This window comes from Microtus oregoni, unplaced genomic scaffold, assembly GCF_018167655.1.
Source record: "Microtus oregoni isolate MIOR12 unplaced genomic scaffold, Mior012 000058F_ref0000040, whole genome shotgun sequence".
Taxonomy (NCBI): domain Eukaryota; kingdom Metazoa; phylum Chordata; class Mammalia; order Rodentia; family Cricetidae; genus Microtus; species Microtus oregoni.
Window position 1 is genome coordinate 2,073,402 of NW_024543834.1, and position 143,165 is coordinate 2,216,566.

General features: G+C 47.7%; 1 protein-coding gene across 6 annotated transcripts; it reads left to right on the forward strand.

The window, feature by feature from the left end:
• Positions 1-18,469: 18,469 nt before the first annotated feature.
• On the forward strand, positions 18,470-83,350 carry LOC121438874 (phosphatidate phosphatase LPIN1-like). 6 transcript variants are annotated; one of them, XM_041639359.1, is made up of 22 exons: positions 18,470-18,494; positions 28,566-28,766; positions 29,502-29,597; positions 33,181-33,488; positions 36,372-36,497; positions 39,351-39,458; positions 41,913-42,042; positions 43,377-43,683; positions 44,369-44,462; positions 45,262-45,452; positions 47,573-47,666; positions 48,876-48,945; positions 52,220-52,297; positions 52,468-52,560; positions 55,968-56,047; positions 68,078-68,204; positions 69,473-69,621; positions 70,222-70,308; positions 72,013-72,165; positions 75,865-75,979; positions 77,342-77,445; positions 80,746-83,350. In XM_041639359.1, exons 2-22 carry the CDS (start codon positions 28,575-28,577, stop codon positions 80,903-80,905), a joined length of 2,862 nt encoding a protein of 953 aa, XP_041495293.1. In that variant the 5' UTR covers positions 18,470-18,494; positions 28,566-28,574; the 3' UTR covers positions 80,906-83,350. The 6 variants fall into 6 exon arrangements, with proteins under 6 accessions (XP_041495293.1, XP_041495294.1, XP_041495295.1 ...); XM_041639360.1 differs by having other exon boundaries at positions 39,354-39,458; XM_041639361.1 differs by lacking the exon at positions 52,220-52,297.
• Positions 83,351-143,165: the final 59,815 nt, after the last annotated feature.

Genomic DNA, 143,165 nt, shown 5'->3' on the forward strand with positions numbered 1-143,165 from the left:
TCCCCAAGATACTTTGGTCTCTGTGTTCCATCGCAGCAAATGCCACCCTGGGATGCTCCTTTTGAAGGGAAGGGAACACAACACACGTTGGCTGTCCTGCTACTTCCTGCTCTGTGGCTTTCTTTCTCCTTGCCCGGCATTGTGAGTGGAGTCCTCTCAAGTATCTGGTGGATAGCCACGCGCTCTTATCTAGACACACACACTGTGTGGCTCTCGTATCCAGTTGCTGTTCTTCCTTAATACCGGTTTGTGGGGGTGTTGATTAGTGACGGGCACCAGCACAGTCAGTTACAACAATAACCTATTTAATTACAGCCTCACACGGCACAGAACTTTCAACTGAGTGACAACTCAGGATGCTGTCTGTTTCTGGTTATAGCTCTTCACCCCACTCATCTCTTCTCCCACCCCAGGGAGCACCTTGCTCTGGACTCTAACCACTTGCTGTCTCTTGCCAGAGGCCTGGGGCTCTCTTTGGTCTTTACTTCTTGAGGGCGGAACCATGTCCTATGTGCTCCCTGGCCACTGGGCCTGGCATGCTGCAACCACCAGGATGACCTTTCACAAGGGTGGTGACACCTTCCATACCAGGGCAGGACTCATTCGTTAATTTTTAGTGTGGCAACCATATTTTTAAACTAGCTTTGTTGGTAATTATGACGGGCCTATTTGTAACCAGGCATGACACTCTATGATGTAATAACTAGGCATTCGTTTAGAAGGAATTTGTTGAGCCCCGAGTGCAGGCACGCTGTTAGATATGTAAAAATCAGCCATCTGTATCCTCTTGCTGTAGCTGCCCACTGGTTCACAGGGGCAAGCGTGCAAACGGAACAGCGCATGTGGAGTTCAGATGCGCAACCCAGTGCCGGTCTCTAACCGTCCCGACAGAGTTGTCTGGGGATGCGGGTAGTGATGCTTAAGGTTGAAGAAGGCTAAAGAGGGAGTCGACTCGGTCCAGGTGCACCGTATGCATATCGTGCCCATGGAGGGCCAGAAGAGGCATCTGGTCCTCTGGAAATAGAGTCAGACAATTGTGAGCCACCATGTGGGTGCTCAGAACTGAACCCAAGTCCTTTGCAAGAACAGCCAGGGCTCTTAATCACTGATCCATCTCTTTAGCCCCCAAAGGACTGTATTAATAATTTTTCCAAGTTATTAGAAGAAATTGTGTAAGCTGTATACCTGTTTTATATACCTATGCACTCAGGGTCCCAACAATCTTTCTTGATTGAAAAGCTGTCATGGGTGGAAGATTAAGAAGCCGTGATTGAGATGATAGGCCAGAGGAAGAAGGTGTTAGACAATTCTGTTTATTGTTGTTCTCTAGTAGGGAACCTCAGGTTATATGCAGGGTCATCTGGCAATGCCAGAGAACAAACTGGAACCCAGTTCTCTGGTTCTGCTGACTCTGTCTCATCAGGACACTCTGCACTCTAGCAAGTTCTGAGATCTTTTGTTTGTTTTCTTTTTCCCTGCATCTGACTTGCAGGGGTGGGAGTTGGAAGTACAAAATAAAACAAAGCAGATTTGACTAGGTCCCAGGACAGACTCAGTGTGGTGATCCTGCCATTTCTGTCCCTCTCGGGACTTGGGAAGCCCGCAGGTGGGGTGTGTGGTCTAGCTCAAGGGCAAGCGTGGAACTCTGAGCTTCCAGAGTGAGTTTTCTTGCCCCCTCCTGACTCATGGGTGAAGCCTTGGTCCCCTCTTCATGAACACCCAGCTTCCTCACGTTCAGATCATCCTTAATGGGGGACCGGAGGAGAGGAAAAGCCACTAAAGCCCACTGAGGCCCAGCAAGGTGGAAATCATAGGCTCCAGAAGCGGACTCTACTCTGTCTGCCTCCTCCAGCTCCCCCTGTAATCTTCTCAGATGAGGAGAAAGACAGCTCCCCCACGAACTTCTCAGACTTCTTTGGCAAAGGACACAGCAGCTCACTTTGGAAGGCAGAAGGGGGGGGGGGATGGAAGGGAGGAAGAGAGGGAGGGAGATGGAGGGAGAGGGAGAAAGAGAGACATCTCTGAGTTCAGTCCTGACTCCTTTGTTTAAGTGACCACAAATCCACACTTCCAGGTCTTTTGGATTTTTTTTTTTTAACGAACACCACCTGTCTCTTGTACGCCAGCCTAGGCATTAGTTGTCCGTTTCTCCATTTCCTGCCTCCACACTGGGCTCTCTTCTGTAGGCTAAATGACATTGACCACTGTGCTCAGAGATGACTTCTGGTCCCTTTTGCCACTGGGCTACACTCTTCCAAACAAGGGAGCCAGCCTCCTCGGGGCTGCAGTGTAACCGCCACAGTGAGTGTGCTCTGCCTTTGGGTGGGCGAGGACCAGCAAAGAACACTTTCTTTGTGTCACATGACCACTCTTGTCGTCCCTCCCGTCACTCAGCAGGAGAATCGGGAGGATTTCAAGGCTAATTGGTGCAGGGGCATCTGAAGCACAACTTCTCATTGGTCTTAATCATAAAAACTCAGAGTCAGCTATTAGTGGGTGAAAGCTGAGAGATCAGAGAAGCAGAGCAGCTGGTCACTAGAGAGTTCTTATCTTACCTCTGCCAGTGCCCAGACCAAAGGGGCGATCCTGTCCTCAGACTGCCTCCTCAGACTGAGTTTTAAGACTGACTGCCTAGACTGCACTGCTCCTCAGACTTCCCTGGGCTCCTATCTTCTTCTGCCTTATATTCCTCTCTCCACCCAGCCATATCACTCCTGTCTCCACCTCCCTAGTGCTGGGATTAAAGGTGTGGGATCCCAAGTGCTGGGGTCGCCCTTGTGTGAGCTCTGTTTCTTCTTTAGACAGATTCAGTCTGGTGTAGCCCAGGGTGGCCTTGAACTAACAGAGGTCCCTCTGCCTCTGTAATCCTGAGTCCTGGGATTAAGGGTGTGTGCCATCACTCCCTGGCCTCTAGTGGTTTAGCCCTGTACTCTGATCTTTGGGCAAATTTTATTTTTTAAAACACAAAATGTTGGACTCTAGAGTCCAAACACCGAGGAGGAGTCACCCCCAGAGACCACCTCACACACCACAGCCAATGCAAAAGCATGAGGATTTTATTAATTCTGTCATGACAGGGTCCCTCAGCATTCAGGAAGCCAAGAGACCTCAAATAGCTGGCACAGGCTACTTTTAAAGGAGAAGGCCACAGAAACAAGGTTTTTTTTTTTTGTTGTTGTTGTTGTTTTGGGTTTGTTTTTTTTTTTTTTTTTTGGTTTTTCGAGACAGGGTTTCTCTGTGGCTTTGGAGCCTGTCCTGGAACTAGCTCTGTAGACCAGGCTGGTCTCGAACTCACAGAGATTCGCCTGCCTCTGCCTCCCGAGTGTTGGGATTAAAGGCGTGTGCCACCACCACCCGGCTTGGGGGGGGGTTGTTTTTTGACCATTATGATTGGCTTATTTAAAAGGGCTATTACCAACAATTGGCTGGAGAGCTGTTGCCAGATCAGATGAGGTAAGAGGTCATTTTGACCCCGTTTCCCAGGGGACTGAATCAAAACATACGTATATGGGTAATTGTTCAGGAACTGAGTACGTGCATGTGTAGCTGTTAGGTCCTTGGTTCCCAGGGGAGGAGGGGAAGCACTATGGCACGGAGGCTGGGAGGATTCAGAATTGTCAGAAATGGCTTCAGGATTGTCTTAAAGTCTTACAAAACAAAGTATTACTAGAACCGCCAACCAAAAACCAGGTGGGCCAGGTCAGACAGGTTCTGCGCACAGTCAGTCTCTGTGCGTAGTCAGGTTGTGTCCATCGTTTCCAGATTACCTTCTGTTGTGGAACATTCGACACTAGGCAGCTAATCATGAGCTGACATCTCCACATAGCGGTGGCAAAAAAAGGAGCCAATGTGTGTCTTAACTTTGAGTGAAAAGCCTGGGAACCTAGAGTGACACCCTGGCTGACTTCTGACATTTGTGAGGTAGCACTGCCACCATCTAAGGGTCTCCATTCTGTTTAATAGTTCTCCACCTTTACAGCCATTTAAAACCTTTGCTTTGTAGTGAACTGGACAGTGACACAGTGCTTGTATTCTGTTGTTCTTCATAGCTCTCTGGGTTTAGGCATTTCTCTTCTTAAATGTGTATGCGCGTGTGTGTGTGTCCATGCACACATGTGGGTAGTCTGTGTGTGTCATACTCTTGTGTATGGAGGTTAAATGACAACCTCCGATACCGTATTCAGGAAAGCTGTCTACCCTCCTTTGGGACAGTCTCTCAGTGACTTGGAACTTACCAATTAGGCTAGATTTGTTTGGCCAGTGAGCCCTGGGTTCCTCCTGTCCTCACCATTCTGAGATTACAAATTCATGATATCATACCCTGCGTTTTTTTTTTCCTTCTTTTTTTCAAAGGTGAATGCAAGGCAAGCTAGTCACTGACCGAGTTATCTCCCCAGCCCCTGCTTTTGGCATTTCTGAGAGCTGACGTTCCTGGAGCTAATGCCTTTTTAAAAAATTATTCAACATCCATTATAAGAATCTCAATATGACATGTGCTAAAAACCAACTGCTCATGTGCTGTAAAGAAAAGTGGGAGGGAGCCCTTCCCTCCTTGATATTTTCCACTTGTTGGATGCCACTTTCTGGATTCTGGGTTCTATGATTCCAAAAGCTGCTGAGAATTCCAATTCCATAGAAGGACTGGGACCCAACCCTCTGCCTCTTGCGTTGCCCAGGTGAATCCTCTGAAGCATTTCCTTTAGACCCTTATTTACCGCTTTCTTCCAAGCTCCATCAGATACTGATGTCACAACCCCAGTGATGACATCATAATCCCGACATTCAGCAATGAACCTGGAGCCCTGGCGGAGAGTGGTCATGAAAGGAAGCTGGAGAGGGGGAGGCGATAAGTGGGGGGGAGTGGGGGAGGGAGGATGGGGAGGAAAGAACATGAACAGGGAGGCTTGTGGAGCCAGACATGCCCACCCTAACCACAACCTCAGAGGGTCGCGGTAGCAGACTGATAGCTACAAGGCAGAGAGAAAGAAAGAAAAAAAAAAAAGACCAATCTGCCACCGGGCTACCGAAGAACTCACCAGCAAGGAGCTTTGAGTGCAGTTAATGGAAGACAAATGGGGTCATCACAGCCTATTCTCCAGGAGTGGGAGGACAAACTTTCTTCAGGCAACTAAGGTACAGGGCACCAGGGAGGGTGGGGGTAATGAGGCTTCAGTGGCTTTTTTTTTATTTTATTTGTGTGTGGTGATAATGTGTATGTGGTGTGTGTGTGGTGGTATATATATGCACTTGTGTGCTGAGGTGTAGGTGCCTCTGGGCTGGAACAGAGCTGAATGGGGCTACTGGGTGTCTTACTCTAGAACTCCTACCTCATTCTTTCGCGAAAGGGTCTCCCTGAATCTGGAGCTAGGTCGGCAGTTGGAAAACCCCAGAGAGCCCCCTGCTCCACCCCGGATCTCCTCCACTAGAGTTAGGGATATAGATGTCAGTGCAGATACGCTTGACTTTTTACATGGGTGCTGGGGATTTGAACTCAGGTCCTCTTGCTTGCACATCAAGCACTTTGATGTACAGAGCCATCTCCCTAGGCGTCAGTAGCTCTTTGGATGTCATCGTCATCTCTCCCACTGGCTTCTTAAGCGTGGACTCAAGAGGACAACAGGTAAGATAATTTGAGGAAACTAAGCACTCTGCATGGAGACTTTTGGAGCCCCTCATTTCATACTAGTTCATTGGTTTCCTCTGGACTTTTAATATGGGTCTCTCCACCTTTTCCTTCTCTTTCTTCTCTACCCTTGCATAGTTCATATCCCAAAGGCATGCCTGCAGCGCATAGTTGGAGCTCCTTAGGTCACTGGAGGCACCCTGGGAAGATGTTGATGCTGACTGATTTGGGAGAGTTAGTTCTTCTGGGACTCGGTTGTTGTAAAGCAAGGACAGCCCATGTCTGTGTGCCAGTATTTCTTTCTGACCCTTTGCCATGTTGTGACCCAGCCAAGGAGGCCGTTGATGGATGCTGAATCGAAGGGGCCATCTTTTCTTGCTTCCAGTCTCCAAAACTGACACCCGTTTGAATTCCTTGAATTTATCAAGCACCAGCCTCTGGTATTCTGCTTAAACAACAGAAAACAGGATCAGTGTCTTGTGGCAAAATGTACTCTGGTGAAATATAACTTTTGAGGACTATATACCTTATATATTCTGTTAAAATATAGTCAAAGAAATACAAAAGACAAGTTATTGTTCTGCTTATGCAGAACTTGAATTTCAAAGCGAACTGTTTCAAAGAATGAGGGGTGTGTGTGTGTGTGTGTTGCATACAGGAGTCAACCCCAATCTTGTAGGCCTCTCTGATCAATATTTCAGTATGTACTGGGAAGGAAAACAGACATTACACACTATGGTTGTTTGAATGAGAAAAGCCCCCCATAGTCTTCTATATCTGATTGTCTGGTTCCCATTGGTGGACTGTCTGGAAAGGATTAGGAGGTGTGGTCTTGTTGGAGGAGGTGGGCCACTTAGGGTGGGCTTTGAGGTTTCAGAAGCCCATGGCAGGTCCAGTCTCGCTCTTTCTGCCTCCAAGCGGTAGATCAGATGTGAGCTCTCAGTTCCTGCTCCAGCACCCGCCTGCCCGCCTATCTGCTGCTTTGCTCCCCACCATGATGCTCACAGACTCGCCCTCTAAAACCGTAAGCAAGACCCCCACTAAATGCTTCCATTCTAAGCTGCCTCGGTCTTGTGTCTCGTACAGCAGCAGAACACTGAGTAAGACAGGCTTGTGAGCGAGAGCCGAGAGTGCCTGTGACCTCCCACCCCTCCACTTTATCCTCAAGGACATCACACCATTGCCTCGAACTCTCCATCAAAATTCTGACCCACCTTCTTTCAGATCCGCAGTCACTGAGAGTCCTCTAGGCAGGGTCCCTGTGGGAGGTCCTCTCTGTTTCCGGGAGTCTGACAGAGCTGTCTTTTAAGCTCTGTAGAAAACTGTTTCCAAGCGAAATTGCAGTCAATTGGTTTTCCTCTGTGTTGCTGGATTTCCAGGGAACTTTGAACACCTCACATAGACCAGAGCCTCACAGCTGCTCAGACGACTCTGGCTTTCATGCGGCCATACATATGTGTGTAGATTCAATCGCACATGCACACACGTGCACACATGCACATTCGCATATGGGATTGGCCTACAGAATCACCAATCAGGACTCTCCCTCCCCCACTGTAACTGAACTTTGTGTCGCTCTCTGGCTGCGATTTCTTTCCAAGGGCACAGCCTGTGTGACGCTCCTTAGAATGCAAGAGGACACGGGTGACCTCTGTAAGGTATGATTAAACCGGAGTTCAGGTGTCTCTAGGCTGAAGTCTCACATCTGATAAGAGGCAGGGCAGGGATGTAAGTCCGGCTTCTCTGATTTTTAAATCGTTTGTCCTTTCCTATACAGCGTTCATCAATTGTACAAAGGCAAAAGACCTTGTGTGTGTGTGTGTGTCCATGAATTAAAGGAGAGTAGCTGAAGTACTGAGCTCCAGCTCCCCCCACTCCAATGTGGAAGACAAGGATAGTCCTAATGTTGACCTCTGGCCTCTGTACTCATGTTCCTGCATATACACACGTGCACGCATATGCGCACACACACGCACACACACTCTCTCTCACACACACACAGACACACACCCACCAGCCTCTCAAAGGAATATGGAAAGAATTTTTGAACAGTAGCCTTAAACACCTCAAGGAAATCAGGAAAAGCAGTCTCTTTCACTTCTTGCACCCGGATAAGCGGAGGTCGGAATGCTGAGCTACCACCTCAAAGCGCCATTCACAAAACAGAAGGGTGGAAGGGTGGAGACGGCAGCTAGAAGGCCGAGAAAGCGTTCCCAGGCTGCGATGTGGGGGATAATGTTTCTCTAGCGCTTTTGACTCTTCTTTCATATCTATGGTACGTTGTTTGTATAGGACGTTAATACTGTGCTTTACGTTAAATTTCACGTTGCCTTTCTATGCTCAAAGGAATATGTTTAAGTCCGCAAAGCCGCCTTAAGTCTCCTACGCCACCAGCCTCTTGTTTCTACCAACCAACCTTACACAACTCGGGGGTCGTCATTAAGTCTGCTGAGCTTTACTCATGGGCCCAGCACACAGCCGACCCTGTGGGGAAACAGCAAGAAGTAAATCTCTCTCCCCACCAACCCCAGGTTCGAGGTCAACCGTGGCAGGTGCCTGGGCAGCAAGCTGGCAGCCGCCATCCCTTTACAGTTTCCTTGTTGCTTCTCTAGATATACGTCACGATTCTGTGTCTGGACTTTGTGAGCCACCATGTGGTTGCTGGGAATTGAACTCAGGACCTTTGGAAGAGCAGGCACTGCTCTTAACCTCTGAGCCATTTCTCCAGCCCCCTATGTCAGGACTTTGTAGATTTTATCTTAAGCAGTGCAAAGGTTGATCCCCTGAACCACCTCCCAGCAGCTGAACAATTATTCGGGGGTTGGCTCGAGTGTCTTATGGCAGCAGATGGGCTGCACAGTAACCTGGTGTTCCCTGGAAGGCAGCTTCCCTCAATGAGGCCAGCGGCTCACTAGCTGACACCCAGGCTGTGGCTCAGGTGGCCCGGCTTGCTGGCCAGCTCTGAGGAAGGACCGAGTGACAGACCCCAGCAATGCCTTCTGGACAGGTTGGCTTTATTTACTAAAATCAGCTTCTTTTCCGGCCCATTTAATGACTGTTAAGTCGTTGTTCCAGATTTTAAGGAAGAAAACCATAAACTAGTTGGTTTAACAACAGAAATTCATTTCTCACCATTCCAGAGGCTGGGAGTCCAAGATGAAGGAGCCAGCATGGTGTAGTTCTGGTGAGGGCTGGCTTCCTCTGGACTCAGAAGAGCTCTAGGCTAACCCACCCTTGACTTTAGCTAGCCCTAAACATCTCCTGAGCCCTGCCTCCTGGTACCGTCATATCATGGGGGAGCATGTCAATGCGTTAATTTGGAGGAAGTATAAAAATCCAGGTAACAGCAGATACTTCTTTCCATTGCAGCTAAAAAATTATTCCATTTTTTTCTTCTATGCCCACAGAGGTCAGCCAAGGGTCTCAGATCCATGAGGTGCTAGGAAGGGCAGCTCTTAACCGCTGAGCCATCTCTTCAGGCCCTGCTCTAGAGTGAGTTCATCTAGGCCTAGGGACATAGCTGAAATGGTAGAACACTTGCCTAGCATGCACAAAGCCACAGGTTTGCTCTTTCAAATTATTTATTGGATAAAACTGGGTGTCGTGGTCCATGTCTTGACTACATGTCTTAGCAAGCTGGAGGCTAGTCTAGGCTCTATGAGTCCCTGTCTTAACCAAACAGAAAAATGAATGGGTTGGCCTGGTATATATTTGATAGGGCTTTGGCAACCATTACATTTTAGAAATACCAGTTGTAGGCATTGCCTCAAGTCCACAAGAGAAGGAACAAGGGCTAGAATGAGGCCTCTTTCCACTTGCTCTGCAACCTTGCAGACCTGTGTCTGCCTTGGCTAACACCTGCTGTGACTGGCTGGTACACTTGCCATTCAAGGTCGTCTGAAAGGAGGGGGAAGCAGGGAAGGCAGGAGCCTGCAGAGCTAGAAGCCCACGTTCTGCTCTAAAGTGTATCCCAAAGGACCAAGTATAGGGCAGCAATGCAGATGCCTTACTGTGTCCAGAAGGCCTAGAAGTGACCCAGGGAGGGAACGCGGAACGCGGCAACATCTGACTGGAGGCAAGAACGCGAGATTCCTCCGTCGCTTCAACTTGGGGCTCACTGCCACTACCAGGAACGGCCACTTAGGGCACTGGGAACAAACTTACCCCACTGCCTTGAACAGCCAGAGAAAGGGACAGATGTTGGAAACAGCAGTTTTTGGAGACCAGAGCATGGGAAAAGGGAGGTAAATAGGAGATTTTAGCAGATGGCTAGCTTGGGAGGGAGGGATTGGGGCTTGATTCCCAGCACCCACGTTGGGTGGCTCAGAACTCCAGCTCCAATGCATCTAGTGACTTCTTCTGGCCTCCTTGGGAACTTGTATACATATACCATACCGAGCACGTGCGAGCGCGCATGCACACAGGCACACACAGACACACAGACACACACACACACACACACACACACACACACACACACACACACCTTTAAACAGATGCGCACAAGCTCAGAGGGGAAGCGGTGCCCTAAATAGTTCCCAAAGGCTCCCCAGGAAAGGAGAGTTTGGAGTTGATGGAGCTAGAATTTGCAGGGCAGAGTGCAAAGAGGAAGGAACCCCGAGAGGTCAACAGAGGAACTCCCTTATGTTTTGTCTGAGCCTCAGTTGGTACATGACTGTTAAAGCTTCTTCTGGTTGGAACAGTCTTCAGAGATGACTCAGGCCTGTGATAATCTGGGCTGGTGGCAACTTCATAACAGCATGCAGATTCTTTGGAAATCTTTTCTTTCAACACGAGAAGTCTGGTCATCCCTCCCTCCCAAGTGTGGCTGGATTTACTCACTCATGTAGTTCCCGGGAACAGACTGTGGAGGCAGGGAGGGTGGTGGTATGGATGACTTTAGCAACGAGGTCGTAAAAGGTATTCTGGCTTCCACCTTGCCTTCTCTTAGACCCACCACTCCAGGGGAAGCCACAGCTACGCCACCCAAGTCACCCTATGGGGAAGGTCCCTGGGGAAGAGATCTGAACTCTTTACCAGCAGACAGGAAGCAAGCAAGCTCTTTTGGAAGCAGGTCCTAGCCTCAGTCACCATGACCTTTCCAGAGGTTTGATTTCCCAAGATTGCCCTGTGGCTGCTCCTTAGATCTTGGTGATGTCCATTGGCCAACACTGCTAGCTTTGAGGCAGCATCAGAGCTGGAGGATTCCCGACAAAGTGGATCATTGAGCAGGGGATCAGGAAGGAAGTTCCATGGCATTAGTGACAGATGGGTCCTAGCATGAGGAGCCAGACTTGAAATCATGCCTTAGAAGGATTCAACTCATCTCAAGTGTCTTACCAGCATCTCAGAGTAAAGCCCAAGAAACCTTAAAGGAATGTAACAGAACCTGGCTACCAACAAGGCAAAATGTCCCCGCAAAAACAAACAAACAAACAAACAAATAAAAAACCATGGGATGTTTGAAGAAGCAGGAGCAGCGTTATTGCTGTCTGGAGAGAAATCACTCAGGAATTGTGTTTGCTGTGACCAAACAGCCAGCAGAAGCCGCTGAAAGGAGGGGAGAAGTGTTCTTTGGCTTGGAGCTCGAAAAGGTCTCGCCCACTATGGTGGCAAAGGCATCCTTGGGGAGTCTGTGGCCATGGGAGCATGTGGGGGCAACTTATCATAGCTCCGCAGCTTCGGGAAAGAGTTTGTGGAACAGGAAATGGATAGAATTACAACCCTCAAGTTAGTGCCCCCACTGTTCTATGTCCACCTGGTTAGGTTCTGTGTCCTAGAGGTCCCTCTTGTTGCCACCAGCTGGGAAGCTAGTTTTCAGACACACAAATCCGTGGAGGCTCTTTCATACTCAAACCACACGAGCAGACACAGAATCATCAGAGATGGCAGAATAGTAGACAAGTATGCAAAGATCAATTTATTTACTGTTTGTTTGCTTGTCAGGGTTTTTCTGTGTATACATGGCTGCCCAGGAACTCACTCTGTAGACCAGGCTGGCCTTGAACTCAGGGACGCGACTGCCTCTGCCTCCCAAATGCTGGGATTGAAGGCCTGTGCTACCATGCCTACCATGCTTGGCTAAAATAATTATTCTTTAAAAAAATATGTATGAATGTTTTCCTGCACGGATGTACATATGCCATGTGCATGCCTGGTGCCCATAGAGGCCAGCCAGAAGAGGGTGTCAGATCCCCCAGAACTGGACTTATGGTTGAGCCATCACGCTGGGAACCGAACCTGGATCCTCTGCCAGAGCAGCCAGTGCTCTCAACTCCCGAGCATCTCTCCAGCCCCTAAAATAACTCCTCTCAGACAGCAACTGTGCCACTGGTGACACAAAATGTGAACGTGTGGCATCAGTGAGTGTCCTTCAGGGAAACAAGAGTCCATGGGACGCAGGCGGTTTGGGGTAGATGAGAGAGGTATGTGGGAGCTGGTTCACGGGGTGCTAGATGCTGAGAATCTCCAGTCTGAAAACAGAGGACTAGGGCGGTCTGTGGGATCGTTCAGTTTTTGGGTAAGGGTAGGGAAACTTGGAGTTCAGATGTTCAAAGGCAGCGGGCTGACAGAAGGAGATGGAAGAGGAAGAGAGAATGGATTCTACTTCGCTTTGTCTTTGTGTGTGTGCTGACTGGAACTGTCAACTTGACCCAAGCTAGAGTCATTGGAGAGGAGGGAGCCTCACCTGAGAAAGTGACTCCATAAGGTTGGGCTGTACGTAGGCTTGTAAGGCATTTACTTAGCAATTGATGGGGGAGGGCCCAGCCCACTGTGGGTGGTGCCATCCCTGGGCTGGTGGTCCTGGGTTCTATAAGAAAGCAGGCTGAGCAAGCCAGTAAGCAGTACCCCTCCATGGCCTCTGCATCAGCTCCTGACTCCAGGTTCCTGCCCTGTTTGAGTTCCTGTCCTGACTTCCTTCAGTGATGGACTTTGATGTGAAAGACTATGCCAAAGAAACGCCCCCTTCAGGTTGTTTTGGTCATGGTGTTTCGTGACAGCAATAGTGACAGACCTTCAGCTGAGGGATGCTGACTGCCCACATTGATGGAAAATCGTATTTAGCCCTTTGATTCAGATACCATTCTTTCTCAGAAACACTAACCATGCACCCAGAAAGTAAAAGGAAAAAAGCCAAAGAAAGTGGGGCTTTACCAGCTATCTAGGTGGTTCTGAACTCAGGTAAGCTGGTTTTTAGAAATAATTAGTGCAAACTCAGCAAGACCCAGGGTTGTTTCTCCTACGAGGGGAGATGATCTTCACTCTACCTTGGCCGTGAGCTCAATGCATGGTATGGCACAGGGCAGAGGCCATCGAAGACATCAGTACTGGGCCTGGCAGGCCCAGAGGCGTGACTGAGCTGGCCCCAGAGTTCTGCCTCAATTATGACACCAACTTGCTTGGTGACTGTCTTGACCATTAGAGTGGGTCTGGCCATGAGCCTGTGGGTATCATGGAGAGAAGATCATTTGCTTAGTAGATGCCTACCTGGTTGGCACCATGTCACCGTGTCAAGAGTGTTGTTATCTGCTGAGGTGTCCCGACCTGCTGTGAGCTACAGCTTAGGAAAATGAACAGCAGACCTGGTTTCTTAAATACTTGTCATCCATTCGTCAGCAATATGTTTTTGACCACTGAGTGAGAGCTAAGGCTGGTCCAGCGGCAAGACTTTTACTTGACATCCATGACCAAACACAGTAACTCACGTGACTGCTCCAACATGCTGAGTTGCGGCTGGTCATTCATGATGAATATCCGAGGAAATTGAGGTTAAGTCACACCTGCCTCATAGCTGGGCTGGACTTGGAACTCAGGCCCACAAGATTTTAGCTCCTAGACATCACATATGCACCCAGGTTGCTTATTGCTTCTTAGAGCTGAAGGCAAACTATCATGTCCTCAAGGGAGACAACAGCATGCTTGCGAGCTTCAGATGAAAAATCAATGACTTCCGTAGGCTGGCTGGGGTCGGTGTGCCAGGGTGTGGGAGGACCACAAATACAGCATGCCACTGAGTTGGCCTCTTTTCATCCTGGGTCAAAGCAAGGGCAAGAGACTCATGCCAGCAGGCCTAGCGTGAAAAAGGAGTCACGAAACTCCATTGACCTGGACACACTCAGGCCGAAGAAACTGGCGGGAAAGATCTAGGGTCAGTGTACTGGACAAGTGCGTGCCGTGTGGTCTAATGTCTGTTAACTGCCATATGACTGCTCACCGGCCATGTGACTTCAGCCATGTCTTGGTGCCTTACTTTCCTCATGAAGGGTCTGGGTCAACCAGTGTTGTCTACCCCATAGGCCTTGTTGAAGAAGAAACATAACATACAATCTAGAAATGGTTCTGGTTTGCAAATGTCTCTAAATGCTAGCCACCGCTGTCTGTACTCTATCACTATTGGTCACCTCTCTGCCTCTCTCTACAAGAGGAACCCCTTTTGCTTTTAACCTTTACTTTTTGAAGGATTGGCCTGTATCTGTTGTACTCAGTGATAGATTTCACGGAGCTATTTTCTTTAAGCATGTCGAATACTCTGACCACAGTCGCGCTTAACTTTAAACTCTTTAAAGTTTCTCTGAATCTCTGCCCTTGCTGATCTCCTTTCTGGGAAGCTAGCTGGTGTCTTAGCTGGGAAATGTGAGACACATCGCTCGCAGGACTGCTGCCCCTCGCGTGTCTGCCTGACAAGGTCACAGGTGACTCAGGAACCGACTGGGGGACTGTTTGGTTTGTTCCTAGGAGTAGTGAGTAGCTTCCCAAGCAGATGCTGACTCCCGTCAGTCTTCCTCAGTTCCTTGGTACCTCTGTGCCTGTGCTGTCTTGTACCTTCTGCTCTAGCCTGGCTCATTGTGATTCTTTCAGGTGACCACAGTGGAAAGGTATGATGGCCCCTCTCTTGCTTTCTTTCAGGGAGAGAGGTATCTTACCTAGTAGCTATGACTGTCCCTGTCCAGCTGAGGCCAGCCACAGCCTCTGTCAGCCCTGGTGCACCTCAGCGTCTCTGCAAAGGCTGTTGGCTATCCCCTGTTCTTAGCCCCTCCATCTGGCCTGGATTTGCCTAGATGACTGCCCACACAGGATTCCAAACTGGGTAGAGTCCTCTTGCTTGGAGACAAGGCTTCTAAAACACTTCATCAGCGGACAACCCTTGGGTCCATTACGCCATTGAACACGTGATCACTACTTGAGACTGTGTGCCCCCTGAGGACAGGTACCCCCTTGTAACCTGGGCACAGGCCACTGTGCTGATTGGGGTGGGGGGAGTGAGGGAACGAGAGGCTGTGGGTCGTGGTTGCTCCTCCCAGAGATGGAACTAGGGAGCCTGGCTACAGTGTGGGTGTGTCCTACAGGTGCTGGCCCTGAGACTCTGTGTGTTGGCTGCAACGTTGTGTGCCTGGGTCCCTGGGGAGCCTGAGTGTTGCTTACTTCCTGGCATGTTGGGGAACGGATTGGAGTAGCAGGGCTCCAAGTTGCCCATTGGCTGCCAAGGAGCAGTTTCTCCTGTATATCTCTGGCCATTTCTTTGTCCTCCAGGAGCACTGCCCTAATTAAGATGGCCCCGTGACCTTCTAAAGTCTTTCTGCCCTTGATGCTTTTGTTCCTGCCCTTTGCCATTCCCGGACTACCTTCCTCCTCCTCTGGCTTTGGAACCAGGGCCTTTTATAACCACTGCCTCCCCTGAAATTCTCCCAGGCAAGCCATAGTGCCATGGGCTGCATCCTGCCTCTGCTGGCCTTTCCCACCGCTCTGTTCTCTGTCCTCCCATCCCCTGGTGAGGTGGTACCAGGTGGCGGGGTGGTGGTGGTGGTAGTGGTGGTGGTGGTGGTGGTGGTGGTGTCCCACCTTACTTCAGAGGCCCTCAGTAAGGAAATCTCTGCGATGAAACCGCCTCATTGTGTTGCTGGATTTGTTGGGGTTCTAGCACCCCGACAAGCTAACCTCTGCGGCCTGTCTTCAACAGGCCAATTAGACAGGTAATAGAAGAGAGAAAGGAAATGTATTCAGCCTGGCTCCATTGAGAAGAGGAGGAGGGAGAGGAAGGAAGCCTCTTCCTGGGAGACTTGAGTCCTCTCTGCTGGACACCAGGGTCAGCTCTTGTCTTTTCCCACTGTGGGAGTTCTAGGGGAATCCTAGTTTCTTGAGATCCATTGTCTCAAAGAGGGCCAGCAGGGTCTCCTTTGGGTACTTTATGGCTGGGGGTCCTCTATTAAGGGCTAGCTTCAGACTCGGAGGAGCCTCCCATTCCCAGAAGCCCTAGACATCGGTACTCTTTTCTTCTGGGACAACACCCGGTGCCGGTTGGAATTCTGGGATTTTGCAGAGCTGACCTCTGGAAGGAGAGGCCAGTCATCTGTCTGCCTATGGTGGTGTGGCTGTGGGGGTCTCATGTAGAGGACACAGAGGGGGATGCTCCCCCCTCTGCCCACACCTGCCCGGGGATCCTGGGCCAGAGCTGTTAGCAGTGGAGTAGTCTGTCAGGAAAGCAGAGCCCAAAGACTTAAACAGTTATCATCACTGCTGGAAAGGGAGGAGGTGAGGAGGTGGGTTTCCAGTAAGAAAGGGCCTTTCATATTCTCATCGGCAGGGCAGGGACCAGTTCATGATGCCTATCTTCTCTGAGGGACCAGGGAGCCGCAGCTATGGGATGGAACAACCGCCAGGTCCTTATGAAAGTCCCTCTCCTCAGAGTACTGGGTTTTAGAATTGGAAGTCTTGTCAATAACATTGCCCTAAATATAACAGGTCCCCTTTCCAGCCTCCAAATGAACCCGTTTCACCAATACCCCCACCCACTTCCTGGATTGTGAAACTGAGTCTGGAATCTAGGATGCTGTGTGGCTCTGTCTGGGTTTGACTATTTCCTCCTCTAGGCAGAGTCATTAGGTTATTTCCCCTCTTCCGACTTGGGCTGAACACAGCAGGTGCAGGGATTGGCTCAGGGGGTCACCTCAGCTCTGGGCTGAGTCACCACAGAGCCTCCAGCTAGGTTGCTGACAACACAGCCTGGGGCCCCACCAAGGGGGCTCCAGAAATTGCCAGGGCTAGAGCACCTGGGCTTCCGAAGTTTTCTGACTTAGTGAATGTTTCTGAAAAAAGTGACGTGTGTGTGTGTGTGTGTGTGTGTGTGTGTGTGTGTGTGTGTCTGTCTGTCTGTGTGTGTGTACACGAACCAATCCTTAGGTTCATTTGTGGGGGTGGGGTAAGGGCGCTTTGGGCTGAATTTTATATCTTCAGAATCTTCCCTTTAGATCTGAATAATTTAGAAAAAATATTTTTTAAGTGTCCCATAAAGGGCAGAATGTAGGGCTTACTTTCTGGAAAGCCTGGAGGGCGGGGGAGGGGTCAGGATGCCTTCATTTTGGGGCCCAGAGCCCCAGGAATTCATGGGCAGTGGTGACTGTTCTTGTGGCTGGTTAAGAATTGCCCCAAGTGCTGGTGCCCTTCCAGACACCTGGCTTGACAGCGCAGCCATTTTACCGTGCTGATCTCCACTATGTCCTCACCCTGTCCTTGCCAATCTCCCAGTCCCCCCTCCTCTGCATCCAGAGCTCCTGGGTGGAGCCAGCTCAGCCTGGCTCAGTTCCCCTGTAGGTCTGACTGGACCTCACAAGTGAGCTATTGGACTGGGGCCACAGCTTGGTTGGTAGTGCATAATCCTTGATTTTGATCTCCAACACTCGACAAACCCAGTGTAGGGGTGTGCATCTGTGATCTCGGCAGTCTGGAGGCTGAAGGATTAGAAGTTCAAGGTCATCCTTAGATGCGTGGACTTTGAGACCAATCTAGGATACACAAGACCCCCCCCCCATTTAAGCTAATCCCCCCCCTCCCCAAGGTGGAGCAAAGCGCTGTCTCTCTGATCCCCACCTCCTTCCCGGTCTCCTGGAGTGCTGTGAGCAGATGCCCACTCCTGTCTACAGCCCCATTAGACAGCATTACACAGCTCCCTTCTCGGGATAACATCTAAATGATACTCCGACTCTCTCTGTGGCCTACAAGACCTCAGATATGTGTTCTTCAACAGGCTTCTTTCCCTGTCTCTGCAGTCATTCCCTAGAAAGCACCACCTCTCTGGAGGTCTTTATATAAATACATACATACATACAGATATGTATATAATTATATATGTGCACACACATGTAACTGTATCTATATATATCTTGATGTTTATTAGCTGGGAATGTGGCTCAGTTAGTAGAGCACTTGCCTTGCACACAGAAGCCCTGGGCTCCCTCCACTGCACGCATAAACTAATCTCAGTGTCTGGGAGATGACAGGCAGTTCAGAAGTTCAGGGTCCTCCTGGGCTACATAGGAAGCTTGGGGCCAGCCTGGGACATAGGAGTCCCTGTCTCCAAAGCAAGACTTTAATTTATTGTCCTTTGGGGTCTCAGCAACACTCGAGAGTGACTTGATCTGACTTAGCTCATTCCACCACCGGGCTGGGTGTCATTTGCTCTTTATTTACATTTGCAAATGTAAGCCAGGAGGGAGGTAGGGTGTAGGGGCCCGCTGAGAGTGTAGGTTGTTGGCTGGCTCAGGGCACAGCAAGGGGAGGATGAAGTGTAAACAGCAATAAGGTCAAGAAGCAGTCAGGCTGTTGGAGTAGAAGACTTCGGCTCTAGGGAGGAGACTCAGTCCCTATGCTCCACAAACCTAAGGCAGACAGTCCAGTCTAAGGAAGGCTGGGGTGGGATGGGGAGGTAGTGGGCCCTGGAAGCACCCCAGCTACACCGCTCCTCTGAAGTCCCCCTGGTGCCGCCCTACAAGTGCCTCCCCCGTTCAGGCCCCGCCCCTCATCGTGCTCTAAACTGACAGCCGCTTCAGGCCTGGTGTTTGCACACAAAGGCGGCCCACGCTCGCAGTTCCTCTGGGTGAGTAGCAGCGGGGACGTGGGTCCCAGATGATACCCTGAGGCCCATTCTTGGGTTGTGGGGACCCGCTAGGAGGCTTTGAGGTCCGCCTCGCATCCCGGGCCTTATCATGGAGCGCACGAGTTTGCAGGGACCCCACGGGGCGGGGGAGCTGGGACCCGGATGAGACCCGTCCCGAGGGGCTTACTTAGGATTCAGGCTTTGCCGCCCTGGATGCTGAGGTCAGACTGGGAGGTTGACCTCCGTGCCCAAGGGCACACCTCCGCAGGGTGGCGGGGAGCTGGGAACCCTGATTCTCAGGTTACCGGGCAGGCCTCCGCGCTGCTGTGCAGTGTGGTGGTCGCTGGGCCTGCCTCTCCCCCAGCCTGGGCGACAGACCGTTTTGCATGGGGAAGGCCAGGGGAATGTAGAGTGACAAGCGACGTTTTGGAAGTCATCTTAAGTAATGGGGCGGGGTGGTTAGAGTCGGGGTGGCTGCCTGCTAATTTGTGTTCCAGTAGTTGCTGCAGACACCCACCCTCCTATGGAAAGGAAACGAAAGCCCTGGGCAGGGCTGGTCTGGGGAGTGGGGGACGCAGTGGCTTCCCACAGGTCTGTGAAGTTGTGGGGAGGGTGAGCCTGTAATGGTCAGGTCCTTAGAGGTGTGGATAGCGACCCAGGAGGGTTCAGACATGAACGGCCCACCCCTTGTTTCCATACTGTGTGTTTTATGAATGAAAGCAGTTTAGGGGTGCATAATAATTAAGGCCTGATTAGCATCCTGGCAAGGGAACTTTGCAGTGTCCCCAGAAGGGCTGAAGGATCCCAGTGGGTCTGGTTCCCCTTGTTGACAGAGCTTCCTGTTTGCTGACACGGCTTCTGCTGTCACGGGTTTTGTGTGTGGGTTCTTTTGGCCCTTATCGCTGCTTGTGTAGAGGCTGATGGTTGAGTTGGGAAGCCTGGCTCCTGTGCTTGGTACTGTCTTGGTGGCTGTGCCACTCCATGTGACTTCTTCCCTCTGGAGGTGGCAGTTGCCAGCATTCTTACCATGCTTGTCACTTTGGAACAGGAGTGCTCATGAAAGGGACAACATGCCTGGTCTTGTTGCCTGGGTGATAACTTGGGGGTCAGATGAGGGAGATGGGATCCTCTGCTGCTGTCTGGAACGGGGAAGTATCTGCTGGAGGGGCTGGGTGAGGCCTTTTGCTTATCTATAGTGCTCAGAGCTTTGGGCTGGAGAGAGGGAAAGGGTCAGGAGATGGCAGGACAGCTGACCACTGATAGCTGAAAACCAGTGGGCCAGAGAGGCAGGCCTGGAGCCTGATTATCAGTTTCCCTATTTAGAGTGAGTGAAAAAAAAAAACCCATAAAACCACGGCTTCATTTACCCGATTATTGCCCAAATGACATGCTTCGGAACAACTTCAGACTGTTTCTGCAAGGGGGAGCTCAGGGGTCCACTGAGGACCCTTTGTAGAGCTGGGCTAGTCCTGGCTAGCTGTCGCTAGCTCCTGAGCTGCCTTGGCTCCCTCCTCCCCCAGCTTAGATTGTGAATCCATTCTTCTGGGGTCTTCTCCCTCTTCAGGTTCAGGGTCTGAAAGGGACCAGTAATATTATGAATTGATTTTAGCCAGTATTTAGGTGGAGATGTTTATGGGCATGGGTACTTTGCTCTAGGACGGCTGGGCAGGGGTTTGCTGTCCTGTGCCCTAACAGCCCTGGTTTTTGGATCCTTTTGCAAAACAACCAGGAGTGAGTGGTGCAGGCTGGTCCGTGAACCGACTGCACTTGAACATCCTCACGTGAATTTGGAGCTGTTGTAGCTTGGACTGGCCTGGAACTTGTTATGTATGTAGCCCAGGCTGGTCTTGACCTGTGTTGCCCGGCCTAGCCTGGAACTCAGGCTCATCCTGCCTCAGCCTCCTTCATGGATGCTGGAATCGCAGGCATGTGCTGCCACACCCTGCCTGACACCATGTTTATTATGGAACACGAGTATACCTTTCCAGTACCCCTGTATTCATCTGAATCAGTACTGTTCCCTGCTCTGCCTTTTTTTGTGTGTAGGTACAATCTGAATTCTTTAAATACATGCAAAGTACTCTGCCGTAAGAGACTTAGTACTGTGGCAAGGACCCTTTATGGGCTACTTGCTAGTGCCTCCGGGTGGCGGGTCCTGTTTAAGTCACCCGTCTTCCAGGCCCATAATGGAGCTGCAGTTCTCTTGGACAGGCAGGGGATATGTGACCATTACAGATGGGCTGGGGCAGGATTGTAGGGGGAGGTGCAAGGATATACAGAGGTCCTGGGAGCAGAGCATTCTTGACCAAGATGTGCAGCTGGCTTGGGGGCCCTCGCAAGTGTGTGAAAAGACAGTGGCACTTCCAAGGAGGGCAAAGGTCCTGCGCCCTGCAAGGGAGCTAACAGTTAAGGGCTGAGGTTTCGAGTCTCAACTCAGCGCAGGGTCACAGAGCACAGGGGTCACGTTGTGTTTGTGTGTCTCTTTCCTGTTGGCCAGATCCCGGGTGCTTCTTGGCAGGGACGTGACGACACTTATTACCTGGGATTATAATAATTCCTTCTTGTTGCCAGAGCTCAGCTCTGAGAAGTCCGAGTGTCACTTAGCTGACCTTCCAGCCAGGTCAGGGACCGTGTTCTAGTTGTCCCTGCCACTCGGACAACTTTATCAGAAACAGTATTCAAAATTAGTGTTTGTGTGTGTATGTATGTGTCTGTGTGTCTGTCTGTCTGCATGCGGTAGCGTGACCGTGGAGATCAGAGGACAGAGAATCAGAGATCAGAGAATCTCTTCTCTGCCCCTACCCGGTGGGTTCCAGGGCTTGAACTGAGGGCCTTAGGCTCGTCGGTCAACACCTGTCCTAGTGAGCTCAAGCCCCTTCACGTTCCTTTTGTGCGGAGTAGCTTTTATTGACACAGAGACCCTGATACCAAATGTACAGCAGTTTTCAGACCTCCCATTAAAAACTGACGTGAAAGAAATGCTTTTGTGGATGGAAAAGCCGAGGTCAGCCATATACCCACTATGAGTATGGGTATTTAGAGCGCCTGCAACTCCCTTCCACTTTTAATAGGCTCACACTATTCCATATTTAATGTGGATGGTCCGTAATTTGTCCGTCCAGGGTCTCGTTGGTCTTGGAGTGATTTCTGCTTTTCTTCCATCACAGCCAAGTCTACGGCGACTGCCCCCACAAATGCTATTGTCTCTGGGGGCTAGTGAGCTGGCTCAGCAGGTGGAGGTGCCTGCTGCCAACCAGAATGGCTGGAGTTTGATTCCTGGAACAAAAGAACAAACTCACTAGTTCTGTGGGAGCAAAGAAGGGCTCCCACTAGTTGCTTCTTTCTGAGGTCACATATATTCTGTGACATGAGCATGCACGTGCCTGTGCGAACACACATGCTAAAAACACAGTCTTCTTTCATCTGTAGAATCAGTTTTTGCTGTGGAATTGCTAGAGTTTGCTGACCTGTGTGAACGATTAGAGCTGAGTGTATGGTCTGTGATTCTGCTCTCTCTATTGGAGGATTTATGGAATACTTTGATTGGGGACCTTCTGAAAGGCCTTAAAAATTAATCATTTTGTGCATGTGTGTTCAAGGGTGTGTACGTGCAAGTGGGAGTGTCTGTGTAGGTATGTATGTGTGCAGGTGGGTATGTCTGTGTGCAAGTATGTGTTTGCAGATGTGTATGTGTGCAGGTGTATGTGTGTAGGTGTGTGCGTGCAGGTGTGTATGTTTTTGTGCAAGTGTGTGTGTATTTGCTGATGTGTGTGCAGGTGTGTGCGCAGGTGGGAGTGTCAGCGTAGGTATGTGTGTACAAGTGAGTATGTCTCTGTGTGTGTAAGTGTGTTTATGTGTGTATGTGTGCAGGGTACATGTGCACATGTCGGGGCCAGAGGTGGACCTTCCTTAGGTCCACGTTACCTTTTGAACTAGACTCTCTAACTGAATTTGTTGCTACTAGTTGAGTTGGATTGGCTGTCCTGGTGAGTCCCAGGGATTTCACAATCTTTCCCAGTCCTTTCCAGTCCCCCCCAGTGGCTCACGCCTGGCTTCTAATGTGGGTGCTGGGATTAAATTCAGGTCCCAGGCTTTGGAGTCTCTTCCTTTACGGACTGAACCATCCATCTATTGATTTGTATATCTGTGAGAGTCTGGGATGATGAGCTCCTCGGACAGAACCATCCAGGTTCCTCTGTTGTCTTGTGAGCCTCTTATGTTACTGTGACAAGTTTTCAATGGTGCTGATCTGAGGCCACCCTCAAATGATACTAATATTCCAGGTGGTGGAATTGCACTAATAAAGTTGTGGCATTAGGAGAGCTATTGCAGGACTTTGGAATTTTGGCAGATTAAACAAAATGGGCAGGGGAACAGCATTTCTTGGCATGGTTCATGAAGCCTGTTGATGGATTCTAACAAGTTTGAACGAAATGTAGACTTTCCTAGTGTCATAATTAGATGAGACTCGTGGCACTGATTGATGATGTATGTCTCTAGGCCATGTCTGGGACAGTCTGAGGCTGGGGTGGTGGCTTTGCCAAGCACCTGCGGAATGCCAGGGTTAATGTGGGGGAGGGTGGTGGCCTCCAGTTTCAGGTTGGGGCCTTGAAGTGGTGTTCCCTTCCCCACACGAGCTCCACGTCCATCTAGTAAGTTCTTACCCTGAGATGGCGTTTCAGAGACCTTAGTGATGGTTCAGAATGCCAACCCAGAAGCGGCCACATCTAAGAAGGAAAAGAGTCCGTTGTTTTGTGACTCCAGAGTCCCACTAAGTCCTGGTTTGCATTAGCTGTGGTTCTCAGCCTGTGAGCCGCAACCCCTTTGGGTGGTCCAATGGCCCTTTCAGAGAGTCGCGTATCAGATCCCTTGCATATCAGATTTACGTTATGACTCATTACCAAGGGCAAACTTATGATGAAGCAGCGAAAATAATTTTATGGTTGGGGATCACCACAACAAGAGGAACTGTGTTAAAGGGTTGCAGTGTTAGGAAGGTTGAGAACCACTGCTCTAGAATCCCAGGGTAGTCAGAGGATCTTCTAAGACCTGGTCAAGTTCTTCAAAATATGTTTGAGCCAGAAACACTGCAGCCCCGAGGAGGCTGGCTCACTTGTTTGGAAGAGTGTCGCCCAGTGGCAAAAGGGACCAGAAGTCATCTCTAAGCACAGTGGTCAAAGTCATTTAGCCTACAGAAGAGAACCCAGTGTGGAGGCAGGAAATGGAGAAACGGACAACTAATGCCTAGGCTGGCGTACAAGAGACAGGTGGTGTTCTTTAAAAAAAAAAAAAATCCTGTCCTCAGCTTGTTCAGTCCTGCCAGGTGCAGTATCTTGCCACATTTCAAGATAAAAGCCAGTAGCCTGGAAAGACTTCGGTGGCCAGCGTCTTCCAGCTGGTCCACCTGAGATGTGAGTGTCTGCTTTGTTCTCTCTGGTTGGTTTGATCTTTCTCACCCAGGAGTTTTCCAGAGGCTTTCTTCAGACCAAACCTCTCCCTTTCTGCCTCCTTTCAAGGAAGCTATGGCACCATGGCGGTAATGAGATTACGGCCCTGGGAGGCACCTCTGCCCTGGCAGGGTTGCTCTGGCTGCTTATCTTCAGGCTAATCGAATTAGCCTCTTCCTTGAGTTTTTCAATGCCAGGGCAGCTGAAGGAAGTGAAACCTGGGACTTTGCGTCTCATGTTTTGAGCTGTAGAACTTTTAAAGAAAAATTGCGCAGTGTTTATTGAGAAGAGACCCTGGTATGGGGGCAGAGAAACAGCCATTTCTACCACCTTACCTGATTTCAGCCCAGTGGGTGCCTGAGAGGACCTGCCTTAGATTGCCTTATTAAAGGCCACTGTTGGTCACATGCCACCTGAGGTGGAACTATGCCTTGCACCGCAGGTCTTTTACTTACGTTTTTGAGGCAGAGATCTCAGGTAGTCCAGGCTGGCCTTGAACTTGGATTGTAGCAGAGGATGACCCTAAACTTCTGATTTTCCTGCCTTTACCTCCCCAGTACTGGGATTGCAGACTGCACCATTGTACCTGGCTTTATGCAGTGCTGGGGCAGTGTGGTGATTGCTGTACTGGGTGGCACACTTTAAATGACTTAAGGGTTGGAGATGCAGTGTTTGTCTGGAAAGCACAAAGTCCTGGGTTCGAGCCAGCTTGCCTTGGGGACCCCTTTCCCTGCCTCCTAAGCTCTGGTTACAGGTGTACCACCCTGTCTAACTGACTTCATGTGGGCATTGTGGATCTGAATTCTACCCCTCACTCCTGCATAGCAAGTGCTTTATCCTTCACACCACCTCCTCAGCCTCCATCATTTTCCCATCATTCCACATGCTGTCGCTCTGCCGATGGATGTCGGGGTCGATTCTTCCTTTTGGATGTGGTGAACATGAATGTACACATACCTTCTCAAGACCCTGATTCCAGTTCTTTAGATAATACACCTTGACATTGAATTGCTGGGTTGTAGGGTTTTTCATTTTCAGGGAATTGCCGCCCTGGTTTTCAGGTAGCTGCACCATTTTCCCCTTCCCCCCAACAGCACACAAGGCCCCCAGTTCCCCCACCTACCTGACAATATTGCCTGTATTCTGGTTAATGGCAGTCAACTTCATGAGGTTGTGGAGGCAGTGATGATGATGATGATTATTAGCTTAGTATGGGGTTGTCTAGGCAGCCCCTGGGTCTAGATATTATGGATAATTAATTCCAAGAAGACTGTTGTCCAGTGGGGCTTAGGAACAGTGTCCTGGTGCCCACACAGAGAACCTTTTAACATCTGCAGAGGCTTCCAACAGACAGCTGCTTCTGGCTATTTGCAGTAAGAAAATTCACTAGCCTTGCTCTTTGCTCAGACAGTGCATGGTTACCCAGGGGGTGAGTTCTCGGGGTTGTTCACAGGGGAACTCTGCCTATTCTAGGTTTTTCCCATTAGAAAGAACCTGTTGGAGCACTGAAGTGATCAGGCTCCTTCCAGCTTGGACTCTTCTGCTCTACATTCCTGTGCCTGGGAGGGTTGCTTTCTTGAGGTCACAGGGCAGAGCAGCCGTGAGCATTGGTGATGAGGGGTGCCTCTTGGGGTGCTAAACGGAGAGGGAGAGTGTCCCTTATTTCTGGCCTGTTAGAATTGGAATTGGGCCTCCAGGCATTTGGGACTCCGAGCACACTCATTTGAACCTGGGAAGCTGGGAAGCTGGGATGCTGAGATCTGCTAACTGCCCCCAACTCTCAAACCTTTTTCTTTCCTGTGCAATGTAAACTGAAGCCCCCACCCCAAACAGTATTAAAGATTCTAGAAGGCCAAACTGTTAACCAATTGTGGAGAGTTAGAATCTTGCAGATCCAGAGCTGAATTAGCTTGAGCTGCTTTTATACTTTGTTTTCTAAATAGCCATTCACTGTCCACACCTTTGTCTGACTGTGTTCCTCACCTTACCGCTGCTGTGATAAAACACCATGACCAAGATGATTATAGAAGGAAGGCTTTACTTTGGTCTATGGATCCAGGGGGAACAGAGTCCTCACTGTATGGAGTATGGCAGCAAACAGGGGCAGGAAGCTGAGGGTTCACACTGTCAAATGCAAGCGGGAAGCAGAGTGAACTGGAAGTGACAGAGGCTTTTAAGCCCACCCCAGCAACATACTTCTGGCATGGCTCCATCACTTATGGCTCTCCAAAACAGGGCCACCAACTGGGGACCAAGTGTCCAGATGCTCAGACCGTGGGGGAGATTTCTCATGCAATATGCCACACTGATCTAACTTCCTTTGGACTATCAGTATCTTGCAAAGGTCTTCTGCTGGCTTCCACCAGTTCAGAAGTTAAGGATGTCATTAGAATATACTGGAAACCTGTAGCAGAGTTTTCTCTATTGTATACCCTGCTTATGTGGTCCCTGCCAATTATTAGGTAAATAGCTTGATGTATGATTTTCTTTGTCCTGTGACTGATACAATCCCATGCAACTAATGGTGGCATGTTCTAATGGTGGCACCCATGATTTAGGGCATTTGGAATCTGTGTTTTTGGGCAGTGCTCACCTGTATTTGCTTTAGAATAAACCACTTCTTACTCCATTTGAAGTGAGAGCTGTGTTTGCTTCATAGCAAGGAAAGACTCAAAGTGGGTCTCAGCTGGCATGGGCTGGGACTTCCCAGCCAGAGAGCTTGCTTGGTCTGTTGCTCAGCCATAAGTTCAGACCCTGTAGGAGCAGGGAGGAATTAGGAGAGGCCACCATGAACATCACAGGGGCTTTCACTGAACCAGAATAGAGTTGATTCAGCATCCAGTGAACCTGCTTCTGGCCTTGATGCCAAGCTTGTGGCCATGGCCATTGGCTTTGTGACACTGGGACCTATTTCTTGGTCCCCCTGTGAAAGGCTTCCTACTCACAGGGTTCTTGTGAGGTGCTGGGATAGGAGACATAATAGAAATTGTGCAAAAACACCCTTAAAATGCTTCCTTTTTTGCTAGGTACAACAAAAGTTAAAATTTCAAGTTTAATGTGAGGGTGACAGGCAAGGGGAAGAATGAGAGTTACACCATCATGGTTTTAAAATGGCAGGTCTTTTTGGGACCTCTACCTCTCTGTTTTTTGTTTGAATTTGTTTTCTGAGGCAGGATCACATGTAGCACAGGCTGGCTACATGAAAACCTGATGCTCCTCCTGGAACCCCCGTGTGTTGAGATTACAGGATTGTGCTATCACTGGTTTATATTTTGGTTACAGCTGTATTCATCCTTTCCTACAAGCCTGCACCAGGGACGGTGTCTTTTATACGTGTTATAGTGTCAGGCCCGTAGGGTAGAAGCCCCAGATGTTTGCTGAGGATGGCAAGTGGGCTACTGGTTGGGCAAATGCTTAACATACCTGTCCCCTGGGGTTGTCACCGTTTGGGCAGGCAGGGACTAGATGGAAGCTGATGAGAGCCATTGCCTCCCTGTCGCCTAGCAGGCTTAGTGTCAGAATGTGAGGCAGGGTGACTGGTGGAGGAGAAAAGTGGACATCTGTCACACTGGACCACAGACCCTGTGGGCTGCAATGCCGACCCGCCTCGTCAGAGATGCCCGTGGTGCAGCAGTGGGCATGTTTGAGAGGAAACCAGCTGCATCCTGATTGAATCTGAAGTCTGCTTCATGGCAGGGGATGCATGCCTCCCCTGTAGACTAACACTGTAGAACTAACTGGTCAAGAGCTTATAGCCAGGGCTGTCACAGGCCCAATGGGGGAATCTACGACTGATGTTTTGCCAAATGGAAGCATAATTAATCTGCCTTCTAAATAGTCATGTTTATGACATTACTTTGTGTGTGTGGGCGTGGGTGTCACTGCGAATGTAGAGTGATTGGTTCCCATTCCTCCGTGTTAGGCTTAACCAGCGGAGCCATCTTGCCAGCGCCTGAACAGTTCATGTTTACCCATAGGGGCAAGCGCAGCTCTCAGACTTGGTCAGGGACACCTTTCAGCTGTGAGCACTGGTCGAGATGGGGGGGCGGGGTTCATAACTTGTCAAAGTGTTGAGAATAAGTGTGTGCCAAGTGCTTGGCACTAATTGGGGCATAGATGTCACCCTGTCTGAGGCCCAGGGAGCATCAGGGCATGGAAGGCCTGGGAATGGAAAAACGAGGAGGGCTTATGGAACAGTGATCTGCGTGGTCACGTCTCCTGGATCCCTAGGAGGCACTGTCTCCCGTTAGTCACACAGATGAAGCACTCTCTTCACTCCAGGGTCCCAACGAGACAACATTGCCAAACAAATGTGTGAGGTCACATTCATAGTCGTCCTGGGATGTATGAACTAAGCCCAGTGGTACCCCCATTAGGACTTTTGGGCCTTGCTGTGCTGGACCCTGTGGTGGGAAGAATGCCAAGCTTCTTGATGGAGTGGGAGAAAGGGGCCAATGCAGGGGTGTTGTGGAGAACATTCCAGAGACAAAGTGATGTGGGCAAACGTTAAAGTATGTGTACACTACTACATCCCTGATGTGGAGAAGCGCTGAGTTGGAGCCTTTGGGCAGCTGCCCTGTGTTAGGTGCCTTTGTGAACTTGTGTGCTGTGTCTTGTCCCTCAGGTTCAGACAATGAATTACGTGGGGCAGCTGGCTGGCCAGGTGTTTGTGACCGTAAAGGAGCTCTACAAGGGACTGAACCCTGCCACGCTGTCAGGATGCATCGACATCATCGTCGTCCGCCAGCCCAATGGCAGTCTGCAGTGCTCTCCTTTCCACGTCCGCTTCGGGAAGATGGGTGTTCTGCGTTCCCGGGAGAAAGTGGTGAGGCCTGGACACCCTCTCCACAGAGAACAGCAGCGTGAGGGTGCTCCCTCCCTTGGCCTGAGCTCTCACACTCAACATAATTTAATGCTCCCCAACGATCCCCTTGTTCCAGTTACTAGCATGGTGTCAGTTACTCCAAGATGACAGGCACACCCCTGCTTATCAAAGTCAGAGGCTCAAGGCAGAACAGGCCAGGGCAGAGGGGCATAATGCTGCAAAGCAGGGGAGCGCCCACTCCCTCCTGTGCCTGGGGGCTGGTTCTGTGTTCTCAGCTAAGGCTGCCAGGCAGAGTCCTTCCACGTGATCTGGCTCTCTTACTGCATGGCGGCTGCTCACGGGAGACTAGGTGGGCATGGTGTTTTTATGAGCTGGTTTCCCGAAAGTCCAATGGGGTGACTTGTATTGCATTCTGCTGGTGGACATCAGTCATAAGCCTGGGGTACATGATGTTTTTATGACATTGTTTTGAAGTCCTGTGGTTGGGTGTCAGTCACAAGCCTCTCTCATCCTCCAGGAGAGGGGATGGCTGCACATTGGTGGGGAATGGAAGGTTCTAAAACAACAATGGCAGCATTAAAAAGGACCAGTATACACATTTAGAAACCCAAGTTCCCTCCCTCCTCCCTTCCCAGTGCTCAGGGCAGGTGTATTTGGATGAGGGACACCTACTGAGACTTGAGGTGTCAGCTTTCAGGTTCGTTCACTGTGTCCTTCTCTGTGTCCTCCCTTCAGGTGGACATAGAGATCAACGGGGAGTCTGTGGATTTGCACATGAAGCTGGGAGACAATGGAGAAGCCTTTTTCGTTCAGGAGACTGACAGTGACCAGGTGAGAGGTCATTTTAATTTAGTACGTGACCAAAATACTTTTTTCTGTTATTATTGTTACTGTGTGTATATGGTGTGTCTTAGTTAGGGTTTCTATTGCTGTGAAGAGACTCCATGACCACAGCAACTCTTCTAAGGAAAACATTTAATTGGGGTGGCTGGCTTACAGTTTCAGAGGGTCAGTTCATTTTCATCATGGCGGGGAGCATGGTGGCATGCAGGTAGGTATGGTGCTGGCTACATCTTGATCAGAAGGCAACAGAGACACTGGGTGGTGTCCTGAGGATAGGAAACCCACAAGCCCGCCCCCACAGTGACACACCTCCTTCAACAAGGCCATACCTACTCCAACATAGCCACACCTAATAGTGTGGCTCCTAACGGTGCTACTCCCTATGAGATTATGGGGCCCATTGACATTCAAACTACCACATGGGGTATGTGTCCGTGTATGGTGTATACGCGTGCGTGTGTACTGGTGATTGTGCCAATACACACACACGTGGAGGCCAGAGGAGGATGTCGGTGTCTTTCTCTTCACTTTCACCCTAGTTTTAAGACAGGCTCTCTCCCGGAACTCGAAGCTTGTTGTCTGGTGAATCTGGCTGGGCACTGATCTCTGGTGACCCTCCTGTCGTGGTCCTCCAGTGCTTGGCGTACAGGCACTGTGTGCTCATGCCCAGCTGGTCTATGGATGCTGAGGATCTGAACTCAAGTTCTCTTGCTTTTACAGCAAGCAGTCTTAGCTATCACAAGTGTGCTTCATTGGGATTTTTAGTCGGTACACAGATAAACGCAGCCATCATTCTGTTCAGTTTCAGAATGCTGTAATCACCTGAAAAAAAAAAATCCATGTTGAATGTACCACCTCTTTATATTCAATCTTTCAGCACCCAAGCCCAGAGCAGTTGCCATGTCCCTATGTCTTAGGGTTTCCATTGCTGTGATGAAACACCACGACCAAAGAGCAAGTTGGGGAGGAAAGGGTTTACTTGGCTCACACTTCAGCCTTGCTGTCCGTCACTGAAGGAAGTCAGGACAGGAACTCAAGCAGGGTGGGATCCCGGAGGCAGGAGCTGACGCAGAAGCAATGGAGGGGTGCTGCTTACTGCCTTGCTCCACACGGCTTGTCAGCCTGCTTTCTTACAGCACCACCATCCCAGGGGTGGCACCCCCTCCATGGTCTGGGCTCTCCCCCATTGATTGCTAAATGGAAAATGCCTTACAGCTGGATCTCATCAAGGCTTTTCCTTGACTGAGGGTCCTTCCTCTCTGATGACTTTAGCTTGTGTCAAGTTGACATGCAAAACCAGCCAGTCCTCCCTATTTTGAGTTTTCTTCTGATCGAAACCATGCAGGGATACTGCGTTTGTGCCTGATGTCTTTCACCTTGTGCAGTGCGTGGAACCGCACATGTCTGAATTTCAGTTTTGTTATTAGTTTATTTGTGTGTGTGTGTGTGTGTGTGTGCCAGAGCATGTGTGGACATCAGAGGACACCTTTCGGGAGCGGGTTCTCTTCTTCCTCTGCGTGGATCCCAGAGACGGTACTCAAATTGTGAGGCTTCGCAAGAGATGCCTTACCAAGCGAGTCCTGTTTTGGGCCCAAACTGTTGAGTGATTTCAGTGGCTCAGAAGTTTGTTAGACCACATTTCGTTTACCTAGTCGTCTCCTGGGTTGTCGCCACCTTGTGGTGAGCGTGAGTAATGATGTTGTGTGCATTTGTATTCAAGTTTCTGTGAGAACATAAGCTCTGGTCTCACCCCCACCCCTCCCCAGTGTATACCTAGGAGTGAAATTACTGGATTGTGTGGTGGCTTAATGTTTAACACTTTGAGGGGCTGGACCCGAGGAGATGACTCTGTGGTGTAAGAGTGCTCGCGTTGCAAGTTCGAGGACCTGAGTTTGGATCTCTAGCACCCGAGTTTAAAAAAAGCTCAGTATGTGGCTGTGATCCTAGCCTTGGGGGGCAGAGACAGGCAGATCCAGAGACCGTGCTGGCTGGCCAGCCAGTCTAGCTGAAACAGCCAGCTTCAGGGTCAGTGAGAGACTGTGTCTCAATGCTGTAGGGTGGAGTGTGACGGAGAAAGACACCCAACAGCCTGTTGGGGGCCCTGTGAAGCAGTCTTGGGCAGGGTTCCAGACTTCAGCTGGTCTCTTACTGGGAAGGAAGCTCCAGCATCCGAGGTTTAGACTTCCCGTCATCTGCTGCCTGAGGGAACTGCTTCTGGGCTGGAAGCCAAGGGCTGCTCTGCCCCACTGTCTGCTGCGGCCCCTCAGCCTCCAGGCAACTCCTGTCTAAATGGGAAGGCCTGAATTTCCTAGCTGAGATTTTTGTAACCTCCTATTGCTCCTGGCTGAGGCTCATTTTAGGCTCTGGGAGTCAGGAGTCTCTTGGGGCCTGGATGCTACAGAGGCTGTGTAGTGGCCGGCTCAGCATTTGTGGCGGCTGGGAGCCTGCTGAGAGCTGGGACCTGCATACTCTGTCACCGACTGTCCCCTTCTGCTTGTGGCAGGTCTTACTCTTCTCCAGCTCTCTCTGAGGGGTCCCTGTCTCCTAGCATACTGGCTACACAGCTGGATGTGCTCTGGAGTGGCAGGCCTGTAGGTGAACTGTCACCTGGATTTTTTTTTTTTTAATTAGACTGGGCCTCGTGCTGGAATGTGAAAACACACACTTACACACACATACCCACTCATCCATTGAAACCCACTCCTACTTACTCTGACACTCAAAGTAACGTAAAACTGTGCCTGGGTCCCAGCAACAGTGTCACGACTTTGCCCTCATTTTTCTCTGACGTCACTGGCAATGGCCTGCTGGTTATGATTATAGGGATGCTGTGCTGATATAAAACAGTATCTGAGGACTTCATGGCTCTGATCCTCGTAACCATGAGATGTTGTGTTGTCCTGCTGTGTCTCTCTCCCTTCGTCATGGCCCTCCTTCACCTGTGTTAACGGGACTCTTGAACACCTGCCTGTAGCACGAGACTCTTAACCTCAGGGTCTTGAATTCTTCCCCATGTTGGGCACCAAATATAGCACGATTAATAAAAACTCAGAGACAGACACTGGGGTTCAACCTGAAGGTCAGAAAAGCAAAACAGCAGCCAGTCACTGGCTCTTACCTCTACCTCAGTCTGAAGTGGCGATCCTGCCTCCAGGAATCTCAGAATGAGACTGTGTCTGAGAGCTGTTTCCTCCCATTTTATTTTTTTTTATTTTTTATTTTTTTTTTGGTTTTTCGAGACAGGGTTTCTCTGTGGCTTTGGAGCCTGTCCTGGAACTAGCTCTTGTAGACCAGGCTGGTCTCGAACTCACAGAGATCCGCCTGCCTCTGCCTCCCGAATGCTGGGATTAAAGGCGTGCGCCACCACCGCCCGGCTCCTCCCATTTTATATTCCTCTCTAGGGCTGGGATTAAAGCCGTGCATCACTACTACCTGGTTTCTATGACAAACTAGCATGGCTACTGGGATTAAAGGTGTGTGTTACCACTGCCTGGTCTGTGGGTCTCTGATCTTCAAGTGAGCTTTATTTATTAAACTACAAATAAAATATCACTACACGTGCCCTGTTTAGGAAGTCATCCCCATGTATCTGGCCACATCTCCCATCCTGTCGGAAGGAGCTTCTCGAATGGAAAGCCAGCTGAAAAGGAACTCCGTGGATAGAATCAGGTGCTTGGATCCCACCACAGCTGCCCAGGGCCTGCCTCCCAGTGACACCCCATCCACTGGTTCCCTGGGGAAGAAGAGGAGGAAAAGGAGGAGGAAGTCTCAGTTGGACAATCTCAAAAGAGATGAGAACGTCAACACGTCTGAGGATGAAGACATGTTTCCCATAGAGATGAGCTCTGATGAGGACACAGCACCGATGGACGGAAGCAGGTAAACGGCGTGAAGACGCGCTCTGTGCTGGAGGAGGGTGAGCTGAGGAAGACGGGCTGTGTGCTGGAGGAGGGTGAGCTGAGCTGAGGAAGATGGTCTGTGTGCTGGAGGAGGGTGAGCTGAGGAAGACGGGCTCTGGGCTGGAGGAGGGTGAGCTGAGCTGAGGAAGACGGTCTGTGTGCTGGAGGAGGGTGAGCTGAGCTGAGGAAGACGGGCTCTGGGCTGGAGGAGGGTGAGCTGAGCTGAGGAAGACGGTCTGTGTGCTGGAGGAGGGTGAGCTGAGGAAGACGCGCTCTGGGCTGGAGGAGGGTGAGCTGAGGAAGACGCGCTCTGGGCTGGAGGAGGGTGAGCTGAGCTGAGGAAGATGGGCTCTGGGCTGGAGGAGGGTGAGCTGAGCTGAGGAAGACGCGCTCTGGGCTGGAGGAGGGTGAGCTGAGCTGAGGAAGACGGGCTCTGGGCTGGAGGAGGGTGAGCTAGTTTCTTTTTTCAACAAATTGAGCTGAGTCTGTAGCTGAGGATCACCTTGGGCTTCTGACCAGCTTGCCCCTGCTCTCAGATGCTGGGATTATAGGCATACACTATCATGCTCTGTCAGATGGGGCTGGATTTGAATCTGAGAGTTAGGCGTGCGAGGCAAGTACCAACTGGACTATATCTCTAGTCCCAAATGAGTTACATTTAAAGATGATTTCCCTCAATTTATTTATTTATTTATTTTTTCTGAGTTAGGGTTTCTCTGTATAACAGCCCTGGTTTTCCTGGAGCTCCCTGTGTAGACCAGCGTGGCCTCGACCTTACAAAGATCTGTCTGCCTCTGCTTCCCAGAGTAATGGGATTAAAGGCGTGCGCCACCATTGCCCAGCCATAGTTTTTTTTTTTTTTTAACTTTTCGTTTTTCTGTTAGGCATCTTAGACTGAATTTTTGCAGGCAGGCAGTGGACCCCGCATGGAGGGGATGAAGCCTTGTTTTAGTTTTTTAATCTAAGACACAGTCAGTCACACCATTCCTCCGTGGCTGATGACCTCAGCTATCTGAAATAGAATCGAGACACAAGAATCAGCAGATGAGTATTTCATGAACACAACTGTTTTCTCAGCATTGTGATTTATTTATTGGTGCTGGGGATCAAGCCTGTGGCACCAAGCATCTCTGTGGCACCCTTTGCCCTCTCATTGGCTGTCCAGAACCTGGCTATTGTTCCCTGAGCCCCAACTCTGCATGTGGCCTTGAGGGAGATCTGTAGGCCCAGAGGGTATTCAGTCAACTCAGAGCCAAAGGTGGCTGGAGCCCAAACTCACTTTATGTTAAGCAAACCTTTCCGTTATAATTTGAATTATTCCTAAATTTAATGAGCCTGTCTCCTTTTAGTTTGCTTTGCTTCTAAGACTGCCACAAAGCTCTGTTTGTAAGTATGTATTTTGGTGCAAAAAGCCAATTTTGAAAACTAAATTTTAAATATTATTTGCTGTCTCAGATTTTTATATAATTCCATGTGGCTTTTGATAATTTTTATGTCTCGCTAACATAAAGAAAAGATAGAGAACACCAGGGATGGAATGTTCCTCCACTTCCTTGTTGCTGTATTTTATATTTTGAGCTGGGATCTTATGTGGCTGAAGATGACCTTGAACTTCTGGTCCTCCTGCCTCTACCTTCCAAATGCTGGGATCATAGGTGTAGGCGACTCTCAATTTCTGTTGTACTGGGATTGAACTTGATAGGCAAGCAGCCAATGGAGCCACACCCTCCAGTCCTCAGATGTCCTTTTTTTCTGGCTTATACTGGAACTTGGCTGTCATCATCGCCTTTACGAACTGTAGCATTTAACCTACTGTGGGTACTGGGACTATTTGGCTTGGGCTGGTTATAATGGCCTTTTCTTTGTGGCTTCCGTTTCAGAGCCTGGCCACAGGTAGTTCCAGCAGCACCAGAGGTGTAGGCAGATGGCTTCTGTGGGAGTGGGGTCTGTGCTCCTGTCTGAGGCCAGGGAGTTTTACAGTCGTGTTCAGGTCAAAGATGCACATTATTAATGCCGTTGATTTACCCGAATAGACATAAAGCATGTTCTGTGTGGATTTGTTTATTTAAATGGCATTCCCCCTGTATATGGGAATGCTCTGGAACATCAGGATCCAGTTCTGTGTGATTTGTTTATTTAAATGGCATTCCCCCTGTATAAGGGAATGCTCTGGAACATCAGGATCCAGTTCTGTGTGATTTGTTTATTTAAATGGCATTCCCCCTGTATATGGGAATGTTCTGGAACATCTGCATCCAGTTCTGGCTGACCTGCCACTTAGGCTCTGGTGAGGGGTAGTGTGAAAGGTGACAGCAAGAGGCTGTAGGTGTGGTAGCCAGGTGTGGTAGCACACACCAGGAGGTCCAGAACCAGGGAAACTGAGGCAGGAGGATCACGAGCCAGAGTGACTTAGTGAGACCCTATTTCTAAATATGCAAAGTAGGCAGTAACTCAGTTAGTTTACTGGTAGAGTGCCTGCCTACCATGTGTGAGCGCGCGCGCGCGCGCGCGCGCACACACACACACACACACACACACACACACTTTGAGGGTGCTGCAGAAGTACACACACACTTTGAGGGTGCTCCAGGATACACACACGTGCTTGAGGATCAGTGGTACTTCACTAGCATGCTCACCATGTTCATGCGCTGGTGAAATCACTGAGTTTACAATCCACCCATGCACAAACACATTTATATATGCCGACATTTCACCTTTTCCCTTTCCATCTCACTTTCTAGAATGTGTCTGAGTGTGACAGAGATCCTGCTGACTGATGAAGCCCTTAGATGTACTCAAGAAGAAACTTGGCTTTATTGTGAATCTGCCCTTGGTAACTTTTGGCTTTTTTAACCCCCAGAACTCTCCCTAATGATGTGCCACCATTCCAAGACGATATTCCTAAGGAAAATCTCCCCTCAATTTCATCATATCCCCAGTCAGCATCGTACCCCAATTCAGATCGAGAGTGGTCCCCCAGTCCCAGGTAAGTTGCTTCTCTGTGTCAGAGGTTGCCTTTTCTGATCTAGAGGGTCTAGAAGTCAGCGTTAGGAAGCATGTCTCAGAAAACCCAGAAATAAAAATTAAAACTGAAAATCGTTAGGATCAGAAAATATGCCTTGCATCGAATCTAGACTCAATCTGCAGACATGTTGCAAGGTTCTGTGGGGGAAGGCATACAGGAAGAAAGAAAAACCTGCTAAGTTACCCAATCCCCATTGGCAGCAGGAGAGGTCAGCACGGCCAACCTGGCCTTGGTCCTTAGCCCTGAAGTGGAGTTCAAATGTAGGAACTTTGCTGCTGGGGCTCTCTGACGTCACTCAGGACTGTTGTGGGGATACTGCCTACAGCTAATCCACACTGCTGGGTTCAGGACCACATGTTTCCCTGAAATGCCCTCCCATTTGTCCTGGAGTGCCCATATGAACCCGAGAGCCCAGCTGCAGCCGCACAGAGTACACCTGACCTTCCCAAAGACTCTAGAGGCTCTCAGAGCCATGCCACCTATGAGGTCAGGAGGGCCTTCAGAGTGCTTCTTCCCAGAGCCTAGGAAGGACATAGATCGAAATCCCATGCTCTCCATGGGACAGGCTTACCCCTGCTAGGGTGAAAACTGCTTGGTTCTTGAGTGGCAGACAAATCCTGGGCATAATGGTCTGTGGCCCCTAAGGGACCACAGCTTTAACTGTCGTGGTGGGTAGAGGACAGATTGTTAACTTGCTCAGGATGCTTGGGGCTGTGGAGGTAGTGGAGAAGATGCTGAGAAGCACATGGCTGTGCCATCCATGGGCTGTCCCACCTGGTACTGTGGTGTACTTGTAGTTTAGAATGGCAGCGGCTGCACCCTGGGTCTGTAGTGTGGGCTGCCAGCCTTGCCAAAGCACCCCTTTTGGTTCCAGTTTGCTCAGCGACATCTTGAGAATGAGGCAGCAACGGCCAGCAGTGTGGGCTGTAGTGTAGTGTGTCCCATGTCTGATTCCAGCTTGGACTGGCAGGAAATGTGGTCTGCCAAGGGACGGGGGGCTGCCTGTGTAGATGTCAGCCCTGCCATTAGGAACCTATTGCTTAGCTACATGTATGTAGCTTAAACGTTTTCTGGTTTAACTTCTTTTCCTATTGTCGTCATAAAATACCCCGAGAGAAAAAACCTTAAGGGGAAAACAGTTTCCTTTGGTTCACAGTTCAAGGGTCTGGTCTTTCCTGCAGCAAAGTCAAGGCAGAGCTTGAGGCCACTGGTCACAGGGCATCCACCGTCAGGAAGCAGAGAGATAAACGTGTGCCAGTCCTTCGTCCCCTTTCTCCTTTCATGGAGTCCAGGATCCCGCAGGGAATAATGCCACCCACAGTGGGGTGGATCTGCCGATCCCAGTTAACCAAATCAAAGTAATCCTCCACAGTCCTGTCCAGGAGCCCATCTCCCGGGTCACTGTAGATTCTGTCCTGCTGACAGTTAAGACTCAGCCACTATATGTGCTCAGACGTGAAGAGCACCGCCTGCTTTCTAGAGGACCCGAGTTTGATTCCCAAAACACACTTTGGGTGTCTCACAACTGCCTGTAGCTCCTGTTTCAGGGATCCTGTGCCTCCTTCTCCTCTCTGTGGATACCTATACATACATCACACACACACACACACACACACACCTCTATAAAAACATGAAAGTAATTTCAAAGGTAGATTTTATTTGACCTATATTTTGTAGAAGTTTATTTAAAAACATTAGCAGGGTATTTTGAGCTGGGTGATGGTGGCACACAAATTCCAGCACTCAGGAGGCAGAGGCAAACAGATCTCTGTGAGTCTGAGGCCAGCCTGGTCTACAGAGCAAGTTCCAGACAGCCAGGGCTCCACAGTGAGACCCTGCCTTGAAAAACAAACAAAGCAAAACACAAAATTCATTAGCGAGATATTTTTAAGTCTTTAAGGTCGGTGACTCAGCGTAGGTCATTTTCAGCTGGCCGCATGTGAGCAGTGCTCACTGTGTAGGACAGGATTTCTAAGATGCCTCATGTGTTCTTGTCTTGGCTCAGGGGAGATGACCCCTACAAAGAGAAAACCTAGGGTTTAGGAAGAAAACAATGCAGGATCTTAGGAAACTGCTAGCCAACTGAAAAATCAATTCATTAACCTGACGAACGCAAACAGAATGTTTCAAACCAGCCCAGAGAATGTTTGTCTTTCTTTGCTTCATGAGTCCAGGATACTGGTAGCATAAGATTGTGACTGTTGTTAAATGGATTATACATTAGGTTAAGTAGATACTCATGTCCACACTCAGAATGATGTGTTTTTGTTAAGGAGACCATAGACAGGACCCATGTTCAAGTCTTTGGATCATGTAGTTTGATTCAGTGCCCAGCTTCAACCAGACATAGCTGATCTTGTCTTTTCTCAGGACACAGGATAAAATGGGAAGCCAATGGGTCTTTTGGCAGCTTCCTGTCTTTGCAACCCAGAAAGTTAATGCTCACGTCCGGGGGAGTAGCTCAAGTTAGGGGCGTGCTTGCCTAGCATATGTGAAGTCCTGGCTTCACTCCCCACCACAGGGTAAAACAAGGCATAGTGGTACATGCCTATAACCCCGTCAAGTGGGAAGTGGAGAAAGAGGAACAGTTTGAGGTCAACCTTGGTAATAGGAGACTCTACCTCATAGAAGGTTCATGTTTATTTCCCACTGATCTCAACATAGACTCGCCTTTGCTGTTGAACAGCCAAATGCTTCCCCTTCTTAGAATTGTTATTGCTGAGAGCTGCTGAAGCAGCCATAGGAGATTGCATTGAACTGACCTGTTATTATTTTTTTTCTTTCTTTTTGTTGTGCATCTTTCGGTGCCTCCAGCAGCCTGGTAGATTGCCAGAGGACTCCCCCTCACCTTGCAGTAGTGGCCGAGGGAGTTCTCTCTAGCTCTTGCCCTCCACAGTCTTCCCACTTCCGTGCTTCGGAAAGGTAGACCAGTTCTTACATAAGCCGTGATCTAACCTCTCTGTCTTACTTTCCCTTAACCCCGTGACTTGTGAAGAACTTACTGACAGCTGCTATGAAATAGAAAGTTTGATCTAATACATAAAATCAATTTTGCTCACTAACCAACTTACTTATGAAAAATACATACCTCCTTTCACTGTGAGCCATAAGTGATTAGTCTTGTCTATTTATTTGAAATTATTTACTTTCCATGGGTATGAATGTTTGCCTGTATGTATGTTCGTGTATCACATGAATGCAGTGCCCTAGGGAGCCACAAGAGGGCGATGGACCCCTGGAACTAGCGTTGGGAAGGAAAATTTAAGCTGGGTCCTCTAGAAGAGCAGCATGTGCTCTGCACTGCTGAGATCTGATTGAACTTGTTCAAAATCCTTCTAGTGATCTACATACCTCTCTGGGTGGCCTTGAAAGCCAGGACAGGGAACTTGAGACTGTTTGATCTTTCCTGTGGTGGGTCATTTGGCAGACAAGTCTGTAGGCTATTTTTAGAATGTCACTTTAGTAAATAAGTCGAGCCACTTACTATAAATATTTAAACAGCCTATCAGCTGTCTGCAGAATGGAGTCAGACACTCTTCCCAGCGTTTCTAGAATGGAGTTTAGAAGAATGGCATAGGATGGGTCTTAGGGTATAGGTTTTTTTCCTTTTTATTAGGATCAGGTGTCTGAGATTTTTCCTCTTATTCCCCAGTATTTGCTAACTTTGTGGACATTCCTCCTCCACTTTTATTATCAAAGTAAGCATTGATTAATTCCTATCTGGGAAACATAACTTTTACAGTTTCATTTGACTTAAAACTTAAATTTAATTTCACATTTAAGTATTTACTGACTCCAGCCCCCCAAAGAGAAAAAACGCCCTGTGGATTTTGTTTGTTTTGAAGCAGGATCTCACTAGTGTAGCCCTGGCTGGCCTAGAATTTGTTGTGTAGACAAGGCTGGCTTGGAATTCAACGCAATCTGCCTGCCTCTGCCCCTTAATTGCTGGGGTTAAAGATGTGCACTGCCAGGCCCACCTCCCTTTCTCCACTGTGCCTTAAACTATTTTTAAATGTGTGTGTGTGTGTGTGTGTGTGTGCATGCGTGTGTGTGCGCATGTGTGTGTGTGTGTGCATGCGTGTGTGTGCGTGTGTGTGTGCATGCGTGTGTGTGTGCATGCATGTGTGTGTGTGCATGCGTGTGTGTGTGTGCACATGTGTGCGTGTGTAGTATGTGTTGTATGGGTCCATTGTAGAATTTCTCATGCTATGATGTACCAGGAGCCTCCTCCCTCACAGACAGGGCTGGAACGTGAGGGTCACCCCATGGCAGGGTGCTTTCATTGGAACAATCAGTGGTCAGCGGGCCAAGGGAAGGGGTCCTATACATCAGTGTGAAATGAGGGCCACACAGCCTGTAGTCTGGCTTCGGGGAAGTGTCAGGGCCAGGCTAGCTATGTAGAAAATCTCTCAGATAGATACAGGCTACATGTGGCCGTGGTATTGTGCGTACTGCCAAGGGACCTCTGCTTGTGGTGGCAGGAAACGCCATCTTGAGTTGGAGATGGAACTTGACTTAGATAAGTGAGACTCAGTGTGGTGGGAGTAAGGGTGGGGACACAGATGGGCCAGTGGAGAAGCTGCCTCCTGCTTTGTGTAAAAGGCGGCCGTGTTCTCCTTGAGAAAGTGCTGGAGAGAATACAGAGAGAGGAAACCTGGGCGCCAGCCACTTCTTCCTGCCTCTCAGCTTGGTGTCTGAGGAGAGAATGTGGCCCTAAGTTGATTCTCGTAGCCCATTAATCTGGCTGGATAGACACAGGGCTTGGTTCAATGTTAGACGTGAAACCGAGCTGTGTGGAAGTGAGGTGCATCGCCGTCCCTGCTGGCCTGAGACCGAGCAGCGTGCTGGGTCCACAGAGCCTTTTGATGTGTTCCTGGAGACAGCTGCCTCGTGATCCAGTGTAATGAAGTTCTCAAAGCCAGTGTTTAACCTGGGATGCAGCATCAACTGGCTGGGACCCTTTTGGCCTGGCTGAAAGCTGAGCTGTTTGATAGGAAGATGGGAGCCTGAGGGAGCCAGGTGTGGCATAGGACAGTGTTTTGTGCCCAAGAGCCTCTCTCCTGCTTTTCCGCTCCCTTTTCCTCTCTGATTCTTCCTCCTCCTCCTCTTCTCCTCCTCTTATTCTGAGAGTTTCAAGTTCTGATTCTATTCACCTATTCTCCCCAAAATATAGCTCCTCATTTTTTTCTTAATTTGGCTCCAAGGCTGGTCACCTTGTTGGACATGGTGCACACTGACCTCTGGTGGTCAAAGGAGGGATTGTCAGATGGGAATAGCGGCAGAGATCTATTTTCTGGGTTGCTGGAACACTGGGATAAAAATTGGGACAAAGATTTTTCTTTTCTCACTCGAATGATGGGTTTGTGTTTTCTTAAGTCCTTCAGGCTCCCGTCCCTCAACACCAAAGAGCGATTCCGAATTGGTTAGTAGGTCTGCAGACAGGTCCACACCAAAGAGTAACCTGGAAATGCTCTGGCTTTGGGGTGAATTGCCGCAGGCTGCCAAGGTAAGCTTTTAATCTCCATTCCGCGGCACACTGAGGATTTCTGAGTTAGCTTTTACTGCATGGAGTTAGTATCCCAGCCTTGCAAAGGGATGTGGAGCTGGGCTTCTGACTCGGTGAATATGTTTATTTTGAGCATATGCACTTCCAGTATGTGTCACAACTGACAGTGAAGGGGCAGGGCAGCCCCTTCTGGCAAGGTGGTTCTAACTGCAAACCTGTGACATTTATTTTTCTTTGCGAGGGATCCAGGGATAGCAGATAGGGAGAGGCCTGCTGGTGAGCATCAGTTTCTGTTTTTCTACATTTTTCTGTCACTGTGGATCCCTGCACTGTGGAGTGTACTGTGGATCCTGTGCACTCCCCTCTCATGTAAGCCCATCACCACCAGGTCCTTGTCAGTCACTGGGGGAGAAGCTTTATTGAAATGGGATACATGTGTCTGGAGAGCTGCAGGTTTGACGTATGCAGTTTTGTACTTTGACAGTGTGTGTGTGTGTGTGTGTGTGTGTGTGTGTGTGTGTGTGTGTGCAGCCTGATCCTGGTCCCAGAGAGGCTGTGGGCGGCCAGCAGCATGGAGAGCCTTACCCTTCTGAGCGCCCTCTTGCCCTGCAGGCACGGGGGCTGCTTTTGCAGGGCTTCCCCCTCCTCACCGCCCCCGTTGTCCTGCATCTGTTCTCATTGCTGTAGAGTATCTCACCCGGCCCATCGGCCCATCATTTACCTCCCTGCCCTCTCACTCCTATTTGTCAGCTGATGTTTTCTTTCTTTCTTGTGCTTTCTTACTTTTTACTCTTAGCCATAAACGTAACTGAGTTCTGCCTAGACTCAGGAGAACAAGGGAAATAAGGAAACCAAAGAGCTGCAGGGAGTGCACAGGGCTCGTGGGAGCTGGCAAGCGTGGGGTGGGCGTGGGGTGCTCCTCAGTACAGCACGCACGCCCTGGTGGAGATGCCGTGCGGCAGAGTGTCTTCTCACTTATCTTTGGTGTTGGACGCCAAGTGTCCACAGCCCTGCCATCCCCACAAAGACCATGTGTGCTGTCCAGCCCTCGGTCTTGGCAACGGAGGTGAAAGCCTGGGAGCCAGGTGTGTTTGGTATGGCTTTTGTGATGGGAGAGATAGGACACCAGGACTGTGCCATCTGCGCTGGAAGCATGTTTGCTGTGGAAATTGTGACCCTAGGTTCTCTAGGCAGGCATGGGACCCACCAGGCTGTTCTGGCGTTGAAGAGTCCATCACGAATCCTTGACTCTGACCTCTCGCCGTTTGGTGCCTCAGCTTGGCTCTTTGCGGGGGGCTTTCAACTCTCCTCTTTTTTTCTCTCCTTTTGTCTAGTCATCTTCTCCACACAAGATGAAAGACTCCAGTCCCTTAGGGAGCCGGAAGATTCCTGATAAAATTCGCTTTCAGGCCATTCATAGTGAGTCTTCAGACACCTTTAGTGACCAGTCGCCAACACTGGCCCCAGGCCCGCTGCTTCACCAGAGCAAGGCGCAGACGGAAATGCAGTTTGTGAACGAGGAGGATCTTGAGGCGTTAGGAGCTGCGGCCCCACCGTTCCCCGTGGCTGAAGAGCTCAAGCCCCTAGCTGCCAGCACAACACAGACAATGAACAAAACAGACTCCCCTTCCAGAAAGAAAGGTAGAGCCGGCCTGGGTCTCCCAGCTTCCCCCCAAGCTCGCTGCCCACACCAGAGGCAGTGCAGTCAGAGAAGACCCACATCTGTGCCGTCTCATGTTGATTCTTTAATCTGTGCTCTCCTGCCAAGTGAGGAGATAGAGCCCCTTGTCTGGTGTGGGTCAGACTCATTTAGCACTGGTAGAGATCTTTCTGTTTCCCCGGCCTTGTCAGCTCACCGTCCGTGCTGGCTAGTGATGCCGAGCCCCACCCTGGCTAGCCAGGTCGTGTTGTGCAACACCCTGGGTTTGCATGAACCAGCTACACAGTTCTCAGTAGGGAGAAGAGAGGAAGTCGGTAGACATGGTGCACAGGGACCCACAGCTGTAGGGATGCTGTGCCTCAGAGCATCCTGAGGGAAGTATTCAGGAGAGGACTTGTCATCCCCAACTAATAATCACGGTGATCATGGCCCTCTGTGCATGAGGGAGGCCTGAGGCTGAGTGCTTGTTCTCTCTGGACCAGGCGGAAGGGAGTGCTGGACCCTGCCGGTTCTGCAGTGATGTGCTTGCCGGCTTCTCACTGTGTGGCTCTTGGGCTGGGGGCGGCGATGCCACCAGGGAGCAGATCTGCACTGTGGGCTCAGGTGCTCTTCCTGGGGATGGAAACTTGTGAGTTGATTTCTGACCTGCTCCTTGCACTCTTTCAGATAAGCGGAGTCGACACCTGGGAGCTGACGGCGTGTATCTGGATGACCTCACAGACATGGACCCTGAAGTGGCAGCCCTGTATTTCCCCAAGAAGTAAAAGTTGTTCTCATTGCTCAGCTACTTTATTCTTTGTTTTCGATAGAATCTCACCATGTAGTCTTGGGTGTCCTTGCACATGTGGTGGTCCTCCTGCCTCAGCTTCTTGCAGGGTTAAGTCGTCACGTCTGTCCCTGATAACCATTTTCTGTAGTTCGAGAAGAGCTCAGTTTCTCTTGGCTGATAGTGAAGCAGGGGCACTAGAGGCTCGTAGTTAACCTGGGCACAGCCTCAGCTCCGTGTGCTGTGTCAGACTCGGGGTGTGTGTCTGTATGTGTATCTCTGTGGGGGGGGGGAGAGGTTAGGGTGTTGAGGGGGTAGGGGGAATGGACACGTGACTGTCCTCTACCCTTTTTTTCAGGAATGTGAGCTCAATGCTATCTCATGAAGGAGTCAGAGGCTGGGTTGCTGTGACCAGTGCACAATCCAAGTGAGAGAGGCCTCCGTATGGTCCTCCTTGGAGAGATTCACTCCGTGCTTGGAGCACCCAGCCTTAGCTCCCTTGGGATACGGTACACAGGGCAGGGGCTGCCAGTGGATAACAGTGACGTCCCAGGCACAGGCTTTCTCAAGGTTCATATGGGTCTGGAGAGTCACAGGAGACTGTGGCAGGCCCTCCTGAGGTGGCTCATTTGACTTTGCTGTCTTTACTGATGTTTTGATGGCAAAGCTGCCCCGAGGTGCTAGTAATTGCTTCTCTGAGGTGTTGTGGCCTTCTGGAGGGTCGTTTGATGTAACAGTCAGAGTGAGGATGGATGGTGGTGCTCAGAACAGCTTTTCTTTCCCCTCCTTTCAGTGGTGATCCTGCTGGGCTCCCCAAACAAGCCTGTGACAATGGAGCCAGGTCAGCCAACCAGTCCCCACAGTCTGTGGCCAGTTCGGGCATCGACAGTGGTGTGGAGAGCACCTCAGATGGCCTGAGGGACCTGCCGTCCATAGCCATCTCCCTCTGTGGTGGCCTCAGTGACCACAGAGACATCACCAAAGGTACTAGACTCTATGGGACAGCACCCTCTAGTGGTCGTTGGGCAGAAGGTTTTGGTTGATGAGCGCACAGAAGATTCGTGTTCTCTTGCCCCACACGTGTCCAGCTGCAGTTAGCTGTCCTTAGAATGCAAGGACGGGGTGCAAGAGCCATCAGGAAGCAAGAACGCTGCTGGGGCATTTATCCTCGGAGGTGATCATTGAGCACAATCGGGTGCCGCCTGTGGAAGTGACAGCTCAGAAGGAAAGGGATCCTGGCAGTCGGGAGCCAAGTGTTCCAGCTTGGGTGGATGAGGGCTCTGGCGGTCAGGAGCCAGGGAATAGCACAGGCCACAGTAAGCTTAGCAGCCTACAGCTCTGCTCTAGGGAAGGCTTCCCCAATGTGACAGCTCTGCTCCCGCAGGAGAGGGCTCTGCAGTGAAGTTGTTACAACCGGGGAGCATAGCAACTCTGCTGTGCTATGGGAAGGTTTTTCCCGCTCAGCTCAGCTCTGACTTCCCCTGCAAAGCTGTAACAAGCTGCTATGGGAAGGTTTCCCCAACCAAAGTGTTACAGTCCTGCTCTGCTCTTCTCTGCTCTGCCCTTCATCCAAACCTCATTCAAGAGATTTATTGTGAGGGAAGAGTCCAGGAGAGTGGTTGCCTCTACCAGGATGGAAGAAGAGCAGCCGCAAACTGAACAGGCCCAGGGAGGCGAGGGAGTGGTTAGTTTTTCCCTGCTCAGGGATTGGTCAGTTTAGTTGGTTAGGGGCAGAGATGGCTGATCTCAAAGCCAACTGTGTTTCTTTCACTGGCCTTTTAAAGCTTTTTGGCTCTAGTTTTGAAGCCAGGTCGTATTTCTTCCACTGACTCTGATTCTAGCGACAAAACATGTTTCTTTGGCATGGGTTTCAGAGTCAGGACAAGTTTCTTTGGTTTTGGGTTCAGGGCTAAAGTATGTTTTTCACTGGCTCTGGTTTCAGAGCCAGGGTGGATTTCTTTGAAAGCTCTTTTACCCTATACCCTGTGCCCAGGCCAGGGCTGAAGAATGTTCATGGTGAGCCTGCAGGTGTGGGGAGGAGGGGGGGGTGAGTTAGGCATATCAGTCTTCCTGTAACAGAACGGTGGGTGTGTGTGTCAAATCTGTGGGGTTGTAGAGGAGGGAAGGGAGGTTGAGTCAGTATGGGGAACTCTGCAAACATTTCCCCTCTGGGTGTTGGAGGCTGCCATGCCGGTAGGCCTTGATGACTTGTGCATTCCACCTGCCGTACTGGAATGTGAGAGCTGACCATCTTGTGATAGGTCCATGGTGAGTGGTGCCTGAGACCCCCCTGCTGGTGTAACAGCAGCTGTGGGCTGTTGAATTCCAGAACTAGACCTAATTTCCCTCTACCCCCTTTTCCCTCCACCACTGCTTCCTCTGTTTTTTAGCAGGGATTGACCATGCTCTTAGCGACTGCACTACTTTCTCTCCCTGCTCCAGTGACCACTGTGAAGTCCCCTGAGGCTTTGCAGACTTCTTATGCGCATACTGGGTCCTCTTATTCCAGCCTGGGTGCCACCAGCCCTTCCTCGCACCTTGTTCCTTTTCTCCTTCGCACTAAGACCACAGCTCTGACCACTGGGTCTGCTATACTCCTGAGCATGGGCAGCATCAGGCCTTACACGGCTCTGGCTCCCACCTTTTGCATAGATGACAGTGATCAAGCCCTCGCTTTGAGCAGGATGCTGACTGCTATCCTCTCCCATCTTTGGGACCCCCTGGGAAGTGGCCATGACCATCAGGCAGATCATTGAGGTTAGACTCCAGTCACAGGTCTCCACAACAGAAGTGACTCAAGCCAGTGCCCCTGGAGAACATGACTGTTTGTGCATGCAGGCTCCATGCCCCATATGTCTGCTGATATCGGAAGAGGTCCTTCCCACTCCCGTCCCAGGCACGCAAATACAACAACAAAATAACAACAGAAAACCAAGCTCAAGCCCTCTTTACAAGTGCACTTTGTAGGATTTCTAGGCTTGTCCGAGGAACTGCAATTTGTAAACTCAGACATACACATGGGAATGAGAAAGCTGAAAACTGTCCTGTTTCTCTAAAAAACTCGTGATTTCTCTCTTCCCCCCATCCTGCTGCTGCCTCTGCAGATGCGTTCCTGGAACAGGCTGTGTCGTATCAGCAGTTTGCAGACAACCCTGCTATCATTGATGACCCCAATCTCGTGGTCAAGATTGGTAATAAGTGAGTTCCTGCTGACACTCCGTTTGGTAGTGGAATGGAACTGCTTCTGTCGAGCCTTAATGAAGTCTTGTTAAACTTAGTTGTTGCCTTTATTATTTGTAAATTTCTATGTCCACGTGCAGCTGCTGGGCTAGATCATTTTGAGAGTCTTGTAGTGTGTGTGTGTGTGCGTGTGCGTGTGTGCGCGTGCGTGGATGCATGCTTGTGGAGACCAGAGGTCCACCTGTTTTTCTTCTTTGGTTTTGGTTTACTCTTTGAGGTAGGGTCTTTCTATGTAGCCCTGGCTGTCCTGGAACTCTGTAGACCATGTTGGCTCCAAACTCACTGAGATCTGCTTGTCTCTGCCTCTCTAGTGGCTGTGATTAAAAGTGTTTGCCATAGTGCCCAGCCTTCTACCTTAGTTTTTGAGACAGGGTGTCAAACCACTGAACTGGAACTTGCTGGTTTGGCTTAACTGGAAGACAGGCAAGTCCTAGGAATCCTCCTGTCTCCACCTCCCAGCACTGGAATGACAGGTCTGTGCTGTAGGCCTGGCTTTTCAGTGTGGGTGCTGGGGATCTGAAATCAGGGTCCTAGGTTTTCACAATGGCAGGCCCTGCATCTACTGAGCTGGCTCCCCAGCCCCACCTTGTGGGTATTAGTATGTGTCTGTACCAGACCTTGAAATCCACCTTGTCAGGCCTGGTGCTCCAACTATGGAACTCTGACCCTATCTAGTCCTAGGTCTGAGGGCACGGCTGCCCTGTAGCGCAGAGACCTCACCATCGGAGCTCAGTCTGTGGTATGCAGTGAGTGGCTCTGAAGACTGTTGGCAGACTTTCCTCCTGGAGAGGAAGTTGCAAGAGTGCTATGTGTTGGCTTGGGAGATTATGAAGTTGTCTGTCCCCTTTCCATATGAAGTTCAGTAGGACATGGCTAGGAGTAGTCAAGCAGGGGACTGTCCAGCTAGTGACTAGCTGCCTGGCATGTTCATATGTTCACCCTACTGCCGTCTGCTGCTGACCCTTCACCCTCAGCACGGCTGTGAGGTGGACAGGAGAAAGGGAGGCACTGTGTAGATAGATAGGGTCAGTGTGGAGGGCTGGGAGGGAGGAAACACACTGGGTTTGTTAAAGGATCTCACTGGGCTCCCCAGCCTTTCTATAGCACTCCAGATTACAGTAGAAAGGCTGGCCCTGCCTCACTGACGCCATCTCTTTGTCTTGTTAGGTATTACAACTGGACAACAGCAGCTCCTCTGCTTCTGGCGATGCAGGCTTTCCAGAAACCTTTGCCAAAGGTGAGCGCCAACACAATTAAGAAAGGGGGCCCAAGGAGGAGCAGGTGAATGGGAGGATCACAGTTTGATTTGACTTTAGAAACCCTGGGCCATGGTGTCTTGATGCTCACAACAGTGTTCCAGATCTCTTGCGTGTTGATCATGCTTCCCGTGCTCACCAGAGCAAGCCTCAAAAATCATGGCATTGTAGACCCACAATCCCACTATGTGCTGGGATTACAAGTCAGCATAGAAGGGGCAGACACCAGAGTGCAGAACCGAGTGAGGCTGAGGAGAGAAAGTTTAGTTGTGGAAAACTGGGAGCTGGCATTGGGTCAGATGCAGGAGCTGTCACTGTCCTCAGGCCTTGTTAAGAAGCCAGCCCTTTGCCTAGTTTGTGGAGGCAGAGATGAGGATAAGGGAGGCAGGGGTGAGGATAAGGGAGGCAGGGGTGAGGATAGGGAGGCAGGGGTGAGGATAGGGAGGTAGGGGTGAGGATAGGGAGGCAGGGGTGAGGATGGGGAGCCAGGAGCGAAGGTGGGGGAGGCGGGGGTGAGGATAAGGGAGGCAGGGGTGAGGATGGGGGAGGCAGGGGTGAGGATAAGGGAGACAGGGGTGAGGATGGGGGAGGCAGGGGTGAGGATGGGGAACCAGAGGCGAGGGTAGGGAGCCAGGGACGAGGGTGGGGAGCCAGGGATAAGGATGGGGGGCAGGGGGTGAGGATGGACAGGCAGAGGTAAGGATGGGAGGAAGCAGGGGGAGGTAGGGCTGAGGATGGGGGATGTAGGGGTGAGGATGGGAAGGCAGAGGTGAGGATAGGGAGGCAGGGGTGAGGATGGGGGAGACAGACTGAGGATGTGGGAAGTAGGGCTGAGGATGGGCAGAGGTGAGGATGGGGAGGCAGAGGTGAGGGTGGTGGAGGTAAAAGTGAAGATGGGAAAGCAGGAGTGAGGATGTGGGAGGCAAGGGTGAGGATGAGGGAGGTAGAAGTGAGGATGGGGAGGATGGGAAAGGCAGGGGTAAGGATGGGGGAAGAAGAGGTGAGGATGGGGAAGGTGGGGTAAGGATGGAATGGCAGAAATGAGGACGGGGAGGCAGAGGTGAGGATGGGGGGAGGCAGAGGTGAGGATGGGGGGTGAGGCAAGGCTGAAGATGTTGCTTGAGAAACTCAGGGCTGCATGTGAGAACGAGATGGCTGTATGCCAGAGCTGAATGAGGAGGTGAGACCCACCAGTTCATCTCCTCCTCCGCTTGCCTGGAATTGCTCATTTTTTCATGTTCCATCTTCCTCGTACAGTATGGACCCATTCTTTGAGCTGTGGAATCACAGTTTTAGACTGGTTTGTGCTTGGCGGCCGTGGCTGTTGCAGTCTGTCAGGTAGTTCCAGAGTTTGAGGTTCTTGGAGGTCAAATATCAGTGTTTAGTCTGAGTGTGTGTGCTGTAGATTGGGAATGGTGACCCTGTGTTTGGTAGTTCTTTTTCGTATCTGTGGACCTGTCTTGAGGCATGTTCTGTAAAATGATTTTTGTTACATTGTTTCCAGGTTCCTTCTTGTAACCACAGCCCAGGATATGGTTTTTAAGGCTCACAAAATAGTAAAGAGAAAAAGTTAAGGGCGATAGAGATGTAGTTTACAGAGGAGGAGGCACACAGGCTACAGGACAGCACAGTCCCTGAGGGCTGTAATCTCCTGGGTTAGGGGTTTGGGTTTCTGCTAACGGTGTTTCTCTAACATAGAAATGATGTTCTAGGAGGCATTTAGTCTGTATTATACATTGATAGTGCATTTAAAATGGTCTTGCATCTTCGTTTGTATTTTCTTCCTTTTATTTTAAATCTTTGATCCATCTGTATTTTGTCTTGAGAGTAATTGAGGGAGATTTGGGCATTCAAATTGCTCCACTCAACATGGTTGCAGAGTAGGATCCTTTCTGTTGTAGGGAATATAACTAGTAGCTTAGATAATGTGGGTTTAGTGTCTTACATGATACTAGAGGTAATGGTTGGCAGGTTGCGTGACTGCTCTGTGACTTCTGGTGACCCTGCTTCACACATCTCCTTACATAACGATATCTAGAGTAGGGATGGAGGCAGGTCAGGCTCTTCATGTTCCTTTGCCCAGCATTTGATCGCTTCTAAAATGGCCCTTAGCAGAGCCGTGGGACGATCGTGAATGGAGCAGTCCAAGTGGGGTTTTGTCCCAGGAACTGAGTCTGCCTTTCTCTGAAAGCCTCTCTGAACACATTATTGCCTGGTTCTGGACCACAGTTTGGAGGGAGGCGGGTGCTCGACTTACAGGGTCCAGAACAGTTGAAAGTCATCTCAGGATTACCCTGATGTCCCTCGGTGGTGGCTTTCTGCTCGATGCCTGGTGGCGGTTGTTCCGTTTATCTGTGAATTTAGGTTCATTTCTTAATCTGAACTTTAGATTTCCTCTTTCAGTGAAGTTTGCTCATAATCCGACATTGGGTTTTTAAGATCACTTGTAGACTTAACACCCTGCAGGACTAGCGTCTACTTGCCATAATCCTGTCCAGGAGCTTTCTTTGCTGACTCTTCAAAAGAACCTTAGATTCTGCCTGGGGCTTGTTATCTGTGGATGGATTTGGTGGGGGAGGAGAAGGGGAGTGTCCCTGAACATCGTATGCATGATTTGCATTTCCCTGGGCCCCTTTGTCTTCTGTGCCAGTGGAGGAGCTTTAAATATGAATTGCTTATTTGAGGCTTAACCTGTGAAGCATCTGTCTATCTACTGTACCTCTTAGGTTGAAAGGCTAAGTCTTTCTTCACTGATTGAGATAATAGCTACTTAGAATCCGTCTAAAGGGAAGAAAGAAAATCATATAACATTTACCTGGGCCCTAAAATAGCCTGAAGGCAGATGTTGTTCTTGGGAGTTTATAAAATTAGCATTTCATAGTTAATCTCCCTCATTACACTGTGATGTATTCAAGCTGTCCATTTGGATTTTATTTTTAACTCTTGATTTTTAAATCAATTTGCTAAAGTTTAGTCGGTTGAGCTTTGGAGACATGCTTACCTAAAACAACAACAACAACAAAAGCCTGTATGTTTTGTTTACGGCTGTTGGACCCTACACCATATGGTCGTGTTTTGCTTCCTGTTTTATTTTGTCATCATCATACTGTGGCTAGTAGCTTTGTAATCAGTTAGCTATTTTAATTTGAAAACTTAAGATCTACTAACCACTAATGATTTCTAATGCTTTCTTTCCTGTTGTTATTGTGTTGTATTTTGTTTGTTGTTCATTGGTTCTTTTCCCATCTTCTTAAGTCTTCGTGCCTCAGTTACCTTCACGTGATTTTGGACGCCATTAGGTTTTGCCTTTCTAAAATTTTCAGTCCGCCCACAGTATGTTGCGTTAACGTTTTATTTATTATTTATTTCTTCCGTCTCCTTTAATTTGCAAGTACATTTTCTTTTGTTTCGAGTGTGCTAAGTTGATGCTTTTTTCCTTTTCCTTTTTCTTTTCTTTTTTTCTTTTTGGTTCCATTATTTATGTTACCATCCATTTAAAACAGGCCACTGTGGAATCCATCATGAGAGATAAGATGCCCAAAAAGGGAGGAAGATGGTGGTTTTCCTGGAGGGGAAGAAACGCCACAATCAAAGAAGTAAGTGGGGAGCGTGGCATGGCGTGGCGTGGTGGTTGCACTCGGCGTGTTTTGGTTTTGCGTAGTCAGGTTTGCTTCTTTCAGCTTGTGTGAGTGAAATGAGTGCCGTAATACTGGGTTTCGGTGAGCTGGCCCTCCTGGAAAGGGGACCAGAGCAGAAGGCAGATGAGGAAGAGGGAGCCAGCAGAGCTTGGCTCTGCCACCCTCTGCCTGCAGCCCCAGGTTGAGCTGTTTTTCCACTCTGGGGTTTCTGTATCAGTAAAGAAGATGTACTAGGTGCATTTCTTGTTCTGGGACACAACACCTGGCAAAAGCCACTTAGGGAGGCAGAGATTTAGAGAGCATGACCTGCGACGGTGGAAACAGGAAATCAGCAGGAGCATGAATCAGCCGCTCACATCTGTCCGCAGAAGCAGTGAGGTAAAGCCTGGTGCTGGGTTGGTGCTCACCCCTGTCTTCAGTCCAGGACCTCAGCCCATGGAATGGTGCTGCTCACAGTCAGGGTGGGTCTTCTCAGATCTTGTCACATTGACAATATTCACCACCACAGAAGGGTTCCCACATAACTTAGGTTTTAGAATATGTGATGTTGGTGAGGGTAATGCCAGTGCGTCTTACCATGGCTGTTGACTCAGCCTCCTTAGCCACATCTCTGAAGGCACAGGCTGGATACATGAGAACTTGTTTGTGTTCTCTGAAAGGTCTCTCTCCAACTCTCAGCCCTTGTTTGGCCTCCAGCTCCGTGTTCTAGCTTTTCGCCTCCCTCTTAATGGCTCCTCCCCTGACCAGCCCCTCAGTGGACTTAAGGCCCTCTTTTCGGCTTTCACCTCTTGGTTTTCCCTAATCACCCACAGGCCCTTTGGAATGACTCCATTGCTTATTTTCACACCAGACAAATTTGTCAGGCAATTGTTTGTACTCTATACCCGTTTATCACTTAGCCAGCGAAGCAGAAGCATCAAGGCATGAAGTCAGAGTTGCTCTCAGGAACACTTAGGGCTTTCTTTTGTTGAAGGACCTTAGCATCCTACAGTACCTGGGTGTTCTAGCTCTGACCTCTCTTGCTAGTACTGTCATCTCTTTCCGTCTACGCTTTAGTATAGTCGATCAAAATGGAATCTACCTCAGGGCCTTTGCATATGTTACAGTGTTGTCAGGATTCCTTACATCTCCCTTCACATAATTGACCAACAACTCAACTCCTCCTTTTATGCAGGTTAACCTGGTTTACCATCTCTGCTTGCATGGGCATGACTTTGTCTTTCATGCATTCTGTCAGGATCTGTAAATGCACTCATTAGTGAACCTGCTCGACTAACATTTCTCAGCTTCTCCACACCCTGAGATCCTCAAAGGCAGAACCCACGCACAGCTTTGTTTGCTGTGGAACTGTTGTAGGGGTCTGGTGTGTATTTATTGGATAGCTGCTTCCAGAGGAAGCATGAAAACCAGCGGCCATGTAAACCATCCAGAAACATCCGTGGGCTCCCCTGAGTCTGTGGAGCCAAGGGAGAAGGTGCCTTAAGCGCTGTGTGCAGATCAGATTGTCCTGTGACACGCTGCTGATGCGCCTGCGTGCTGTCACCTGCTGCTTTACCTCTGAGGGTCTCAGCAAGTCAGGATGACATGGATGCTATCCTGCAGTAGACTTACAGCACAAAGGGCTAGTTTATTAGCTAGAGGACAGAAGGTTCTAGAATTTCAGGCAGAAATCCATTTCAAAGACCTCTTATTTGTAGGGTATCTAGATTCTTAACAGTTAGAATTAAGGGGAATGCCAGTATAAAGGAAAGAATGTTTATGAAATTAAGTATTTCTCTAAAGAATGCAAATACAGTTACTCATACAGATCCATATTTCTGAACTAGCCGAGTGAAAAGTTATCACACAGTTAAATCCTTCAGTTGATAATGGATGAATGGTCACGGCAGTTGCTTTTGTTCTTATGGAAGCAAACAGCAGCTGGACGTGGTGATGCAGGCCTTTAACTTCAGTACCCAGGAGTCAGAGGCAAGTATATTTCTGTGAGTTCAAGACCAGACAAGGCTGCATATGAGGCCCTGTCTCAAACACCAAACCAAACCAAACCAAACAAAACACACACCCTTCCCCCCAATCAATCAGAAACAAACAAACAAAACACCAATCAAGACCCCCAAAGCAAACAAACTGGACAGAGTAAATCTGGGCGTGGTATTGTGAGCCTGTAACTTTAGTATTCAGGAGGCAGAGGCAGGAGAATTGCCACAGGTTGGAGGCCAGCTCAGGCTACGTACGTAGTCATTGTCAGGTCAGCTAGGACTTATAGCAAGGCCCTATATCTAACCAACTCACCAACCAACCAACCAACCAGCCAACCAACCAACCTAGCAGCCAGCCAGCCAGCCAACCAACCAGCTGAAGGCATATTTCAAACTAGTCCCCAGTCTCATACTTTAAGATATTCACTATTACTTTATGTGATAGACTCTTACAGAGCTCCACTTACCTTGAACTCATAGCTGTCCTCCTGTCTCAGCTTCCCCAATGCTAAGATTATAGGCATGAGCCACCGTACTTAGTTAGCCTACCTTGCTTGCTTTATTAAAAATATGACATTGGCGGTCATTAACCTGTTTTTTGACTAAAGGACATACACAAAGTGATTTTATTGTGTCTCCTTCATCCCCCAACATGCTCTCTGGCCTCTTTTGACTCAGTGGTAGTTTGCTGGTCTGTCCTGTTTCCTCCCTCACTTCCCTTCCCCCCTCCCCCCTCCCCTCCTCCTTCTTCCCTTCCCTCCCTACAGTGCATCAGGCTTTCTGGCTTATGGATCAGTAGTCACTGCTCAGCATCCTCATTCCTGTTTGAGAAGTGAGGAGACAAAGCTCTGAACGGTCAGCGGGATGTCCTAGGGTTCCCAAGCTAGAGCAGTGGTCTGGGCCCTCTCCTGGATGCCCAGGGAACATTTCCCACTAGGATTACACAGCATCGGAAATGATAAATGCTTTCTCATTTTCCCCGAGAAAAATATGGCATGCAAATATTTTCGAACATTTCTATTGGCAATTAGAAGAAAATATTGTGAAAACCCTCAGGAATTCAGGCAGCCACCATTAAAGCGTGTGTCTCTGTGACAGGGATGATGACGTTTGGTTGGGTGCCAGGAACACTTATGGATAACTAACAGACTCATTTCTGTCAAAAATGTTTCTCAGCTTAATTTTACGATATTTCTAGGCAAAGAAGTAATGGGGACCTGCCATAACACAGACCCCTCCAGAGCCTCCTGGGTGGGAGTCCTCAACCTGGGTGTGTGCCTTTCCTGTCTAACCCTGGGCCTTAGGGAGTCCTGCAGTGGGACGCAAGCTTTTGGGAGCATCCTTTCTCTTTCCTCCTTCTCTAATGGCTTCTTTTCTTTTCCTCAGGAAAGCAAGCCCGAGCAGTGTCTGCCAGGGAAGGGCCACACTACGGGAGAGCAGCCTGCACAGCTTGGCCTAGCCCCCAGGTACGGGGGCAGGGTGTCCTTCTGGCAATGGTGCCACTCCTTTCTTGAACTGAATTAGGGTCATGTGCATGCCCACTGGACACTGATGAGGTCAGCCAGTGGCTCACGTCTTAGGCCTCAGTTCCCACTGGATCTGAAGTCACTACACTAGATGAAGGAGGCCAGTAGCAGTTTGTTTAACTGGTCTTTCTCGTTTCTCCAGTGTGTGCAGCTTCTCTCTCAGACAGTTGAGGTTCAAGGTATATGTGAGTCTCCAAGGAGCTACTTAGCTAGAATGTCTCCTATGATCCTAGCATGGGGTTTGTGTGTGTGTGTGTGTGTGTGTGTGTGTGTGTGTGTGTGTCTGTCTGTCTGTGGGTATGCTCATACACAAGTGTACTTGCCTATGCGTGTATGTGTAAAGGTCAGAGGTCAACACACTGGACTCTTGCTTATCCGATGGGGGCTTCCTTGTTTGCTGGTTCATTTACAGGGGAAGATGGCTAAGGTTTCTTGTCCCTTGGTTCCAGGCCATAGCTCTGCCCTTTTTTTTTTTTTTTAATTGAGAAAAGGAAAAAAAAAGTTTCAGCCTCCTCCCAGCCTCCCATTTCCCTCCCCCTCCTCCCACCCTTCTTCCCCTCCCCCCACTCCTCTCCCCCTCCCTCTCCAGTCCAAAGAGCAGTCAGGGTTCCCTGCCCTGTGGAAAATCCAAGGTCCTCCTCCCTCCGTCCATGTCTAGGAAGGTGAATATCCAAACTGGCTAGGCTCCCACAAAGCCAGAATATGAAGTAGGATCAATACCCTGTGCCATTGTCCTTGGCTTCTCATCAGCCCTCATTGCTCGCCATGTTCAGAGAGTCCAGTTTTATCCCATGCTTTTTCAGTCACAGTCCAGCTGGCCTTGGTGAGCTCCCAATAGATCAGCCCCACTGTCTCAGTGGGTGGGTGCACCCCTCGTGGTCCTGACTTCCTTGCTCATCTTCTCCCTCCTTCCACTCCTCATTGGGACCTTGGGAGCTCAGTCCAGTGCTCCAGTATGGGGCTCTGTCTCTGTCTCCATCCGTCACCAGATGAAGGTTCTATGGTGATATGCAAGATATTCGTCAGTATTGCTATAGGCTAGGGTCATTTCAGGTTCCATATCCTCAGCTGCCCAAGGAACTAACTGGAGACATCGCCTTGGGCTCCTGGGAGCCACTCTAGGTTCAAGTCTCTTGCCAACCCTAAGGTGGCTCCCTTAACTAAGAATTGTGTTTCCGTGCTCCCCTATCCAACCTTCCTTTATCCCAATCATCCTGTTTCCCCAAGTTCCCCCCATCCTCCCCTTCTCACTTTTCTCTCCTCGTCTCCCCTTACTCCCATCCTACCCCACCCCCAAGATCCCAATTTTCTCCCCTGCAATTTTGTCTACTTCCCATAGCCAAGAGGATAACTATGTTTTTCCTTTGGTTCACCTTCTTATTTAGTTTCTTTAGGTTCACCAATTGTAGACTCCGTGACCCTTATTTATGGCTAGAAACCAATTATGAGTGAGTACATCCCATGTTCGTCTTTTTGGGTCTGGGTTACCTCACTCAGGATAGTGTTTTCTATTTCCATCCATTTGCATGCAAAATTCGAGAAGTCATTGTTTTTAACCACAGCGTAGTACTCTAATGTGTATATATTCCACACTTTCTTCATCCATTCTTCCATTGAAGGACATCTAGGTTGTTTCCAGGTTCTGGCTATTACAAATAATACTGCTATGAACACAGTTGAACAAATGCTCTTGTCATATGATCGGGCATCTCTTGGGTATATTCCCAAGAGTGGTATTGCTGGGTCTAGGGGTAGGTTGATCCCGAATTTCCTGAGAAACCGAAACACTGATTTCCAAAGTGGTTGCACAAGATTGCATTCCCACCAGCAATGGATGAGGGTACCCCTTCCTCCACGCCTCTCCAGCAAAGGCTATCATTGGTGTTTTTGATTTTAGCCATTCTGACAAGTGTAAGATGATATCTCAAAGTTGTTTTAATTTGCGTTTCCCTGATTGCTAAGGAGGTTGAGCATGATCTTAAGTGTCTTTTGGCCATTTGAACTTCTTCTGTTGAGAATTCTCTGTTCAGTTCAGTGCCCCATTTTTTAATTGGGTTAATTAGCATTTTAAAGTCTAGTTTCTTGAGTTCTCTATATATTTTGGAGATCAGACCTTTGTCTGTTGTGGGGTTGGCGAAGATCTTCTCCCAGTCAGTAGGTTGCCTTTTTGTCTTAGTGACAGTGTCCTTTGCTTTATAGAAGCTTCTCAGTTTTAGTAGGTCCCATTTATTCAATGTTGCCCTTAATGTCTGTGCTGCTGGGGTTACACATAGGAAGCGATCTCCTGTGCCCATCTGTTGTAGGGTGCTTCCCACTTTCTCTTCTATCAAGTTCAGTGTGTTCGGACTGATATTGAGGTCTTTAATCCATTTGGACTTGAGTTTTGTGCATGGTGATAGATATGGGTCTATTTTCATTCTTCTACAGGTTGACATCCAGTTGTGCCAGCACCATTTGTTGAAGATGCTTTCTTTCTTCCATTGTATACTTTTAGCTCCTTTATCGAAAATGAGGTGTTCATAGGTTTGTGGGTTAAAATCCGGGTCTTCTATACGATTCCATTGGTCGACTTCTCTGTTTTTATGCCAGTACCACACTGTTTTCATTACTGTAGCTCTGTAATAGAGTTTGAAGTCAGGGATGGTAATGCCTCCAGCAGATCCTTTATTGTATAGGATTGTTTTGGCTATCCTGGGTTTTTTGTTTTTCCATATACAGTTTATTATTGTCCTCTCAAGATCTGTGAAGAATTTTGATGGGACCTTGATGGGGATTTCATTGAATCTATAAATTGCCTTTGGTAGAATTGCCATTTTTACTATGTTGATCCTCCCAATCCAAGAGCAAGGGAGGTCCTTCCATTTTCTGATATCCTCTTCAATTTCTTTTTTCAATGCCTTAAAGTTCTTGTCAAATAGATCTTTCACTTCCTTGGTTAGAGTTACCCCAAGATATTTTATGCTGTTGTGGCTATCTTGAAAGGTGAAGCTTCTCTGATTTCTCTCTCTGCTTCCATATCCTTTGTGTATAAGAGGGCGACTGATTTTTTTGGAGTAGATCTTGTATCCTGCCACATTACTAAAGCTGTTTATCAGCTGTAAAAGTTCTTTGGTGGAATTTTGGGGGTCGCTTATGTACACTATCATGTCATCTGCAAATAACGAGTTTAACTTCTTCCTTTCCAATTCGAATCCCCTTGATCCCATTATGTTGTCTTATTGCTATTGCTAAAACTTCAAGCACTATATTGAAGAGGTATGGCAAGAGTGGACAGCCTTGTCATGTTCCTGAATTTAGTGGGATGGCTTTGAGTTTCTCTCCATTTAATATGATGTTAGCTGTTGGCTTGCTGTATATAGCTTTTATTATATTTAGGTATGACCCTTGTATCCCTAATTTCTCCAAGACTTTTATCATAAAGGGATGTTGAATTTTGTCAAATGCTTTTTCAGCATCTAATGAAATGATCATATGGTTTTTTCTTTCAGTTTATTTATATGATGGATTACATTGATAGATTTTCATATGTTGAACCAGCCCTGCATCTCTGGGATGAAGCCTACTTGATCATAATGGATAATTTTTCTAATGTGTTCTTGGATACGGTTTGCCAGTATTTTGTTGAGGATTTTTGCGTCGATATTCATGAGTGAGATTGGCCTGTAATTCTCTTTCTTGGTTGAGTCTTTGTGTGGTTTTGGTATCAGAGTAACTGTAGCTTCATAAAAGGAATTTGGCAATGACCCGTCTGTGTCTATATTGTGAAATTCATTAAGGAGTATAGGTATTAGGTCTTCTTGGAAGTTCTGGTAGAATTCCGCATTGAAACCATCTGGTCCTGGGCTTTTTTTGGTAGGGAGGTTTTTGATAACAGCTTCTAATTCTTCACGACTAACAGGTCTATTTAGATTGTTCACCTGGTCCTGGTTTAACTTTGGTATATGGTATTTATCTAAAAAAGTGTCCATTTCTTTTACATTTTCCAGTTTTGTGGCATACAGGCTTTTGTAGTAAGATCTAACGATTCTCTGAATTTCCTCTGTGTCTGTGGTTATGTCCCCCTTTTCATTTCTGATCCTATTAATTTGCATATTCTCTCTCTGCCGTTTGGTTAGTTTGGATAGGGGTTTATCAGCCTTGTTGATTTTCTCCAGGAACCTGCTTTTTGTTTCAATGATTCTTTGTATTGTTTTCTGTGTTTCTATTTTGTTGATTTCTGCCCTCAGTTTGACTATTTCCAGTCTTCTACTCCTCCTAGGTGAGTCTGCTTCTTTTTTTTTCTAGAGCTTTCAGGTGGGCTGTTAAGTCTCCAATGTGTGCTTTTTCTGTTTTCTTTAAGTGGGCACTTAGTGCTATGAACTTTCCTCTTAGGACTGCTTTCATAGTGTCCCATAAATTTGAGTAGGTTGTTTCTTTATTTTCATTGAATTCAAGGAAGACTTTAATTTCTTTCTTTATTTCTTCCTTGATCCAGGTGTGGTTCAGTAATTGACTGTTCAGTTTCCATGAGTTTGTAGGCTTTCTGGGGGTAGCATTGTTGTTGAATTCTAACTTTAATCCATGGTGATCTGATAAGACACAGGAGGTTACGAATATTTTTTTGTAACTGTGGAAATTTGCTTTGTTACCAAGTATGTGGTCAATTTTCGAGAAGGTTCCGTGAGCTGCAGAGAAGAAGGTATATTCTTTCCTATTTGGGTGGAATTTTCTATAGATGTCTGTTAAGTCCATTTGATTCATCACGTCCATTAATTCTCTTATTTTTCTGTTAGGTTTCTGTCTGATTGACCTGTCCATTGGTGAGAGAGGAGTGTTGAAGTCTCCTACTATTAGGGTGTGTGGTTTGATGGCAGCCTTGAGTTTTAGTAATGTTTCTTTTACGTACGTGGGTGCTTTTATATTAGGGGCATAGATAATCAGGATTGAGACTTCATCCTGATGAATCGTTCCTGTTATGAGTATAAAATGTCCCTCTCCATCTCTTCTGATTGATTTAAGTTTGAAGTCAACTTTGTTAGAAATTAGTATGGCCACACCTGCTTGTTTCTTAGGTCCATTTGCTTGATAAACCTTTTCCCATCCCTTTACTCTGAGTAGGTGCCTGTCTTTGTGGTTAAGGTGTGTTTCTTGTAAACAGCAGAATGTTGGATCCTGTTTTCGTATCCAATCTCTTAGCCTGTGCCTTTTTATAGGTGAGTTGAGTCCATTGACATTAAGTGATATTAATGACCAGTGGTTGTTAATTCTGGTCACTTTTTTAGTAGTAGAGTTTGTGTGTTTCCCTTCTTTGATTTGTGTTGGTGAAGGGTCTCTAGATGTTTGAGTTATTGTGGTCATTGTTGGACTCCTTGGTTTGTGATTTTCCTTCTATTACTTTTTGTAAGGCTGGATTTGTGGCTATGTATTGTTTAAATTTGTTTTTATCCTGGAAAATTTTGTTTTCTCCATTTATAGTGAACGAAAGCTTGGCTGGGTATAGTAGTCTGGGCTTGCATCCATGGTCTCTTAGTTTCTGCAGTACATCTATCCAGGACCTTCTGGCTTTCATTGTTTCCATAAAGAAATCAGGTGTAAGTCTGATAGGTTTACCTTTATAAGTAACTTGGCCTTTTTCCTTTGCAGCTCTTAATATTCTTTCTTTATTCTGTATGTTTTGTGTTTTGATTATTATATGGCGAGGAGATGTTTTTTTTTGGTCCAGTCTATTCGGTGTTCTGTATGCTTCTTGAACCTTCAGAGGAATATCTTACTTTAGATTGGGAAAGTTCTCTTCTATAATTTTATTAAATATATTTTCTGGACCGTTGAGCTGTACTTCTTCTCCTTCTTCTATCCCAATTATTCTTAGGTTTGGTCTTTATATTGTGTCCCAGATTTCCTGAATGTTTTGTGATGAGAATTTGTTGGTTTTGCTGTTTTCTTTGATCAGTGTGTTTATTTTCTCTATGGTATCTTCAGTGTCTGAAATTCTTTCTTCTGTCTCTTGTAATCTGTTGGTAGTACTTGTCTCTGTAGTTCCTGTTTGTTTACCCAGATTTTCCATCTCCATCCTTCCCTCAGTTTGTGTTTTCTTCATTACTTCCATTTCATTCTTCAAGTCTTGAATCGCTTCCCTTACCTGTTTGATTGCTTTTTCTTGTTTCTCTTGGTTTTCTTGGGTATTTTTGAGCGATTTAGTCATTTCCTCTACCTTTTGTTTGTGTTCTCTAATTGTTTATGGCAGTTTTTCACCTCCTGTTTAAGGTCTTCTATTATTTTCATATAATCCACTTTTGAGTCGATTTCTTCTAATTCTTCTAGAGTAGGGTGTAAACTTCTTCTTATTTCGGGATCCCTGGATTCTGGTGATGCCATGTTGCCTTTCAGGTTGTTGGAGGAATTCTTGCATTGGTGCCCTCCCATCTCTTCCTTCAAATGGAGCCAGGAGAAGCCTGGTGTCTTGGTCCAGTCTTTGCTGTGACTGACTCTCTGGGTGTATCTCTTCAGTGTAGAAGCAGGAACCGTCCCATCCAGATGGAACTCCTCAGCACCAAAACATAGATGCCTGGTAGTCCAATGACCCGCGGACAAAAGGGAGAACTTGGGGGGCAGGGCGGGGACAAGTAGAACACAGGACACACTGCTGCAAAAGCTGAAGGTGCGCGTGCTCCCTTTCGGGGGTCCTTGAGGCCTGCCTGGTAGGCAGGCACTCACCACTCTGGGTGCGTAGCCTTAGTGTAGGAGCAGAAAACTGTTCCTGAGCAAAGGACCTAGCAGAAAACGCAGGCTTGTGTGTGTGTGGGGTGGTCGTGTGTAAGAAAGACAGCCCTGCAGAAGGAGCTGAGGGAGGGGAGTTTGTGCTCTTTTCCTGGACAATCCGCCCCTGGATAGCACACACTCACCCATCCAGATGGAACTCCTCAGCACCTAAATAGGGCCACCTGGTAGCCCAATGATCAGGGGACAAAAGGAAAAACGGGGCAGGCAGGGCGAGATCCAGGAGAGCACAGGCACCCCTGGAGCACAAGCTGAAGATGCCTGGGCTCCCTTACAGGGGACATTGAGGCCTGCCCAGTAGGCAGGCACTCCCTGCTCTGGGTGGGTAGCCTTAGTGTAGGAGCTTAAAACTGTTCTTGAGCACTGGTCCTAGCATACAGCAGGGCAGGGTTGCGGGGGGGGGGTGCTGGGGGGCTGGGTTGTGCGTAAGAAAGACAGCCCTGCAGAAGGAGCTGGGGGAGGGGGGTTTGTGCTCTCTTCCGGGACAATCTGCCCCTGGATATCAAACACTCAACCGTCCAGATGGAACTTTTCAGCACCTAAACATGGACGCCTGGTATTCCAATGACCCGCCGACAAAAGGGAGAACTTGGAGGGCAGGGCCGGGACGAGTTGAACACAGGACTCCCTGCCGCAAAAGCTGAAGGTGCACCCATAGCTCTGCCCTTTAAAGGATGTCTTTAGAGGCCAGGTCTCCCCCTGACCTCAGGGCTCACTGTTTCTGGTAGGCTGCCTGGCCATTGAGACCTTGGAATCCATCTGTCTCCACACCTGCCTCCCACCCTCAGCAATGGGATTACAGATGTGAGCCACTGCACCTGGCTTTTGAGTGGGTGCGGGAGATCCCCACTCAGTTTCTCGTGCTGCATAGCGAGCGCTTTACCAACTGAGCCGTCTTTCCAGTTAGTCTGTCTTTGCGTCAGTCTCGTCTCTATATGCCTTGACTCTGGGTAATGTCACTGGAACAGAGGTTGACATGGGACAGTCTGTGCCAGTATCACACTGACATGTCAACACCTCGACCTTTGCAGTCTTCCTGCTCCTACGGAACCTGAGACTGAGTTAAAACGTGGACAGAGTCACTATGGGTCCCCTTTACACCTTCCTTCTTTTAGTGCCTCTGAGGCCAAGGCCAGGCCAATTACACCTGGGCGTGTTGAGAACACTGAACTCTGCCTGAGCCGATGAGGACTTCCCTGCATGTTGGTTTATTCACAGGGAAAGCTAGCTTAGGCTTCTTGTCCTCTGTCTACTGGCCACAGCTCTGTACCTTAGATTATATTTCTGGAATTGTCTGTTGGAAGTAGAAACTTGTGCCTCTGGTAAGGGAGCATGTACTTTGTAGAGCTCTAGTTGGGGGTGGGGTGGGGTAGAATTGAGGACTGGGGAGTGTTCTGCATGGTTGGGCTGTTTCTCAGCTCACGTGATCTTGAAGTGGGAGGATTCCCATTTTTGCTGCTGGTGTCCAGGTGGTGGGTTTGCTCCTGGCCCTGCTGTTCTGTGCTCTCCGCTGCCCTTTCCTGGAGTGGGTGAGGTGCCCAGCAGTGCGAGCCTCAACACTGTCCTTGTGGCATTCTGGTCAAGCGTTCTGTCTGTGCAGTATGGAACAGGGGTGGTGTTAGATCTCCTCTCTGTGGTCTTTGACTCATTAGGATGCCACTCTGCTCCACCATCTCTGAGTCAGGATGAGAGACCCTGGCATCTCTTTTCCCCTGCCACCTTGCTGAATGCTCACAGTGACCCTGGGGCAAGGTGATCAGAATGCACAAGCCCACCAGGCCAGACCACAGACACCTAAAGGACATGTGATCATCTTAAACTGGGCATTCTAAACTATTTTAAGACTTATTGCATGGGCCAAGTACTGGGTATTTTCCAAACTTAAACTGCTGCCCACAGGCCAGGCCTAGACCTGAAGAGATGGTCCCTGAGGCCCAGCGAGCTGTTACAAAGCATGGGTTGTGACACCTTGGCAAAGGGGCAGGACCCAGGACATGGTGCCACCATTGTTCTGTCACCACATTCATTCTTTCTATTTCTGGCCGTGGAGGAACTCAGGGACCCAGGGGCGGACTGAGGGTGGAGGGACAGCAGGACCCTGTGGAGCCCTTCTGAGCTGAGCACAGCTCTGGGAGCTTAGGTCTGCTCTGCTGGGTTTTCCTCCTGTCTGCCTGTGGAGAAGTGCCTTCCCGGCAGGGAAAGCAGCCCCACTCTGCCCCATTCTGAATTATGCTTATCAAACCTGAACAACTGTACGTTGGCTCATGTGTGACGGAATCAAGGTTCTGGAATAAGTGGGAGTTCTCTGGAGGAGTGTAACCTCTTCATGTATGGTGGCACCCTTGACATCCAGTCTTATCAGAGTCACATAGATGACTTAAAAAAATTGGCATCAGAATGTTTTCCTAATTGGCAGACTTGATTGACAGAACAGTCCCCAAAGTCCCATAATTGAGCAAACAGCTTGTCACCACACAAATAATTAAAATGCCATTTGAAAAATGTGTGCTGTGACAAGCGCTAACTTAAATGTTGCTCACAGTTCCTCATCTGAACACAGATTTTCAAATGACTTGGGCCCTTTTGTCGCCGTTTGCAGCCACTGTAGAGCAAGTGACATTTACTGAGTTGGTTCAAGCGTGATGTGGGGGCTCTGGCTAGGAGCACCCTGTTCCAGCCAGGGTGGTGAGGTCTTGGAAGGTGGCAGCCTCTACTGGCTGTCTCTGTGCCCGTCAGAGAACTGGCGGCAGCCAACTGTACAGTTCCCATTTTTGTTTTCGAGTGTTTCCCTTCCTACGGTCCTCCAACATGGCATACCACATGAATTTAGCGGCAGATGGAAATCACAGCCATTCCGACATGCACGCTCATCCCCTCCGGCAGAGGCACACATCAAGCTGTTGTTACCCAGGGCCGCGAGTTTGTTCAGATCTCATTTCGCTTTAGACTGCTTGGAGCAGGAAGGTTTCCTCTTGAGCCAGGGCCTCCAGCCCATCCTGCCTGAGGAGAGCGCCTTTGTCGGGAGCATTTATCATGGGACTCGGGCTCCAGGACTGGGGTTGCCTGTCCAGAAACCTCTAGGATGTCGGTTCAGGAGGACGAGTGCTCCTGGTGGGATCTGCAGATACTGGAACAGGAAGGGACTTTGGTTGAGCTTTTATGGTGGCGCTGACTGAGGCGCAGAGAGGATTCCTCTGTTGTCAGTCATTCTCCCCACAGTTCACTACCACGGCCTGAGTTTTGGCGGGGTGGAATTCAGTATGTTCTGGACCTTAGAATGAAGGAATTCATCTTAAGTAGTGCAGTGTGTTTTTCCTTGAGCTGGCAACTTTGGGTTTTCAGATCATAGCTGCTATCTACACTCTGACTCACACAGACCTCAGGTCTGCCTCAGATAACCGGATTGCAGCCCATACATAGTCTGTCTCCATTGACATGGCCGCTGATCCCAGAATTTATTCACAAGCTTTGTGACTTCCAAGAGCACTCCTCCAGCCCTGGTGGCTGTGTGGTCATTCATTTTTTAAATTTTTTTTTTTAGGCAAAAACCTGAAGAGAGCAGGGATGACTGGACTATGTTGTCTGCTTTTTTCAGTATCTGGCTCCACACAGAGCCAGGTCTCCACACAGAAGTGGGGGTGCTGTGTGAGTGTTCCCTATGACTCCTCAGTCCTGAGCAGCATCAGGCTGTGTAAATCACTTCTTGAGTGAGTAGCCATGGTGGAAAAGCTTGTATGGGAGGCTATCTGGGTGGCCATAAGGCAGGCCGGGAAAAACAGAGGCAGGAACAGTCTGGAAGGAGACGGAACACTCCCTGAGCCAAGGAAGGAGGAGAGCCGTGTGCATGTTGTCTGTATAAAGGGATGTGAAAGTGGTGTGCCAGTTGATTTATTTATTTTAGTCCACTTGACACAAACCTAGGCATACCTGGGAAGAAGGAATCTTAATTGAGAAAATGCCTTTGTAAGATTGCCCCATAGGCCAGCCTGTAAGATATTGTCTTACTTAAGGATTGATATGGGAGGACCCAGTTCACCGTCGGCAGTGTCATTTATCCCTGGGCTGAATAAGCCACGCGGAGCAAGCTAGTAAGCAGCGTTCCTCTCTGGGCTCTGCTTCAGCTCCTGCCTCGAGTTATGGCTCTGCTTCCCTCAGTGACAGAGTGTGACCAGACAGCGTTAAGCTGAAATAAACCTAACCTATCCTCCCTAGGTTGCTTTTGGTCATTGTTTTATCACAGCAGTAGAGAGACCATTAGGGGCATGCCTGCTTTGGGGGCAGTTGGCTTTTTCCATTCAGTCCAAGCCATTAGCAAGTACTTTGCAGGGTACTATGACTTGGGAGGCAGAACAAGTACTAGGTTGGAGGAGGAAGCCGTAGAATTGAACTCAGGGGGAAGCTAGTTTGCTGACTTGCTTTCTGTGAGACACGTAAAAGACGATGGTCCTGAGCCTTACCCTGCCTCCCAGCCTCAGCCTGTAGGAGCCCCTAGAAGAGCTGCAGGATTCAAGGTCTGTGGATTCTGTGACTTCTAGGAGTCTAGGGGGCAGGGGGGTGAACTGGCGGGTCTTGTTAGGTCCAGGAAGTGCCCTAATTGTTTGGAGTTGAATATGTGGAATTGATGAAATTGGATAGAAGAGAATTGATGGTGTTTGGACTGTAGACATTTGAACTCTCAGGGCTTGGCCCACAGCCTTCAGTGGAAAGAGAAGAGGGACAAATGTGTGTGTGCGCGTGTGTGTATGTGTGCGCGCGCGCCCGTGTGTGTGTGTGTGTGTGTGTGTGTGTGCGTGTGCGCATGCATGTGTATATGCATGTGAACAGATATGTGACTCTGGATCAGAATGGACACAGTCCTGTTCATCAGGCATGTGTGTAAGTGTGTGTGTGTGTGTGTGTGTGTGTGTGTGTGTGTGCGTGTGTGACTGTCTGCATCAGAATGGACGTAGCCCTGCTCACCAGGTGTGGAATCACACTCGTTAAAAGTGAGTGATGAGAGTTGATAAACCGGGAGTGAATGAGGAGCAATAGCCCCTCCCCCTCTACAGTGAAGTCATGTATGAATGGGGCTATTGGAGAGTTCATTGATAAATCTAAAGCCATATGGCAAATGACCACCCAAGAGACCCAGTTGACTAAGTCATTGATTCAGGCCTAATGCATTTTTAATGGTTACCCAGATGCGTCTCCTAATTACATCGCCATGTGTTCCAGAATAAAACACGAGTCATCCTCCAGTGATGAAGAACACTCTGCTGCCAAGCCATCCAGCTCAAGCCACCTCTCTCTTTTGTCCAACGTCAGCTACAAAAAGACCCTGCGGCTCACGTCGGAGCAGTTGGTGAGTCTTGTGCTCTTAGTACAGGTCATGGCCAGATAGAGTTAGGGCTTTCTTGAAGGTTTTGGGGTTCCTTCTACTTTTGTGCTCACTTAGCCCTTCCTAGGACCTTTCTTATTCTGTCATGCCTGCTGGTGACCTCACACCCTTACTTTGGTACCCCGTGTTTCCGCCCTGACTTTGTATCTGCTCGTGTGGACCGCTATATGACTTTGCACTCTGAGTTGCTTTTTTTCTGACCTAGGAGGAGGAGGTAGCTTTGCCTGAGCCCATTTATCCTCGTTACTAGTGGCCGGGAGACTTTGGAATGTCTCTCATGAGTGCTTTTGCTTTGAGAGAGATGCCTGTTAACTCAAATGCATCTATAAAATAGGTGGAGATCAAGCAGGTGTGATGGGGTTTAGAGGATTTTAGGAAACAGATGCCCCCCCCCCCCCCTTTGTGTGTGTGTGTAGAGAGACAGACAGACAGAGAGAGAGAGAGAGAGAGAGAGAGAGAGAGAGAGAGAGAGATTAGATTAGTTTTAATGAGGTCTTTCGAACCCTGGACTTAACTTCAAATCAAGGTCATCCAGTGTAGGTATCTCTGCTTTTCTACACTAAAGTCTGTGTATCTATTGCAAGAATTTATGGGGAGCAGGTTTTGATAGGATGGTATTTAATGGGACAAGATGACCCCACATTAGCCACTTGTAGCACCCCAGGGGACACTTAGAGTCAACCGTGTGGATCTGTGGGTCAGCTGCCCTGTCTTAGAGTGTACCAGCAAAGACTGAAGATCGGCCAAAGGTAGTTTTGTTTCCTGAATTTGGTTTAACATGCTTGGGCCTAGTCTTTGTTTTCAAAGACTAGGCCTCTCTTTCCAGTCTGTGTTATTATAAAATCAATAAAAACCTGCTATTGAGGGAGACATGTTTGCTGTCATATGTTTGCGTTCTCACACCAAGACCCTTCTCATTTCTTTGGTGAAGCCTGGCAGCCGCTGGTCACTTAGCTCCGTGCACTCACTCTCAGTGCTGGGTTAAGTCAGTGAGGCTCTTAGAAGCAGAATGCTTTGTAAAGGTTCGGTGGCTGCTTCCCTGGTGGGGCCGGGGAAAGCTAGGACTGACTTAGGTTGCCTGTCCAGCCCTGAAAAGAATTACAGCCAGAAACAGAAGAGAGAATGTCACAGTGGCCTAGGCAAGCCAGGTTTGATTTTAAAGCCTGCAGAGGCCAAACCACCCCTGCATCTGGACCTCCCTGTTGAGCACACAAATGGTTCATGTTTTTCAGAAAAGCTTGAAGTTGAAGAATGGCCCCAATGATGTGGTTTTCAGTGTCACCACGCAGTACCAGGGCACCTGCCGTTGTGAAGGCACCATCTACCTGTGGAACTGGGATGACAAAGTGATCATCTCAGATATCGACGGGACCATCACAAGGTGGGTCTGACCACAGCATGGTCTGGAGCTGGCTTCCATTGCACTCTGAGCAGTGTTGTGGGAGCTGGAGCGTCCAGTTTCTGGTGCATCTGGAACTGTGCAGATAGGGGCAGTACTTTGGCTGCCACTAGGGTCTGGTGACTTGTTTCTGATGGGTATCATCTCCCTAGCCTGGTGGGTTTTGGAGAACGTTGCTCTGGAATGGTTAGCAGCCCCACAGTTGGGTTTGGCAAACCCAGTCCTCGGCATGATGGCTCACCATGGCCTTCCCGTAGTGTCCTCACTTGACTCTGTGAGCCTGGGCTTTCCATTGGCTCTTATTCATGCTATTACTTCTTTTGGTTTTCTTTTTTATACATTTTTGTGGGTGCACCCATGTGTGCATAAGCATGGACCTCAGGGGTCAATTTGGGGACAGTCTGTTCTCTCCTTCTGCTATGTGGGTGCCTGGGATCAAAGGCAGCGAACAACTTTACCCTCTGAGCCTTCATTCATAACTATTTTTATGGGGCACAAGTAGTGTATCTAAGCCAATTGGATATTTTTTCTCCTCCTCTTACAGTAGCCTTTGGCTTATTATATGTATTTATCTTTATTTAGATCGGATACTCTTGGTCATATTTTGCCCACACTGGGAAAGGATTGGACCCACCAGGGCATAGCGAAGCTGTACCATAAAGTCAGTCAGTAAGTATAGAGCGCCCGACTCCCATCTTCTGTCCGCCAGTCTGCGACATCCCCCCCTCCCCCCAGTCTCTCTCCCTCCGAGCATGGAGTAGTAACTCGCTTGCTTCCTTAGGGGCAGGTAAGATTGTCTTTCCCCTGGGATTACAAATGAGGCCAGACTCCCTTCTCTCCACAGCAGGGGCCTTCAACTGAGGGTAGCTTTGAGGTCCCCCGCACCACCCTGCTGAATATATAGCAGCATCTAGAGACTTAGTTTTGAGACAGTCTCTGCTTTTGCCTCCCAGGTGCTATGATTTCAGGCACGAGTGGCCATGCTTCAAGGCATTTTTGATTGTCATGATTACTGTGTGCTGTGGGCACCCGGTGGGCGGAAGCAGGGATGCTGTGTCTCACAGTGCATCACTGTAAGCATCTGACATCTCCCTGCTCCAAGATAGCTGTGCTGAGGACCCCAGTCTACAAGCTTGTCTTGGAAAATTTGATGGTGGTAAACCATTCAAAACTATTTAAAGTCTGTCTGAATTGTGGGCTTTGAAATGTTTTTTTTTATTTTTATTGTACGTGTGTGTGTGCATCTATATTTGTGTGTGTAATGTGTGTATGTGTGTGCATGTGTGGTGCATATGTGTGTTTGTGTGTGTATTTGTGTCTGTGCATGCCACAGCCTGATTGTGGAGGTCAGAGGGCAGACAGTTCTCAGGAGTTGATTCTCACCTTCCACCTCGCTGAGACAAGGTCGCTCTTGTTTCTACCACTGTTGTGTACTCCAGGCTAGCTGGCCTGATTCTCCGGTTTGTGCTGCCCATCTCGCCATGGGAGTGCTGGTGCGGCTGGCGGATGCCAGCGCATCAGCCTCCCCAGATGGCTGGCGGGTGCCAGCGCATCAGCCTCCCCAGATGGCTGGTGGGTGCCAGCGCATCAGCCTCCCTAGATGGGTTCGGGTGGTATGCGGTGGTCAGTTTTGCACTATTTGTCACTTAACCCATTGTACCTACTGGGCCATTTCTCCAGCCCCTGCATTGTCTAATAAAGCCGAGTATAGAGACTGGGGCAGAATGAGAAGCCTGGAAACAGGTTCCCTGCTGTGCTCAGCTCTAGTGCTCTCCAGACCCCTGTGGGGCTCACTGAGAACTCGACAAGCAAGAGCAGACGGTTTATCATGCTCCTTTCCCCATTCCCGCTGCACCCCACTGCTGCTGTGGTTTTTGCCCAGAGCCCTCTATCCTCTTTGAGGACAGGGGCATGCTGAGCCCCATGGGCATCTCTGGCAATCTTGGTCTGTATGGAGGGCTCAGAGCATGTGGCCGAGGGCTGATGGGGGTGGGAAAGTCTGTAGCGTTGCCCTCTCTGTGGTAGACAAGTCTTACCACCCTGCCCCACCCCAAGAAGCACCCTTTCATTCTTGAACTGACCAAGGGCCCCGCAACCACTGTCAGGCTATAGGAAGCATGGTGCTGTCTGGTATGCAGAAGAGGTAAATGGTGGCTTATCGTTATGGAAGGCCACTTTAGATAGGACCCAGGATGCAGTGAGCGGCACTGAAGCTAATTCTCAACTGGAAATAACATTTTACAGAATATAGACTTTTACCTCTGGGCTACTTCCAACCATGCCTTTCTTCGTAGGGCAGGTGGTGAGGGTTCGGGATGCTGAAACGTCCCACCGTACAGTGCTCTTCTCAAGGAGATGGGTTGTGTCTTTCAGGAACGGCTACAAGTTTCTCTACTGTTCGGCACGTGCCATTGGAATGGCAGACATGACAAGGGGCTACCTTCACTGGGTAAACGAGAGGGGCACGGTGCTGCCGCAGGGGCCACTTCTGCTTAGCCCAAGCAGCCTCTTCTCTGCCTTACACAGGTACTGTCCTGCCAGTTGAGACCCTTGCACTGACCTGCTGCCCAGCCTTGTTCTCTCTCCCATTGCAGGTTTTGCAGAATGAGTAGACTGTTGGACTGGAGTGTTATTTGTTTTTTTCTCTTTGCTCTATAGGGCTCTTTGGCCCCCAGCTCCCACATAAATCACACATGGATGCTTATTCTTACTTATGAATGCCCAGCCTTAGCTTGGCTTGTTTCTACCCAGCTCTTCTTAAATTATCCCATTTACCTTTTGCCTCCGGGCTTTTACCTTTATCTTACTTCTATATATCTTATTTTTGTTTTTACTCTGTGGCTGGCTGTATAGCTGGGTGGATGGCCCCTGTCATCCTCCACTCCTTGTTTTATCTTGCTCCTTTCCTCTCTTTTCCCAGATCTCTTCTCCTGTTTATTCTTTCTGCCTACCATCCCTGCCTATCCTTTCTCCTGCCTCACTATTGGCTGTTTAGCTCTTTGTTAGACATCAGGCAAAGAATCACAGCTTCACAGTTAAACAAATGCAGCATAAACAAAAGCAGCACATCTTTACATTGTTAACAAGCGTTCCAGAGCCTAAACAAACATAACACCTTAAAATAATATTCTACAGCACTGGGGAGATGATTCAGTTGATAAATGCCCTTGCCTTACAAGTGCGAAGAGGAGTTTGAGATCCAGAACCACACGTGTGTGTGTGAGTGAGAGAGAGAGAGAGAGAGAGAGAGAGAGAGAGAGAGGAGAGAGAGAGAGATGCATTAGAGATTCCTTGCACAGCTCACCAAAATGCAGCTGCTTTGAATGCATTCATAATAAACTCGAGTCGCCAATAACACATCAGCATCACATTAACAAAGGACTTACCCTTGGTGTCACACTGAAGTGTGACCCTTCTCCTTGGTGCCATCTAGCCCAGAATGAACCCAGATTTGAATTCTCTGCTTCCTTTTCCATCCTCTGCTCTGTCTTCTTGTCTGTCTGTCACGTGTCTAACTCTGCCTCCGTGTTTGTCCCTGTCTCTGTGTGTTTATGTCTGTTCCTAACAAAGGGTTTCTGCTTTGTATTTAGTGAACCACACAGAAAGCATCACGTGAACATGGAATGGAGGATACTTTCCAGAAATCTTTAACAGAGTTTGACAAGAGGTTAGGTCACTGACTCCAGCTGACCCTGACTGACCCAGATAACAAACACCATTGCTTACCAAGCAGTGTCCAAATGTCGTGCTCAACATTTATGGTGGATATTCATTTTATACAATTTGTCTAACCTCTGTTTTTGCTGCTTTCAGTAAGTGGTTATCTCGGCACACACTTGTGATACTTTGGGTCAGGAGCATGGAAGAGTTCATAACTTAAGATTACAGCCATCCATTAGCTTAGGTTGTAAAAACTGATCACATGGGAATCCCAAGGCAATTAAGGCTGATGGTTACATTGTTCTCTTAAAATCAGGTTGAACAAACAGCCTGAGAATATAGCAGGATGGCAGTCTTTGCTCTTGTGAGCTCACAATGGACGCATTATTAACTCTGACTGTGAGGTCCAGCACAGATTCTAGTCTCTTAGGATGCCGTGGGTGTGGTGGCAGAGACAGGTGGATCCCTGAGCCTCACTAGTCAGTCAGCCTCACCTATTTGGTGAGTCCTGGATCAGTGAGAAAGAAACCTTATCTGAAAAGTAGAAGAGGGGACAGCTTCTGAGGAATGACATCTGAAATGGACCACTGGCCCCTGCACTTGTACATGCACCCATTGATTCCCCCCCACACACACAGACACACACAGACACGAATGTGGTGCACACAGACAGACACACACACATACACGAATGTGGTACACACACACAGACACGAATGTGATGCACACAGACAGACACACAGACACGAATGTGGTGCACACACACACACAGATACACACACACACAGACACAAATGTGGTGCACACACACAGATACACACAGACACACACATACACGAATGTGGTGCACACACACAGATACACACAGACACAAATATAGACACAGACACGCACACACAAAAACACACATAGACAGACACACAAACAGAAAGACACATACACAGACACACAGAGACAGACACAGACATACACATACATGCTTGTGGTGCATACACACAGACTAACATACACAGATACACACATACACATGCCTCTTAGCTGGCCTCTTCTAACTAGTGCCCATGGTCCTCGTGCTCACTTTCCATGCTTAGTGGTGTCCAAGCTATATTGGACCCACTGTTTCAGAACCAAGTTTCATTAAAGGTCTGTTATGATTTGATTAAAAATGCAATGAATCTAGAGGCCAATTTAGAGAGAATGAATAGCTTGATATAATATTGAATCATCCAATTCAAGAATCTGGTATGTCTATTTAGGATTTTCTTCTCTATTATATTTTAGTGAGTTTTTACATTTTTATAATTTATTTATCTTTTTTATTTCATGTGCATTCATGTCTTGCCTGCATGTATATCTGTGTGAAGGTACTGGACCCCCTGAAACTGGAGTTACTTACAGGCAGTTATGAGCTGCCATGTGGCTGCTGGGAATTGAACCCAGGTCCTCTGGAAGAGCATCCAGTGTACTTACCCAATGAGTCATCTTTCCAGCCCTGAGTTTTTATAATTTTAACCAAAAGGTCCTTCATATCTTTTAACCCTTAAATTTTTCTAAGTTTTATAGCTTTTATTTCCCTTTTCTTATGTTGTTATGGTATCCAAAAACCCAGCACTGAACCGCACTGTTTCTGGAGACCCTTGTTTTACTCTCCATAGGAGGTTTGCATAGGGCCTTATGGGAAGCCCAGTCTTCGCCTGGGACTCAGTAGGTAGACCGTGCTATCCCCTGAATTTTTGGCCATCCCCATGCCTCTCCTTCTCTAGTTCTGGGATTACAGGTGTTTGATACCAAAACCAGCTTTTTGTAGTAGTTTTTTCTATTTTTGATGTAAGAATTTTTATCCTGGGGCAAGAGAAATGACTCAGCAGTTAAAAGCACTTCCTGTTCTTGCAGAGGAATAGAGTTTGATTCCCAACACCCATGCTAGATGGCTCACAACCACCTGTAACTCTAGCCCCAGGGGATTGGACATCAGCTATTGGCCTGTACAGACCACATACACACACACACTCACACGGCACGTGGACACACTTACATACCAATAACAAGTTAAAAAAGAGTTTTCATCCTAACTAGATGTTGATCAGTGTCTTTGTATCCGAGGTGGTCTCCTTTCTGTTAATCTCAGGGTGTGCGCCGCCATGCATGGTCCCCAGTGTCTTTGTATCTGAGGTGGTCTCCTTTCTGTTAATCTCAGGGTGTGCGCCGCCATGCATGGTCCTCTGTATTTTTCTTATGCTGAGAGTGTGGTTCATTCTGAGTTGAGTGTTTTCCTGGGCTGCTGGGCCAAGTGTATAGCTTGCATATTGAAGACTAGTTTAAATTTCCTAATTTAAATTTCTTTATTTTGTGTGTACAGTGCCACATGTACAGTGGTGTCTGTGTGTGTGTGTGTGTGTCTGTCTGTCCGAGGACAGCATGCAGGGGTCAGTTCCCTTCTCCTAATGTGGCCCTGGGGACTATACTCAGGCTGTCGGACTGGGCAGCTTTTGTGATCCTCTCGCCACTTTAATGCAAACTAAGTCCTCTCATGCTGACCATTTGTTTGTCTGTTTGTTTTAATAGAGAAGTGATTGAAAAGAAGCCAGAAAAGTTCAAAGTCCAGTGTTTGACAGACATCAAAAACCTGTTTTTCCCAAACACGGAACCCTTCTATGCTGCTTTTGGAAACCGACCTGCTGTGAGTACCTGAGGGGTCCGTGAAGCCTTAAGACATTATACTTGGTGCCCAAACTTTCCCCAAGGCCTGGCCAAGGAGTGCATGTAAAATGAGCCTTCTCCTAAGCAGAGAGGTTAATCATATCGGACATGGCCTCCAGTCTTCTCGGAAGGCGTTGGAAGCTGGCGACCTGGGCCGCAAACTTGCAATTGTGTGTTACTCATTACATTAGTGAAACGAGGGCACTGAAGGCGCAGGGTCCTTTCTGAGTGATGGGCCCAGTGTGCCAGCCCTGCCTGATGGCAGTGTCGGGTCCAGCGCCCCCACCCTGAAGCATGTAGAGAGATCTCCTGTCTGGAGGAAATGTGTGGAGGTGACATGTGGGACCCAAGCTTTCTGGAAGGTTCAGTTTGAAGCCTATAGCAAAGACTCATAGGGTGGCAGAAGTGTGTGGAGATGTTGGGTATGTGACCCACTCTTGGCAGAAGGTCCTGTATTCTATAGAATATAGCTGGGTGTTAACTGAAAATGAAAATGAATGAAATTTATGCCCTGGCAATGCTGAAGCAGGCATGGGTAGCCCGTATGTGGTGGTTCTGTTGAACTTGTCTAAGTTGATGAGGGATGACTGACCAGGTCTCTTTCTCAAGAGGCCACCAGATCACATTACAGATGGTTGTAATGTGGTTGCTGGGGGATTGAACTCAGGACCTTTGGAAGAGCAGGCAGTGTTCTTAACCCCTGAGCTATCTTTCCAACCCCACTGAGCTGGAAAATTCTACTTTAAAAACCTGTGGCAGATTATTTTGAAATGAGAAAATGGGTCAGAAAATAAGTCTGAGGAGTGCCAGCCAGAGCAGCTGGAGCCGTGGGGACTCAGCTCAGTGTGAACACAGACTGCTCCTCCATTTTCCAGCTGCCCAGACACGGGAACGATATTAATTATAATACTGATTGGCCAATGGCTTAGGGATATTCCTACCTAGTTCTTATATCTTAAACTAACCCATTTCTATCATTACGAGGCTGTGGCTTACTGGAAAGGTTCTGGCGTGCATCTCCTTGACTCCTCCTACACTCTCTGTCTCTGCTTGAATTTCCTGCCTGGCTTTACTCTGCTAAGCCATTGGCTAAAACAGCTTCATTCATCAACCATTAAAAGAAACACATACGTAGAAGGACCTCCTGCATCAGCTCAAGTCCTGAAGAGGTGAAGGAACTGAGGCTCAGGAAAGCTAGTTGAATGTGTGCGCATTCCCCTGAGGGGCAGCACTGGTTAGTGAAAATTGGATAATACAACATTCAATGAAAGGTGGTATGTACTTGTTTGTACAGTGAGTTTCGTGCCTCCCCTGACAGTTACATCACTTTTTCTAACCACAGGATGTATATTCCTACAAGCAAGTGGGTGTGTCCCTCAACAGGATCTTCACTGTCAACCCCAAGGGAGAGCTGGTACAGGAGCATGCCAAGACCAACATCAGCTCGTGAGTATTATCTCTTCCCCTGGAACTGCCCCCCCCCACTGTCCTGAAGCCAGCATCACTGTCTGTTGCAGATCCCTTTAACCATTGCTACCTCTGTTTTCATCTTTGCATGTATATGTGTGTGTGGACACATGTATGCAGTATGCATACTTGTATGTGTTCCTATCTATGGAGGTCAGAGGTCAATGTGTCTTCCTCATCATGCTGACCTTATTTTTTGAGGCAGAGTCTCTCATTGAGCTTGGGGCCTACCCATTTGACTGGCCTGGCTGGCCAGTGAGCTCCAAGGACCTTCCTGTGTCCAGCGTGCTAGCACTGGGGTTGCAGGCATGTATAATACCTGACTTTTTATGTGGATGTTGAGAATGTCAACTCAGGTTCTCATTCCTTCAGGGAAGGCAATTTATTAATTGAGCCATCTCTCTAGCCTCTGTTTTAATCTTTAATTCCTCTAAAAATGGAGTTCAATGCCATGTCTTCAGTCTCCAGATTAGTTTTTGGACAATTAGAACGAAGTCAGATCCCTCAGGATGTTAAGTCTCAACTAGAGGGTAGAGTCTTCTGTGGAATGGAATTGAATGAGTTCAGAAACTAGACATTCAGTTGGCTGAGTTAGAATGTCAGTTAGGAATGTAACCCAGGTGACACTTTCTTCCCCATAGTACTGAGGATGGAGCCCACGGCATTGCACTCCAGAGGTGCCCTTCTCAGTCCCTGGCTTAATGCTGTTTGCTTTGCATTGAGACAGGTCCTTGCCATGGAGTCCAGGCTGGCTTTGAGCTTGGTAGTCCTGCTTCTTTCTCCCCAGCATGGGGACTACAGGGTGTGCCACCACACCTGGCTGGTTTGCTGTGTTGAATGAGACATTGTAGGGCATGTGGCATCACCCTTGGCTCTGCCTCAGCTCACATGGGACTCTCATGTCAGCCCTACTGGGTGCATCAGCCCAGGTAGGGTCTGTCACTCTGCCTTGCCCACCGCAGAGGTGGTGGTGTATTGTTTCATGTGATCCATACCAAATGGGAAAATAGCCTAAGACTTAAGTGATGTCAGCACTGGTGTAAGATGAAGAGTTGGGTCTGGGGCGTGGGCTGTAATTCCTCCTGGTGTTGGCGAGGACTTCCCATTCTTTTTGAGCTGGGCATGGTTGTGACTCACACCTACAGTCCCAGCACCCTGGAAAGCAGAAGCAGGAGAATTGCTGTGACTTTTAAGCCTGCTGTAGGCTGCATAGTGAGTTCCAGGCCAGTCTGACTTTCAGAATGAGAGCGCAGTTTTTCACTGTGAAGATGGTCATTTTTTTTTTAGTCCAGCTTGACCAGAGCAGTTCCAAATGTGAGGGAGCCCTGGCTTCCTGGCTTTGTAGAGAGATCAGGCCTTGGAGCAGGTCGGGTAGGACCCTTTCACTTGTGGTCTTGAGACAGGTGCTCTGAGGTGAATTCTCCATCTTCAGGAAGCATGTATACCAAGACCCAGAGCTTGGTATGATGTTTTCTTCTAATGATTATTAATTTGTGTGTGTGTGTGTGTTGTGTGCGTGTGTGTGCGAGTGTGTGTGTGTGTGTGTGCACGTGTGTGTGTGTGTACACGCGCACGTGCATGCACATGTGGAGGCTATTTTCTACTTCCACCTTTCTGTGGGCTCCAGGGTTTGAATTTAGGCTACCAGACTTTTGAGGCAAGCGCTTTTTTACCTGCTGAGCTGCAGGCCCTTGGGTATGGCCAGTTCTAGCCAAACAGGTGCTTGTCCTTGGGCCGTCTCTAAGTGATGAAGTCCCACTGGGCAGAGAACTGAGTTCAGGGCTTTCCTCCTTTATAGGCAGGGAATGTCCTGTCCTTGCTCCAGGGAGCCCATGCCTGGAGGGTGGAATGGGCCACCCAGATGGAGCAGGCACCGCTGCCAGGGCACGTGAGCCTTGCCAGCTTGGTTCTGGTGGCTTCCGCAGCCTGGCAGGGGACAGCTCCTTGTGGGGAGTCCCACACCCCCATAGCCACAAACCTCAGACTAATAGGCCTTCAAGTCAGGAGGTATTTTAAAAATTTGTTTGTTTGCTTTAATCCCCAGGAAAGACATAATTCTTAGTGTAGTAGTAAGAGAGGTTTCCCTGCTTTGTGCAGACGCACTGTTTCTCACGAGTCCGTTGGAGGCCCTTTATTAAACACACACGCAGCCTTATTGAAGAAGTCATTTCGTGCCTCAGAACATGCTAATTCCTGGAGTTTGGGTTTCGAAAGCCCCTTCTGGTTCTCGGCACGAGCGGGTGGAGAGGGGCCCAGGGACTGTTAAAGAGGAGTCTAGGCTGTGCGGGAGGGGTTGGGCGTGTCCGCATCACTGTGTGGAGGGGCCTGGAGACAGGAGTCCAGGCTGTGCAGGAGGGGGTTGGGTGTGTCTGCATCACTGTGTGGAGGGGCCTGGAGGTCTTCAAGTTATGGAGCTGCTTTCTTTCTGTAGTGCAGGCTGTGGCTAGGCAACATCTTCCTGGGGACAGAGAAAGTACCCTGAGGTAGGGGGTGCTAGAAACCTGTGTGGTCCAGTCCCACACACTGTGAGGATGAAGGGGTTGAAGCTCAGGGACCGCAGGATACTTGCCCAGAGTCAGACAGTAAGAAAGACTGGGGGAGGCCTCAAGCTTGGGGACCCTCAGCCAGGACTTTTTCCTGAAGCACAGGTGATCCGCCGTTGACTGATAAGTTCCCGGTACATGCTATTGAATTATTGCCCATATTATTCTGTTTCTGACGCTAAGCAAATGGCAGTTTTCATTTCCTTTCCTTTACGGTAGAGGGCGTTGGGGTGTAGAGACGTCCAAGCCTTTGCCTGAGAGCACAGCTGGAACCATAGAGGATTGATGCCAAACCTGCATTTTTATAAGCCCATGGCCCTGCATCTTTTCACTGTGAATGTGGTAGTCTCTGCTGCTCTAAAGATGTGCTTTGTCTGTGGTTCCTCCCCCAACAGCCCACATGTGGCCTCCGTAGAAGCAGATGCCTCTGACTATGCTGGTCTCCCTCCCTCTGTGCATCCCCGCATCTCTGCGCCTGTTGTCTGTTCTTCATGCATAGTCAGACTGGCCCCTCTTGGGAGCGGTCTCCTCTTCACATATTCAGTCTCCCCTTCAAGCTTCCAGTTAGCTCACAAGGCTAGAAAGGCTGTGCTGAGGCAGGGTTGATGGCTGCTCACAGGAGTTGCTATACTCTGTTTCTCCCCAGCCCGCAGTGCAGCCCAGAGTCCGGCACTCATCTTCATGTATCTGGTGTGGCTCCATGGGTAATGAACCTACTGTTTTTCTTCGCTTTCAGGTATGTAAGGCTCTGTGAAGTGGTTGACCACGTCTTCCCATTGCTGAAGAGAAGCCATTCCTCCGACTTCCCCTGTTCAGATACTTTCAGTAACTTCACCTTTTGGAGAGAGCCGCCACCACCCTTTGAAAACCAGGACGTACATTCAGCTTCAGCTTGATGCCACCAAGCATTAAAGGATAGGTTCTGGGGACCCTGGAGCTGCTGGGAAGGCTGACATGTGGCCATCTGCCTAAGAGAGAAGTGTTTCTTCCTTGATCTGCCTGCCCTGGGGTGACACTGCTAAGCGTGGAGGGTGGATGGAGGCCGCATCTCATCCCGTGGACCGCGTGAGGATTAGGAGCACTAGTAGCGTGCAAAGTGGTCCTCTGTCTGGGGTAACATGCACAGAGCTGCACACTCCAGCCCGTTCCAGCAGTTAGTCAATGTGCAGTATGGGTGGTGACCCCTCAGGAGAAGTGGGCTGGCTACCGGAGAGCTGTCTCAGTGTTGGCATGCACCCCCTTCTCCCCCCGGGAACTCTGATGTGCACAGCTTAGGGTAGCACAAGGGGCACGTTTCCATGACAGTGACATCTGTGCCACCTTCCACACAAAGAGATGGGGTTTTTTCAGAGTCTGAGTGCTCTGAAGGGAAGCTTCTGGGGCCTTGATAGGTCCTAGCCCTCAGGCTTTGACTTTATGGCCGCTCCCTTGCAGTATTGCTGACTTAGTTTCACTGTAGGAGATAAGCTCTTGACTTGCCCTGGTTAAAGACGGCCTGTGCCGTTGGTGCATCTCTCCCCACTCCTCATAGCTCAAGGCTGGGCTATTGTTTATGCCTTAACACATCTGCAGCAGGCATTTGCTTCAAGCGCACTGTCTAGTTCTTCGTAACTGCGATGCCTTACATTAAATGATAGCCCCTAAGGCAGCGTCTGCTGCGTCTCATCTGCATCCCACCGCCAGCCAGGAAGCGCCACTAATGAGGACTGGAGCAGCACCTATGCCAAAGGAGAACAATGCAGCTAAAGAAACTGGTTATTTTTAAGAAACATAGTTTCCAGAAGTTAAATTATTCTTTGCAGATATTATTTATTACTTTCCTCTCATTGGGCTGCTGTTGTGAGCATCCTAGCAGACTCTCAGGATTGCAACTGGCATGAGTACATTAAAAGTTAAGTGTGCTAGACAATCCAAAGAGCCTTACTCTGTGTATGTCACACTCATCTTCTAGGATTTCTGAATCATTAATTTTCTTTAGCTTTTTCCATTCAGTCTAAGGGCAAGGGAAAAAAAGCAGGAGTTCTTTAAGCTGATAGAGGGTAGTTGTTGAACTGTCTCAGAACAATGTGAAAAATGAAAAGTATTTTGGTAAAAGATTTTGCTTTACTTTTGGAAGTTTTATTTTTTTAAAGGGTGTTTTACTCCTGAGAGATCTTCCTATTTAAATTTTATTGTTTGAGTCAGAGGAGACAAAAGAAAAAAACAAAACAAAACAAAAAACCCAAAAAACAAACAAACAAAAAAAAAACAAAAAGAAAAGGAAAGAGAGTGAAAAAAGACTGGACTGTTACTCTTTCTGTGAAAGAGAACCTAGAGTCATTGTTGTTGTCGTTTTGTGTCTGTTAAAGTCCGGAGTGGTTCATGTAGTTCACAGGAATGGACAAGGAGAGGCAAACCGTACTGCTGTGGACCACAGACGGATGGAGGAGCAGGCTCACGCATATAGTTCCCTTCTGGGAATGATGAACGTAATTAAGCATAGGCCTGCCACAGTGAGCTCGTGGCCTGTCCTCTTGTGACCTTGGGAGGCCACGTTAGTCCGGCCACAGCGGTGTTAGCGTGTATTCTGGTTGCTGTGGACGGCAGACAAGCTCGTCTGCCTGAAGAGGTTCACGGGTCTCTCCTCATGCCCAGGAGAAGCCTTAGGATCTCCCTTCGTCTGCACCCTGCAGTCCTCTGTTCCAAGTGACATGCGAGAGCATGCAGTGGCCTGTGCCGGGATCTGTTCATGTAACCAGGCTGGTCTGCAACACACAGCCACCACACCTGGCTAGGAAAACTGGTTTTGAAATCTTTTAAATTCCCCATCACTCTGCCCTGAAACAGAGCACACCTTCCACACAACCACACTCTGAGATCTCAGATATTCTTCCCAAGCCCTGTTCAGGTCGTGGTGCGAACGAACGCTGGCATTGAGGCTCTGGCGTGAGAGCTGAATGTGAGCTGTACCCAGGCTCACTCAGGTTATCTGCATGTGCACTATAACCCAGGGCCCCAAGGACACACGCCAGAGCACTCTGTTAGTTCCACACATTTCAAAGTTGCTCATGGAAATGAGTGACTCACTCCACAGTGACACATCCTCAAATGTTGGTCACACACCATGAAGGAGAATACCCCTGGCACTTTGCAGAGATGTACTTCAATTTTTGTAGAGAATTTCCCTTGGGATTTCAGGCTTGGATCATTACTTCCGTATATTTGATTGACAACATTGGCTGTGCGTTTGTGAGTGCCGGTGCAATGGTGAAAATCAGTGTAATATTTCATTGTGTTGTGCTTGGTGCAGAAATAGAAGTTTCTGTAATAAACGAGTTGGATGAAAGACTTCCAAATATCAAGCCATATGAATTCTGAATCTTTGTTTTTAAGGTGCTTTTATTATTTTTTTCTGATGTGTTATCATATACAATACTTAGTTCTTTACTTGGAAAAAAAAAACCAAAACCCTTGATGTGGGTGGGCTAGGGACATGGCTTGTCGTGCAAGCTCGAATATCCAAGTTCTGTTCCCACCATCCATGTGTGAAGCCAATGAGGAAGTGTGCACTTGTCATCCCAATGCTGGGGGAGGTCACAAAATAATCCTATACTAGTTCAGAATTAGGTATAAAAAAGGGTTATTTACTTAGGGGAGACTCACAGATCACTGTCCTGGGTCACAGTCCTCTGCACGAACTGGGAACAGGAAGACAGTCTAAAACAAGAGAGCGAGCACAGGCTTTACAGCTGCATTTATAGTATAAGAGACTACACCCAAGTGGGCTGGTATCTTAAATGCCATCGGCTGAAGGAACAGAAGAAGCAAAAGGAGCTCCCATGGCAGGAGGTGGGGATGGCTGGCTCCCTGGCACTGGCTAGACAGACAGCCTAGGGGAATCCATAAGCCCCAGGTCCCAGTGAGAGACCCTGCCACAATAAGCATGGTGCATTGTCCCTGAGGAGGAACAATACCTGAGGTCCTGGCTTCTACATGCATGGGTGTACCAGTGCATGCACCCATCCAAGGGCCTGGACACAGATGGATGGGAACACACACACACAAATAGTCCTTAAGTTTGCAAACCCTTCACTGTGGGAATCAGCGTATTTTCTGTTGTTTGAGTTCATATGGGTCATCATACCAACCCTGTTTATCCCTGAGGCAGATAGAGATAAGAATGTGTTCTTCCCATGGAAGAAGAGAATTCTTGTGGTTCCCCGTACAACCTACATTGGATTGTCAAGCTGAGAGGCCTGTTTGGAATAAGCAGGCTCTTCCCTTGCCTGGAAGGATTTTTGGGGAGCCCGGAGGCACAGAAGAAGGTTTAGTATGCGGTGTCAGAAAGGTCCTACCCCTCCTCACTGTGTACCATGTAGGATGCCTGCACCTCATATCCACTGCCCTCTTGGACATTTGTCCTTAGTTAGTTTTTCATTTCTTAGGAATCCATCATAGCCCTTGGCCAGTTTGATCATTTAAGATGAGGACAGTCATGTACTATTAACATGGCTCACTAGTAATGGCAAGACGCTTCCTATAAATTCTGCTTTGACTTTAGTGTTTAGGGAGTGGATAGAAGAGTATATCCCTAAACATTAAAGGTATTGCTGAATAAAAATAGAGGCTGAGTTCCTCATGCAGTCCAAATCTGAACTGCCCCTTGGGTGCCTGTAGACTCAATGCATCTTACCAGAAGAATAAACCCTTGAACTTATCTGTACACCATTCTACCCAACTGCAATGTTTATGCTCTTATCTGAAGTGGAAAACAGGATAGACATGTCTGTGTAGTCCATCCGTCCGTCCGTCCGTCCATCCATCCATCCAATGTGTTCTCTGCCCTTTGACACCTCACCCCATGGTGGCACCCGAGGTTCTCCTGTGCCCCACAGCTCACACCCCCATGCAGACAGAACTTAGACATTCCCACTAATGAGCTGTGATCACCTATGCATTTGAAGAGCTTGGTGTTGTGATTTCAAAGAGTAATAGGCCTCTGTCTTGCAATCAGGGCTGAGAACATAGACGACAGGTCTCAGCCATCAGCTTTGGGGTACAGAGTGCCCTTTTGTAAAAGATAATGTGTAATCCTGAACTGGAACCGTCATGGAGGGAGGTTAAAGAAGCCCCATTTGAAACAAGCAAGTTCTGGGACTAAACACAGTCCAGCAGGCCTGAGGTCCCAGCATCAGAGCAGAGACCTGTAACCCCGCCCACTCACCTCACTTTGTCTGTCTGTGTTTTCCACCATGGCTGTGCAGTGTGAAGAGCGCTGGACTCATCCCCTTGAACGTAGGAGGGGCAAAAGCCCCCTAAGATTTCTCCCTTTTCTAGTCAGCTTGCATGAGGATCCCATTTCTGCCTTGGGAATGGCAAAGATTGCAAGTGGACCCTTTGTCTGCCCGGATTTTGCATGGGTTCTGGGGAATCTGAATGCTGGTCATGGGTGGTCTGGAACTCCATTTATATTCAAGGATGACTTTGAATTTTGATCATTTTCCCTCCACCCCTCAAGTGCTGGTACCACAGGTATGTGCCCTGGTGACTGGTTTATTTGATATTGGGAATTGGAACCAGAGCTTCCTGATTGCTAGGCAAACACTGCCATTTGCCCTGTATCTCCAGCAAGGCCTTTACATTTTTAACCCCTCTTTCAATCCTGTGGCATCAAAGAGGACAATGGATGTCGCTTGTGGTGCAAGCCAGGCTTGGTCCCCAGGGAAAGCAGAGTATGACAATGACCCTGGAAGTCAGTGGAAGCCAATGGCCACCGGGGGGCACAGTTGGTTCTGGTTTGGCCAAATGGCCTTGCAACGGAACCTCTGCTTTTCTAAAAGGCCTCTCCCTGCATGTAGCTTGCAGCCCAGCCAGGCTGTGGATCGGATTTGTATAGGGCAGGGGGGTTTCTTCAGGGGACTGTTTGAGTATTGATGTCCCTCAGATTGGCTCCACCTGAGGCCAATCTTAGTGGACTTTGGAGGCTGGACAGTCTGTCTGTTTGGATTTAAAATGCGTTCTTCGTAATTCTCTAAGTCTAGTTTGGTCCTGGAGGAGCAGGGAGTTTGTTAAAAATACAAATGTTGGGGATCTTACCTTGTCCTACTGACCTAATGGCTAGGGTCCCTGAGATACATTTCAATAAGTCCTTGTGATGTTCCGGATGCATGCATGTGCTGTGAAGAATGCAGCCAGGGCCTGTGCTTACACCTGCCTAACATCTGGCTACCTCAGGAATGCTGTTCATTTGGGACTCACATCTGCTCCACCCCACCCCGCTCAAGCCGGGTGAAAAATAACACCCACAGCTCATCTTAGAAAGAACCTTGGAGACCCAGCCACAGGTATTTCCTTAAGTCACTAGGTGCCTCATGACCCTGTGGTTGGAGGCATCCACTCAGATCTGCCTTCCAGAGGCAATCTCAGCTGGGGGTCACTGAGCTGGGAGGAGGCCACAGGCCAGAGAGCAGGGAACAAGGCAGAGGTGGAGGTGCCCAGATTTCTAATGGTCCCTTCCTCCCTGAAATGGTTGGGAATCTCGAGGACCCTCTCCCGGTGCCAGCGATCTGTTCACTGGTGCAGGAAGCCCATTCAGCCTGCTTTGCTTTTAATGCGTTTTGCAAGCAAGTGGCCTCTTCCTGAGTGTGTGACTCACTCTGCCTTTTGTGCACCGGAGGTCGCGGTTTGAAGTTTCACTTTGGAAAGTAACCACCAGCACCACCGCTTTCTCCTGAGGCTGGAACCCCAACAAGTCACATTCATTTTGCAACAAAGAAATGTAAATGGAGGCTCAACCAGTCATGTTTCTGCCCTGATTGTAAAAACATCCTTTTCCTGAGATGGTCTACAAGCCAAGATGAGGAGAAAGGGTTTACAGTTTCAAGGCACACATTCATTTCAGGGCTTTGTGTTTTCCTTCTAGAACTCCTTGTCGTTTTGATCTGTTTTTCAGGGTTATCCTAGAGAGAGGAGGGAGAGAGAGAGAGAGAGAGAGAGAGAGAGAGAGAGAGAGAGAGAGAGAAAGGAGAGAGAGATAAACATGGTGCTAGTTGATTGGGCAATCCATCCCCTAGCTTACTGAAAGTGACTCAGATCTGGACCACAGTTTGGGTTCTCACCACACAGAAAGAATGATGCTAATAGAGTTGATTGAAAGTGTATTTATTCAACTGGATCCTCCCCGGCTATCAGTCCTGGGCCCTGCACACGTGCATTTTTTTTTGTTTGTTTTTTTTTGTTTTTCGAGACAGGGTTTCTCTGTGGCTTTGGAGCCTGTCCTGGAACTAGCGCTCTAGACCAGGCTGGTCTCGAACTCACAGAGATCCGCCTACCTCTGCCTCCCGAGTGCTGGGATTAAAGGCGTGCGCCACCATCACCCGGCACACGTGCATTTCTTAAGATAAGCCATACGGGGTTAAGTGGGTAAATGCTGCAGAGCGATTTCTCCCCTTAAGTTTAAAGAGTCTTCTTCAAAATGTTGTAGAATTGAGCCACATTATTGTCACCACCATTATTTTTAAAGTCTTTTTACGCATATGAGTGTATTGACTGCTTGTATGTAAGTACCATGAGCATACCTGGTACCGGTGGAGGCTGGAAGAGGGGACTGGATTCCTCTGGACCTGGAGTTCCCTGTGATTGTGAGTGGCCCAGCAAGAGTGCTGGGAACCAAGCGGGAGTCCTCGGAAGCTGCTGAGCTTACCTCCAGCTCAGTTTCTTACTAGTATTTTGAGATGGGATTTCAAGGAGCCCAGGATGGGCAGAGGTGGATGTGACCAGGTTTCTAATGGTCCCTGCCTCCCTGAAAAGGTTGGGAACCTCGAGGAGCCTGTCCCGGTTCCTGCAACTGGAACTTGCTATGTGAATAATGATGGGTCTGCCTTCCCCTCCATTACAGGTATATATCACTACACCTAACGTGTGGTACTGGGGATCTAACTCTGGGCTTCATGCATGGTAGTCAAGGACCCTAATATGGGAGCTACACCCCCGGCTACCAAATGTTTTTTCTCTAATACTTTTTATGCACAATAATACATCCCAAATGCATTTAAAATCAAGTGCAGCTAAAACGGTAGTGGTCAGAGTCTCACTTAGCATGAATGTGACATTCTGCGAAGTTGATGCTAAATTTGGGTTTACAAGAGATGCATTTGATGCTTCATTTCTCGATTCAGTTCTTTCTGCTTCTGTGCAAGGACGGCTGTCACTTAAATCGTTGTTGTCATTAAACACGGACTGTGACAAGAGTTAGGGTGGACAGTCTTACTCCCCGTGTGGTGTGTGTGTGTGTGTGTGTGTGTGTGTGCATGTGTTATGCTGTTGAAGAACAGTTGTGCTTTGTTTCCTCTGGTGCTGGGGATCAAAGCCAGACCTTGTGGATGTGAGGCAAGTCTTCTTTCACTGAGTGCTTTTCCTCAACTCAGCATTGCAGGGTAAGTGGGTGGATATGTCACTGGGTTTGACAAGGTACTTTAAAAAGGTCTTTTTTTGGTATGTTTCTGCATGTGATGTGTGATTGTGCATTTGTGTTCATGTATGTGATTGTGGGTGCATGTGTTTTCATGTGTGATCGTGTGGCACACTCATGTTCACTTATGTGATTGTATGTATATGATTGTACATACACCTGTGTTCATACGTGTAAGTATGTATTCAGGTTTGTGATTGTGTGTGATTGCATATGCACATGTTCTCATGTGTGTGATAGTGTATGCATGTGTGTCATATATGTGAACATATGTGTGTGATTGTGTACGCACTTGTGTTCATGTGTGTGGTTCTGTATGTACATGTATTCATGTGTTGAATATTCAGGTGTGTGATTATATGTGTGATTGTGTATGCACGTGCGTCATGTTTGTGATTGTGGGTATGTATCAGCCATGGTATATGTGCGGAGGTTTGGGGACAACCTTGGGTGCTGGTCCTCCCCACCCCCTCCGGTTTGTCTCTTGTTTGCACCCAGGCTAGCTGGCCTGCAAGCTTCTGGGATTTCCCTATTTCTGCTTCCTTCCCATCTCCCTGTAGGAATGTTGGCTTTATCAATGCTCGCTTAAACCACCTGTGTGCTGAGGGGATTGATGTGAATGTTTGTTCCTCTGTCTGCTCTCCAGGAATCATGGATGGACGGATGGGGCGATAAATAATGGAAGCTAAACCGGACCCGTGCTGGTGTCCCAAATCCTGGTCTTCCTGTTGAACTGGCTTCTATTCTCTCTCTCTCTCTCTCTCTCTCTCTCTCTCTCTCTCTCTCTTTACAACTAAAGATGGAGAATTCCTCCTTTCTCCGACACCACGAGGATGAGAGAGGGGCTTCCCAATTACTCTAAAGTTAACTTTAATTGTTAACTAGATACAGTCAAGAGTCATCTGAGAGGAACGCCCCAGCTGAGGAATAGGCTTGTGAGCATGTCTGTGGGGGATTGTCCTAATTATTAACTGGTGCAGGAGAACCCAGTCCTTTGTGGGCAGCCCTAACCACAGGCAGTGGGGCCTGTAAACCAAGGTAGAGTGGTACACGCCTTTCATTCCGGCTCAGAAGGCAGAGGTGGGCAGATCTTTGTAAGTTTGAGATCAGCCTGGTCTACATAGCAAGTTCCAGGCCAGCTGGAGCTACACAGTGAGACAAGTCTTTATTTTATTTTTTATCCACTTGCTTTTGTTTGTGAGACAGTGTCTCACTATGTATCCATGGTTGTCCTGGAACTTGCTGTGTCGACCAGGCAGGCCTTGAACTCACAGACATCTGCTTGCCGGTGTCTTCCCAGTGCTGGGATTACAGGCGTATATGCATCACCATGCCTGGCTGAGACCACGTCTTTCAAAGTGGATAAAGAAATTAAGCTGAGCCTGAGCCTGAATGAGCTAGAGAGCTAGCCGGCATTCCTCCATGGCATCTGCTCCAAGTTCCTGCCAGAAGTTTCTTCCCTGGCATCCCTCACTGCTGGACTGCAACCTGGAAGTGTAAGCCCGGTAAACTCTTCCCTCCCTTAAGTTTCTTTTGGCCAGAGAGTTTGTTCACAGTGGGGGAAAGCAAGCTAGGACACAGCCTGTAATGGTATTGGTACCTAGGAGTGGGTAGCTCCTTCCATGTTGAGTAGACCTGAGCCCAGATCCCATGGGTCAAAGCTGAGTGCTCCCACCGAGGGAGAGCTCCTGCCAAGGTGCCGCGGGAACTCACAGACAGGTGCAGCTGCCGATGCTCATTGTGAGGCAGATTATCTAATTGGTTAAAGGAACTGATTGTGGCCCAGAGATGATCCTGGGAAGAGCACTTGCCTTGCAGGCACAAGGCCCTGGGTTTCATTGCCATATTGCTGGAAGGAACAAAAGATGCGTGGGTCCTTCCGTCTTTGGGGAGCCACAGATATTTATAACTTTCCCTTTATCTTTTTTTTTTTTTTAACCAGATCTGAGAGTCATCTAGGGGATATCAGTGAAGAAGAGTCTTGCAGGCATCTGGTGGATCCTGGAATGAATGGCAGTTTTCTCTAGGAATGGGGGAGCCTAACCTGGTTACCTCTCATTCCCAGGGATACCAGTACCAGGAATTGGGAATAGCCAAGTAGCTTCAAACCCTTCAGGTCTGTGCTGGCTAGATTATTATTATTATTTTACTATTTATCATCATCATCATGATTTTGATTATTTTAATGTCAATTTGAAATAAGCTACAGTCATTTTGGAAGAGAAAAAGCCATAATCAGATTGGCTAGTGGGAAAGCCTGTGCTGCGTTTTCTTGATTGATGATTATGTGGATGGAGCTACACTTGGGCAAGGTGGTCCTGGGTTCTATGATTACGCAGGCTGAGCAAGCCAGTCAGCAGCACCCCTCCATGGCCTCTGCATCAGCTCCTGCCTCCAGGTTCCTGCCCTGCTTGAGTTTCTGTCCTGACTTCTTCAGTGACAGACTGTGATAGAGAAGTGTGAGTCAAATAAACCCTTTCCCTGGCAAGTTGCCTTAGGTCATGGTGTATCATCACAGCAGAAACCCGAAGACGAGGTCTATCAGGATCCATTGAAGTCCCCGGAGAAGAGTTCTTGAGATGAGGGGGGACCTCAGGTGGTGTCAATTTCACCCACACCTCCTTCCTCTGTGACACCAAGCTGCTCAGAAGGCTCCAGACTGTGGGGGACAGGGAATGATCCTGAGACACCCTTGACATGTGTGGGGAGGAGGGAACAGACGACAGCCTTGACTTTGACCTCAGGGGAAGCCTATGTATTTTTGTCCGCAGCGGCTGTGTCTGTCATCAGGATCATGTGTACAGCAGTAGGAAATCAATGTCCAGCAGTTGACGTTCGGTGGGTTTAGGGTGGCAGCTGTAGAGCGTTCGGCGATGTGAGCTGTGAAAAGGGCAGACATCAGAAGTGAAGCTGTCTTCTGTGTCTAGGAGAGTTGCGCCACAATTTCAGGTGACACATGGCCTTTCCAGGTATTTTCAAAGAAGCGGATCTGCAGCCACTGTGTCAATAGAGGGGAACTGGCCAATGTGGGAGTGATGGCCGCATTGCAGGAAGCTGCCTGCAGTGGGGTCAAGGGGAGGACAATTGGCTGTGAGAAATGCTAGCAGCATGGCTCACATCGCTCTCAGGGCTGAGTCATTGCGCTAACCGCAGTGCATTTGATTTTCAAAAGAGCTGCTTGAGAGATGTGCATTTTGGAAACTGGGGTAAGCACTTCCTGTTTTGACCAGGAACAAATGTGAACCAGACCTGGCTCCTCTCAGCAGGCAGAGCTCACTTGTTTTGTCTTAGCAGTATCTGTAAGAACCCAACTGTGTTTGAGTGGAAAGCGAGTGAAGCCCAGGCAATGGGAACACCCATGGGGCATACGCTCTCCTGGAAGACGCTGAGCCAGGGAGCCACAATCCAAATCAGCTAATTTGACACCCTAGAGTGTGAGTCCAGGCAACGATAGGAACACCACTCCTCTCTCTGCCTTCTGTTCTCTGTCACTGTCACTGGTGACAGAGTGACAGCCACAAAGGAATTCGGTGTGTTCGGCTGCCGATTCCCAGGGGTTAAACACTGGATAGCAGGGGAATTGGTCCAGGGCACAGAGATGGAGTTCAGAGACCCTGAGCCTGGGAGGTGTGCTTGAAGTGGCTGGTTGGACCTCTTAGGGTCTGCTCTCCTTCTATGGTGTACAATTGCTGCTCAAAAACTGGAGCCCTGTGTAGTAGCATTTCAATTGTAATTTTTCATATTCCGCCCCCCCCCCCTTTTTTGCTTTTTTTTTTGGGACAGGGTTTCTCTGTCCTGGAACTAGTTCTTGTAGACCAGGCTGACCTCGAACTCAGAGATCCACCTATGTCTGCCTCCCAAGTGCTGGGATTAAAGGTGTGTGCCACCACCACCCGGCTCAATTATGTTTTAATAAATAAAGACTACCTGAAGATCTGAGAGTAAAACAGCCCCACTGGTCAGCCTTACAGTACAGGTTATGGTAACACACACCTTTAATCCCAGTAGCCACACTGGCTGCCATAGAAACCGGGCAGTGCATGTCTTTTTTTAATGATGCAAAGATGTATTCTTTGATGTTGCATTTGTTTAACTATGCAAAGCTATGTTACTTTACCTTTCTAAAGCACCTGATTGGTCAAATAAAGAGATAACCAGCCAATAATTGGCAGGAGGGATAAATAGGCAGGACTGGCAGGTAGAAAGAATAAATAGGAGGAAAAGTCTAGGCTCTAGAGAGGAGGGAGGAACAAGAGAAGGAGAGGACACCAGCAGCCAGCCACTGACCCATACAACTAGCCACAGAGTAATAAGGAAAAAAAGATATATAAAATAAAGAAAAGTAAAAGGCCCAGAGGAGCAGGTGGGACCCCTGTGGATTTCTGCCACAGGCGTTCTGATAAACTTCTTCCACTTTTAGAACTATGTGACCGTATTACTTAGGTTTGGAGAAAACGACAGACTAGCAACCCTTAGCAGAAGCTAAGGGAATAAAGGGATCAAGGAAGAAAACAACAAAAAGGAGGGCAGGGAGGAAAGAGATGGCAGAGGCAGGAGAGAAATGAGACGTGGGGAGGTGGACAGAGGTCACTAGGGGCCTCTATCTGTTCTAACTAGGTTGTGAAGGTGTTGCAGTCCATTGGTCATCCTGCAGGACAAATGCCTTTGTTCAACACGGTGTCCAATTTTGAGAGCGCCTGTAGTGAGTGTTAAATAATCACCCGTGTACTGGTCCACATGGTGTTTGATACTTTAGAGGTACACTTGACAATAAGGGAGATGTTTGGAAGGGCAAGCTGCTGTGTGCCATGGCCGTGGCAGTTCCGGGGAAAGACGGTGTGTCAAGCACAGCAACCAGAGGGCCTGCATGCTGCCAGGTCCCGCAGAACATTTTTTTGAGGGTAGGGAAGACTGGGTGTTTCCAGGGTAAAGAAAGTTGACCCTGAGAGGGGCCACATGGGCTGAGTCTGGAGACATGAGTAGGCGTTTTGTACCTGGGAGAAGAGGGACACCCTGTGGAGAGGTAATCTTGGGGTCACCAGAGATCACTGGAGTTGGGTGCCAGGAGGGCAGGGACCTTAGCTCTAAGTGATATGCAGATAGTCTGTTCTTTTTAGATGTATTTATCTATATTTTATGTATATGAAGGGTCTGTCTTCATGCGTGCCATAAGAGGAAGTTAGATCCCATGACAGGTGGCTGGGAGCCATCATATTATTGCTGGGCGTTAAACTCAGGACCTCTGGAAGAGCAGCTAGTGCTTTTAACTCTAGCTGCCATCTCTCATGATTGAGGAGGGGGTACAGAGGACTATTAGAAAGGTTCAGGATGTTTACCTGGAGGTTACCAGGGAGCTCAAAAGTAGCGAGGCTGAGGGCATGTAGAAGGAGCAGTGAGCCTGCCTTTCATCCCGCTTGGCTCCCGGCAGCCTGGCTAGCTTATGCCCAGAAATAATTACACGGAAACTGTATTCTTTTAAACACTGCTTGGCCCATTAGCTTCAGTCTCTTACTGGCTAACTCTCACATTTTGATTAACCCATTTCTATTAATGTGTGTAGCACCACAAGGTGGTGGCTTACTGGAAAGATCCTAACCTGCATCCATCTCGGAGAGGAGAGCTATGGCGTCTGTTCACTTCCCTTCTTCCCAGCATTCTGTTTGGTCTACTCCACCTATCTAAATTCTGCCCTATCAGGCCAAGCAGTTTTCTTTATTAATTAACCAATGAAAGCAACAGATAGACAAATGACCCTCCTCCATCAAGGGCAGGAGTGGAGGCAGCAACTTGGGTATGAAGAAATTATGGACACTGTAGAAGGAGGAATCTGTGTCACCCACATGGACATAGGGTTGCAAGGGAGAGTTATTTCAGGACCTGGTAAACAGAGGCAGTCAAGGGCACTATCAGAATTAGCCAAAGTTGGTGTGATAGTTTATTTGGGTTGTCAACTTGACACCCAAGATGAGGGAGTCTCAATTAAAGAATTGTCTCCATCAGAGTGGATGTCTGTGGGGCAATTTCTTGACCGCTGATTGAAGTAGGAGGGCCCCGTCTACTGTGGGTGGTGCCATTCCTATGCAGGTGGGCAGGTGGGCCTGAGGTATATAAATTCTTGGCAGCTCAGCTTGAATCTGAAAGCAAGCAAGCTAGCCCTGGTCTTGGCTCTAGGTTCCTGTCCCAGTTCTTGCTGGATTATATGTATAAACCCCAGTTTGTCATTATGGATTTGAAAGTCCCATACTGTGGGTTTAACCACAGCCATATAACAGTGGATTTTTATCTACAAAAAGATAAAAACCTTTGTGGGCTGGGGAAAGGATGGTTTTGGGGTGAGTCCACGGAAAATAAAAATGGAATTATCAGGAAATGGAAAGCTAAAAATAAACATGTCGTGCTTGGCCCACAGGATGGAGTGGAGACAGATCCAATACTTTGGTTGAGCGTCAGGGTGCCAAGAATACCTGGGGGAGCAGAAATGAAGAGATTTATTTGAAAAGACGGACAAGAGTGCTTTGTGAAATGCAGAGGGTCAAGCTTCTCAGGCTTTCAGCAGGAGGGCAAGCTAGTGTGTGGAGAGCGATGTCTGACCACTGTCTCCTGGTCTACCTGGAGGGTTAGTTTTCCTGCTCATGTTAAGTTTACAGAAATACATACACAACAGAAGCCAACACACACTGGCAGTGTGGCTGACATCATGACTGTTTAATATATTCATGTCTTTTGCTTCCTCCCCCTATGGCACAGATGCCTGTTACAGACTTTGTCTGGGGTCTCAAATGTATTAGGAATTGTTCCTGCCACTGTCATTTTGCTGGGAGATTTTTAGTTCTGAAGTTTCTAACTTTTGTGAGATGACCCCACGGCTCTAGTGGCTCCCAGAGCAAGTGGGACCATGAAGTCTGACAGTGGGTTTGTGGTCCTTGCCAAGTCCCGAAGGAAGGAACAACCTCTTTCCACTGAAAGTAGGCAGGAAGCCAGGGCTTCCAGAGACCCACTGAGAGCTATGGGCACCAAGGGCCTCTTAACAATGAATATAACCAACAAGATATTCTAGACTCCAGATTATTTGGGCTTGTTCCTATATGGAAGTCAATAAATGGAGAACTTTTAGTGTTACGTTTGAGAGCAATGTGTACTACGGTCGTGAAATTGCCTTAGGGCTGTTTTGGACTGTATGGTTGAATTATTTTTATAGGGTAAAAAAGTTGGGAGTATTCAGCATGGCGTTTGGTGTGACCTTGGAGTTAACTGAATTAATATCGTGTCTTTTTTTGGAGCCTTTGTAGATACACAAAGTCATAATGTTGAAAGGGCTGTCACAGCTGAAGTCTTCATCTGAGGGGACAGCTGAGCTCCTAGGCACACATGCACAATTCGATCTGCTTCCAAGAACTGGTGAGAGCGCTCATCCTACTGATTTTGGTCTGCATTGGATCAAAAGGAGTGGCCTGGGAGTCTGTGGTCAGTGTTCTTCTAGCACGGTCTACCATCCTGTTCTCTTCATTATCCTTTCAATAGAGAAGACGTCAAACAATGGGGAGTTGTAGTGGGTTATCTTTAGTTCCTTTTAATCTTGTCACATTTTAGGTGGCATATGGAGTTGTACCCGAATAGCCGCTTTAAGGTTGGAAGGGTTCTTATTTATTTAGCTTAAAATGCCGATCATTTTGGAAGGAAAAGAGCTACTTACAGCAGGGCAGAGGAGGCAGCTGCCTTTGTCCCTCCTTTCCCTGCAGGGTGGCAACCTCCCCAGAGAGGTTTCTGCTGAGTCTGAGTAGCCACATTTCTGTTGCTCCACGGCATTCCGGCAAATCCAATTCTATAGATGGCTCCCGACTTCTCATGTAATCAACTGACAGATATGTGTGATGTCCGCATGGCAGCCCAGCAGCTGAAGACCCAGGGGAGAAGCTGGGGTTTCAACTCAATGCAGAGATTCCTGATGCCAGGATTCCTTCTCCGTTGGTGTTTCTCAAGACTTCCAGTTGATTGGAGGAGGCCCACCCACTTAGAGTGTACCAGCTACACTCTAAGTCTACCCACTGGAATGCTTGCTTTGTTTGGAGACTGGGTTTTTCTGTAGAGCTCTGGCTGGTCTGGAAATCATTAGGCAGACCAGATTGGCCTTGAACTCTTGGTGATCCTCATGCCTCTGCTTTCTGACTGGTGGCATTATGGGAAAGCATCATGGTGCCTGCTCAGTTCAAGTGTTAGTCGCAGTGAGAACTACTTTCATTGTGACATCTAGATGGATGTCAAAATGCACATCCGGATACCATAGTTAGACCAGGGTGATGTATAAAATTCACCAGGAAAGTATGAGGAGCTTTTATCTGGGATTTTCACTGAGGGTTTATAGCTGTGGATGTTGTCCATCAAACACAAGGTCTCAGTGTGCAATAGTGCATGTGTGGGTGGTGTGTAGGTGGATGCATGTTTGTGCACATGCATATTTGAGTGCATGCACGCACGTGTGTGTGTATGTATGCGCGGGTGTGTGTGTTACCTCAGAGTCAGCTTTCCTCAGCTGCCGTTTTACTTGCTTTAGAGAGCCTCTATTGTTTTCTTAGGGAAAATTTTTTAGGATTTCTCCAGGCTTTTGCACAGCGAGCCTCCAAAAGACCACTCCTGGGTCCCATATATGGGAAGGCATGTTCTTTCTCATTCCTGGACAGGTATCTGTGGCTGAGCTCAGGTTTTGTTCAGTTTAACCCAGCTCAATCTAATCTATGTTGTTGGGTCCTGCCCATGTGCCAGCCTGCTCTGAAAAGCATCTGGAAATGGAGGACTCAGGTCGTTTTAGATCTGGCAGAGAAGCTGGCAGGCAAGCACAAGAAAGATTTGCAAGCAAACCAGAACAAAAGCCTGGGATGCACGCTCTGCAGGGACCCAGAGGCTGTCACAGATGGCTGACCCCACCACATCATCGAGCATGCTTTCTGCTTTAGTTCTTGCTAGGCGATGTTAAAAAGAAAAATACAGTTTGGGGGAGCTGGAATTGCAACCCGGTTGTCAGAGTACCTGTTTAGCAGCCACAGAACCCTGGGTTCAATCTCCAGCTTGGTAAACTCAGATGTGGTGGGACACACCTGTAATCTGAGCATTTGGGAAGTGGAGGCAGGAGGCTTCAAAGCCACCCTCAGCTACATGGCGTGTTTGAGGTCAGTCTATCTCAGAGAGAGAAAAAGACAATTTTTGTAAGGTCTTCTGAATTAGTGCAGTGTAGTGTGTGTGTGTGTGTGTGTGTGTGTGTGTGTGTTTGCACTGGGAATTGAGCCCAGATCCTTAAGCATGCCAAGTGCGTGTTCTAAAGCTGAGCTACACCCTTAACCTGTTTTCAAGGTTATTATTATATTTAAACCAAGGTTAGCTTGCTTGCCTTTGATAGAGAATTTAATGATAAAGAACTTGCGATTAGTATGTGTGTGTGTATGTGTAATTAATTAATCAGAAAGGACCAATAACCTTGAGTTTGAATCCTAAGTGTTGTTACAATGAAGACAAAAGTAAAATCATGACTTTGTAAAGTATTTAATGAATACATGCCAAGGGAGCTTTGCATTAATGAGGGAACCAGGAAAATGTTAAACGAATTCTATGCAGAATTCAAACAGTGATACAAATGCAGGCAATTGGGGATTGGAAAAAATGGGCAGATAAATGCTAACCAAGGGGGATGTCTACATGGATAATAATTCACTGTTTATCCACTAGCCAGAGTTCATTTCCACAGACAAGGGCTACTCTTGCCACTGTCCTCTTTCTACAACTTACAGAGGATGCAGACAGCCCAGAGATACCCAGAAAGGCAGATAACCTGGGAGCATTCTCGGGGAAAAGTGCCTGTAAATGTAGTTTTTCCTCGCCTCAATATCTTCCTCATTAAAACAAATATTGGCGAATAGGAAGATATAAATAGCTTTGTGTTGGTTGCTTAATCTCTGTTTACCTGTGAAGTTCAGCCGGTGTCTCTTCATTAGTTTATCTTGTAGATTAAAAATGATTTTATATTCACATATATATTTTCTTAGGCTGAATATCTGTGTGCACACACGCTCGATAGTAGAACTCCTTCTTTTTTTTCTTTTTAAAGTCTGGATTTATTCCCAGCAAATCTTCCATTATGCATTTATTTATTTGGTGTGTGCTGAGGGCTTGCTGTATCGGGCACACGCTAAGCTAATGCATAGCTAGCGAGTACACACTGAACACCACACGGACTTCAGGCCTGGGTGACAGGACAGAGACTGACAAGGGAAGAATTAGTTATGGTTTTCTGTGACACATTGTACTGAGAATCCTTGGGGGGCCTCCTTAGGGAGGGCATACAGGATTTGATGGCGGTGTCTTGGGGGCCAAGGGTCTGGCTCACGGGCACAGTGCGTGTCTCTCGGTTCTTTCTAGACAAGACATAATGCCCGTAGTTTGTAGCGCTGGTTCAATGATCTTGCACAGATTTGAGTAGAAGGCTAAGTATTTGCTGTTACTGTTTTAGTGGCATGACCAAGCACAGATAAAACCCAAGTTAGGGAAAAGCAAAGCCTGTTATATGTTTGCTGCTAAACCGAGTGGTTAGAGCACACTTGGGTACATGTTCCCTCTGAAAGGTTATATTGGCACATGAGTAACTTAAGAAGCATCTCTCAAGTGTGCATCCAAGAAACCAGCTGTGTATCTGTGTGGTCTACCAAACTCTATGCTATTATCTGTAGCCTTTCTGCTATTAGGAAATTTCCTTCTGAGGCAGATGAAGTCTGAGTCCATCTCGCTGGTGCCACAGCCTCTGAGTCTCAGTTCCTTCAGCCTTGGTTTAGCTTTTGTTTTTTTTGTTTTTTTTTGAAAAAATTTATTCTTTGAGAAATTCATACAATATATTTGGAACCTATTTACTCCCATTCCTCCAAAACCCATCTCATCTTCCTACCGTATGCGATTTCATGTTCTATTTTTTTTTATTAATAACCCGTGAGTCCAGTTTACATGTGCTTATACTCCTGGGTGTGCAGTCATTCATTGGGCTGTGGTTGACTGGTCAGGGTCACGCCCTTAAAGAGACTGACTTCCCCTCACTCAGCAGCAGAAAGATCCTCAGTTAGGGACGGGGTCTTGCAAACTCCTTCTCTCCTTGCTAGAATGTTGATTGGCTTGTTCATCTTACAGGTTTAAACTCTGTGCACACAGCCGAGTCCCCAGGACTCCTACAGGCTCTTTTATTCTGGACACAGTTATGTGTTCATAATGACTGGAGGGGTGGTTGGCTTCCACGGGGGTGGGAGTCACATTGGCCACATTGCATGGCCTTTCAGGTTTCAGCTGGCATGGGACAGATATGACGGGTGCTACATCTAGGCAGAACAACAGTACTGTACCATCTGCTTCATCCAGGACCATGGGTGGCATTGCTTGGTGTTCTCATCCGACTGTAGAAGAACTAGCTCAACATATGAACACTTGCTCAGGTAACACCCATTCCTGTAGAAGGTGCAGAGGGAGACGTGCCAATCTTGGGCCAGGGTGAAGTCATGATGGCAAGTGTGTGTTTATTGAGCACCTCACGATCACTTTAGGTTATAATCATGTTCTTCAAACTGCCCTCCAAGTAAGGCTACGGGGGCCCTGTGTCCAAGGGACCTGGGATCTGACTGGAAGGCAGGTACCAGGCATTGTCCCTATAAAGGGAACGAGCCCTTGGCAGTCTCTGACCTGCAGACAGACTGAACATAGGAAGAAGTAGGGCATGCTGGGCTGCTTCCTCTCATATGTTGGTGCCTGTGGTGGATGGGGGATGCCCTGGAGGTGCTATGGCTCCTGGAGCAGACATACACATTGGTCGGAAAGAGCCACACAGATGCCGGGGGTCCTTATCCTAACTGGATGAGCTCTGTTGGCCACGCTCTGGTTTCTAGCCTGTGGGAGGAGCAGGCGGTGAAGTAATTTATGTCCCAAATCTGGGTATATGAAGCATCTACTCCAAGTCAGGTGTTTGAGAGGACTCTTGTTTCTGATGCACCCCATCTGTTAGTATGCCGGTGTCTGTACTGGCCTGCCCTTGAAGTCCCGACAGGATATATCTTCAGCTGCTGCCACTAAGAGCACCTCCTGTGCACACTTGCTATATTCCCTTTTAAAAGCTGGGCCTTGCCTATTCTCTCTCTCTCTCTCTCTCTCTCTCTCTCTCTCTCTCTCTCTTTTCCTTCCTCTTTTCCTCTTTCCCCTCTCCCCCCTCTCTTTCTCTTCTGCCATTCTTGTTCCCAGGAACTGGTCTCTGTCCCCTTCTCTTCCCCTTCTCTGCCCCTTCTCTCTCCTCTTCCAAAAATCCTCCCACGTGAGCCCTGTTGCATAGTGTTCCTCCTTCCCGCCAGTTTGAAACAATCATAATACCAACTACTTGTCGTGGCTCGAAGCACCCCAACTCTGCTTGCACTTCTCTCTAGTGTGCACAGCCACGTTTCCCATGATACCACGCTTCCGCCACTCTTTCCCATTGTCTGCAGAGTCTCTAAAGGCAGCTTGTCTTGGCCCCCACTCTTCCTCTCTCATCAGAATGGCTGTGGTCCTCACCCCTGCACACTCTACTTGTTCTAATGAGACATTCGGGACCCACTGGGGTAGGTCCTTGGCAATCCCTGCCCTGTCTTCCAACTCATTCTGTTCTTGTCTCTTGGAGGGAAGGTACAAAGCCATAGGCATCCCATAGGGAGGAGTCACAGGGACATGAAGCTGAACCTGGCCTGGGAGTTCAGACCTCCCTGGGCATACCTCAGTGCAGAAGTCCTGCCCCCACCTCTGCATGGCACCAATAGATTGGCCGGGTCATTGGCTCCCCAGAGTCACCACTGACCCTCACCCGGGAACTACTAGGAATGCAAGTTCAGAGTTTCTGCACCAGAGCACAAGACAGCTGTGTTTACTCTGCCTGGGGAAGTGAGGGAGTTCCTGAGAGACTAAAGTCTGAGGCCTGGTAAAAAGAATGCTAGGCCTATTGCCTTGACATATGGGATGCCCATGGATGAGCAAGAAGGAGGGAGGGAGGGAGGGATACACACACACACACACACACACACACACACACACACACACACACACAGAGAGAGAGAGAGAGAGAGAGAGAGAGAGAGAGAGAGGCGCCTTACCCAGAGAAAGCAAAATACACAGTCACCCTGGAAGTCCCTTTAAGGCTTCACAGACTATGGCATTACTTAGATTATATTCCCAGATCCCCCCCCCCCCTTGGGAAGGTCCTGATGTCCCTGAAGAGATGTCCTTGTCCTGAACAGTCCCTGGAAAGGCTCCCCGCGGCAGCACCTGGAGAACAGGGTGATCCGCAGTGGGCACCGTCGAGCCTCTCAGAGCTGATACAGTTTCTCTATTGGTTCCCGACACAATCGGGTAAGTGTGTGCTGGCTCAGCAGGCCTCCAGCTGTGCTTGGTGCCCGGCTCTGCTGGAACTGTGCCTGCGACCTGAGAAGGGCGATCTGTTCCCATGGGAAGCATTCTCAGCTCCTGTTGACAGGTTTGTAGCTGGGAGGCTCTGCTTTCTGGGGCTGGCTACTGACTGAGCAAACAGTTATCTTGGGCCCTAGGACCCAGCTCCTGGTCTGGGACACAGATGTGGCAACTATCAGCGAGCAGTCATTTGAACTTTGGTGGGTCATTCTTAACAAGGCTTCGAGGCCCCAGCACCATGCTTGTTGGTTGCTCCCTGGGGCTGCAGTGAGAGGCCATCTCATAGTCTCCTCTATTTCAGCCTCTGCCCCACATGTCCTGGGAGAGAGATGGCAGGGAGTCAACAGTGTGTTGGAAGAGCGGCACATGGTGGCTGGATAATTTCTTTTCTCTGATGAGGCGAAAGGATTGCTATGAAGGTCTGTGTGCAATTTCCAGGTGACAATCACACCCCCCCCCCATAAATATCCCAACTAAAGTTGTACAAGAAATACACGGCAGAGTCATGTTATAGAATTTGCTTTCATTTGTGGAATATTGACCGTTTTATGGTTTGCATCTGAAATGTCCCCTGTGGCAGGCTTATGTGGTCCTCAGTTTGTGGTGCTGTTTTGTGAGATGTGGGCCTGAGCTGGAGGGTGTAGGTTTTTAGGGTCAGGCTTTTAGAGGCTATAGGCAGGGTTCTATTCCTATCCTGTGCATGGCTCCATGGCCTGTTGAAATGTGAATAGACATTGCCCTGCACTTCCGTCACCTCAGGAGGCCACCCCAGCAGGCATGCCTTCTCTGCCCCAATGGACTGATCCCAAAACTACAAACACTTCCTCACAGCGAGGAAAGAACTAACAGAGTGTGCAGCTAAATACCATCTCTTACGTGGTGGGTTTCTATATGTGATTTGTCTCTTTGGTTATCCTATCTATCCCAATCTTCACAGTTCCATCTTGAAATTTAAATTATAATGTTTGTATGGATGTGGACACGTAGGCTCAAGGCTATAGTCATCTTTCCTATTGTTACCGACAGGAAAACGGCTCGGCTGCAGTCGCACCTCTGTGGCTGTCTGGATGAATCTGGCAGCTTGTTTGTTTCCCAGCCACTCAGACCCAAAATAATCACTCAGAAACTATATTATTTAAATCACTGCTTGGCCAATCACTTAAGCATATTGCTAGTTAGCTCTTATATCTTTAGTTAACTAATTTCCATTATTTTATATTTTACCACGAGGCACTGGCAAGGTTCCAGCAGGCAACTCGCGTCTTTCCTCTCTAGCAGCTACATGATGTCTCCTGACTCTGCCTTCTTTCTCCCAGCATTCAGTTTAGTTTTCCCCACCTAGCTCTACTCTGCCCTATAACAGGCCAAGCCAGAGTTTTTATCCATTAACCAATAAAAGCAACACATATACAGAAGGACTTCCCTCACCATACTAAATCTCTGGACTGTAAGCCAGACACAATTAAATGCTTTCGTTTATATGAGTTACCATGGTCATGGTGTCTCTTCACAGCAATGGAACAGGAGAAATCCTAATTAAGGCATAGGCCAATGTGAAGGATTTACTCACTCATTTCCCGAGGTAATGTTGTCTCCATCTTGCAGGTAGAGAAACAGACTCAGGAATGGTGGGGAGTGATTTGATTAGATGAAGAGTTTCAACCTATCAGTTACAGACCCCTATTATCAACTAGTTCAGAGCATATCTCTGTGCCAAGGACTGTGCTTGGACCCCCTGTCAGATGGCAGGTAGTGGGGTTGAATTGTGCTGCCTCAAAACTCTCAGCTCCCTGACACCTCTGAATGTGAATGTCTTTGTAGATACCACCTTTCCAAAGGTGGCGGGATGAGGAGGCCCTTCCTGTGACTCTAGTTCAACAGGATGTAAGCAGATGCATGTGTAAAGGAACGACCATGAGAGGGCATAGTGAGATGGTAACTGCTGAAGGCCAGCAAGAGAGGTCTTGGGAGAAGCCATATGGCCAACACCTTAATGTTGATGTGTACCATGACACGAGGAACGTCTGTTGCTTAATCCCTAGGATGCAACAGCCCTAGAAACTAGGCATACCAGGCCATCTCTTATGGTCTGGTATCTCCCTAGGCACTGGACCTTTGAGTAATGCCAGAAATGACCTGACCCAAATGATCTGTTGACTGGCACAGGCTCCAGGGTTCCACCCACGGGGAAGAATATTGATCCCTTCTCTTTGTAGCATCCTCTGTTGCCTTCCCCATGTAGGTTCCAGTGAGGGCATCCATCACCTGATACTGCTGTGCCAATGAGCTCCTCAGAGGGGATCAGAAACCTGTTCCATCACGGCTGTATTCCCAGAGCCTCACCCTGTAGTAGCCATGCTTCTTGCAACTTAACTTTCCCACAGGACTCATAACTTGATATTATATATATGGATGCTTCTCAGTTTACAGTGGGCTTCATCTTTATTCAATCATTGGTTGAAAATATCCCAAGTTGAAGGAAACCATGCAAAATGTCTCCAACCTTCAGAGAATCACAGCTTAAGCAAGCCAGTCTACTGTTGCACAAGTGGTTTTTCCTCAAGATCTCAGAGATGGCTTGGAACTGTGTGGCTCATGGTCCCGGCCAGCATTCAGAGTGCTTTCTAACTCATCTCACAAACCTAAAACATAATCAGAATCCACAAGCCCAAGTCCACTTCTATCAAATGTACATCATTTTTGTGCCATTGAGTGTCAGAGACTACCTGCCATTCTTCTCCTTTAAACATCTTTTATTGATTTTTGACAAGTTTGAACATATATACATTTATCACACCTGCTTCCCAAACTCCCTCTCATTCCTCCCTGAAACCCTCAGCTACTTTACTGCTTGCCTGCCTCCCACTAACTCCATATCTTTCCCTACCTTTTTTTTTTTTGAAGCCACTGAGTTCAGCTAGTGCTGCCTGATGGAATGCTGACTGATATTGTTGGCTTGCTCTCTTCTGTGTGGGTTACGTAGATGGAGTGAGTGCCTAGATGCAATAGCTGTATCATGTTCGAACGACAGCAGCATTTCAGAGTACGCCCCCTTGGTCTCGAGCTCTTAACATTCTTCCATCGTCTCTTCGGCAGCATTGCTGACCTTGTCTTGGGTGGGCACGGTGTGGCTATCGGTGTCCCATTTGTGGCTGAACACCTAATAATCACTTATTCCCAGTGATTAAGCCAGCTCTGACTCTCTGCATTAGCCGATGTCCACTGTAGAAGATGCTTCTCTGGCCAAGGCTGAGAGCAACACTAATCTATCTAAAAGCATAAACATAAATATTACAAGGCAGTTTGGTAATGTATGTATTCAGTAAAATAATAGTAGTGGGCTCCCCCTAAGGGCCTATGATCTCCCAAGCCATGGGTTTTCGACAAGGTTTACAGTGGTACGCACGAATTCTTTCATCTGTAGCAGGCCCAAATCCAAGCAGAAGTTGTTAGTTACCCGGTAACTTTCATGCCACGATTGCTCCAAAGGGTACATCCTGCCTGGCAGGTTGGGTTTTATAGCCTTTAGGGTTCACCAGTGGTTGATGCCACTGATGATTTTTCTCTCTGTTTGTCTGTTTTTATTTATTTATTTTGTCTATTTTCTCTCTGGTTGAATAAGTTGCCTGTGGGCAGGTGACTTGATCCATTTTGTCTCTGTTGGAACTCCAGTGTCTGAGACAGAAGACCTGAGTCTCACCAGCCACATCCCGATTTTTTTTTTATTGGATCAGTACTTGAAAAGTACAGGGCAAACGCCTCTGCCACAGTTGAGATTTTGTTCTGTGGATGCGAGTTCCTGCCGTGTTGCTGGACTGTGTGTTCTGTTGAGACTCGTGCACCAGGAGTCTCCTATGTCTCTGTAGCTACAGGAGTCTTTGGACTCAGAACATAAGGCATTTATGTGAGGGCCATGACAGAGCTGGCCAGGAAGGTGGAACAAGGGCTTTCTGGCCTGAAACTTGGTCTCACAGGTGGCAAAATATGGTCTTGCCTTTATGTCTTTTCTGAGATCTGTGGAAACTAGAAACATACTTAACCATCAACCTTAATTGCCTTCTAGTGCAGGTGTGGGCAGCATAGGTCCCCATACCTAAAATAAAATGGGCAGTGTCTTCTGGTCCTGTAGGGCACACAGCATGTGTTGTCACAGAGCGGATAATAATAGCTATGCCACCTTCCTCTCTGCTATGTCCCTTTGAATAGGTGGAAGAACTCACAAATCTTCAACAGAGTTAATATCATTCCCCTGTGTGGGTAGGGGCTGCAATGGAGTCATTTAAAGAGAAAGCCTCCAAGAAGAGCATTGTAGGAGGCTGCATTTTCATTTCCCAGTCGCCCAGACTCGAAATAACCACACAGAAACTCTATTATTTGCAATACTGTTTGGCCAATAGCTCAAGTGCATTTCTGGCTAACTCTTACATCCTAAATCAACCCATCTCCATTAATCTGTGTACCGCCATGTGGCTGTGATTTAACGGCAAAGTTTCGGCATGTCTGTCTCTGGCTGCAGCTCCATGGCTTCTCTTTACTCCGCCGCCTTTTCCCCAGCATTCAGTTTAGTTTTCCCTGCCTACCTCTATTCTGCTCTGCGAGGGGCCCAAGACATTTTCTTTATTAACCAATGGTATTCACAGCATACAGAGGAGAATCCCACATCAGAAGAGGGCCAGCCTATGGTCTTCACCTCCAGTCCTCAGGGAACAGTGTAGGCAGAGGACAGGGTCATTGTGCCACAAGTCTGGAGAGAGCCCCAATGCCTACTGGCAGCTGCAGGTTCTTGGGCCACTGGCTTTACCTTGGAGCTTCTTTCTTCCTCTGTCAGAAAAGAATGCAAATGTTTGTCCAGCAGCAGGGTGGTACAGGTAGAGTGTGTTGTTGATGCTCAGCAAAGTTTGGTGCCCTCTTCCCTTCCTGGAGGGGACATGGCAATGTCTTAGAGTCTTAGGGCAGAGGAGAAAAATCTCAGGTATGCAGTATGCAAATTACTTTTAACTGCCAATTTGATGCAACTAGAATTGCCCAGGAAGTGGTATTAATGAGAAAATGATCAAGATCAGTTACTGGGTTACTTGAGCCATGGTCATATCTTTGGGGGGTTGTCTTGATTGCTAATTGGGGTGGGTATCTTAGCATCTTAATCACTGTTCTATTGCTGTGAAGAGATACCATGACCAAGGCAATAGCTGCAGTTTTGTTCGTGTGCAAAGGACCAGCCTGCAGACAGGCTCTGGGTTAAGGAAGGCAGGTGAGGAGGGGCTAGGTGGAAGGGTTAATACAGCCCAGAAAAGGCTAGGTGTGCTGAGATTTTTAAGATAATGAGGGTCTTGCTCCAAGCCAGGAAACAATGCGGCAGCTGGTGTAAACTATTAGATTCTCAAAGCTACTTTGCAACCTTCTGTGGTGGCCTGTCACCTGCCACCTCAGACTGGTTCAAGGATCTTAGAAGTCTGATACATGCCTAGCCAGCTTGATCTATTCTCTCTCCCTTCTGCAGCTCTTCTAGGGCAGCTGAGTGACGGGCAGAGGTCAGGAAGGAATGAAATCAACCCTGGGCTTTGAAGTGTTTGTCATGTCGGAGATGACAAAGGAGGAGGGATGGCGATGCCCTCGGCATCCCGACAGCCACCTGCCACCGCAGCTACTCTTCACATCTTTGTATTTGCTTTTTTCCTATTCTGCTGGATTCCTGCAGGCAGACGACAAAAGGACCGGTTACTCAACCCTATTCAGCCACTCAGTCAGCAAGTGATGCTCCAGGAACACTTCCATCTACTGAATTCTGAATGCGCAGTGGTCATTCTTGCTCTTGGCAAATTAACCATCCCCTTTGGACCCCAGATTCTCATTGCAGGATGAGTCCTTCGTAGCGGGGATACCACGTTCAGGGTGACAGAGCTGGCTGTTTTCCTCTCTGTATACACACCCACTTCTTAGAAATCAGCCTTCTTCTTCAAAAGGCGTGTGTGGTTCCTTTGTTTACCAGCAGATGGCGCCAAACACTCCTGAGGCCATGACTTCCTGTGGTTTCCTCTTTCAACCCCTTCCTCTACTTTTCTGGGAGGGGCTTGTCCTTTCAGGTCCCAGGCAGAAAGTCACGTAAACCACTTTGTGTCTGTCAGCAGATTCCTGGAAGATCGAATTGAAAAATGTTTGCTAACGAGCTGGGTTGGAGGGCTCTATTGACCTCTTCTCTCTCTCTCTCTCTCTCTCTCTCTCTCTCTCTCTCTCTCTCTCCCTCCCTCCCTCCCCCTCCCTCCCTCCCTCCCTCCCTCCCTCCCTCCCTCCCTCTCTCTCTCTCTCTCTCTCTCTCTCTCTCTCTCTCTCTCTCTCTCTGTCTTCTGCGAACAGCTCATTGGCTGCCTACTGGCTTTGCACAGCGGAATCCAGGTGGCTTTAGCCCTTTCCCAGTGGTTCCCTGGCTGCCTCCTCTCCAAGTTCTTTCTGGCGGAGGAGGAAAGACTTTCAGAGAGCTGGCCTTTATCTCACACTCTCTAAGTCCGCTCTGTCCTCTAACCCCAGAGTCTGAACTGCTTCAGGCCCTGCAGACAGAACCCTACTCATCAACTGTGGTGCCTCCTGCTGACCTCTTCGCTTTGATTTCCAAATAAGGAGAGCTTTGGCCAGCAGGGAAAGGAGTCTTATATTCAGACCTGATTTTCCCTAAGGCCAGGTCTCTTAGAAAGGGCAGTGCCGGCATGCTTTTTCTCTTTCCGACTGCAGTGGACTGATCACCCTTGATATTGTAACTTTGCTGGCTCTCCAGCTCCCCAAATTGGGCAGTTTTTTGGTTGTGCAGGTATCCTGTGATGGTCCCAATGGGACACTCCCGCCTACGGACTCCATATTAGCTCTCAGGACTCTGGTTGTTATTTAAGGTCAGACTTTCCAGAAACATGAGAGCTGTGGTATAAAAGAGTATCCTTAAGACTTAGGAGATGGCTCAGTCAAAAAAGCACAAGGAACTAAGTTTTACCCCAGAACTCACGTGAAAGAAAGCGGGGCATGGTAGCTCTTGCTTCTAATCCCAGCAGTGGGGTAGCAGAAAGAGTCAGATTAATGGGGCTCGTTGGGTAACCAGTCTAGTTAGCATACTCAGCAAGTTCTAGCCAGTGAGCTACCTTATCTTCCCCAAACAAGGGGGACTGGCATCAGAGAAAAGATACCTGAGGTTATTCTCTAGCCTCCACATGCATTTGCACGCACATGTGTGTAACTGCGTACAAATAAACACACACAGGCACACACATGAAGGTGGCATTTTGTTCCACCTGTCGCTCAGCTGCTATGTCAGACAATAGGGGTTATTTTTGTATATGTACAGAGATAGGTAAAAAATGGACTTTGTCCTGCAGGAGCCCCTGACCAAAGCAGCAGGGTATGGGGGGGACTGTTAAGATGGAGGGGGGAGGACTTTGGACTTTCCACAGGGCAGGGAACCCTGACTGCTCTTCAGACTTGAGAGGGAGGGGGAGAGGAGTGGGGGGAGGGGAAGAGGAGTGGGGGGATGGGGAGAAGAGTGGGGGAGGGGGGAGGAGTGGGAGGCTGGGAGGAGGAGGAAATTTTTTTTTCTCAATAAAAAAAAAAGAAGACAGACACTTCCAAGAGCCCCTGACCAAGGGGGGGGGGGTGGTTAAGAAGGTAGACACAGGTATTCCCAGGTGAGCATGCTAAGGAAGCTACAAAGCCCGGGAGCTAAGAGATGGCATAAGAGTGGCCTGCTCCCTGTCACCCAGGTACCATGGGGAGATTTGCAGATCCCTATAATGTTAGGTCTCCAGTGAGGATCTGGAGGTTTTGGTTTCCAGCAGGCACCTGTAACCAGGTAACAGGAGCCTATCAACCCCAAGGGCTGTAACTTCTTCCTGGTTGGATCCAGCAGGGAGATTTGTTTAGGTACTATGGAAGAGGTGGGTGGTTAGTTCAGACGTCACCCCAGGATGAGCACAGCAGTGGGGTTCTCCCAATTACTCTCTCCCTAGAAACTGTGACCAATCTAAAAAGTCTCATGTGGATGAAATCCACCAGCTGAAATTCTGAGGAGGGTCTGTCTAAGTGGTGTGCACCAACAAGAATCTCAGGAATGGAGTGATCTTGCTATACAAGGTGTATTTATCAGTGTCTTCTGAAGGAACAGCCCCCATAGAAAGAAAACGCACACTGTGGCTGGGGTATTCCCACAACGACTGTCTCCTGGCAGGAAGGGAGTTGTTCAGCAGTTGTTCAGTCTGTGATACTGGATGTCTCAGCTGTCCCAGTGTGGTGTTGGAGTCCCAAGGGAGTCGCAGAGCACTGCCTGCTTCCCATCTCTGCTGCGTTCCCAAAGAAGTGGGTGCTAAGGCCGGCAAAGGAATACCTGAGCGTCAGTGGTCAGTGGGTGTGTCCCTGCCCCAGGGTGTAGATGCAGGAAGAGAAGTAATTTGTGGCAAAGTTTTCAGTCTGCTTTATTTGTTTTTTTTTTCCAAAGGACATTTTGATGGTACAAGTGTGTGTGTGTGTGTGTGTGTGTGTGTGTGTGTGTAAGCTAGTCTGGAAAATTCGGGCAATGCATACAACTTTCCTATAATGCACCATTCCGAGATAATGACACAGCTTAGAATGTTTCTTTTTTCTCCATCTCACTATGTGATGTGTTACTGCATGCGTGAATACATGCTTAGGCAATACTTCCTTTTAAGAGTGGTAAAAGGTCTGTCTTTTTGATGGACACAAACAGCCTCTGATATCATCTAATCATTCCTGAAAATAGAATCCTTTTAAATACTCTATTATATCATTCCCACCATATCTTATTTAGTCCTATTCTGCATGTTTATATATTTTCTTGTTGTCTAGGTTGGTTTTCTTCTTTTGCCTATGATATCAGATATTCTGGGGTAAATCTCTTATTCCACGCTTCTGATGCTTTTCCTAGTTCCAGAAATGAACCATAAGATTGCAGAAGATAGCGCTAGAGCTTTGGGTACCTCTTCTGAGATGTGTTCCTGGAATTTCCCCGTCTACAGCATCAATACCAGCACAGGACTCTCCAGGATACTGCATAATATCACCCCCCCCCCAAATCAATACCCCAAAAGGATTCACCAGGTGAAAACAATGGCCCCCCCATTTTAATTTGCATTTGTGATTAGCAATCAGGACCACTGTTTTAGGAATGTCCCATGGCTGTTCGTTAAGTAAGGGATTTTTCCCTTTATGAAAAGCTGTGCATTGGAGATCAAGTGTATGAATCCTTCTGTGTTAATGTTATTGACATATTATTGCCTAAGCTGCAAGCAGTTCTCCATTTATCTTTTGCTTGGTGAACACACTTACATGTACATGTGAATTCACAAATATGAATGAGTACACGCACATATAGAGGCCAGTGGTTGACATTTTCTTCCACTATTCCTTTTCACTTTGCTTCTTGAGACAGGCTTGCTCACTGAACCTGGAGCTCACCAATTCAGCCAGACCAGCTAGCCAATGAGCTTCAGGGATCCCCCTGTCTCTACCCTTCAGGCCTGGGGTTCCAGGTTCCCAGGCTTGCACAGCAGGCAGTTTGCTGACACTCTCCCTTCCAGCCCTTGCTTGTGAATTAGTTTCTAGACACGTGGCGATTTGTGTCTTTCCAGGGTTGAATCTGCTTTTCTTTATTTTATTTTATGTTTTATTTTTGTCTTGTAACTTCCCCTGCTTTCATGCTTAGAATGTCAGTCTTAATCCATCTCTCAAAAACTGTCAAATATCGAGGCTTTGCCACTTAGCAGAGGAACAGGGAAGGGCTGTCTGTCTTCGGAACCAGAACTGACAGGTGGAACTGAGCCTTCTGTGGGATGATTTCCCCTCTAGCTGAGCAGGGCAGACTGCCTCCAGGGCCCCTATTTAGCTGACATGTGGCTGAACAGCAAAGGCCTCATGTTATGTGGCTGTGAGAGGAGGAAGAAATGGCACAGCCTTCTCACCTGAGGTTTCCCCCCTCCTGTCTTCCCCCATAGCGGGTGTTAGCCTGGTCTGGGGTTTGGCCCAGCGCCCGGGACTGGGCAGGTAGCTCTGCTTTCTGCTTTTTGCAATCTTGGTTTGGTTCACCATCACAGACCTCAAAGGGTTCACACCACACTGTAGCCTGCCTCTTCCTCATGATGCAGATTTGTGTCTCCGTGGCTGTGGAACCCATCCCGTGCTGCATACCCACTTAGGGGCATGCACAGTTTTATGACAGAAGATAAGTGTTCCCTTGAAGGGGCGCCGGTGTCGTGTACTGGTGATGGAATCGCACTTAGTGCCAGAGATCCTCTTTATAAAGATGGAGAGCTGAGTTTGCTGCCTGCCCAGGTAAAGGAGAAAGCGGGTAGGGTGGTGGTGAGGCTAGAAGGGATTTCTGCCACCGGCTTAGTGGAGCTGACACATTGCTCAAGTGTCCTGTGCTTCTAACCCATAATCCCTCTAGAAACTCCTGCTGCATCTCCTTTTCTCAGAGAGCTGCTGCAGGGGTAGGAGATGATGGTGGCCACATCACACGTGCTCAGGAAATATCATGGCAGATGGTGTTTCATCCGAACAAAGAAAAGCTACGCAGGTAAGCACTTTGTGACTATTTAGAGCATAGTTTTCTGTACTGCCTGTGATCTGTCATTGAGCTGCAGATCCAGGGACACAACCTGAAGTGACACTACCTGACACGCTCCACACAACTTCGACGAACATTGATTTTGATTTTGATGTGAAGACTCCTAGTGATAGCCAGCAGAATGGAGTGTAAACTCAAGGACACTGCATGGGAGCAGATCCTTGAGGCCCTGAAATGTGTAGAGGTCTGAGCACCAGCTTCCTTAGCATCAGAGACGTTCTTCATAAAGGAGTGTGAAGATGGTGGGCTGCCATACTGATGAGACCTTGCTGGGAATTCTCCTCTCCATCCTGGCTCAGTAACAGGCACAGAGCTTTTTTATTCTGGGGTCTTTGTTGCTCTTGGATGACCTGTTACTTTTTCAGTGTTTCAACAGAATTGTATCTTTTCCATCCTATTGTCCCTACACAATTGAGGTCGGTTGTGAGGCTTGCTATGGACATCAGCTCAAAGGTGGCAGTGTGAGCAGAAGCCTCACCTCCTGGTATCCCATGTGTTATGATCTGCTGGTCTGGTCTGTCACCTGGGTACCCTGTCCCTTTAAGAGACAAGCTCCGCCCTCTCCCAACCCCTCCCCTTCCACCTAGGGAAGCAGATATCCTTCCTCCTCCACCTGTGTGCTCTCTCTTTCCATCTCTCTTCTGAAGAGGTAACTTCTGCTCTCTCTCTTCTTCCTTCTTCTCCCCTTACCCCCTTTCTTTTCCCTCCATAACCCACTAAATAAACTCTATACCCCAACCCTCTCTCTGCATGGCGTGTCTGTCTGTTTCTCACCCACCATGGTCTCCCACCTGCCAAGGTGACCAGCCAAAGCCTCAGGGGACTCGCCAAAGCCCCCCAGTGGCCAAGAGTGGCCCCTTGTGGAACTGGCTGTCCCTCGTGGGATGGTTCCCAACTACTATATCTTTAAACAAGAATAACACCACGCCCCATTTTGCTTTGAGTGGTCTCAACCATCAGGGAGTTAGAGACTAGTCTTGTCCCAGCTTCATCTCTGGAAACAGGGTCCAGTAGTGTAAATACCTAGAAACAACCTCTTTTTTTAAAAAAATAAATTTATGTGTATGTGCCTATGTGAGTGTATTCTGTATGTGCAGTTGCCCATGAGGGCCAGAAGAGGAAGCCAAATCCCCCAGAGCTGGAGTTATGGGCACGTGTGAGCATATAGGTGCTGGGAACTGAGCCTAAGTCCTCTGGAAGAGCAGCAAGTGATCTTCATGGTGAATGCTCTCTAGACTGCATTTCATTGTTTCATTTGCCAAGCATCTGTGATATTTCCCCTGTCACCGTGGCAGAGTCAACTAGAGTGTTAGACTACTTGACAAGCCAGACCCTTGTTTGCCCACCCAACATCCAGGTGCTGAATTCGACAGCTGTCACTCAGATCAGGTTTATCTCAGAGACACGTTGAGTGTGTCACATCCCTGGCTGAGAAGATTGGGAAATGAGGATGTCTGGGTAGTCTCACTTCATTTGAAATGACGCTAGTGACCAGGCCAGGGATCAGGCTAGTGACCAGGTTAATGATCAGGCTAGTGACCAGGCTAGTGACTAGGTTGGTGACCAGGCTAGTGACCAGGTTAGTGACCAGGTTAATGACCAGGTTGGTGACCAGGCTAGGTTGACCGATTGGGCTGAAGAGAAGAAATGCAAAACAAACCCCTGTCAGGTTCCTCCTAGATGTTTTATGTTCTCTCTCTGTCTATGTCATTTGAGCACATGCTTCCCACAGTTCACAAACCTCCTTGCCCCCACCCCTCTCCCTGCCACCAATTCCCTTCGTTACCCAAATAGTTTTGCTTTAAATGTTGTTTATATACAAAATTGGATTTTTTTTTTAGCCATAAAGAAGAATAAGCTTATGTCATTTGCAGGAAATGGGTGGAACTGGAGATAATCTCAGTGTTATTTTTCTGTGTGTGCAGTTGCATGTATGTGTGTGTTCATGTGTGTGCAAGTGCTTGTGTGTGTGTGTGTGTGTGTGTATGTGTGTGTATGTGTGTGTGAGTGAGTGATTGGGGCCAGAAGAGAGCCTTGAGTGCTGGTCCTTAGGTGCCATCCACAGTTTTTGGAGATAGTCTTTCATTGGCCTCTACCTTGCTACATAGGCTCAGCTAGCTGGCCAGGGAGCCTCTGAGATCTACTTGTCTTGGCCTCCGCAGTAGAGGGTTATAAAGTTCTTATGAGCATCTCTGGCTTTTCAAGCTAAGGTTCCAGGGAGCAGTCCATGTCCTCCAGCTTGTGTAGCAAGCACTTTATAGACTGAGCCAACTCCCTAGCCCTGCATGCTGTTTCTAATGGTCACAGTACCTTAGGAGGTTACTATTATTATAAATCACCTTCTCCTCCTTTGATAGAGCCTTCTTAGCTCAGGCTACAAACTCACGCTTCTGTAGCCTCACCAGTGTTGATATTATAGGTGTTAGCCTCTGTGCCTTGCTTTCTATGATCACAGGCAAAGGTGTCTCATAGTTAAGTAGCATCTTCAAAGCCACAAGGCTCATCAGGGGTCCAGCTGAGATTTAGACTAAGGGAGGCACAGGCTGTCAGGGCAGAGTCTGTCTCCTCCCTCTTGGTAAGGTGTCTCTCTGAACAGCTGAATCTCCTGTGGATACGGCGAGGATTGCTGGACCTCTTGGTGTGGAAACGAGGCTTGTCCTTTGTCTCTCACTTGTTCTCATTATGTGTTTTCCTTTACAGCTCTGCAGTGCCTGCCTCTCCCACTCTCCTGCAAATTCTAGTATCAGAAGGACTACATTATCTCTTAAACTCTTGGGTTCTCAGACCTAGCCTGGGACTAGCATAAGGACTTCATTTAGTAAGAAATGATAGCTCATCAGAAGGTTCCTGACGCTGATGGAGGCATGCTTAAGTTGGTAGAGCATAGAAGTTACAAACGCAAGCTTGGGGTCTGAGGACCTGAGTTTGAACCTTTACTTTGCTATTTCCTAGGTGTGTCCCGTTAGGGGAGGTTCCTTATGCTCCCCAGTTTCCTCACTTGTAGAATGAGGACGATCCCAGCACTTTGGTGAATGCCCTGGGAACCAGCTCTAAAGCCTGTGGAGCAGTGTGAGAACATGAGTACTCACGGAATTCCAGGAAATGATCTTGTGCAGTTGCCGTTCAAGCTGTGTTTTCTTTATGTCTTTGGTAACTTCATTCACATCCCATTATCCTGGCATCCTTTCCCCGAGTCTCCTCTTCTCACCTAGTCCTTCAGTAGTTACGCCATTCGAAAAAATAATACCCCTTCTCCAGCAACCAGTAACCAAACCTCAGGAGGGGATGTGGCCTCCTGGGTATCCCCTCTATCCGTGGCGCAAAGTTACAGACTATTATTGTGCTGGTATCCATAGCTACCATGTTCCATGATTGCAATCACAAAGTCACGTGTGAACAACAGCATTTCATAGCGCTCATCCCCAGTCTTCAGCTCTTGAATTCTCCCTACCCTCCCTTGTGCAATGTTTCCAGAACTCCGGCGAGGCCTTGTGTGACTCACAGGTATTGTTTAAGGCTCAGTGCCCATCCATCAGTCACTAATTCTTAGCATTTGGACTGGATAAAAGTCTTTGCATTAACCATTCCTCTTTGCCTAAATGTACCTTCCCTCCTCAGGCTGAGAGCTGCGTTTCTCTAGATTTAAATATTTAGAAGGCAGTTTGACATCTTGTTCACTTAGGGAAGCAATGGAAGTGTGTCATGTTCCAATCCCCATCCTACTCCCAGAACATGTGACCCCCCCCACCCCAGTCACAGGCTAGGTTTATAGAACCAGGTCCGTACCTCTTCTTGCAGACTAGACCTCAAATCTAATCCCAAGGCAGTCAGTTATACCCGAGACAGTGGTGCCGCTATGGTACCAGTGGGTTTTCTCACTTAGCGTGTTGGTATAGTAGCACACATTTTACATGTTTGCTGCCCCAGAAGCCCTCATAGCACCATTTTGCACCATGGATGCCAGCCAGCAGTGAGGAAACTTCCAACTCAACTCTATCTTGATTTCTCTATAACCTGTAAGACTACAACCAGGGTGACTTACCTTAGCATCTTACCATCTACGTCTAGGTGGGCAACTGAGAGCAATGCTAAAAAGGCTCTGCTTTCAACGGGCTGCTCCTGTACTGGGCATGCTCAGGTATCTGCAGCAGTCAGGGAAAATGAGCATCCAAGACGTTTGTAGTCAGACAATCATGGGTTTTTTGTACCACAGTGACTTGCTAACAAGGTGTTCCTTGGACATTAAGGTGAAAATAAGGCAAATAATCATACAATTGGTGATTTTATCTACATTGGTGTATGGATGAAGTGAGGTTGGGTTGGCGAACTCTTCAAGGTGTGTGTGTGTGTGTGGGGGGGGGGGTTTCCTATGAGTCAGGATCTGCCCATGATCTCTGAACAAGTGAATGGTTAAAAGCATATTTTGCTGAATGAACATTGGAAGAGAGAGAGGATAGGTTGATCCCATTCAGTTTAGGCCTTAACAAACTGGCACTGGGTATACAAGGTTAGAGAAGTTAAGTAGCCATGAGGACTGAGGTGATCTGGTGACGTCCTGGCATGAAGAGTCACATCACGGTGATTTTTCCTTCTAGGCCCACACAGGTCCATTTTACTAGTCACCGGGGTTGTGCTATGCAGAAACAGCTGTCTGCTAATGTCCTCCCAACCCCAGACCCAGCCTCCCACTTACCACTGACTACGTAGGGACAAAGAAATGAAAACCATTGGCCCTACACAATTTCTAAACTACTGTACTGCATTGTAATGTCTTGGCTAATTGAACCTAAATGATTCAGTTCACAGATTTCCTAGAATAGAAATTAAATGCATTGGCCCCTGGCTCTGCCATGCTTTTATTTATTTTTTTCTTTCTGAGATGTGTCAATTGGTTACATTCATTATGGAAGAAAACCAGCTATGAGGCAGTTTTCACACCTCACCTGCATGGTTAGCCCTTGGGTGGTCTTTCCTTCTAGTGGACTAGATTAATCTGCTCCTTGTGGAAGAACAACCACAAGCTGGAACATTCCCTCAAACTTCTAGTCTACATGCCGCACCGTGGCATGTTAACCTGATTAGTCCCATTCTTAAAGACATTGTGCAGTAATGAATAGCTTGGTGTGTGGCCAAGGTATGGGAGATTTCAATGCACACATTTCCAAATGACCTCCTGGTTTCCTAACTAAGTACAAACGACTCGCTAACAATAAACTTAGCTGAAGTGTTATTCCCTCAGAACAACATGGCCATTACTCACCATGCAGAGAGCACACATGAGATGATGCTAGTATAGGCAATATATTAGGAGTCATTGTGCGATTTTGTAGATGCTCTGAGGGCTATGTTTGGAAATTATAGAAACAGGGGTCTCAGCGAATCTAGATTTCAGCTAAGCTTGGCTGTGATCTCAGTGTAACTCTTGGTAAATAGAAGAAGGCTAACAATCATTATTTGGTGAACAAAGGGAAAATGAAAAGTTTAATAAAGTTTACAAATTAGCTTTCGGATACTCCCTTTTTGTCATTTGCTATCCCTCCTTTGGGACGTTGCAGAGGGAAATTATGCACGTTCTTTTGGTGTGTGCATGCTGCCTGCGTGGAGGTGTGTGTATGTGTGTGTGTGTGTGTGTGTGTGTGTGTGTATGCATGTCAGAAGTCCATATCAAGCACCATTTCTTAGTCGCTTTCTGTGCTGTTTTGAGACAAGGTCTCTCACTGAAGCTGGAGTGCGCCGATTCTGGAAGGCTGAGTGACAGCAAACATAGGTGACCCACCTGTCTCTGCCTCCCTAGCCCTGGGAAGGTTTACAATGACTACCTATCTAGAACGTCCACGCATCTCCTGATGAAGACCGCTCTTCTTATTTTTCTTCCACATTCTGCAAGACCCAGAAACTGGGAGTAAAAGATAACTTAGTTAAAGAGCTGATTCTCCTTAAAAACTGTTTTTAAAATAAGATTGTTGCCACTCAACCAGTAAGTTAAGACCCAGAGAGGACAAATGACTTGTCTAAATTGGTAGAGCAAGTTTGGGATGCGGCAGGAGCTCCCAGCCTGGGATGTTCCAGGCTACCTTGTGTCTCTGGGGACAGCCTGTCCTCTTCTGAGTTGGGTTGTGTCCTTTCCTGCCTCAACTGGGAGTTATGGGAAAGAGAGAGTCTAATCAGGAACAGCAATCTCTCACAGCTTGGCACCAGATTGCTGCTGGGCTGGGTGAGGGCTGAACGGAGGCTGGGGAGGAGAGAGAAATCATGGACCCACGTGGAACAAACTGCAGACGTATACATCTTCAGTGCTCTCCCTTGCCTCAGAAAACACATCCAACCACGTTTCTTATCCAGGGTGCAATGACATTATCATTTTGCCCATTAAAGTGAATATTTTTGAGACTCCCTGCATATGACTGGTGAGTTTTGCTGAACAGAAGGTTTTGGGAAGACCGCCTTTGCATTAAGAAGGCTCTCGTGGAAGATTCGGTTGTTTGTGATGACTTCCTTGGCTCAGTGCATTGAGAACTGACAGGAGGAAGTCTTCAAAGAATTAATCTGTGAAACTGTACATTTAACACCGCAGCCTCAGCTGAAAGAGCCGGGGAGCTGAAGAAGTGCTGAGTGGGGGGAATGTTCCAAACGGCCTTCGCTCCTTGTGAGGAGGGACAGCCACATCAGCATCCCTAGGGTGGGGGTGGCAGGGAATGTTCCCAATGCCCACATCAGCATCCCTAGGGTGGGGGTGGTGTCTGCTGGGGCTGAAGCTTCCAATGGGCCACACTTCACAAGGTGCATCTCACCTTCCTCAAAATCCACGGGAGGATGATGAGGGACTTTCAGATAACAAGACTTGAGTCTGGGTATCACCTGCCAGGGCCAGAGCTGTCTGGAGAGCCAGGGAAGCACCTCACGTTACCAGGGTAGGGGTATGGCATGTGCTCCCATAAGTCAGGTTAGGCTACCTGTACTCAAATAGTGAAAATTGGAAGCAGATTTATTTAATGTGGCTGCACTGGGAAGAGGGGAAAGCCCCGCCCCACCCGCCTGCCTACCTTTGGTTCTAATGCGAGAACAGAGTTGAAAAACAAGTGAGACACACAACTAAGCGGCCCAGCAATGTGTGGTCCCCAGCCCAGCATTGCCTCTGACGAGCTGTGAGTCCTTCTCTAGGAGACAAGCCCCCAGTCATTGGGTTCCCTCAAGGCTTTAAACGTTTTCTTTCTTCTAGTAGAGTTCTGGGTAATTCTGATTTCTTGGGGTCTCTTGTTTTAATGATCTGATAGCCAAAGAGGGGACCAAAGGATCCTTCTAGAGCAGTAGTTCTCAACCTTCCTAATGCTGTTTTCCTTCAATACAGTTTCTCTTGTTGTGCTGACTTTCAAGCATCAAATTATTTTTGTTGCTACTTCATCTATATAATTTTGCTACTGTTATGAATCACGATGTAAGTATCTGTGTTTTCTGATGGGCTTAGGCATCCCCTGTGAAATATTTGATCCCCAAACGGGTTACGACCCATAGGTTGAGAACCACTGTTTTAGAGTCTAGTCATTCCTGCCCTGCAGGGCATTTATACTTACGCCAGATAGTTCTTATGTGTCTCAGCAGGGCAGTGAGCCTGGAATAAAGCTTGGGGTAGCTTTTATAAGAGAGTCTTAATTGTTATTTTAACCATGGGACCAGCCATCTCTCCTGTCGTTAGTGCCCTGGTATCTAGTCCATAGTTCCTCTGGCCATATATCATCGTTATGTGGCTTCTTGTGCCTTTGACCCCGGATGTTCTCTAAGCATGTGCTAGCTTCTGCCCTAAATGTGGTGCCTAGGGAGCCTGGAGTGGAAAGACAGCGGCAGTATCCTGTCTAATTCTTTAGATTTGTACCCGGAGAACCTGAGTCCCATTGTGAGGATGATTAGCCCAGCAATTCTGCCCTGATAAGGAGGTGAACACAGCCAGAAGTGAGTTTTGCTTTATGCCTGGTGTTCTTGCAGGAGGAACCTTCCTTGTGCAGTTTTCCTATTCTGCCCAGGAAAAGGTCTTTTGAGATAGTAAGAGCGTGTGGATTCTGTAAGAGAGTGTCTGCCTGCTAACGTTTTATACCAAACATTAGTTGTGACTGCGCACAAGCCCTTGACCCCTGGATGAGAATCTGCTCTGAGCCTGGGTCAGCTGTGAGGAGGAGGAGGAGACTGAGAGCTGGTTACTCTGATCCCATAAGGCAACTGGGCTGCTAAAGAAGGAGGTGAGCTTGAGTATTATGCCAGTAGTCTTCATTTTACTTAAATATTTATATATTTTTAAAAATATTTAAGCCAAAACATAGTATCAAGTAAACCAGGATTTTAAGTCTGTAAACTTAATTTACATCTTTATACCATCTGGCCTGGTGTTTTTTTTTTTTTTTTTTTGCATGTCTTGTCAAAAAGTTCCTTGTTGCTGTTGGAATAGTTTGTCCTCTGGATGAGAAGTCCTTCTCTTTTTCTGTATTACAATAGGATTATACACACTCTGTTTATTATCTTGGCTTTCCAGTTCACTTTAATATCTTTTTGTTTGCTTGGTTCCTATCCCTTTACTTGTTCACTTCCTTGTTTTCTTTTCATAGCTCCATTTACTCATGCCAATTTATTGACTTAGGGATTATTACTAGGAATAAAAAATGGGGGCTCAGAGTTGTGAGGGAGATGGGGTAGAACACTAGGGAGATTTGTTTGTTTGTTTATTTATTTTTGTTTATTTATTTATTTATTTTGGTTTTTCGAGACAGGGTTTCTCTGTAGCTTTGGTGCCTGTCCTGGAACTAGCTCTTGTAGACCAGGCTGGTCTCCAACTCACAGAGATCTGCTGCCTCTGCTTCCTGAGCCCTGGGATTAAAGGCGTGTGCCACCACCACCCGGCTCATTAGGGAGATTTGGAGGTAGTGGTGGATGGTGATGATCTAAGCATATGTTATCCATGTATGAAACTTTCAAAGAATGAAAATATTATTTTAAAATGAGTTACTCCTATACATAAACTTTAGGATTTTTCTTGTTGTCTCTCAAGATACTCCATTGGATTTTACATTACTAATTTTTTTGGAGGGGGGGGGTGATGAAACAGAATCCAGAAAGTTATATAAGCAAACATAGTAACAGCATAGAAATGCAGAGTTATGCACAACTATATGGCAGAGAACCAAATCTGATGGGTGGAGAAAAAAATCACAAAAGATAAGAGTAAAGACAATACCAGTACAGAGGAGAGGATATATAAATGCTGGGCCTAAAGAGTCAGTCATCAGCAATCACCTGAAATGGCATAGGGGACTCTTAAGTGAGTTGTGAACCTATCAAGAAAACCCTATTAGAAGAAATTAGATTAGAAAAATATCATAATACACCCTGACATTCAACTGAACAGATCAAAGTCCAAGGACAACAAAAGTATGCTAGAATATTTAATAGAGAGAATACAAGACAAAGCAAAACCCCAAGATTCAATGGGGGGGGGGGCAGGAGATCAGGTGGTTTTCTACTCTTCTCTTAACATTAATTTAGAACTGTTAATGGAACGTTTAGACCATTGGGCCTAGATAGCTACTCGTAAATTCTATGCCCAGCCAAACTGTCACTTGTAATTTGAATAATGCTGGTAGGGTATATTTTCCTGTCACAAAAGGAAACAAACCATATTTATTGTAGAAAACAAAACCATGCTACTAGACTTTTTAAATGTCTTAGAAACTTAAAGTATACAGGGCCAGCCTTTTACACTTGAATATGTTGTTGTTGGGTGTTGTTTTATACTCTTTGTTCTTGGGGAAACTTTTACTCTTTTGTTCCTTTGGTTTTTTGAGAGGCCCACCACCCAGCTCCCAGATAAATCACTCATGGAGGCTTATTCTTAGTTATGAATGCCTGGCCTTAGCTTGGCTTGTTTCTAGCCAGCTTTTCTTATCTACCTTTTGTCTCCGGGATTTTTCCTTTTCTTACTTCTGTGCATCTTACTTTCATTCTTACTCTATGACTGACTGGGTGGCTGGCTCCTAGCATCCTCTTTCCTCCTTTTCTTGCTTCTCCTCTGCCTCCTTGCTTCTCCTCTGCCTCCTTGCTTCTCCTCTGCCTCCTTGCTTCTCCTCTGCCTCCTTGCTTCTCCTCCGTTTATCCTCTGCCTGCCAGCTCCGCCTGCCCTTGCTTTTGCTCCACTGTTGGCCGTTCAGCTCTTGATTAGACCATCAGGTGTTTTAGATAGGCAAAGAATTACAGCTTCATAGAGTTAAATAAATGCAGCATAACCGAAAGCAACACACCTTAAAATGATATTCCCCAAAATGAATATTTTTTATTGTGACTTTTCTGCTCCCTTTGCTCCTAGGTCCTTTCTGTAAGGACGAGAATCTATCTCTATATTCAAGCTATTCACTGTCTGTCTCTATGGTCAAGCTACTCACTGTCGGTCTCTGCTGAGAAACACAAACAATGCGAATGAATGGATTTGTGTGTATGTAGAATTGGGAGTCAAACATATCTCAAGGTTTCAAAAGAAAATCAAGGAAAGTCTGTTTACAATGGAGCAAGTTCCCAGTCATTGAAATTCTGTTAAGTCAGAAGGACCAGGGGTTCATTTTGAAACAAGGGTCACCACAATGGGTGGCATCTCAGGGACACACATTTATTTACTTAATTATTCAATGATTCTTGTGCCCTTGGTCCCGTTGATGACTGAGCCTCAGTTCTTGTTAACGTATTGAATCTTGATAATGATGTCCATCCGTGGTAGCTATTGTGCTTGTTCAATGAAATACTCAGCATAGAAAATTACCGAGCACTAAGTCATGGATCAGGGATGGCTGCTTGCTAAGGAAATCATTCAGTCGGTACATAACAGCACTGTCTTATTCTAATGTCGTGTAAAATCAGTGGCTGCTTCAAATCAAGCACTTGAGAAATTAAAACATTCTTTTAACATCTGGGCCCAAGTAATTAATTCTTGTATTCATAAGCATTGGTGATACATTAACAAGTAATGGGGGCCTCTCATGAATTATAACTTTTTAATTAATGCACCTCCCTGGTACTGATTACCACTAGATTTATAGCTTAGTTTGCATAGACTTGAGAGAGATGAGATGATGAGCCAGCCTCCCTCGAGCATCTACATTGCAGCCCTCAGACCCTGTTCTAGGTCAGGCCTATCCTGATCCCGGTCTGTCTTGTTCATCACACGGAAGAATTTCCACAACTTTTCAAAAATCTTGACCACACCAGTGGGTTGCATAGTAGTTCCTTATCTTAACTGCAGGCTGTAGCAAACCTTCTCCTCTTTCTCCTCTACAGGCTCCATTTTCTGTCTCTGGTTATCTTGGTGGGATGGCAGCCAAGTGCCATCGGTGGGTTTTAGTGGAAAGAGCCTTTTTCTTGGCAAGTTTAATTCTTTTGTGTGTATGCATATATGTGCATATGAGTGTGTATATGTGTTTAATGTGGAATTTGTGTGTGAATGGTGTATGTGTGTATGAATGTATGTGTATATTTGTGAGTATAGTATAGGTGTGTGTTTATGTGTATGTATATGTATATGAGTGTGATATTTGCATGTGTGGGTGTGCACATATGTGTGCAAGTGTGATGTTTGCATGTGTGCATGCATATATGTGTGCAAGTGTAATGTTTGCATGTGTGTGTGCATATATGTGTGTGAATATGATGTTTGCATGTGCTGGTATGCATACATGTGTGTGAGTGTGATGTCTGCATGTGTGTGTGCCTATATGTGTGTGAATGTAATGTGGTGTTTACTTGTGTAGGTGTGCATACATGTGTGAGCATGTGATGTTTTCATATGTGGGCATGCTTATCTCTTCTCATGTGTACAGAGGCCACAGGAGGATGCCAGGTCCTGTTCTATCACTTTCCATCTTATTCCCCTGAGACTGGGTCACTCACTGGACCCAGAGTTACACTAGTGGTAAGCAAGCCCACCAATCCTCCCGTCTCCACCCCTCCCAAGGATGGAATTACAGGCATTGCAGGGGTTCTGGGAGTTGAACTCAGGCCCTAATGTTTCATGTAGGTGCTTACACCAACTGAGCCATCTCCTGAGTCCCTGGGTTTAGCTCTTCACTCTGTTATTCATCGATGGACTATGAATCTCCTTCCTGAGCTTCAGTTTCTTCTTTGAGGGGAGAGGGTTGCTGGCTGTTGCAGGTCTCAAGGATTAGAAGGAGCAGATGTGGAAGAGAACAGCTCTGTTGATGGTGGCTTCAAAGGGTCTTTACTGGCCGGAAAAGAGATCAGCTTTTTTCTTTCCTGACTTTTCTTTCTCAAACAGACAGGGGGCACTGAGAGGGCCACGTGTTAGTTTCTGGTCTCACTGCTCTCACAGAATGAACTGACAAACAACTTAGCGAAGGGTTCCAGTGTAGAATCCATCGTGGTCAGGAAGGCATGGAGGCAGGAGTGTGAGATCACCCTATGCCCACAGAAAGCAGAGGGCAGTGATTGCTGGCACTCAGCTGGCTTCTTCTTTTTATTCAAGGCCAGACTCTAGCCCATGGAACCGTGGGTCTTCATATTTAGAATGGATCTTCTCCCCTCCGTAACTAATTTAGAAGAACATCCCCCACAACAGACACTCTAGATCTTGTTTGCTATATGTTTGTAGAGCCTTTCAAGTCAGTAGGAAAGGCGTCAAAGGGGAGGGAGTGCGGCTGTGTCACCTCTTTATGTTTTTGACAGCTAAGAAGCTGGACCAGCTTCAGTTCTGCTGGCCTAGTCAGCCTTGGGAGGTAGTGCATCCATTGGGCCACTCTCAGTCCCCAAGACCGAGGGCCAAGGCTGTGCCTCTGAGTCCAGCCATCATGACCAGCGTGACTGCGTGATGGCAGGTGGTGTGGATCATCTCTCTGAGCCTCCTTTGCCGTGGCCCCAGATCAGCATGTTGCTCCCAGCACCTCTCCTGCTGAAGCTGCAGGGTTCTGTGGGTCTGAATAATCACTTACAAAGTGCTGTGCAGATGGTAGGTATTAGAGCAGACGATCTCAGTTATCCCTCTCCGTCTTAAAGATTTGTGATCTGAGATGTGCCCATGCAGGAGGGCTGGCTGCTGTTCAAGCAGCAGCAGCTGCTGCTACTGCTGGATGGGGTTTCCTCAGGTTCCTCACAGCTACTTCAGCCCCCCCCCCCACTCCCCGCTTGCTCGCTCTCTTACTCTTTCTAACTGCTTTTCTGTTGTGCATGTGTGTGTTTATGTGTGTGAACGTGTGGTGTATGTGTGAGGCTTGCAAGCACCTGTGTACGTGCATAGATGCTGGAGGAGGCACCTCTGTTACCCTCTGTTTTATTCCTTGGAGGCAGCATCTGTCCCTGAACATGGAACTGTGTTTTACAGCTAGGTGGGCCATCAGCCAGCCCTAACAATCCTCCCATCTCCACCCTCCACTTCCTCCACAGAGTTGGAGTTATACATGCAAAGACACCATGTCTACCTTGTCATGTGGGGGCTGGAACCCACACTCATGTCCTCACGGTCACACAACAAGTGCTCTTGACCATGAAGTTCTACCTCCAGCTTCAGTTTCCAGCTCGTGATGGACAGCTAAGGCACTGTCCTCTTCCTGGGAGGAAAACTCCCTTCTTGAAGGACCACACCCATCATGGAGACATTGGTTTGTTTGACTGAACCAAGTGGAAGACCTACCTTGGGCAGAGAAATTTAGGGATGCAGGGAATAATCACGCCCTTTGAAGCGTAAACCAAGCTTTATTGAGCCAAATTCAAATTTGACTCTTTTCCTTTTCTTAATTCCACAGAGTTCCAACCAAGCTTAAGGGACTTCTTAGACATATCATGGGCCTACTGGGGAGGCATGGAAGGCCATATTAGTGACCAAAGTGTACATGAAGCTGGAGTAGATAGATATGATGTGCTCCATGAAATATATATTTGAGGACAAAAGCATGCTTGAAAATACAGATTTGCTGGTCTCCAAAATGCCACACATTTATAAATAGACCACTATGCACAGGGCAAGAGAGACACCTCGTCTCATTAGGCTGGAGTCTGACTTGAATGGCATGGGCTTGTGCAAGCCGTAGCTCCTTTTAGGTCTCTTGACATTTGGTCTCCTTCATGTCCCGTGTCTAGACAAGCCAGTCTTACCTGCCATATCTTCTTTCTCAGTTGTGTTCCCTAGTGCAAAGTGTAAGCCTCATTGCTCTGGTTTGATGTGTTGCCCAATGGCCATGAGTTGGAGACAGACCTCAGAGTTTATACTTTGTTGTTGTCTTATAGGCAAGACCTTTGGGAGGTAGTTAGAACTTGAGAAGATTCTGAGGGTGGGACCACCCAAGGAGATGCTAGTGACTTTATTTAGGAAGTGTGACTGATACAGAAGCTGGGCATGGGGGGCACACACCTTTGATTCTAACGCCTGGGAGCAGAGGCAGGCAGAGAGGAAGCTGGCCCCATTTAACTGCCTAACAGTTTCTCTTCATCTTCTAGGCCACCTCCCAAGCTCAGCACTGCTGTCTGCTTCTCCCCTGCCTCTCCTAGTGGGCGGGAGGCCCCTGCCCTGTGCTCTTAGGGCCTCCTTCACTGGCTTTCATTATTGCGTCATTAGCTGTAATTCATGGCTCGTGCGTTCCTTTGTCCTCTCAGCGTATGTGAACAGTATGGCCTCTTCTGCATTGGGGACCTTGCCAAGTGCTGATGTTAAGGTTTGGATATAAAAAGGCCTATGTGAGGCCTAGGGCAATGACTCAGAGGCTACAACAAGGGCTTGCTGCTCTTGTAGGGGATGTGAGTTCAATCCCTGGTAGCAGTCACATTAGGTGACTCACAATGGTTTGTAAGTCCGGGGGATCTGATACCCACTTCTGGCTTTTGTGGGTACCTTACTACATTACCTACACATATCCAGACACCCATCCACACAAATCCAAATCAATATTTATTTATTTATTTATACAAAAGATTACGTGTGCAGGTCTCTAGTTGAGTGTTGATTGGAGCATAATGACAGCCACTCCTCACTCTGTCAACTGTGTAGGTCACTGGTAAGCTGTTTGCAAAGTGGTCCATCAGGACATAAGGCCTAGTTGGAGGCAGCAGTCACCAGAAATCTCCTTTCTACCCTGAAAACTCTTTTTGTTGTTGTTGATGATGAAGGTGATTCATATTAATTTTAATTAGCTTGCAAGATAGCAGTTTTCCCCCATGCCTTTTCCCCTCTCTTCCTTGCTAAAAGAAGCAGACGAGCCTTTAAAGGGTGTATGTCGGCTCAGGCCCCCCTTGGTCTGTGTCTCTGTCTCAGTCGTGTGACGAACTGCTTTGTCCCAGCATAGCTCCCACTGCTACGATGCCTGCTGCTTTGACACAGGCCACCAGGGGTGGGGTGAAGAGACCATGGATTCAGAGCACAGGAACTGTGAGTCGTAATAAACCCTTTCTTCCTTTGAAGCAGGTTTCTCAGGGGTTTTATCACAGTGATGGAAGGGCTGGCTAACACAGCTGGCAGGCACATTCTGAAAAGCCACATAAAACCTGCCATTTTGCAAGCTGATTGAAAATATGACAACAACAACCACAACAAAAAGAGGTCGCACGGGTAGGGGATGCCGTTCCCAGACGCCAATGGTTATTAACACAGTTCCTACTGCCAGGCATGGTAATGCTCTATGAGCTGTCAATCAGGGACCCACCGTATAGTATATTGGCAATGCCCAGGGTTGCCCACCAGCACTGGGTAAGAAGACCTTGTTGCTGAAGACAACACACTCTTGTTTCAGGACTGAGATGTCAAGCAGGAGCAGAGCTGGAAGCTTCCTTCCTCTGTTAGCTTTCATAGTGTCAGAAGGTGATGTGTTGGCTGCCGAGTGAGAGAAGTCATCAGAGGCCCCATTCAACTGGGAACCCCATGAGCTACGATACCACCCCGCCAGGTAGACCTGCCAGGCAAGATGTGCCCACCAGTGCAATGGTGCCATGGATATGCTCTTCCTTCCCCTCAAAGGTGATATTAACAACTGGTGCCTTTAATTCTGGGACCTAAACACTCCATATGAGATCTCCAGGCTAATGGATATGGGTCTATGCCCCCCCCCCCCGCCCCCATGGTCAGTTTGGATTTAGCTTGTTTGTATTTGAGGCTGGTTTTATCTTTGAACTTCATGATGTGATTGGTATCCTGTCTTCTCTCTTTATTCCATTTTTAACTGTTCATGCTCGGGCTGTGAGATGTTTGAAGTTCAAGTAGTATTCCTCGCTATATTTGAAATATGTAATATATTATTTAGGAAGAACAGAGAAGAAAGAGTGGGTGTTTATTTAGACTTTCAATTTGAACTTTTATTTTTCTTTGAGGATTTCATATGAGAGGTCAATATTTAAATCATCCCATCCTTACTTCTCTTTTGTCAGCAAAGGTCACTCAGAGCATCAATTCCCCGTGACTGTTCCCTGTTCTCTCCGTTCCCCCTCTCTCTGCCACTTGTTCTCTATAATACTTTATAATATAATGAGGGACATGGACTGTGGGGTCCCAGGCTCACCCATGATCAGCTACTTCCAGGTCTCATTTGTGTTTCTGCCTTAAGACCTCCTGACTTGGCCAGGCGGTGGTGGCGCACACCTTTAATTCCAGCACCCAGGAGGCCGAGGTAGGCATATCTCTGTGAGTCTGAGGCCAGCCTGGTCTACCCAGTGAGCTCCAGGATAGCCAGGACTGTTTCACAGAGAAGCCCTGCCTTGAAAAGCCCAAACCAAAACAACAACACCAAAAGACCCCTACTCATTTCCCTGCTTGACTGTTCTGCACTTCGTGAATCGATGCCCCCCTGGAAAGGAGGCCTCCCTTGGGTGTGCTGCAGGGAAGGGCAGCTGTTCTGTTAGACTCGTCAGAACTCACAGGGGAAAAGCAAAGCAAAACCAGGTCATCGTGCTCTCTCAAGGATGCTGATCTGGATGTGAAATTCAGATGTCAGAATCATCTCAATGTCTACTCAAGGAGATGCCAGTAAAACTCAGGATTAGTTTCCTCCAGCCAGAATGGCAGCATCCCCCTGCTAAAGATCCAGATCACTGGCAATGGTTGAGGAAGGGAGTCAGGAGGGCATCGGCTGCTCGCAGTGCTGTGGTCAGAGGGAGAGCACTGGGGAGTGCCCAGAAGCAAGGCAGATGTGGAGGAAGCTCAAATGGTAGAGGTGATGGGTGGGGGTTTTGCCCTTGAGAGACACAGAAGAAATACTGGGACCTTCAGGACAGGAGTGCTGTGATGAGGGTCTGAATTGGAAGATGGTGGAGACATTTGGAGATCAGGATTTCAGGTCTAAAGTCACTTTACCTTGGGAGTCTGTTTTCTATTACAGCCACAACCTGCTGAACGGTAGGGACCCCTGTGAAAGGAGTCAAACGGTGATTTCTGTCACTGGGCAGGTGTCACAGGGCACACCCACCAATGTAGAAGTAATAGCACTGCCTGGCTTGGCTTCTTGGCTTTATAGTTTGTTATGCAAACTGGGACACTGGGTCATGGTGATTCTTGGATGAACAAGGTTTGTTTATTTTTTTGAAAATGAGATTTGTTGGAGATAGAAATCCACTGTTTTTTTAAAATCATAGCTCACATGACAGCTGTCATGTGGAGCAGAACTCTGTGCAACCTATGCTGAGCTGTGTTGAGTGCTGGGAGAGCTGGGTTCTAGGACTATGGGCTGCTGACCCCTGAGCAACCCTGGAGTCTTTTTCCTCTCGGCAGCCTCACTTCCTGTCTGGATGTATACAGGTTTGGATCACACCCGGGTTGTGCCCTACAGCCCTTTGTGCCTGTGATGGAACCCTAGCAGGTCACATCTTCTCAGTTCTTAGGTGCTCTGGAAAGCCAGTGGCGGCAGAGAAAATCCTCACACTTCTGCTTCTCCTCTATGCCCAGAACACTTGACTCCCTCGTCTCCTTGGAGGCTGCTTCTTCACTCCGGAAGACTCAACTCTGGAGCTCCGGGAAGCTCACATCTTCTGAGATCTCATTGACCTGGAGTAACACACGACAAAGCACAGAGACTGGAGCTACACACTTTGGAGCAGACCCCAACACAATATGGCTTGTGTCACAGAAAGTAGATGTGAAGAGACTGAGACACGCACACAGTGGGAAGACTCCTGAACGTGAAAATGGGTGGAGCCAAGTCTACAGGACAAGGAGCCCTGATGGCACCGGAAGAGGAGAAAGCTGGGTCACCAGCACCAGGATGAGCAGCCCCACCTTCCCTTGAACCTTTGACTTGTAGCCTACAGAGCCAGAAACACGAGATGATAAGTCTTTATGGTTGGGGATGTTGCTCAGTTGGTTTGCATAAAACTGGGTGTGGTGGATTACACCTGTGACCCCAGTTCTTGGGAGGTGAAAAAAGGAGGAACAGGTCAAGGTCGTCCTTGGCTAGGTAGTGAGTTCAAGGCTAGTCTGGCTAACAGAAGACTTTCTTTAAAAAGAAAAACTATGTAGCTCCATCATAGGCAAGAACAAGGGCTGCAGCCTCCTCCCCCAGAGTGTAACCCACACCTGTGAACATCCTGATAGGAAATGAGGCTGCTGAGTAGAAAAAACTCTTAGGGTTGCTCAGGGACCAACATCCCACAGACCTAGAACCCAATTCTTCTAACACAGCACAGAGTGGACCCTATCCTGATTGTAATGATTCAGCCACACAACATGGCTGAAACTTCCGGGTTCCAGGGCCACACACACACACACACACACACACACACACACACACACACACGTGAGGACAAGCCCTCAGGCAGAAGAGCCTAATGGCCCTGGGAATCTTTACGGACCCTGCGTGACCCACGTGCAGCATGGCTGCATCATTTAGGTATGACATATCTGCGTGAGCCCTTGCATGCATGCATGCATGAGCTCCATCATCTGTGTATGATGTAACCATGCCACCGCCCTGTGTGCATGCGATAGGCAGCCCTTAAAATTTCAGCTCTCTCTCTCTGCACCCCGATCTCACCAGGCTTTCACAGCCCCCCCTTAATAAACTCCTAAGCAGGTTTGTTGCGTGTTCCACATTTCCTTCTCATTTGCGCCACATAATTTTATTGGTGTCATGACTTGGGTAATTTCACTGATGACTTACCAAATTATTTCTGAGTAAGGTTAAACACTAAGGAGGTTAGGACATCGATATCTGGACAAGTGCTCTTGTCTTTGCTGTAGGGTTTCCGTGGGTTCCAACCTATGACCTTGAGGACTCACAGGTCCCCAGAAATGTGAGCTGCAAATGTGATTCCATCGAAGTTGGAGTTCAGAACACGGAAGAGTCTTCCCCTGTGGGTTTGATAAACAGCATCAAAGGAGAAGGTATTGGCAATGCTCACACCTGCAGCTCTACACAAGGGCAGGGGAGAGAGGAAGGGGGCACAGAGGGATGAAGGAGAGAACTGGGTGGCATCCAGAGGATGTTGGTGTGGTCAGAGAAGAGAGCACCAATTTGGACTCAGGTGGGACGATATTTAGAATATGAAGGTGTTCCTGACCTGTGAGACAACTTTCCAAATCTGGGAAACAGTGTCTCTGTTGCTGGCCAGGGGCCAGGTGTTTTGTATGTCATTTCTTGTGGGGATCCGTCTCCAGCTCCAGACTGGCACTCTCTTGAGCTCTGGCCTGGCTGCTCACCACATGCACCTCACATCTCAGATTTCATTTTGGAAATCCCTCCTTATAAACCTGCTGGCTGGATCTTGCCTACAGTGAGGGTGTTCTTTGAAGTCTCATGCTTTATTTGAAAATTTATGCAAATTTTTGAGTTTGATGCCATTTTTCCAAGTATGTGCTAATGTAAAAATATTATTTGAAATGACTTAGCTTTGATGTGGGGATAGGAGGGAGGGCATGCTTATCCCTGGCATGTTGAACTCAGCTTGCCCTTATGCCAAAGTTTGCAAGGTAGAATGTCTTGGCTGGCTGTGTCCTGGAGTTTTGGATTCTTACTTCAGTTCTTGCTGCTTTTGCCCTAGGTGAACACCCTCCCAGGGCAAGCTTGCTGCTTTCCTTGCTGCTGGACCTAGGCTTCTAGCCTTCCTTTTCTTGGTGGCCCCTAAGACTTGTTTTACAAGTCCCACTTGCCAGGGCAAAGCCAGACACCTTCCATGATGTCTCTCTGACAGGTATCTCATTTTCATTTGAGGATGGGGTGTGCATCTTTGTGTTCAGGAAGCCATGAACCTTCTTTCACCTTTGAACTTCTGTCTTCTGGCTTAGATATTTCCAAGGGTCAGGAGGATCCTCTATGTAAGACCTCCCCCTCTCCGAGCCAAGAAAAAAGTAAGGTAAGGAAACATATAGCACTTTGTCTGGCTCTGGTGGCCGTTTCTGCTTGCTTAGGGTCCTTAAATTTGTTTTGATTAATTCTTATGAAATTTCTAAATACTTGAGAAAATATTAAGATGCTGAGTTTTAAAGTTTTGTTTTTTAATTTACAAAGTTCAGAACTTTCAATGTATATATTCATTGTAGGTGACACAGTGTTACATAAGGACACTTCCCCTCCAGTACATAGGCAAACACACTCCTCCTTCCCCACTCCCTGTCCCATTTTATCCCTTTGTCCCTCTTTATCATCTCTTCAGCTCTCATGTCACAGAAACATCATTTAATGTATCTATATAAATTCTAGGCACTTCAAATGAGAGGAAGCATTTTTGTCTTCCCTAGAAGGGCTTAATTTGTTTAATATGGTCATTTCCAGTTGCATCCATTTCCTTTGAAATGGGATAGCTTCATTCTTTAGGGCTGAAAGAAATTCCATTATGCCATTCCCCTGTGGTTGGACACTAAGGGAATTGTGTCCCAAGGCTGGTTCCTATCTGATGTTGTGAATACTACTGCATTAACATTGATATGCAGATATGTCTGTGCCATATTGACTCAGCACCCTTGGGTGAGTAAGGAGGAGTGGTGTCTGGTTTAATGTCTTGTCCACTTTCTCCATGGGCTGCGAAGACTCTGGACAGAGACAGTTGTATGGCATAGATTCAAATTCAGCCGTCATGTAGTGGGCTTGAGATCTCACACCATCCTTTCCACGACTACAATCCTGTTTCCTCATTTATGAAAGGGGAATATTCACTCAACTGGCGTCCTGCGTGACAGAGCACTTAACACAGTGATGTCACAGAACAGGCACTCTGTGCATGTGCATATGCCTCCTTGTTGCCTAGCAACTTCAGCCTTTTCCTCTGCAACTGAACGAGTTTTTGGAGGTGCTCATTTGTTTTCTTCCTGCAACATCTGTATGACATATCTGGGCTTATGATGACTGTGCAGATTCACACCCCAGGCCTACAGTGGTCACCACTATGATGACTGTGCAGGTTTACAGCCCAGGCCTACAGTGGTCACCACTACGATGATGGTGCAGATTCATACTCCAGACCTAACGTGGTGACCAGTATGATGACTATGCAGATTCACACCCTGGACCTACAGTGGTGACCACCAGGGCCAGTTTGAGACCACCCTTTCACAGAATCTTCCTCTGAGTCCTCAGCCAGGCTGAACTAGGACCATATGTGTGGGAAGGGGATGAGCAGGCTTTTAGACTTACTGGTACCTGAGATGTGAGTATTCTCATGTTTGCTCAGACACCAAATGGGACTAGTTTTGTCTCATGCTGTATTTTTTCCCCTTTCCACTTGCATGTGACTCTTTAGTTAGTTGTAACTGTTCCATAAAGTGATAAACTTGCTCATTGTAATCTTTTATGATTCCCTATTTAATTTTTTATGTCTAAAACCTTCTTAGAAGCTCCTTGGGGGCAGGAACCTCATCTGTTCTTCCCTTGCATGTCTTTTCTTAGTGTCCTGCACATTTCTGAGACTGTTATGTTGATTTTGATAATTATTTTTTTGTCAGCGTTTCAGCCTGTGAAAGCCACGGTAACGGTAAGGAGGTTGAGGAACATACAATTTAGGAAGTTGGTAACTTACATCTGCAGATAGGTCAGAGTGGACCAGACTCGTATTTCACTTCTTCTCATCTTCTCGTTGTGGGATTTAGTTATTACGGCAATGGGAAAAGTCAAGTTCAGAAAGGTCCAGCAACTTACTGAAGGTTGCACAGCTCAGAATGGAAGCAGAATAGATGGGGCCATGGGCTTTGGCTGTGGAAGGCTGATAATGCACAGTGCAGTCAAGGGCAACCTTGGGTTCCGTAGAATTGAATCTTGCTGCCTTCAGCCTTGTCCTGGTCAAAGGACGTAGCAAAGTGTCAGATCTGAGCTGTGCGTTCGGGAGAACTGGGTCAGTCTTTTCCCCCTGAGAGCAAGGCTTTTTAGGAAATCATTTCCTCATGTTCTTTTTTGAAAATAAAGGTTCTGGACTGTATACATAATTTCCATTATTTTTTATTACATGAGCACACAGCATTGATAACATCTAGCATTATGATACCCCTTCCCCAATGTTTCACATTTTTAAGACATATTGATGGGACAAATCAGAATAATCTTCTGTCTGCTCCGTTCCACTTTGCATCTGTGTCACATTTTGCCAACATCTGTAAGAGAGATAGAAGGGGGGGAGGGAGATCCCTCTAGTGAAACACGTGGACCGTGGACACACCTGGATCCTCTTTTCAGTTGTTTTGGGTTGTTGAGGCCTCTAGGGAAGGATATTAAGGTACATACAATTTAGGAAGTTGCTAATTTCTATTACTTTGTTCAGGGTTAAAATCTGATTTTTCTATCACTTCCATTTACATTTTTCAGAAGAAAAATACAGGGTACTGACATGTGGGCTTTCCTTTGGATGTGCCCCTCAGGACTTGTTTATGAGTGTGGCAGATAAGGCTGTACCTATAGCCGCTATGACACTCACTTTTATTTAAGCATGTTCTGTTTCCAGAGCCAACCTGGGTTGAACATAGATTTTGACCTATGTCTGTTGGACCAGGAAGATCTTGAGGTTTCCTTCCACTATGGGGTCTCAGGAAACTGACACAGCGTGGTGACTTTGCTGTTTGATAGCAGTCACTTCTCTTCTCAGTACAGCTAGACAAAAACCAAATTCAGGGCTGAGGATGTAGCTCAGTTGTAGACTGTTTGTATAATAGGTACCAGGACCTGAAACAGCTCTCTAGAACTACAGAAAGCAACCTTCTGTAAGTTATTATAGGGAGTATATGTGCACCAAGGATTTAGCCAGTTAGTAAATCTTAATGAGAAGCCATCACTGGGATGGTGGATCTAATGATGGAGGTCAGGAGACTGGGGAAGGCATCACAAGCCAGCATCTTCTGCTGTCTCTTCGCTTTTCTTTCATACCCTAACACCAAACAACACACTCACATGCACACACACACACACACACACACACACACACACTCAGAGATACACACACAGAGATATATACACACAGAAGCACATACAGAAACACAGACATACACAGACACACACACAGACATATGCATAGACTTGCACAGACATAGACAGATGTACATATAGACATACACAGACACATGCATATACACACACAGGTGAAGATTAGAGCTATATGTATCCATGCATTTGAATTACAGACATTTTAAAAACTAAGCATGGAGTCAATGTCAAGACTGATGTGTATTATATTTGGACAAAAGCATCAATGCAGAGTGGGCGTGAGGGACTATGAGTGGAAGATAAAACAGGCATGGACTTCAGACAGCTTCTTCAGGCAAACCAAGATGGTTAATCTCAACTATCAGACTGAGGAGAACTAGGATTCCCTGGGAGGTGGTCTTCTGAATATGCCTATGGGGGATTATCTGAGATAGGAGGACCTGCCTACTCTGGATGGCACCATCCCCTCTGCTTGGATCCTGAGCTGTCTATAAAGGAGAACATTGGAGTACCAGCCTTTCTCCCTCTCTGCTTCCACAGTGCAGATTCTATATGACCAGGCACCTTCAGTTCCTTTTCTGTCAATTCCATGCTATAACGGACTGTAACTGGAATTATGAGCCCCAACAAACCTGTTCCTTACTAACTTGCTTTTGTCAGTGTATTTTATCATGGTGGTGGTGGTGGGGGGGGGGGGGAAGCAGAGCGACGACACAAGCTGAGCTTAAGAAATAATAGTTTGCCTGGAACCTAACTTGCTTTACCGAAGGGGAAACCATATAGGGTTGTGTTAAAAGCACAAGTTACACAGTAAGCATGTGTTCAGATCCAAGTGTGAGCTGGGTGAGTGTTTTCTCATCTGAAAAGGTAGTAGTCTTGAGCCGTTTCTGGGACTACCATAGTGAGATCCCACTGTTGAGGTGGCTTAAACCACAGTCATTTACTTTCTCACAGTTCTGAAGGACAGAGGTCCATGGTCAAAGAGCCAGCAGGGTGGTCTTCACGGAAGGCTTGCTCCTTGGTTTGCAGATGGCTGGCCCCTGGCTGCCTTTTTTACAGGGTTGCTGCCCCGGGTGTCTTTCTCCTTTGTCCTCATCCCTTCTTTTTCCAAGGACGCAAGTCAAATGGCTTAGGAATTGCTCCAGAGGTCTCTCTTGAGCTTGGTCTTTTTAAAACGCGACCACATTCTCGCATCTGTAGGGGAAGGGTGTCAACGTGTGGATTTGTGGGGACACAATTTGGTTCCTAAAAGGCGACCACATAGGGTTGTTGTAAGGAATAGTTACATGAAAGCAACCACACAGAAGCTGCCAAAAGAGCCTTTCTGTTCTTCTAAACAACAACAACAACAACAACAAAAATCCCAGAGGAGATTATTAAATTTATATAAGACGTGAATACATTGCAAAATTTCTGAGAAATGGTATAGAAGACAAGCGTGGGACGTTTTCAACTCTCTTCTTCCAATTAAGGATATATTCTTGTTAATTACTCGAGGGGTCCATCTTTGCATGAAGTTTGGGTTGTGTCAGTATATCCTGGCGAGGCCATATCATGGGCCTGTTACAAAGGGCTATAGCAATGGATGTTCCCTAAAGGGAATCATTTGCTTGGGGGTGAGATGGGTCCTCTTAGGAAGATGGGGACTGCAGGTGGGGAACAATGCAGATGCTGATATAAGGATATTATGGATTTAAGAAACCATATTCAGTAAATTAAATTTGAAGATGGACGCTTTAAAGAAATCCCACACTAGCTCAGAACCGAGAATAATAGAGGGCTATTTATTTAGGGGCAGACTCACAGATCACAATCCTCTGCTGGAACGGAGAACTGGAACCGAATCCCACAGTCAGAAAACAGGCCTGACAAGCGCTTTACATTGGCATAAATAGTATAAGAGGCCATGCCCAAGTGGGTGGGTAACTTAAAGGCTACTGGTTATAGGAATTCCTACAGCATAAATTGGTCTCAGAAAGACACCTAATGCATTTTTCTCACTGTGGTTCCTAGATTCTTTTTAATTTTTTTTAAATTTTTTAATTTATTTATTTATTAAAGATTTCTGTCTCTTCCCCGCCACCGCCTCCCATTTCCCTCCCCCTCCCCCAATTAAGTCCCCCCCCCCCTCAGCCCGAAAAGCAATCAGGGTTCCCTGTCCTGTGGGAAGTCCAAGGAACCCCCACCTCCATCCAGGTCTAGTAAGCTGAACATCCAAACTGCCTAGGCTCCCACAAAGTCAGTGTGTGCAGTAGGATCAGAAACCCATTGCCATTGTTCTTGAGTTCTCAGTAGTCCTCATTGTCCGCTAAGTTCAGAGAGTCCGGTTTTATCCCAGGCTTTTCCAGACCCAGGCCAGCTGGTTTTGGTGAGTTCCCGATAGAACATCCCCATTGTCTAAGTGTGTGGGTGCACCCCTCATGGTCCTGAGTTCCTTGCTCGTGCTCTCTTTCCTTCTGCTCCTGATTTGGACCTTGAGATTTCAGTCCTGTGGATCTCTGTCTCTGTCTCCTTTCATCGCTTGCTGAAGGTTAATATTCAGGAGGATGCCTATATGTTTTTCTTTGTGGTGGTTCCTAGATTTTATATAGACACAAAATCATGTACGTGTACATCATATGAAAGTAGAAACAAAGCCATCTTGGGAAGGAATGGAGGGAGAAAGGCTGAGAAAAGAGGGTGTGGAGGGTATGTGGGGAAGAATTTTTTGAGTGTATTATATTCTAGGATACGAATGACTTTATTATCACAAAGCCATAACAACGAGTATACACCAATAAAGGCAAAAGAAGCCTGGAAACTCACTGTTGGTGGTGATCTATTAAAGGCAGTTTTCACCATATGGAGGGGACCTGGGCAGTACCAAGAGATCAGCATTGTTAGGGTCTACATCCTGCAGACAAGAACTCTAGTTGTATCCGTTGGTGGATCCAAACACTTCATACAACTTTCTTCCTAGTTCTCCGTGTGGCTCCCAAACTCTGGTAAAATGAGGGCTTGACTGCTCAGTGAATTATGGGATGGATCAGCATCATCAGAGGCTTTCCCTCTGAGCTGCACTGCCATGTCTCAAGAAAGAGGCTGGGTGGGGACCCTGGAGCTGTTCCTCAGCCTGGACCCCATCAGGCCACGTTTTTACTAAAGGACTTGCCAGAACCCACAGGTACTCAGCACTCATGGGGCTGCACCTCTTCAGGGGAGTCTCCAGGAGAAGGGATACGGCTAAGGTTGTCTCATCTTTCTCTAATACTTGTCTCCCGAGCCTCTAGGATCTTTGTTTTATTCAATAAAGGACACTGACTTGAAAGTGGACAAGACTGAAGGCTTTGTGTGAAATGCAAATTCTTCTTCCCAGAGCTGTGGGGATTAGCTGCTCAGATACAGTGTGCTCTGGGGGAAAGCCAAGGTGAGTCACACAATCACGATCAATATATTATTAATTATCCTCATGAAAACCTTAATAGTCAAATGGTATTGCCTGTCTTTCAGGGAAGAAGACCAGTTCTGATAGGTCAACAATTCACCAAAAGGCCTGGCTCTGGTGAGTTGCTGAGCTGGGCCTCAAACAAATAATGTTTGTGTGACTCTTGAGGTCACCGTGCAGGGTCTCAGGAGGGCATGGCTTCTTGGACTTCCTATCCATCAGCCTTTCTGTTCTGTGCTTTGGTCTTCCACCACAACTGGAGTCTGCTTGGATCCCGAGCACCCTTCCCAGGGCTGCTGTGCTGGGAACTGAGATCAGCTGGGGGTGCTGGCTTTCTCAGATTTCCTGTGTGCTCAGAATTTCAGAATATATTTATGTGAGCTTTAATGCGAGCCCATGGTAAAATTACAATAACACCTTCTCTCAAAACATATGCTATTGGGATGTCAGAATAATCACACATCTTACACTTGTTATATTTTCATAAGAAGATTTTTTTTTAAAAAAATAAATATTAATCCATTTTCTATAAACAGCCCTCACATCTCCGGTTTCCTGTCATCGTACCTCTGCTGTCTTGGCTCAACTGTTACTTCTCTTCTGTTTATGACCAGACTCCTCTCTGCTCTCCCTATCTCTAATCTATTTCTGTCCTGTCCATTTCCCCCTTGGCAGCTAGAATAACCTTTCTAGAACACAGGTCTGGCCACACTGCCTTTCTATTTAAAACCCAGTTCAGCCCTTCATTGTTCTAAAGGACAATGTTAACCCTGTGGCATGTTCTGCATGACCTTTGTGCTGTCCTGTTGGGCCACCATCAGCCCTCACCTCATGTCATTTGCAAGTTCAACCCCTTCAAGGGATGTGCTGTTTCCCAAACTCATGGTCCCCAGTCCCCTAACTGTCCCCGTGACCTGTCCAATCCAATCCTTTTTATTGAATTTCTTTCCTATATTAATTATCTCAACTGTCATTTATGTTGAAAAATGAACTAATTAATTCCTTTGAAACAGGCTCTCCCCATGTAGCTCAAGTTGGCTTGGTACATGCTATCTAACCACATTGGCCTTGAATTCTTGATCCTCCTACCTCTGCCTTCTGATGCTTGGATTAAAGGCATATGCCACCATTCTTGGCCTCTCTGGAAGTTTTTCTTATGTAATAGATATGGCTAATCTCTCCTTCATGTGATTTTTTAAAAAAATACAGACAGGTAAAAAACGTATGGGAGGAAGGATTTATTTGACTCGCAGTTTGCTCTCAAACTGTGGTAGGTCCATAATGTAAGGGAAGGCCTGGCAGGAGTCTTGGAGGTGGGACAGTGCCGCTGGGATGCCTTGTGTCTAGGAGAACCAGAAAACAAAGAACTAAGAAGGCCATACTCACCTCTTTTTCTCCATTTCTATTCAGTCCAGCACCAGAGCCTGAGGGATGATGTCATCACACTTGTGGTCTTCCCTCAGTTAATCTCTGTGAACTCTCTCAGAATTCTTTAAGAGTGTGTCTCCTAGGTGACTCCAAATCCAGTCACATTGATGGTGAAGATTGACCATCATCACCTGTAGTAGATATCTCTTAACTGAGCATAACTTTGCCCGCTTGAAGACAGAGATGCCCTTCATCTTTATATGTGTGGTGCCAGAGCCTATGTTCTGATAAACTTCATAGTGACCATTGTCAATGTCTTTTCATTGTCTAAAGTATAAGCTAACCTCATCCTGTGGCTCTTTTATGGGTTGATGGAAATGCTCTGTTTCAACCTTGTATAGTATGGTAGCTACTGCCTACGTGTGGGTGTTGAATTTTAATTTAGTTTTTGATTCATTAAAATGAAATAAAAAGGGATCTGAAGAGATTGCTTCAAAATTAAGAGCAATGGTTGCTCTTCTAGAAAACCCAGGTTCAATCACTAGCATCCACATGATGGCTAACAACTGACTCTAACTCCAGTTCTGGGGGATCCAATACTGTTTTTCTTTGTGCACATAGTGAATATATATATATATATATATATATATATATATATATATATATATATATACAAAGGCAAAGCACTCATACACATATACTAAAGAAAATAAAACTTGAAAATAAATAAGTAAAATCAATCAGGAACACATGTCATGGTGGCTGCCTTGTGTGTGGTTGGGCATGGAACAAGCCGACCAAGACAAAGAAGGGAAGTCAGCAGGAAGTTATTTCTCTATAAGTAGCATTATCCCTATTTATTTGATTCTTTAAAGGAGGAAGTCTTTTACCTTTCTTCCTAAAAAGTTTTTTTTTTTTTTTTTTTGAGACAAGGTTTCTCTGTAGCTTTGGTGCCTGTCCCGGAACTAGCTTTTGTAGACCAGGCTGGCTTCGAACTCACAGAGATCGGCCTGCCTCTGCCTCCTGAGTACTGGGATTAAAGGTGTGCACTACTACTACCCAGAAAAGAAATTTCTTATAATTAGTGTGCATGAATTAACAGGATTTTAGGGGTTTGTACCTCTCCAGTGGATCAAGCAGAGAAGTGTTTCTGGAAGCAGAAGGACTTATTCTGCCCTGGAGGCAAGTCTCACATAAGTCTGCGGTCAGTGAAGCCACAGAGCCTTTGTGAAGTTAGCTTTCATGGCATGTTTGCTTCAGCCCACCAGTTCCATATAGCATCTCCCTAAAATTCCACATTTTCTTCCAGTCACTTTTCCAACAGACCCAACAATTTGGCAAGTTCTGCTTTTACCTTCTATTACATTTATTAGTCTGCTCTTAGTGGCATTTTCAATGTGTGTGTGTAAGAGAGAGACACACACACACACATATAGAGACAGGGAATGAGAGGAGAGACAGAGATATAGAGACCAGGAGAATTATTATTACCCGATGTTAGTCATTAGAGACCATGTCTTCTATTCTTGTTGGTTGGAGATATCTTTAGAAAATATATTGGTTTCCTATGGCAATGGTGATAAAATGTTCTTGGTGGCTTAGGATGACACGATATCCTCTCTTACCATTTTGGAGGTCATACCTAATCACCGTCCCTAGGCTGCACAGCAGGGCTCTTATTTTTCTGGGGTCTCTGGAGGAATCTGTGTGCTTGCCTTGTCTAGCTTCTAGAAGCCACTAGAATTCCTTGGCTCTTGATCCCTGCCTCGCATCACCCCAGGCTCTTGTTGTTTTGGTTTCTTTATTTCATACTGATAGCCCTTTAATAAGCTCCCATGATTACAGTGGGTCAAGCCCATGATAACCCAGGCTAACAGCTCAAACTGGAAACCCTTGAATTAATCACACCTACAACTTGATTAACTGGCAAAGTAATTATCATAGATTTTGGGAAATAGGGTATGGATGTCTTGGGCGACAATTTTTCAATATACAGATAATCACATTGTTTATAAGCAGGGTTCTTTTCCCTTTTAAATTCATATACCTTTTATTTCTTGCCTGGATCTTTAGGATTATTGAGGACCCTAAGACATATTTAACAGGTGCCAGCACAGCAAAGCCTCTATTCTGGCTCCCGTGGCGATAGCTGTAATATTTCACCATCACGGTTCTGCTTGCTGTGGGTATTTGGCTGGTATTTAATCAGTTCTACAAAGACGTGTCATTACGAGCTCCCGATGCTGATTTTGTGCTGTTTATGTTCTCTGGGTTGCCGGAGACTCTTCTAATTGCCCGTCGCTGCCTAACAGCTTGCGGCTCAGCTGCTGTGGGCACCACCCCCTTACATGCCCATCTGCTTGAGTTGGCCTGGTTAACTAGCTCATTGGGTCTGGGGCCATGCATGCCGCTTGGTTCCTCCACTAGCACAGGAAGGTTCAATATGACCTCGTCTATCTTTCTGCCTGGGAGCTGCTCTCGCTGGTCCTCTATGTTGCCT

Coding starts and splice junctions, on each gene's coding strand:
- LOC121438874 (XM_041639359.1), top strand. CDS start 28,575: ATGAATTACGTGGGGCAGCTGGCTGGCCAGGTGTTTGTGACCGTAAAG. Junction 28,767..29,501: donor TGCGTTCCCGGGAGAAAGTG/GTGAGGCCTGGA, acceptor TCCTCCCTTCAG/GTGGACATAGAGATCAACGG. Junction 69,622..70,221: donor ATCGACGGGACCATCACAAG/GTGGGTCTGACC, acceptor ATCTTTATTTAG/ATCGGATACTCTTGGTCATA.